This window comes from Balaenoptera physalus (genome assembly GCF_965194825.1).
Source record: "Balaenoptera physalus genome assembly, chromosome: 14".
Lineage (NCBI taxonomy): Eukaryota > Metazoa > Chordata > Mammalia > Artiodactyla > Balaenopteridae > Balaenoptera > Balaenoptera physalus.
In genome coordinates, this window is record NC_138893.1 from 12,444,067 (window position 1) to 12,588,245 (window position 144,179).

Consider the following 144,179-nt stretch of genomic DNA (forward strand, 5'->3'; position numbering starts at 1 on the left):
TATAACAGCACTGTACACACACATAACAACCCCGTGTGTGCATATAACAACCCTGTATACACACATAACAACCCCGTGTGTGCATATAACAACCCTGTATACACACATAACAACCCCATGTGTGCATATAAAACAACCCTGTATACACACATGACAACCCTTGTATACACACCTAACATCCCTATGTGTGCACATAACAACCCCATGTGTGCATATAACAACCCTGTACACACACATAACAACCCCGTGTGTGCATATAACAGCCCTGTACACACACATAACAACCCCGTGTGTGCATGTAACAACCTTGTATACACACACAACAACCCCGTGTGTGCATATAAAACAACCCTGTACACACACATAACAACCCTGTGTGTGCATATAACAACCCTGTACACACACAACAACCTCGTGTGTGCGTATAACAACCCTGTGGACACACAACAACCCCGTGTGTTCATATAACAACCCCTGTGTACACACATAACACCCCCCTCTGTGCATATAACCAATGGGGGACCAATAAGGGAGTCATTCAGTAAAAAATTATAAAATAATAATAAAATGACTTAATCTTAAATGTGGTGGAGACAAAATTTAAAGGTGCAGGCACTACCCATTCTTCTACTCTAGAAGCCATTTACCAATGATTAGATCCCTTTTAAAGAAAAGAATTGCCTTTAAATATTGTTGAACCTAGACTTCCCCTGGCCGCCTGTAGCTCTCTTGTTTGAGCAAAAGACTAAATAGAATTTTAAGGATGATTTTGACTATGTGGATTTATCTTCTCACGCTGTGACTTTAAGGGTTACGGGCTTTTACGAAAGGGTGAAGTTTCTTCATTCCTCGCTGAATCTCTGGTCCGTAGATCGGGATGAAGGATCAGCCAGAAAATGGAGGGCAGGGAGCGTGGGTTTGTTAAACTGATGTAAGGCATTGAAAAGGATGGCCTTTCACGTGGAAAACGGTATATTTTCTTCTCCTTTTTATGTATCCCTCAGATCTGGCCTCCCAGTGATTTTTATAAATTATATATTTAATTAAATGTAACATTGTTACAAATAAAATTAAAAACCTGTGATCATTTTGCAACATCACACTTTTAGCTGCATCACTCTTCCCATGGGATGTATTCTGTCTATTTATATTGGTCTCGCCTCTTCTTGACAATCCACACTAGGATCCAGCACTGTGCCATTTCACACGAACACCTGTGAATCACTTCACCTCCTCGGCTGTATGGTGAGCACTGTTTATGCGATCAAGGGCTGGGTGTTATAGGAAGACATGACCCGTGTGTCTAGCTTGATCTCATTCTCCTACAGGTACAATCGTGGAGCTGCTGGATCCTGGGGGAGCCTTGTGCTTTTAGAAGACTTTTCTACCACCATGCTTCTCAAACTGGGTGCCCATATCTTTAAGGGAACCTAAGGACAAGGACAGCTAACAAATTTAGCGTTTACCATATGCCCAGCACTGCCCTACGCACTTTGATGTATATCAAGTCATGCCGCCCTCATCCCAGAGGCTTAGGGGGTGGGTACCGTCCTCAGCTCCTCTTAGAACAGAGAAAATAGGTCACTATCTACCTGTGGTTTTGAATGATTGATCCTGGGATCTTCCTTCTGCATTTCCGTATATCAAAGGTCACTTGCTTTATATTTCTCCCCTTGAACTAAAAGCATTTAGTCTGCTGTTGGTCCACACTGATTATAGAGAAAGTTAGTGAAGCCCATTCCTTCCCCGAGGCAGGAATGGGCTTCCCTCTGCACGGTGACACCGTCCTGGGTCTGGCTGTACTTTAGGAGGCAGGATCAGCGATGTCTGGAGTGCAGTTCCACAGCCTTGACCTTCAGCGTCCCGGCGTGCACAATACATTCCTGATTAAGTTGCAACCAGGGAGTTTGGTTTTTTAAAAAATCATGTAAAGAATCTATAGCATGTATTAACTGGGTTCTCCTTGGGCAGTATATTCACATTTCCCTCTCCTGTCACGGACCTCGCTGACTGTTCAACCTCTACTTTGGGCTCCTGTGTCACCTTGGCCGGCCCTGTCACCTCCACGGATCTCGAGTTTCTTCACCTGTAAAATGAGAAAACCCTCTGCTCCTCTGCTAAGGCATCACTGGGATACAGGCATTTCTTTAAAACGCTGAGAGAGAGGAACGTGCCCCGGGAGTGTCAACGGGTAGGTCGACCTGATGAAGAGGTGGGACTCTTGGCATTGTCACAAGCCTTCAGCCACCGACCCCTGTCCACCCCGGGGGGGCCTCATCCTTCTCTCTCCAGGGAAACAGCATTGGAGCTCCCACCACGCGCCCACCCACCCGGCCTCCGTGGGCATCCCCTGACCCGTCCACCCAACTATAGATTCCAGTGTTTTTTATTGAATGCCCTGCACCTAGCCCAGTGCTTGACACGTGGCCGGTGCTCAGTCAATAGTATTGAAGGAAAGAAAGAATAAATGGATGAATGTAAGTTTGGAAAAATGTGGGTTATTGACACTTCTCCCAAGAGAGAGACAGACCAGAGCTCCACAAGTGTCTATTTAGGACAAGAGATAGACAAGGGCTCTGTATATGTCCATTTTTGTGAACCTGGAGAATTATCTGGGAGGCAAGGAGGAGGGTCAGGGCAGGAGTTGCGGGGGGGGCCCTGAATCACAGCGTGCATGGGAGTCAAACCAAACAAGCATGTGGGCGTTCTTCTGAGTCGAGGGCGGAGGGAGCTGAGCTCCACAGTCTAGGCTTTGCTGTGTGGCAGGGACAGTTATTCGGGAAAGCCACGCGATCACATACGTGAACCTGAAAGGCTGTTGGCCTTGCTGCCACCCGAGGGCAAGACCAGCCCATCGTTCGGCCTGTGTCTTCTTTTGTTTGTACTGGATCCTGTCACAAAGGGATTGCTGTCTGTGACAGTCAGGTGGCCCTTAACTCCGTAACAAGACTAACACAGCCTTACTTGTTCACAAGAGAGGATGTTGCATAGAAACTCATACCACCCAGTAAAGTCCAAGCCAAGTGCCTCTACTGGGAAAGCTCTTCCCAGTCTGACAAGTCTGTCCCTCTCTGGGCCCACAGCAAATGCACCGTGTCGCTTAGTGAATCCCTGTACGGGATGATCTCTTCCTGAAAAAACACTGCAGCCTTCATGCTTTCATTGCTGACACTTTGATGTTTGAGCGAGCCACCCAGGTGATAAGGGAGTGGGCAGAAAGTGACAGTCACCCCTGAGAGCAGACCTTGCCCAGCCCTTGGCTTCCTGCCCGAGGGAGGTGCTCAGTAAACCCAGCTGATCTCATTCCCCCCCCCCCCCCCCGTTCCTCTCTGTCTCGCCCTGCATGGCTCCCTTTTCATCTCCTGTTTGGCTTAACAGCCCTTTCTTAAAATGAGTCCATTTGCTTGTGTGAAGCGCGGAAACCCATCAGGCAGGAAGGATTCAGCTTTTTTTACCCCTCCCCAGGCTCCGGTCGCGGGGCCCCGCCCCGGTGGCCCTCTGTCCTTGGGTTTTGCCAGCTCACGTCAAAGCGAGGTCCAGCCTTTTGAACAAAAGGCACCACATGCCAGGCAGGAAGACCCTGCAGCATCACCGGACGTGACTGCGCCTGAGAACGAGACACTGGCTCCCCCCCTCGCCACGGGGCAGCGCTTCCAGGGCCTTGGGGGGCGGCGAGGAAATCCCCGCTCCTTTTCTCAGAGCTTTGATGTGCCACTGTAACCAATGCACAGCGGGCCCTGCACCCTGGTTTGAATTTAAGCCGTCCTGTTGAATTTGAGCTAACCTCTCTTTACAGGAGAATTACACAATAACCACATCACAGGGAAGCCTTCGCTGCCAGCACAGTGACATGGCCCTAAGGGTCCACAGCCTCCACTGAGGAAGCGCAGATGTCTGGGCGAAGGAAGAATTTTGTTTGTAAGCTGCTCGGGGTCTGGACTTGTTCTCTGGCTCCTTAGCGATCTACTGAAAGAAGCCATTTCGTCTCCACCCTGTAAGACCAAATCCTTTCCTTGCCCTTCTGGCTTCCTGACTGATGAAGGAAGCCTCGGTCTATTTCAGTTGGTTAGTGGAACATCGTCAGTTTGGCAACCTGTGCTTACGCAGACCTACCGTTCCTAGAGGGGCAGTGCAGTCTTTAAATAAAGCACAGAGTGGGGTGTTCAGACCTGGGCTCCAATGCCTGCATTGCCACATTTAGCTGTGCGCTCCTGGGTAGGTCATTACCCGGACCACATGTGATTTTGCTTCTGGAAAAATCAACAGTGGGACCCAGCAGTCTCTGTGGCCCGTTCCAGCTCTAACATCTGGCGTTTCTCCCTTGAGCATGTCTCTGGGCTAGAGAATTGTTGGCAAATTTCAGCCTAACTCATAGCATCCTGACATGGCATCTGTCCCTCGAGAGGTAACACAGGCATGTAACCATTAGCTGCAAAATTTCCTCATTATAAATTGCCAAAGAGGGTTCATCAGGCTCCAGACTGGATCTTGGCTAGCTCTGAGTAGTCCGTTTTAATTGTGTGTCTTAGAGACATTCATGAGATATTTTCCATGTGCATTTCCCTTGTGTGGTATGGTCTCTGGGAGAATTCAGGTGCAACAAAAGCAGATGTCACAGAAATGTCAGGTCATTCCGACTCACTGCAGTTTACCTTTGCAATCGTGCACGAGGCACAACCCAGAAATACAGAAATGAAGAAGCAGAAGAAATTCAGACCCACCGCCCTATGCCTGGCTCATGCAGACCAGCCAGTGAGACGACTCTGTGACCTCCCACCCTGGATACTTTTGGTAGCCATGTCACTGGGATAAAGGCATGTCCACATTGTCTCGTCCTGAACCAAGGGGGAAAATGCTTGAAATCTCAACCTCTTCCTAATCCCATAGGAGTCCTTTAATGGCTCAAGCAATGCCGTCCCCGATTGAAATGGAAGACGGTGGTTGGTGGTCATTTTTCACTCTGTGACAACAGAATCCAAGGCCCAGCCCAATGCTGTTGCTTTGGGAGACCCTAACTACAGTGTCTGAATTTACAGACACCTGTGAAAAGTCTCTGGGGCCTCAAGGTCACATCAAGTCAAAGTCTTCTTTGCAGCCGTGAGCACAGTCAGGCAGCTAAGGAGGAACTGCCCACTCAGCTCCTGGTTCTTCCCTCCTTTCTGAACTGTGTTTTGACGTTGCAAATGGCTTAGGGATAAAGGACGGTTTTGCTTACCACCACCAGCTTCCAGAGGCTGCGATGGTAGCTGGAACCCAGGCCACAAGGGAGAAGAAAAGAGGGCAAGATGGCGGACATTTGGGTCGGTCTCTGGTGAGCTCTAACCTCACTGGTCCCTAACACTATGTCTGTGCCTGACTTGAGTGACACTGATCAGTGTCACGGAATCTGATCCTGTCATCAGGAGCCACACCTCTTTTGGAAGAGCAGGCCTCCACCTTTACTTTAACCTCACCACGAATGCCATCCTTCCTGTCTTCACAGCCACAACAGAGAAAGAGGCACCAGCTTAGTACCGCCTAGGAACCCTTGGGTGGGGGGATAGGGCTGGAAGTTTCCCTTTGCCACTGCAGGGGTGGCATGTCTGCACTTGCCCTTTCTCCAAGCTTGTTGCTCACTCTCAGCGACAGACGATCAAAGCTGAGTGAGTCAGGGTCTCCCCGGGACCCAAGGGATCTACGTAGCAACTTACCAGATGGGACCAGAGACCCAGTGGAAGAATCCATGGGCATCTACCATTGCTTGACTCTGCTTCCTGATTCAGCCTTCCATACCACGGGAGTCTGACTCAAGATTTGTCACCTGTGAAAAGTCTGTGAAAAGACACATATATAAAATATATGTATAATATAAATAATTATATTAATTAATATATTAATTAATATATTAATTAATATATATTTATTAATTTATAAATTATTAATTAATTTATTTATTAATATATATATTTATTATATAAGTTTATTGATATATTTATTAATTTAATTTATATATCAATATATTTATTATATAAGTTTATTAATATATTTATTAATTTATAAATTATTAATTAATTTATAAAAATATAAATAATTATATATAATATATATAAAATATATTTATATTTAAATATAATATATTAAATATAATATATTTAAAAAATAAGTTCCCCCAGAATCCACTTAATACTGAGGATGATACCAATTTTTCAAGAAAGGAAAGCCAGTACTCTTGGTGCGCTATCCACCTTAAGATACAAAAGGAATACGCGATCTATCATTGGGTCGGCAGAACTTGCCATCTTTGGGCCAAAATACGAATTCCCTTGGGCTAGTAAGTCTACAACCAATCAAGTCAGGAAATTAAAAAATCAGTTAAACTTTTTACTTGACCGAGGCATCGGGCACATTCATTCAAAACAATCAAACTACTACTCCTGAGAAGATACATACACGATTCCTCTGAGAATTTGATCCCTCATACCTCCATATCTCTAGTAAAATTAGAAATTCTTGGACTCAGAGCCCATCTATGTTGCCTAGTTTTTAATCTCTCCAACTTCTGGCAGAGTGTGAGGTGTGCAGTAAATTGTCTTAAAATGCTTTTTGCTTCCTGGAAAGTTAAATGCTTGGTCCCAAGATTTTACCGCAATATTCCATACCCAGGAAGGGACTCTAAAACTGAGTCTGGATTTTATTGTAAGAAAAGTGACATTGGTAAGCAGGTTATTAAGCGGCAAATGAGGTCACATTTTTACAACACAACTCTTTTCCTTCAACGTTGTGGGTATGTAACAGTTCTCCTCTTTGCTAGTTACTTAATGCCTTTAATTTGCAGAACTTTTTCATGGTCTAATTGGCACCTTCATTGGAAACATTATAAATCTTTTTTTCTCAAAGGAGCAATAGCTTTAATAATGGAATAAAAGCATTGCGACCAGAAACATACTTCCTCTCCCTTTCCTCATGTCGGGAAGCCCTTTAGGGTACATGAACATGAGTCATCGTATTATGCTTTATAATGAGTATTTTTCTCTCTTTTTTTCTCCTCTAATGGGACAACATTGCTTGTAGCCTCAATCAGTCACAATAAGACGTAAGCAGGCCAACTCCAAACACAAATCATAGGAACAACTGTGAATAACTGCAGTAAACCACATCCAATCCTTCCTTTAATTTATGCTAACGTGACGTTAGAGCAGCACAAATGGCCATGACCAGTTTCTCGGTATATAATTTATAGAAAGTTACAACACCTCCAGCTGTAAGCACTAGCATGGCCAAGGCGCCGGCTTTCAAAATCAAGCTCACTGAGTTCTTAAGAGGACAAAAGGAATCCCGGGGATGACGAAACAGGGCACCTGTGATGCTTTTTATCCCTCAATGCCCAAGGAAGACATCACAAAAGGGTCCCTTTCCCTTGGAACCCAAGTGCTTCTCAGACCCCTTCCCACACAGGAGGGCTCCAGGAAGCCACCATCACTTTACCCGAGTTGGCTTATGAGTTCAAGTCTCTTTGTCATCCCTTCCCTATATGTGTATGTAAAACTCTTTCTAGTAATGGAAATGAATTGATTTTATAGCTCATCTTTAAAAAGTTTCATTAAACCCCTGTAACTAAGATGTTCTTTTCACTAATAGATGAAATTGAGGCTCGAAAACACAGACAGCTATTTTTGTTTGTGCAAAAGTCCTGCAACTTCTATAGATTGCCCAGCACATAGTAGGTGCTCAAAGTTATCTACAGAATAAATGAAAGCAGAATTAGTATTACCAGCCAGAGCAAAAGATGACAAGAACCAATTATAGGTCCAGCCTTATTCATGGATAGCATTAACAGCCACGGACACGATCTGTGTATTAGTCAAGAATCTCCAGGGAAAAAGAACCAATAGAAGATATATATGTGTGTGTATATACGTATGTACATGAGAACTGGCTCACAAGACTGTGGGCACTGGCAAACCTGGCAGGCTGCAGACCCACAGAAGAGTTGATGCTGCAGCTTGAATCTGGAGACCGTCTGGAGGCAGATTCCTTCTGCCTTGGGGGTCCTCAGTCTTTTCTCTTTAAGCCTTCAACAGATTGGATGAGGCCCACCCACAATAATTGGCTTTACGCAGAGTCCACTGACATAAATGTGAATCTCATCTGCAAAAATACCTTCACAGCAACATCTAGATGCAATCTGGATCAACATTCCAATAGAATTTCGTGAAATTTCACAAGCTCATTCGAAAAGTTGTGTGCAAACGCAAATGGCCAATAACAGCCAAGGAAATCTCAGGAAGGAGCAAAGTGCTGTTTTCACTGCTGGGTTTTGAGTTTATTAAGAACTACGGTAAATTAAGAGAGAGGTATTTGAGCAAGGAGAGACAAATACACGGACGGAGCAGGGAGAGAATCCAAAAACAGACCCACTCATGTATGGACACTTGCTTTATGACCAAGATGACATGGCAGAGCACTGGGGAAAGGATGGTCTTTCAACAAATGGTGCAATCAAATGCATATCCATATGGAAAAAGATGAAACTTGATTCCCACCTCAGGCTATGCACAAAAATCAACTCCAAGCGGATTTTAGAACTAAATGTGAAAGTTGGAACAATTAAACTTCAACAAATTAATATGGTGGAGTATTTTTGTTTGATTTTTTAAAAAAACTGTCCCTTTTGACAAAGGGTGTTCATTTATTTATTTTTTAAACATCTTTATTGGAGTATAATTGCTTTACAATGGTGTGTTAGTTTCTGCTATATAACAAAGTGAATCAGCTATACATATACATATATCCCCGTATCCCCTCCCTCTTGCGTCTCCCTCCCACCCTCCCTATCCCACCTCTCTAGGTGGTCACAAAGCACCGAGCTGATCTCCCTGTGCTATGCAGCTGCTTCCCACTAGCTATCTATTTTACATTTGGTAGTGTATATAAGTCCATGCCACTCTCTCACTTCATCCCAGCTTACCCTTCCCCCTTCTCGTGTCCTCAGGTCCATTCTCTACGTCTGAGTCTTTATTCCTGTAATATGGTAGAGTATTATCAGGACTTTGGGAGAGGAAAAGATGTGTTAAGCAGGGTACAAAAACAAAACCAAAACCCACTAATCATAAAGAGAAAACTGAAAAACTGTAATGAGTACATTAAAATTAAGAATTTTTATTTATCAAAGACACAATAAAAACATGAAAAGGCCAGACACAGAGTGGGAAATATAACCACAACCTAAATCAACAAAGGGGTCCTATCCAGAAGATACTGAGTCATTAAGAAAAAAAAAAAAGACAACCAAGTAGAAAAATAGGCAAGAGATTTGAACAAGCATTTCATAAGAGATCTCCAAGTAGCTAATAAATAGATGAAAAGGTGTTCAACTTCATTAGTAATGAGGAATGTGCAAATTACAACCATAGTAAGATACCTCTACACACTGCCATTTAGACATTTTAAAATGGAAAAGACAGACAACACCAAGTACTAGCAAAGATACGGAGCAAATGAAACTCTCATCCACTGTCTGTAGGAGGCTAAGTTAGTATAAACCTTGGAAAATGGTTTAGCATTATCTACTAATGTTTGATAAACTCATGACCTAGGATAGCAGTTTTACATACGTGTGTGTGTGTGTGTGTGTGTAAGACTTGTACAAGAATCATCATAGCAATGCTGTTAATAATGGTCCCAAACTAAAAACAACACCCAAATATCTGTCAACAGAATAGATAGATATAACAAAATACTCTAAAGCAATTAAAATAAACAAACATTTGCCACTATATGCAACAACATGGAAGAATTTCACAATCTTAATGTTGAGTGAAAGAAACCAGAAGCAAAAGTCTGCATACAATATAACTCCATTTATATAAAGTTCAAAACTAGGCAAAATTGAACTCTGGTGTTAGCAGTCAGAATTTCTGCTACTTTAGGAGAGGAGGAAAGGAAAGCACCTGAGAAAGAGGGACTCATGGAGACTTCTTGGGTGGGGATGTGGTTTTATTTCTCGATAAGGTGGTAGAGACAAGATGTGATCACTTGGAGGTGACTTATCAAGCTATATACTTAGGATTTTATGTTGCACTTTAACAAAAAGAACTTTTAAATTCTTTAGCTGATTTGGTAGAAAAAGTTGAGGAAATCTGAAATAGAGAATAAAGTGGCAAAGAAATTTTTTTTTTCCACACACACACACACACACACACACACTGTATTTTATTTTTACAAGAGATAAATAGACTGACACCAAGCATTGTACATGGATGACCACAACAAAAGCAACAATGATTGCAATTACCAAACATGAAACACACTCATACTATGTCATAATATTGAAATTCAGTCCAGTAATCCTCCACTGTAACAGCTCATTTACTTTGCAGTGAAAATTGATTTGTATATCCTTTGCCTCTGACTCCTTGTGGGATTTTTTTTTTAATTCAAACAGAAAGTCACAAAAATTATACTCATCCTCATCAGTTCACTCAGTCCCATGTAATTAATTTTTTTTTCATCTTGATCTTTTGTTAGCACTTTTTTGAGTTCATCAGTTTTTCATTAGAGTTCTGAAAATGCTTATTCATTCAGTTCAGCAGTACAGTCAGTTACCAGAAACCTGTACTTGTCAGAGTCTTTTCCATGAATTTCTTGAAGATGAAACCCTTTTATAGGAACATATTTGCAAAAGCATCAGAGTACACCCAGAACTGTCTGTAAATGACAAAAGACTTAAAAATGACCACAGTTAAAGATGTGATGAAAGTTCATAATAATGCAGTTGACAAGAAAATTAGTTATTTCTGAGATATACATTTTAAAGTAATAACTAGGATTATTACTTATAACATTATACCAGAACATATAAGATTTTTAGAAATAGAAAAAGCTAAGAAAGGTAAAGGATTAATCTTGAGATCGATATCCAAGTACTAAGAGTTCCAGAACAAAAGGTTATAGAAGAAAAGTGGAGGAAGAAATTATCCAAAATATTTCAATGGAACTTCCTAGAACTAAAATTCAAAGTAGCCTCCTAATCCATCAAGGCACATCACAAACAAATTTCAGAATACTGGGGCAAAGAGTAAATCCTAAAATCTTTCAAAGAGAAATAATATCCAACTTCTCCCATCCATACAGGAGCAGAACCTTCAACATTTGCAGAGAAAACAATTTTCAGTGTAGAATTCTACACCCAGCAACACTATCAATTAGTGAAAAATAAAGACTGTTTTTGTTTTTTTTTAAATTAATAGCTACTCTATTTTATTTATTTATTTATTTATTTATTTATAGCTGTGTTGGGGCCTCGTTTCTGTGTGAGGGCTTTCTGTAGTTGCGGCGAGCGGGGGCCACTCTTCATCGCGGTGCGCGGGCCTCTCACTATTGCGGCCCCTCCCGTTGCGGAGCACAGGCTCCAGACGCGCAGGCTCAGCAGTTGTGGCTCATGGGCCCAGTTGCTCCGCGGCATGTGGGATCTTCCCAGACCAGGGCTCGAACCCGTGTCTCCTGCATTGGCAGGCAGATTCTCAACCACTGCGCCACCAGGGAAGCCCTGTTTTTTTTTTTTAAGATTTGACTGCACCGTGAAGCTTGCGGGATCTTAGTTCCCTGACCTGGGATTGAACCCCGGCCCTCAGTGGTGGAAGTGCAGAGTCCTAACCACTGGACAACCAGGGAATTCCTTAAACAAGATTTAAGAATGCTCACAAGGCTAGAGTTTGCTCCCAAATAGGAAAACCGCATATTGTTTTGTTTCAAAAGGTTACAAATTCAGTGCTTGAGAAATGCAGCAGGTAAACAACAGGACTAGTAAAGTCTGTTTTTGGAGCTGTCTGCCAGCAAACAAGCAGGCCTCTGTCCAAGAAGCCTTTTCTTATGAGGGGGTTTGAAGGAAGGTTCTGTTTACATCCCACCCTGCCCTTCTCCCCTTCAACCACCCTCACTTCTTCTTTCTTGAACTTCTCATAGTGATAGAAATTGGTGGCATTGTCCTTAGCAGGACTCTTGTAGTTAGGGATGGGGGGGGGACCCCTTCTCAAAGGGCAAGTGTTGGGCTCTTCTTTGCTCTCCATTTGGGGGCATTGAGTGCCTCGTGATAAGATCGGTGGGCTGCTCATAATTTACACATTGCTGGTGAGCACAGAGGATGTTTCATTGTCTTTCTTCTTGTTCTGCTGCCCTGCCAACAGATGTTAGTATGCTCTGTGGAAATATTTTTTATTTCAGCATCACGTTGGAGGTCCACCTTGGGCATGCTGCTCGGCATCTAGTTGGGAGACATCTCCACGGTCTTTGCTGAGGACGCTTGCTGCAGGTTCATAGAGACTGCATTCCTCAGCTTGACTTTCTGCTTTCGTGTTCTGCATCCCTTTCCTCTTCTTCAGCTCTGTCTCAAAGTTCTCCATCATGTGTGCAAACCTCATGCCTTTGGTTGGTTTCTGCACGAATGACGTGCTCAAATGGGGTCTTGCTCTTCATTGATCTCTTCTGTGCCCCTGTTCTTCAGTTTCCTTATGTCCCCACACCTCCTGTCTTCTGAGTGGTCTCCCCTTGTACTTTCTCTCTCGCCAGCAGGGCCACAGCACAGGCCATGAGCCCCCTTCCCCAAGTCCTGCACCCCTCAGGGCTCCTCCAGTTTGATAAGCTGCTTTTGAGTCCAGCTCATCTTCCCACAACTCTGAGTGGGTCCAGTGTGCGTGGAGAGTCTCCATGATGGCACAGACCATGAGGTCCAGCTGCAGCAGTCAAGATGTTTTTAGACATGCAAGATCTCAAAAAACAAAGACAAGACAAAAACAAAAAACAAAACAAAAAAGCCTCTCAGGCACGCTTTCTTACGAAGCTACGTACATACTCTTTGAAAACAAAAGAATAAATCTAGAAAGAGAAAGATATTGGCTCCAGAAACCAGGGATCCAACAAGAGAGAAGGGAAGCAGTCCCCAGGAGACGCTGAAGAGAGGCCATAAGACGATCTGCACATTCGACAGGAGGGCAGAGGGGTCCAGGAGGAAGGGCTCTGTGAAAAAGAATGAAACTGACAGACAACCTCTGTTACAGGATTGAGGCAGGCTTGTACCTCCAGCAGGGTCATTTACTAACTCCAGGGAAACCATAATTTGTTCAAGAAAGGAAATATAATCAGAGCTTAATAAATAGCCAAGCTGCTGTTTACAGGGTCATAATGAAAATGCTAAATCTAAAAATTATTATGTAACTTAATTGAGTGGAAGGGAATACGAGTGTGGGAGGGAAAAGGTGTGAGTTGTGTGGGAAGAGAGTGAGACCCTGACTTTCAAAATGGCAAATGGCAATCATTTCTAAGATATTAAAATATCAAGAAATGGCAGTATAAAAACAGCTAAAGGGTTACAATGGTTGCATGGAGGATGTGAAAATTGGAGAGAGGAGGGGCACAGTAGAAGACTTCTGGTTTTCTTTTGCAGAACCATAAGCAGCTTCTGGCAGGAAAGAGGTCTTTGCAGGAAAGAGCTCTCTACAGCGGCCCCCTTTGTCTTGTCACTAACCTTACACCAGGTGCCCGTCATGCTCTACTCATCTCCGGCCCTAGCACACCGTTCACATCTTTTGACCACACAGTACCTTGCCTAACCTGTTGGTTCTTTCCATAGATCAAAGAATTAGAAATGAAGAATAAGTAATTAACAGATGACCAGATCTCTCTTCCCAGCTTTCCCTTCAGTAATCTCGTGAACAAACTGCGTGAACAAGACAGCATCTAAAGAGAGATCAAGAGGAATCAACAAGCCTGCAAACACGCCTGCACGCAGTGGGGGATGGCGACGTCTCTGACCCCCTACCTCAATGATTCACTGAGATGACTTCCCTGTTTCCCTTTTTAAAGGCTTTCATGGCTGCGCAGAATCTTCGGAGACGGTTTTTAGGAGACACTGAGTCCACCATCTCCCCAGATTGCTGGCCTTCTGATTAAAAGCAACTTTCCTTTCTAGCAACATTTCTCCCTCTCTCTCTGTCGCTTTCTTGTATTGATTTTTGAGCAGTGAGCAGCTGTTACCGGATTCGGTAACAGACCTATTTGACATTCTAAGCCAGGAGCCTATAACCTATAAAAACCAAACAGCTGGGTGCAGGCAGCTAGGCACTGCATTGCACTTAGGTAAGTCATTTGCCTCTGGAAGAGGATACGCAAAAGTGTCCATGGCTGTGCTAGCCCGGGGAGACTGCTGAGGAAGGTTGCTTTCCTTTAGTCTTACAGGAGAAGCTGTAGCAAGAAAGACACAGGCAGCTGGGATGGGAGGAAGCCTGAACCCACTCAGCTCACCAGCTGGTGGAAGCTTGAATCCACATAAAGGACAGAAGTGGTCTTTTCTACCAGAAGGAATCACTAAAAACGATGGACTTACAAGGAGGAAAAAGCTCAAGACAGATAGGAGTCCACATGAGAGCATCAGTTTAGGGTCTTTTCTTTGAGGGAATCTTTACCTTGTCTGGCAGTACGTCCCCGACTGCAGTGGGCACTGGAGGACTCGGGCTACAGAACCCTTCCTGGGAAGGTGGCCTATCCACTTGCTAACCCACGTGTGAACTACCTAGCACAAGTCCCTCAGGCTCACCCATCGCTCACCCATCCAGGCAGCTGTCCTGGCTCACAACATCGTTGAGCCCCGGATGAAAGTGGATACATCAACGGTCCTCCCCTGGCTGTTCTTTGTTAATCCCTTGAAGGACTCTATTTCACGAGCAATTCCCAAGCTGTTTGGTACGACAAGGTTAATTAACAGAGCAGTTGTTCCTTCTGTCACCCAAGAACATGGATAACAAGAGAGGAGACGGAAGGTGAGACGGGGGTCTGGTTTCGGGTCCTGGTCCTGTCTTTTTTTTTTTTTTGTTTAATTTTTATTATTTATTGGAGTATAGTTGATTTACAATGTTGTGTTAGTTTCAGGTGTACAGGAAAGTGATTCAGTTATACATATACGTATATCCATTCTTTTTCAGATTCTTTTCCCATGTAGGTTACTACAGAGTATTGAGCAGAGTTCCCTGTGCTATACAGTAGGTCCTTGTTGGTTATCTATTTTATATGTAGTAGTGCGTATATGTCAGTCCCAAACTCCTAATTTATCCCTCCCCCCTCCTTTTCTCCTTTGGTAACCATGTTTGTTTTCTATGTCTGTGAGTCTGTTTCTGTTTTGTAAATAAGTTCATTTGTATCATCTTTTTAGATTCCACATATGGGTGATATCGTATGATATTTGTCTTTGTCTCTCTGACTTACTTCACTTAGTATGATCATCTCTAGGTCCATCCACGTTGCTGCAAATGGCATTATTTCATTCTCTTTTATGGCTGAGTAATATTCCACTGTATCTATGTGCCACATCTTCTTTATCTATTCATCTGTCGATGGACATTTAGGTTGCTTCCATGTCTTGGTTATTGTAAATAGTGTTGCAATGAACAGTGGGGTGCATGTATCTTTTTGAATTATGGTTTTCTCTGGGTATATGCCCAGTAGTGGGATTGCTGGGTCATATGGTAGTTTTATTTTTAGTTTTTTAGGGAACCTCCATACTATTCTCCATAGTGGTTGTACCAATTTACATTCCCACCAACAGTGCAAGAGGGTTCCCTTTTCTCCACACCCTCTCCAGCATTTGTTTGTAGACTTTTTGATGACGGCCATTATGAGCGGTGTGAGGTGATACTTCATTGTAGTTTTGATTTGCATTTCTCTAATAATTAGCGATGTTGAGCATCTTTTCATGCGCTAACATCACACTCAACGGTGAAAAGCAGAAAGCATTTCCTCTCAGATCAGGAACAAGACAAGGATGTCCACTCTCGCCACTTTTATTCAACATAGTTCTGGAAGTCCTAGCCACAGCAATCAGAGAAGAAAAAGAAATAAAAGGAATCCAGATTGGAAAGGAAGTAAAACTGTCACTGTTTGCAGATGACATGATACTATACACAGAAAATCCTAAAGATGCTACCAGAAAACTACTAGAGCTCATCAATGAATTCAGTAGAGTTGCAGGATACAGAATTAATACACAGAAATCTCTTGCATTTCTGGTCCTGTCTTAATGAATACAGCTGTTAATTGTTCTCTGACTCAGGTTACCATTCATTTTCCCTTATAGGTTTGGACTTCCTCAAGGGAATAAATATTATTTTATTCATCTTTATTTTTTCTTTGATGCCTACAAAATTGCCCATAACAAAGCAAGTGCTCAGAGATGTTTCTTTTTGAATTAATGAACTGAGTGCACTTAGTCCCCTTAGCAATCACATAAACATAACTGCCTCACCCCACGTGTTGAGGGCAACATTCGGTGGTTCCATTGTCTTTTATTGATTCAGTTCTCTGTTGATTCTTCCTCCTCCTAACTCTATGTCCTTCTCTGTTGATTTATTTTTTCCTCTCTTGGCTCTCTGGGTCCCATTCGTTCTTTCAAATACTGCCTTGAAGCTGTGATTCTCAGCCATGTTATAACTCCCATTATGTCAAAGTCTCTAAAAATGTTCAGAACAATAACAATTTAAATTTCCATCCATTAAATTTTACATAAATAAAACATGCCTAATTTGGCTGGAGAGAAGTGGAAAAGAAGGTAGGGAATTAAATAAACAAGAGGATGTTGCAACCTCCAGAAAGTTGGGAAAGGTCTGTCCCAGAGGACCAGAAACCATGTACTTTTATTAGTACTGGGCCTGACCATCTGTAGCAGACCCTGATAGAAATAAATCTTCTTAAAGCAATATTTTTCAAGCTCTGCTGCTCACCTGGTTTTGTTCTTACTGGATCTTGGAATCACAATAGACATGGTCACAGAGTGGACTCATTGCTCAGGTGGTCATTTTAACAATAATCAGAAGGGCTCCTAAATGCAATTATTCTGAAGTTAACAAAAAGTTGATTTTTTTTTCCCAGGAAGTAGCTGGGATGGTGTCCTTTCAATTTTTCTATATGTCACTCTCATTAAATCTAGCTATAAGGTATCTCGACTCTGGCTGGCATTGGCTGAGAACAAACGCCATGCTTTGGGGGGATGGGTTAGGTTCAAGGATAGGATCAGGGAGACTAGTTAGAGAGCTACTGCAATAAGCCACAGCAAATGAAAACAGGGGTAGTGGGAGAGATCACATGCTGGGTGTACTTTGAAGCAGAGTGGACAGGACTTGCTGATGGTTGTGATGTGGAGTATGGGAGATAAAGATTCAAGAATTTTTTACCTGAGAAACTTGAAGAATGAATTTGCCATTTACTGTGATGGGAAAGGACCATGGGGGGAATGTTTCTGGATAAAAATAGTTTGGCTTTGAACATGTCAAATTTGAGAAGCTTATAGAACCGCAGGGGAGATGTCAAGTATGTGAGTGTGGAATTCAGAAGATGGGTCCAAGATGGAGAAATAAATATGCAAATCTTCCTCCTATATATACGTCTTTAAAGCTGTGGGGCAGGGAGTGAGCAGAGAAAGAACAAAAGACATATTTTAAAGGACTCTTTAACAAAGGACAAAGAACTGTGGATTCCTGGGAAGCCAGTTCTTGGAAGTAGAGAAGAGGAGAAGAAACTGCTGGTGAGATTGGGGCTGAGAAGGAATAGGGGGCCACAAAAGAGGTGTCCTAGAGCCCCAGGGAAGAAGTCTATGGAGAAGGCAGGAGTCGTCAAAGACGGAGACACTGACCGCTGGATTCAGCGACACACAGGTCACCTGGACGAGAGCAGAGCTCGAGGAACGGGAGGGGTGAAGGCCTGGCCAGGGTAGGTTCATGAGACAATGAGAGAAGGGGAAGAGGAAGAGGCAGGCGTTGGAACTAACTCTTAGGAACGTCGCTGGAAAGGGAAGCAAAGAAAAGACGCAGCCTGGGAGAAGGACGTGGGATCAAGGGCGCTTCCTTGGAATCGCAGTGCTGTGGTTACCACTATTGAGATGGGAGCTGGCACGGCGTGTTTATACAATAGAGGGAGAAATGAACAACAGGAGAGGGGCCTGATGGAAACGGAGGGCTTGGGTATCGCATCCAGGATGTACAGGATAGGGACAAAGGCAGGCAAAGCGGAGGACTGCATGGCGAGCTGTGCGGAAGTTCTCTTCTGATACTTCCATTTTCTCAGGGAAATAAGAAGCAAGGTCAAGAGCAGAGCGTGAAGGAGGGAAGGATGTCGGCCCTGGGAGGTCTGATGACTGCGTTAGGATTTCTTCAGGATTCTCTCTTTACTTCTTTATTGAAAATAAAGTCCTTATAAGCTGAGTCTTTACCAGTTGATGATTTCCAGAACATTCCCTTCTCACTAATATACTCTTGAAAATGCTATTTAATGAGTTCATGGGATTTTTCATGGGCAGATCTCCATTTCTTTCTGTGCTGTTGTGATGGGAATGATATTTTAAATCCTATTTAGAGGAAAAATCAACTCAATACAACAACTCAATTCAACAACTCTCGACAGAGTGCCATGTGCCACGTACTTCCGGCCAGGTGTCCGAGCTACGGGCTGGTCCCCGTGACAGTGCCATCACTGGCTTTTTATGTAACACAATTAAATGCCGTTTGATGGCAGTAGCTGTCACTGCTGCTCTATATTGCACTTTACTGCTCAACCAACACCGGTCCAGATCACCTGGGCAATAGGAACAGTCATGGTAGTTCCCCATTGTATTTGGAGGGCCATTTGCCTCAGAGGGAAAAAGAGAAAGAAAGAAAGAAAATAAGCTTAGGTGACTTCTCCTCATTTTGTTCCTGGCTGGTTATTTTGGAGGGTAGGGGACTTCACTTTGTCTTTCTTTTTTTTTTGAATTTTTGAATTTTATTTTATTTATTTTTCTATACAGCAGGTTCTTCACTTTGTCTTAAAGAGAAATAAAGATTCAATTTGCTCTCTATATTGAAGTCCCAATGACAAATTTTGTCAGAGACTTAAAAAGCACCCTTTAAAAAAGTAGACAATGGGGACTTCCCTGGTGGAGGAGATACTTTGTAGAATACCTATCTTTTTTAATCTATTGAGACTCAATTTGTGGACTAACATATGGTCTATCCTGGAACCTGTCCCATGTGCACTTGAGACGAATGTGTATGCTTTTGTTGTTGGGTAGGGTGTTTGGTATATGTCTGTGAAATCTAGCTGGTTTATTGTTATTTAAGTCCTCTATTTCCTTGCTTTTCTCTGTCTGCTTGTTCTATCCATTATTGAGAGTGGGGTGGAGGACTGAAGCCAACAACTAGTGTTGTAGAACTGTCTATTTCTCCCTTCAATTCTGTCATCTTCTGCTTCAATTATTTTTATGGTCTACTCGGTGCATAAATGTTTATAATCGTTATATCTTCTTACTGTATTGAACCTTTTATTAGTATATAATGTTCTTGGTCTCTTGTAAATTTTTTTTACTTAAAGTCTATTTTGTGTGATATTAGTGTAACCACTCCTGCTCTCTTTTGGTTACTATTTGCATGAAATATCTTTTTTCCATCCTTTCAAACTATTTGTGTCTTGGATCTTAAGTGAGTCTCTTTTAGATAGCATATAGTTGAATCATGTGTTTTTATCCATTCTGCCAATCTTTGTCTTTTGATTGGAGCAGTCAGTCTATTTACATGTAAAGTAATTACTGAGGAGGGACTTAATTCTGTATTGTGCTGTTTGTTTTTTATATGTATTATAGCATTTTTGTCTTTCACGTCCTGCTTTACTGTCTTCTTTTTGTGTTTTAGTTGATTTGTTTGTAGTGAACATTTAAACTCCTCTCTCACTTCCTTCTGTGTATATTCTATAGCATTTTCTTTGTGGTTACCATGGAGATTATACATTTAACATCTTAAGGTTGTAACACTCTAATTTGAATTAATATCAGGTTAACTTTAATGACATACACAAACTCTGCTCCTTTACAGCTCTGTCCCACTCCCTTTGGTTGTTGATGTAACAGAATTACATCATTATACACTGTGTGCCACAAAACATAAACTAAAAATTCTTCTAAATTTATTCGTTTCTTAAATTATGTAGAAAATAAGATTTGGAGTTATAAACCAAAGTTATAATAATCCTAGCTTTTAGATTAATAATTATTTTTCTTTAACTATATTAATCTTTTAAATCCTGTAGAAAACAAAATGTGCCTTTACAAACCAATGTTACAATAATACTAGCATTTTAAAATTACCCATGAATTTGCCTTGACTGAGTTCTTTATGTCTTTATATGGCTTTGAGTTGCTCTCTCATGTCCACTATTTCACCCTTTAGAACCTCCTCAGACGTTTCCTACAAGTCAGGTAAAGTGAAAATGAATTCCTTCAGCTTTTGTTTATCTGGAGATGTCATAGTTCCTCACTCACTCTTGAGGAGTAATTTCACCAGATGTAGGATTCTTGGTTGACAGTTCTGTTTTGTTTAGTTTTGTTTATAGCACTTTGAATACATCATCCCACTGCCTTCTGGTCTTCAGAGTTTATGGATGTATTAGTTTCCTATTACTGCTGTAACAAATTATTGATACCACAGCTTAGGGCTTCAAAAAGCACAAATTTATTATCTTACAGTCTGGAGGTCCTAAGTCCTAAACAAATCAAGGTTTCAGTAGGGCTGTGTTCCTTCTGGGAGCTCTAAGGGAGAATGCATTTCCTTGCTTTTTCCAGCCTCTAGAAGCTACTTGCATTCCTTAGATCACAGCGTATTCCTCCATCTTTAAAGCCAGCAGTGGCAAGTTGAGTCCCCACATAACCTCACTCCAACCTTGCTTCCAGCATCACATCTGAGTCTCCTCTTCTGCCTCCCTCTTCTACTTATAAGGACGCTTGTGACTTCACGGGGCTCACCCCAATAATCCAGAATAATCTCTCCATCGCAAGGTCATCTGATTCATAAATTTAGCTCCGTCTGCAACCTTAATTCTCCTTTGCCATGTAACCTAATGTATTCACAGATTCCAAGACATGGACAGCTTTGGAGGTCATTATTCTGCCTACCACACTGGACAAACCACGCCCTTGTTTTAAGAATCCCTTCTTCCTCTCAGGCACTGAGGCCTGGAATTTTATGTCAGAGAGCCATTCCTTTTTGGCAAGGTGCCCCCGTAGGAGATACCAGTGAGCCTTCAAGAACCTTGAATTTTTTAGCTCCTATAATTCTGATTTCCATATTCTAAGTCACTCTGGTGATAGAAAATTTCATCTCACACTAGCGAGTATAGATGAAATCCTATTTTTCTCCAAGATTCATAATCCTTCAGCCCCCAGGCTTATAAAGCTTATTTTTTTGTTTTGTTGATACTCTTTGTTGCAAACTGTTTACAATCTGTGAGTCTTCAGCTCTTTCAAGCTTATATTCGAGTCTGGATCACATAACTGTCAGGAGAGACACAAATTGAACCAGATTGCTCCTACTGAAATCCTAAGAATTCTAACTGCACCTTTAAAACCTATATTGCTTGCAAGTCAGAATGATAGTGTGGAAGAAGCATTCTTGTTTGAGGCTGAAAGAACTGAATGGAAACCCCTCTCTATGACTGATTACTTGTGTGACCTTTGGCCAGTTACTTCAAGTTCTCTCAACTACAGTTTCTTCATTCGTAACATTATTTTTTACAGACATTGTAAAGTTGTTAGGAGGATAATAGATGGTATAATAAACCACTTCCCATAGCCCATGTTGAACAAATAGTAGCCATTATTACTATTTAATCTCCAAGTATATATATGCACCCAGTAGACTATAGCCAACATCCATGCTAGTCTCTGGGAGGAGTTCAAAGCAGGAGGCAGGTGGTGCCGAACGATAAGAGTTCTCAGTGAAAACAAAGAAGGGAGGAATATGCTCTTGACCAGTTTCTTTTTTTTTTTTTTGTGCTTTCGTTTCCTAATCTAAAGAATAATCAACTTAGATTAGATGATCTTTAAACGTTCTTCCCGTGCTGACATTCTGTGGTTTTCAGAAGCGTCCGGACTATCCAGGAAATAAATAGGATTTTCACCAAAGGTATGTGTAAAAGAATGCAAAGTTATCATGTCCAGTACTGACCTCAGGACCTTGAAAACAACATAAGTGTCATTCAACCACATCATTTTGAATGTCTCCTTGGGACGCACAGTGTATCTTCAAGCCAAAAGGCACCATGAACTAGAACAAAATGGCAGACATCTGGTTTGAAGAGAAGTTTCACACAAAACACAGAGGTGGCAGTCACTCTGGCCACGAAAATGGACCAAAAGGAAAGCATTTAATACAACTGGCTGAATTATAGCCCTTGGAATTCCAGCAGTGTGGAGGTGGCCATCCAACACTAATGAAAGTCTTCCATTTGTCTCCAGTATTTTCTGCTACATTTTGCTTTCTGTCCTTCTCTTTGGGAAATAACAGGAAGATTTCAGCTTGGGTGCTGTTGGCTTCACGGCTTTCTTTTAAAGTACAATTGTCAACCAGATCACAGCAAGAACAAATTATATGTCAGCCAATGATTGCATAACAGAACTCATTTCCATTTGAAGAAAGGGATGAAGGTGACAATGTACCCTCTCTCAGGAACATCCTCTCATGCAGAGTGATGGGCTCAAGTACAAAGCTTAGGCAGATCAAGCTCAGAAACAGCCGAAAGAGACAGGCTGTGAATTAGAGGCTGCCCACGGTGACAGCTCTCTGACAGAATAAGAAGGGCAGGAAGGATGGGCCTGGGGAGGGAGGCTGACATTCGTTTGTGTAAGTACTAACGGGAGAGCCAGCAAACTCAAACTTCATGGAAAGAAGAATCTGTGTCTGATACCCACAGTTACAGAGGACGTTGTCATAAATGTGGGACTTAAATAGTTTGGGAATTCAGAGCTCTTTATTGATAGAGATGCCCATTAAATGCTAGCTGAGAAATATTTGCAGACTATGTATTGAATCGGCCCTTTCGGGTTGTCACTGGGTGTCCCATGGGAAGGTCCTGGTATCAGAAGTGACCTGCCCGATATTTGGAGCAAGATTTTGAAATATAGAGAAACAAAGCAGATTTTATGGTCTTCCTTCCACGCATCACCTTCTAATTCTTTTATGGTTAACAATGATAGGGAGTTGACTGGAAACTCTTTCTGAAGGTGTATCAGCAGAAGAGTTAATTAGAGAGACAACCTATATTTCCCTGTCTTTGGGGTTTTCCCTCTTCTATGACCCAAGTTGTCCCTTTCCATTTGTGTTGAGGTGTTTCCAGCTTAGCCCATTTGGGAGTTTTATTTTTAAAGCTAATTGCATCTGCTCTTTTCTGGGCTGGCAATGCCAGTGGATTTTTGCACGAGCAGTAGCTTATAGCTTGATCCAGGTTGGCACGAGTCAACAAAACCGGCCTCTTTGTTTCTAGTCGCTTCTTCCCCTGGTTCCATGGGATGCACAGAAGTTTATTTATCCAATTCTCTTTTTTTAAGGATTCAAAGAAAGATGCAATTGGATAAGAGTGAAAATATGAATATTTTGAGGGCTTGCTTTGCACAGAGTTGGTCACGAATACATATTTATTCAATGAAAGAAAGTGGGAAAAGGAAAGAAAGAGAGAACAAAGAAAACAAAGAGGAGGGAAGGAAGAGGGAGAGAGGCAGGGTGGGAAGAAGGGAGGACTTAGGGAACTGGGGAACATCTCACCTAAATGTAATGGCTTCCGATCACCATTTAATGGAATTCCGGTATCATCTGAAGGACGCAGCCTTCGATTTAATCAGAACCACATTTTATGCTGGAAAGTCCAGTGGACTGAGCTTGACTCAGTTCCGAGTCTTATTTTTATCTAAGGGAGCTTTAACATCAAACCCTCTTTAACTCCTTACCTTCAGCTGTCCAGGAAGCAGACATCAAGTTCCCTGTATTCCTTCCTTATTCACCTCTTTCTAATCTTGTGTCTCTTAATCTCTTAATTATAGGCTGGAGGATGGGGGAGGGGATGGGGGGGCCGGGCCCTTCCTGGTAGGGTTGCTAGACAAAATACATCAACTTAAATCTGAATTTCCGATAAAGGGTAAATTTTTTTTTAGTATAAGTACGTTCCAAATACTTGGGACACACTCAGACTGAGAGAGTGTTTGTTGTTTATCATTTGTTGTTTTGGTTACTTTTGTCAATAATCTGAATTTGAAAGCACACATATGTAGACGCATCTGAGCTTTTAAAGAACAGGGTGTCTCTGTCCCAGTGTCCTTCCCCTTGGTCGCTGTGCTGTGTCACAGGATTCACCCAGCAGCTCTCTGCTCTACCCTGAGCGACCACCAAGACTGTTTGTACGTAGCCCAGGATGCAGGGGACTGCACAGTCTCAAGATGGGAAGAGAGAACCGCCTGCTAGGGGCCCCTCATGTCCCTAATTTCCGTCTGGACAGGCGCGTGAAAGCCAATCAGACTCATCAGTTTGCTTCGTCAGTGGGAAGGAATTATTGAGACATAACATTATTTTTACCAGTTTACTGTCTACAGAAACTATTCATTAAGAGTGGCATGGGGCTTCCCTGGTGGCGCAGTGGTTGAGAATCTGCCTGCCAATGCAGGGGACACGGGTTCGAGCCCTGGTCTGGGAAGATCCCACATGCCGCGGAGCAACTAGGCCCGTGAGCCACAACTACTGAGCCTGCGCGTCTGGAGCCTGTGCTCCACAACAAGAGAGGCCGCGATAGTGAGAGGCCCGCGCACCGCGATGAAGAGTGGCCCCCGCTTGCCACAGCTAGAGAAAGCCCTCGCACAGAAACGAAGACCCAACACAGCCATAAATAAATAAATAAATAAAAATTTAAAAAAAAAGAGTGGCATGAACATAAACAGTCAACAATTTGATAATATTTGTGAATAAAAAGCTACACACATATATATCTCAACAGACCCATATGCATACGTATTTCCTGCTTCTGAGATGGTTCATTCCACAGACAGATGAATAACAAGAACTTGAAGAAGCCAAACATATAAAGCTCCCGCAGAGGATTCTTAAGAGTGAAGATGAGAGACTGTAAAATGAAATGGCTCAATGACTATTTCCTCATTGGGGAGGATACGGAAGGAGCAGCTGTACTTGAGATCGGTCACCGCAAGTTCCCACTCAGACTGAGAAGCAGAAAAGTTGCTGGGGTCTGTCTGCAGTGTCCCTGGAGCCACGATGCCCTGAGTGGACAGCAGACACGCGGCATCTTGGGGAGGAGAGACGCTCTGTCCCCCGGGCCACACCAGATGCGTGGTGCTCGCTAAGGCCATCAGACAGGCAGGAGAAGACAAACCCAGCACTGGGGGTGGGGGGGGTGACGCCGTGGGGGGAACCCGGGCTCGGAAGGCAGACCTTTTCGGATCCGCCACCTCCTAGGACTCTGACCTAACCTGAATCTGCGGGTAGTTTGATGAGAACTGGTGAAATAAAATAAAAAGAACAGAAAACAGGTAAAACCTCTTGCATCAATTCGGTCAGAGGAGCCAGCCTGCCAAACACGAGTAGAGACGGTGAGGTGACCAAGCACCCAGAGAGGGAAGCTGGTGATCCGGGGCTCAGCTGGCTACTAGCTGTTGATGCTGGGACAGACCACTCAACTCAAGAAGCCTCAGAAGCCTCCTTTGCAGAGGAGCAGGTGTGGTGAACAACAGCTTCTGGGGAGGGCTGAAGGAGGCGGCGAAAGGAAAGTTCTAGCTCAGTGCGTGGCCTGCAGGAAGCTCTCAAAAATGTAATGGAGGTTCTTACATCCAGGCTGTGACAGGGTCCCTCATATTCTGACTCGAGCGGTCGCTTGGTCATTTATGGGGAGCAATCAGGAGGCGGGGGTTACACAAGTGGCAAGTTGCTCCATTAAGGGGGAAGAGGGGTTAGGCTCCCGCCGGCCCCTCCACTCCTAGAGCTGCGTCATCGGCCCAGATGCCTGTGACCTCCCCGTTTTGGGCATCTTTTTCTAAATTTGCATGATGGCATTTATATGGCCCTGGAATGAAGTAGCCCCCAGCACCCTGGAATCTTATCTGGGAGAGGATTACGATTTTGCCCCTCTTTTCCTAGGTGCCTCTGGCTTTCCCAGTCTCCCTGGTACAGTCCTGTTTTCCCCAATACACCCTCATCTCCATACCCGGCCACCACAGTGGTGGGAACTCAACGTTCTCTACTCGAGATGGTCAGATCTCCAAGCAGATGTTATAACTTGGTCCAACGTAGTTATCCCCTTGCACCCCAGGAGAGCAGGGACCCACACCCTGCAGGTTTGGAAAAGAGGGCACCTCTCAGGTCTCTCTCTCTGCAACACTACTTTCTTTTTCTACAGCTCCGTCCTTCCGTCCCTCAGCCTGGTGCCTTCCTCCCCTCCCTCAGGAAATTCCTCTCTTTCCCGAAGGAGAAGGAGATTCTGAAGTGCCCTCCTCGAGCCTGGAGCCTCTCGTTTGATGCCCACGAGTCCCTTTTCCCCTAGTGCATCCTGCAGTGGGAAAGGGGCGAGGAAGAGGGCTCAACGGAGTCCCAGAAGCTGGAGGGAAGGTACCACTTCCGCATCTGCTTCCTCACCAGCAAGACCGGAGGCCACTTTCCTCCCAAATCTAAGGAGAAGCACACAGAGGCCAGCATTCATCCTTTCTGGGAGAGAGCACATTCTAGTTTCGCTCTGGGAAAAGAACATTTCTGTCATTGTCATGGATGGGGCCTTGCCCCTTGTGAAATAAAAACCCAGCATTATTAGGCTCAAGAGCACTTGAGTCTTTTCTGCACCTGGCTTCAGTGCTAAGTAAGAAGACGTTAGGTGAAATGGCACATCATCTACCTGCCATCCTGGCTGGGTGACCCAGCTTATATTAGATTGTATGTTTTTAATTCCAAAATAGTCTTCCTAGTCAATGGGTTTTTAGTTTTTTCCTCTAAGTTTACACTGCCACCGTTACTGACAGCTTGTCACTAACCTACTGTCCATATACTGAGAGAGTCTAAGAAAGACGACAACTCTTCTTTGCCTGACAATAGAATAGAGGTCACCCCTGGCAATGGTCTACGCTCCATCTGTAAAACAGGGCGAGTAACCGCCTCCTTCGGGATCTCCATAGGCATAAAAACAATGAAGGCGAGGAGGTGGAGATCTGGGGGCTCCTCAGAGGACCATGTAAATGTGAAGGATCACGGCTACTGAGTTAAAATGGGATGGAGGTTGTGTGCGCCACCCATACGGTGCTGTTCATGACAGAGGGTAGTGCCTGGGCCAAGGTGTGTGCCGACATGAATTGTGTCTGCAACCTGATAACCGCTCTGCAGAGTCACCTGGAACGAGGGACGTATTGGAGGAGGAGAGTCTCCTCAGGGATTAGAGGGGCACCATTTTGGGGGGCCCCCAGTGCACAGACCTCCCAGTTCTCTTGTGGAGTCTCCTCAACAAAGACTCTGGACTTAGCTGAGTGACCAGCGTTGGCCACTGGGACCTCAGATAGCCTGAGGGAGGCAGAGCCTGAACTCAGCCGTTCTGCACGAGGAAGCCCAGCAGTCATGGGGAGAGGCCCACGTGCAGGAAAAGCATAGCCCCTGGTCACGCTTGGCTCCCAAGAGGTTAATGCGGAGGTGTGGCCCTGCCCAGCCAGCCAGCCCAGCACTCCGGCAGAAATACAGAATCACGCAGAACTGCCCAGTCAACCCACAGAGTCATGAGAAATGGTAAACTGTTGTTTTGGAGCGGGTTTTTTTGTTTTTTCCCAGCAATTACGGATGATGACTGAAACACCCTTCTAGTTAATTCAATTTAACTGGCGTTTCTTGAGTGTTTACTATGCACAAGGCATGACTCCAGGAACTGCGTGCCTACTCACAGTCGGGTGCCAGGCCAGGGAGGATGGGCAGAGACAGGGAGAGACGGGGGGTGCAGATGGAGGACTGCGGGGGTCCTTGGTCGAGCCGGAAGAGCAGATGTAATGAACATACAGAGCCTTAGAGTGAAGATCTAGAGCTACAAATGGGCCATTTGCTGACCATCTAAGTAGATGTAGAAGCAGTTTTTTAAGTGAGACCAAAATCCAAGCCAGGGTCTTAGCACCAGAATGACTGGTTATTTAGGGACAGTTCTCCAAAAACTAGGTGAGGTCAACAGGAGGAGAGTCAAAACGTAGCCCCTAGTGAGGCACCGTGAGCTCCGCGTTGACCTGGACATCTGAGCCTTCTAGAACGACTCAGGCTTCAAGGTTTGCGTCATTTTTAAAAAAAATAAATTTATTTATTTATTTTTGGCTGCGTTGGGTCTTCGTTGCTGCGCATGGGCTTTCTCTAGTTGCAGCGAGCAGGGGCTACTCTTTGTTGCGGTGCGCGGGCTTCTCATTGCGGTGGCTTCTCTTGTTGCGGAGCATGGGCTCTAGGCGTGCGGGCTTCAGTAGTTGTGGCGCATGGGCTCAGTAGTTGTGGCACACGGGCTTAGTTGTTCTGTGGCATGTGGGATCTTCCTGGACCAGGGCTCGAACCCGTGTCCCTGAACTGGCAGGTGGATTCTTGACCACTGCGCAACCAGGGAAGTCCAAGGTTTGCTTCATTTTGATCATTGTTATTACAGTGGTGAGGCTGCCACTGGGCAAAGTACCGGGTGGATGCAGCTCAGGAAGAAACAGCGAAATGCAGGGTGACTCCTCACACAGAGGGAGCTGAAAGCAGAAGGGCACTGCTTAGCCATCTTTGAGAAAGACAGTGAAGCTGCTTTGGATGCTGATAGGAAAACACAGTATGGAGATTATCTAGAGGGTGAGTGTAGCAAGAAAAGACAGAAAGCTGCAAGACGCTCCAATATTTCTAGGTCAGGGAGATGAGAAGGAGCCTCCAGAGGGGTCTGAGAAGTAGCAGCCAGAGAAGTGGGAGGAGAACCAAGAGAAAGCGGTCCCCTTGGCTTAAAGGGGATGGTTGTTGAGAGGTGAGAAAGACAGGATTTGGCGATGTTGGTCATTGGCAGTCTTGATGGGAGGGTTTCCTTCAATGATGGGCATGGAGGTCTGACTGGAGAAGGTTCAGGAGAGAAGAGGACTTCTAAAGGAAGCTAGCCATCCAAGGGAGCAGAGAAATGTACCAATAACTGGAAGACAGGGGCATATTTTCACTTAACACGTAGGGTATTTCAGCAAGTTTGCATGCTAATGGGAATAATCTAGCAGAGAGGAAGCAATGGGGAAGGAAAAGTTAAGGGTTAGGAGCATTGTCCTTGAGGAGGTGAGAGTACATAAATTTAGGGGACAAATGGTCTCTCAACTAAAAGCACACACAGAGTGCTTGGAGTTCCCTGGTGGCCCGGTGGTTAAGATCCGGAGCTTTCACTGCCGTGGCCTGGTTTCAATCCCTGGTCGGGGAACTGAGATCCCGCAAGCCACGTGGCATGGCCAAAAAAAAAAAAATAAAGAAAAAGAACAAAAACACACACAGTTTGCCCTTCCTGTGCCTCCGTTTCCTTATCTGTGAAATAAAAATGATAATGTATTCATCACACAGGATTGTGATCAGGGTTAAGTGAGTCAATGGGTGTAAAGCACTTAGAACTGTGCTTGGAATAGTCAGCACTCAGTAAATGTTAGTTCTTTGTCCTCTTACCATTACGATCAATTGTAACAGGAGGGAGAGAGAAGATGGGACCAGAGGATACGGGATGGGACCAGAGGATACGGGATGGGACCAGAGGATACAGATGGACTTGGTGATGGGTGCATGAAGACATCTCCTGTGAGCTTCTACTTTCCTGATGAACTAGAGCTCCAGTGAGAGGAGGGGTCGTGCAGCCGGTGGAGTGTAGTAGGATTGGGAGTCATGCCGAGGGCCCACTTGAGCTCTGTGGTGATAATATCAAAGAAAGACCCCTCAGCATGGCTGTGTCTTTTCTCTGTATCTATATTCAGCTGCTCAGACGCAGGTGTGCAGTAGGTGGAGAGCTGGATTTAACTACATTGGGGGTTTTTCCTGGTCAGTGAGATAGGGGAAGAGAATGGTAAGGGAGCTGCGGTAATAATAACAGGTCATAGAATCTAAGTTAAGTAGGAAGGAAGGGAGGATATTAGGGGAAAGGAAGGACAGAGAGGGGAACGGTGGTGGGCTCCTTGATCAGAGGTCCTAGCAAAGAAGTGTTGGAGAGGGAAGCTAGGGCAGGTGAGCCCCAAAGATGAGAGGCTGTGATCAGAGAATAGGATGGTGGAAAGCAAGAATTTAGAGCTGATGCCGTTTTGGTGATGACAAGATAGAGTGTGACCTTGAGGTGGGAGTCTGGGGTGGGGGTGGGGGGATGGAGGATCTGAGAGGGTGAAGGTGGGCAGTGGATGGGGGGAGTTACCAATGTGAGTGTTGAAGTTGCCAAGAAGCAGAAAGGAATCAGTGGGCCAGGTGTAAAATCATTCATGAATAAGGCTGCACAAAGGAGGGGCAGTGGCCACGGAATAATCAGAGAGCACGTTCTTTGAAGGAGCTGGATTGTTTTTTTGTTTGGTTTGCTTTGCTTTTGTTTTGGAGGACAGAGAAGCAATGCTCTGGAAGTGGCAATGAAGAACCGGGAGGGCTTTTATGTTACTCCAGGCCCAAGTACACGGGAGGTGGGAAAAACTAAGAGGCACCACTTAGGAGGGCTACAGGGGAAGAAGCAGTGTCCTCCAAGGGCAACCATGTATCCGTTGGAGCAAGAAGGGAGATTGCCTTCACTGAAGCAGTCACAAATATAGAGGACTTGACTGAGGACACACCCGACTTCCCCAGGGCCCAGGGCAGAGGTCTGGGGGATTGAAGAGGGCAGTGTGAGGTAAGTCTAGGTGTCAGTGGGGGACCTGGGAGGCTTGGACTGAGGCTGGCTGCGGCTAACTGAGAGGTAAGGCAGGTGGTTTCTTAGGGCATGATTAGGAAGTTTCTTTGCAGCTTGCCATTCGCCGAAGCACCCAGCAAAGACGGCCTGCAGATCTACCTAAGCAGCCTGGAGATCCAGCATGCAGGTATTGTTGCAATTACCAGGCGACATGGCCAAGGGAAGCCCTGACAAACGGAGTCCAAGATAATTATTAGAGATTAGAGAGTTTGCAGTGAGATGCGCATGGGCTGTAGCTGCAGTTAGGTTTCCATGCAGGGAAATGCTGTGACGCCTTGTGACTCTGTGTCCACTTAGTATATTCGTTTTGGGTCATCAGACCCTGGGCACAAAAGTACTGGCTGGCGTCCCTTGCAAGTCCAGGGGTTGGAGTATTTCCCTGATGAAGGGGGTTTTCCACCTTGACTGCAGTTGAGGTCTCTCATGTTACTTCATTCAAAAACAAACATTGACAAAATGAACCATCTTGGTTAAGTCTTTGGAACTGAGATCGCACGATGGTCTTGAGACAGGCAGACTTTCTTTCCTTTTTTTTTTTTTTTGGTATTAAAGTTAGTTTATTAGTTTAGTTAATACAAACATGTCTATAGAGTCATCAGCATTAAGTATAATACTTTTATTGTACCTAGGTTTACTGGAAGTCAAATAAGACCCTATCTGTGTTACAACATTTGTTAGCAAGAAAATGAAATTGGTATGATGAAATTTTTATAAGTAAATTAAATATAAATGAGATGAGATTTTTTTAGGTGAACTCTTTAGGAGTAATTATGTTTCAAGGCATGTCTAGTTCAAAATAGTTGCCCCAGATTTTTAGTGACTTAAAACTTTAAAGTTTTGCTAAATTAAGTTAGACGATGAAAGCTTATTGATGACCTAAATCATTGTGAAACAGGAGGGAAAGGGGCAGGGCACAACCTTTAAAAGAATGACATAGCCTGAGGACACGACATAAACTGATTAGAACCAAATACGTCTAAGATGGCAGACGAGTCAACTTCCACTAGACCTTTAGCCTCAGTATACGAGACAGGCAGACCTTTAATTAAAGTTTCTGCCAGTGACTTCCCGGAACAGTAGGGTGGAGTTGTCAGCAGTAAGTTTTGTCAGAATTAGACTATAAAGGAAAGTTACAAGCAGAATCTAGGTGTTGGGGCCAAACCCTCCATTTCCCTAGTCATCAGTTTCAAAGCAGGTACGACACACATTCCTACGGGGGTTGGAGGGGTTCTAGTTCCCAAGAGTCTGCACCAAAAGGCCAGTATGGAAACCAGCAAACCCCAGAATGGGTAGAATAGGCAGGCGGTGGCAGGTGGATGCTGAGAGGTGAAGCCCTTTCCAGCTGGAGAAAAGGTGTTTAGCAAATGGACAGAAGTGGGGAGGCTTAGGGTGTGTTTGGAAGAATGGAAGGAGCCTCGTCCTGTAGCCACAAAGTCTGTGAAGGAAGACAGGCGTCTGGATACGGTTCAGAGAGCTTGGAATGCAGGGTGTGGCCTTTCTATTTATCACTATTACAACCTCTGGCTTTCTTCCCGGTGTGGGAGCGATCCAGATAGGGATGGGGAAGGAAAAGCCTTGAGTAAGTTGCATTTCAGCCTGTCAAGTTAGGTTTCAAGTCCAGTGAACAGACCTCATAGTAACAGATCCCATAGTAATTTCTTTAGTGGTCATGTGTGCTCAGAGCTGAACTCTATCCTTCTTGGGGCCAGCGAACCTGGAGGGAGGGAGTGGATTCTTGGCCTCTTCTCATAGAGCCAGGGTAAGGTGGAAACCTTGATACCTACTCAGGAAGGATTAGATGGGGAGTGAAATGTTGGGGGCAGGAATGTGGGAGAAGGGAAGAGGATTAAAAAAGGGGTGACTCTAGGGATTTTCAAGCTATTTTGAGCAGCAGAATTCCCTTCCCCCAGTGAAGCTTGCACAGAAGCCCAGTACTGGATTGATGAAGGCAGCTGCCCCGGGTGAGGTAACAGGGTTCTGCTTCCTCCCCGCCCCCTGTCCCCGCGACCCCCTGTGGTCACCCGGCAGCGGCCGCTGAGGGTCTCGGTCAGCCCTTAGCGCAGCTGACAACCCACTGGTTTTCAGCTGGTTTTGCTCTTAGCAAAAGGAGCAACATGTTTTAGAATTTTGAGCTTCAATATTGTGTGATTTATTCAGCCTTAAAAAGAATGGACATTCTGATCCTTGCTACAGATTGGATGAAGCTTGAAGCCCTTACTCTACGTGAAATAAGCCAGTCACAAAAGGACAAATACTGCATGATTCTCGCGTAGGTTAGGTCCCTAAAGGAGCCAACTTCCTAGAGACAGGAAGTAGAGGGTGCTTGCCAGGCGCCGGGGAGAGGGACTCGGAGGTTGTTTCATAGGGACAATCTCAGTCTGGGGAGACGACAAGGTTCTGGGGACGGCTGGTGCTGATGATGGTCGCCCAACGATGTGAATGTACTGAATACCGCGGAACTCTACACTTACCTGAGGACGGGAAATGGTATGTTATTTGTATTTTACCCCAGTAAAACAAAACCTGTGGATGGGAGTTGGCGAAGGGTATAAGGGAGTGACGGCTCCAATGTCACTTGAGAGCTCCCCTCCAGTGACATTTTCAGAACTGAAACAGATGACCCCAGGGCCCGCCTCCTCTCAAGCTTCCCACCGCCCGGCTGCAGGGGCGCGAGGGCCCTCCGCGCTGTCCGCGGACCCGCACTCGGGCAGGAGGGGCGAGCGCCACCTAGAGGTGATGCACCCCGTGCAGCCCACGCCTGCGGCCAGGCTCAGAGCGATGCAAACATGACCCCATCGCCCCTCTTCCTTCTCTCTCTCTCTCTCTCTTTTTTTTTTTTATCGGTTGCCGCAGGCTGGGGGAGGGAAAAATGGGAAATGACTACTTTTAATGGGCAAGGGGTTTTTCAGAAGGTGATGAAATTGTTCTGCAAATAGACAGTGGTGATGGTTGTTCAACATCGTGAATATGCTTTAAAAAACCACCAAATTGTACACTTTAAGATTGTTTAAATGATGAATTTTATATTACGGAATTTATTTTTTATTGAGGTGAAATTCACATAACATAAAATTCACCATTTTAAAGTGTACAGTTCAGTGGCATTAAAAACATTTACAAAAAAAAAATAAAAAATAAATAAATAAATAAAACATTTACAAGGAATGTGAGGGAAGACTACACTCACATGTAACATGTGGAAAGAATGTCAGCCTTCCCCCTGTTCCTTCTTTTGCTTCTGCTATCGCTTTTCTCAAATTCTGTGCTGGATTTGGAGAAGGTTCCCTGGGATTAAATCAACATCTGTTTCTAGCTGTCATTCGACTGGTAAGCCCCCAACACCCAGAGGTGGCATGTAGAACCCCGTGTCTAGAAGCCCGACTGTCCTAGAACCATTTTAAAGTCTCCCCATGATAAGTCAGCAGTGCCTCCTGAGTGATCGGGACACGGAGCTGGAGACTGAGGCTTGGGGGCTTCCTGGGCAGAGGGGGACAAGCCCTGCTTGCTGACAACTCACGTCCCTAAATTACAGACCTGCTACATGCAACCGGACATGGCACACCATTCAAATCATTCTCTAGAAGTATTAAAAAAATACAAAACCTTTTTTTTAAATGGAATTTTTGACTGAAGTATAGTTGATTTACAATGTTTCAGGTGTACAGAAAAGTGATTCAGTTATACATATATATATATATTCTTTTCTTAGACTCTTTTCCATTGTAGTTATTACAAGGTATTGAATACAGTTCCCTGTGCCATACAGTAGGTCCTTGTTGTTTATCTATTTTATATATAGTAGTGTGTATCTGTTACTCCCAAACTCCTAATTTGCCCCTCCTCTCCTCCCCCCTTTGGTAATCATAAGTTTGTTTTCTACATCTGTGAATCTTTCTCTAGTTTGTAAATACGTTCAACTGTATCATATTTTAGATTCCACATATAAGTGATATCATACGATATTTGTCTTTCTCTGTCTGATTTACTTACTATGATCATCTCTAGGTCCATCCATGTTGCTGTAAATGGCATTATTTCATTCTTTTTTATGGCTCAGTAATAGTCCATTGTACATTGAAGATTGTACCATATCTTCTTTATCCATTCTTCTGTCGATGGACACTTAGGTTGCTTCCATGTCTTGGCTATTGTAAATAGTGCTGCTATGAACACTGGGGTGCGTGTATCTTTTTGAATTAGAGCTTTCATCTTTTCCAGATATGTGCCCAGGAGTGGGATTGCTGGATCATACGGTAACTCTATTCCTAGTTTTTTTTTTTAAATTTATTTATTTATTTTTGGGTGTGTTGGGTCTTCGTTTCTGTGCGAGGGCTTTCTCTAGTTGCGGCGAGCGGGGGCCACTCTTCATCGCGGTGCGCGGGCCTCTCACCATCGTGGCCTCTCTTGTTGCGGAGCACAGGCTCCAGACGTGCAGGCTCAGTAGTTGTGGCTCACGGGCCTAGTTGCTCCGCGGCATGTGGGATCCCCCCAGACCAGGACTCGAGCCCACGTCCCCTGCATTGGCAGGCAGATTCTCAACCACTGCGCCACCAGGGAAGCCCCTATTCCTAGTTTTTTAAGTAACAATACAAAACCTTTTTTAGACTAGTTAGGGTATATCCTATTTGAGCAATCAAAATTTTTAAATATTTTAAGGGAAGCATTTTATTACTTTTAAGTTTACTGGCTACTAACAAATCACTGCCACAGATTCTGTGCAGCAATTAGGTCTCTCTGCTGCAGGTGCTAGGAAACCATGAGCCCGCTTGGCTTAAGGAAAAGAAAAGATGGTGTGTTTTCTCATGTAACTTGGAAGCCGAATGGTAAGGCGGGCTGGAGTTGCCTCTTGAGACGAGCGCTCAGCTGATGCTCCCAGGACCCTACTCTTTGTAATTTTTAAGCTCTTACAGAAAAAGGAAAAGTGCATGAACAATGGAAAATAAAATTTATGTGCACTATTTACTCAGCAACAATGAAAAATGTACACAATGAAGCATCGATGTAAAACAATGCAATACAATGTAAAATGATAATCATTTAACATCAACAAAGTAAACAAAAACAAGTACCCTATGGAAGAGACTGCTAACACCACAGTCAGTTCCGGAGCTCTCTACCCTGCTCTCATGATTCCTCCTCCTGAACTAAGGGCCACCGGACCCCACCTGTTGCCCACTGACTGGTCCCTGGGACTTATCTCCAAGTCTCCATCTTGGCTTGGCTCCAAGCCACTCAAAGGCAGGGGAGGTAGGAACTGACAGGGAGGGCAATACGACAGATATACGGTGTCTTAGCCTGGGTTCGTCAGAAAACACCTCCTGAGGCCAAAGCTAATAGGTCCCTGTTTCATTAGGCATTATACTCCCAGGGGAGCAGGAAAGAGAGGCAGGGAAGGATGCAGATTCACACCAGGATGCATGGCCCATCAACCTCCACTGAGTGCTTGTGACATGGGACCATGTTCCCTGGGGCTGTAAATATAAACACGTTTCAGGGCAGCCGCTCCAGAAGAGAAGAATTATCCTTTGGCTCTGGTCCTGTGAGGCATAACTTTCCCCACAGGTGTTAACCCTCCCACACTTTGGGCTGAGCAGATGTGGGCACCTGGTGGGTCATGTAGCATCTCATGCAGCAGGGGACGCAGGGCACGGGTGAGGCACAGGGGACTGTACCACGTGGAGTTGGTCAGAGCATGTGCAGTGCTGTGTCTCCTGGTGACTGGTCAGAACAGTGGCCAGAGGCCCCAGAGGAGGGTGAGGTCAAAACGTCGGATGTAAGAGCTGTGCGACTCACAGAGCTCTCTGAAGAGAATTTGCTAGAGAAGTGACGAATGTGGGGTAAAGAACGCACAGAACTGCCATGAGGATCAGAGGAGGGAGAGGGCAGGGGTGTGAGCCCTGGAGATGGCGAGGGAAGGTTTCAAGAAGAGGAGACAGAAGCGGCCCGGCGTAACTTGTGGGTCAGACACTCCAGCTGTCGAGGGGCTAGAACCAGACCCCAAAGCAGGGATAGCATTTTGGCAAGTCGATCTCTTTATTAAACTAAACATCCTTGTAATTTTGTTGTCAGTATTCATTTGTTTTGTGAAAACCTTTCCTCATAAAATAGAAGCCACAGTAAAACGCAGCTCAGCCCAGATGGAATGATTAGGAATTCCAAACCGGTGAAATCTGAATCACATGTACACACAGAGCTGGGTCACGGGGACGCAGGGGCCCCAGGGGATGCAGAACTCATGGTGGTGACCAAGTCAGGTGGAGCTGGACGAGAAGGGAGTCTCAAGGGAGGGGCGTGCTGTGCTGAGCTGAGATGGGGGAGGTCAGGGATTGCTAGGAGGGAGCTGGGGGACACCCAGCCTGTGGAGGAAACGGACCCAGAAGAGGCGACGCTACAGACCCTCTTCTGGCAGGCAGAACTAGTAATTTGCTCTTAGAGATGACTTCAGGAGATATTCTAGCAGAGTGATCTAAACTGGAAACCAGATGAATACCAGGCCAAACAACTTTCTTTTGTGTCGTTGCTGTCCTCTCCAGGCCCCTAGGTGCCCATCAGACGGCTCCCAGCCCTTCTTTCTCCATCTCAGGGAGAGGCTGGGGTGAGGCTCTCAGCTCGAGGCAGACTACATCGACTGGCAATTTGGGAGTTTCTCAAAGGAACCCCAAGCTGAAACCCACAGCTAGGTCTGTTCCAGGAACACAGAGGTAAGGAGGCCCACCCGTATCCCTTGTGCACCGTCCCCAGTGAGATCGCGGGGCCGCCGGGGAACCAGCATTTCTCGGCGGAGAGTGACAGGGGCGGCCACCCAGGGTTGTCTCTGGCGAGGCTGTGAGGAAGGTGGGGCTTATTTGGTGATCCCTGGACCACCTCTGCTGAGCCTCTTCCTAGAGTGACTGACCTTCCAGTAGACTTGGAACTTCCCTGGTTTTAGTACTGAAAGTTTCACATCTCAGGAAACCCCTCAGATCTGGGGAAACGGGGACAGTTGGTCACCCTTACCTCCTCCTCCTTTATTCCAGAAGTCCTTTGTTTTGTGAGCCCAGAGACTTGCCCTTCCCCCCGGAAGCTCAAGGAGTCCCTCAAACTAATTAAAGGTATGGTTCACAGACTCCAATACCAACAAGGCCAGGGAGATAATACAAATGGGAGAGGTACATCATTTATCATTATTTATATTATTTATCATGGGTAGAAATGTCCAATTTGTTTCACAAAAGCTCCTTAAGTTGTGTTCTTCCAGCATTGTCTGTTTGCATATTAAACATGTATAACGACACATAGGATCGCCCTTGGGCTCCACGTTGGGAAGGCAACCGAGAGCAGTGGGATTGAAGCGCGCCCCTGTGGGAAGGGGTGCCTGTAGGTTACTGCACGTGGGAATGGCAGTTCTGGGGGACCAGGCTTCCCGATTCTCCAAGAGAAGCTGGAATTTGCAAATGTTATGTGAAATCTGTTTTGAAATAGGGACGCACAACTGAATATTTTTAAAACCACAGTGTGGCCCAACTTTGCTGGGGAAAACCAAAACACGTCCACGGGTCACGTCTAGCCCACAGGCTATCCGTTTCCACACTATGGATTAAACTCCCTGAGCAGTTATTGCAATTTTCCTCCCTCCCCAATCCCTGCATTGTGACATTAGCACCTTGACGTTTTAGTCTTGTCTGCAGACATCTGCTCGTTTTCAGAAATGGTCACTGCAATGGCCCCGGAAGGCAAAGCCTCAGCCCTCACTCTACCGTGGGCTCTCCCACTGTGCTGTCCTTCCCCAGGGACGGCCGAGGATGCACCTGCAGCCCCAGGGACGGCCGAGGATGCACCTGCAGCCCCAGGGACGGCCGAGGATGCACCTGCAGCCCCAGGGACGGCCGAGGATGCACCTGCAGCCCCAGGGCACACCTGCTCTTTCGACCCTCCATTCACTCCTTCAAGAGCCATCAAAGGAACAAAGGGATGAGAAATGAATGATCCGTCTTATCTCATGGGGGTGTTCCCATCACCGATCATCTCCCCCTCCCTACGTATCTGTAGAGGTGCTGCAGAGCTGAGGCCAGCTCCTCGGTGAGAGCACGCACCTCCAACTGAACAGGGAGGGTCATGCCTCCAGGGTAAGCAGCTCAACAGTCTGGAGAGAAATGATTTGAGGACGCAGCTGGGAATGTGGCATGTAGGAGACAATCTTCTCCGGATATTCTAGCTTAAGGCAGAAGGGAGCAAAAATGCACTTAAATGCAGTCAAGAGAGTTTCTTGTGGAAACGATCTCTGGTTGGGGTAGAAGGAACTATGTCCTCTAGCAAAATGGTACTTAATCATCACCATCGTCATCCCAGTCTGGGATTGCTCGGCTCATGGGCCAATGTGATAGGCTAAACATCCGTGGCTGCTTTGTAAAAATAATCGTTAAAAACTCGTTTCAAAGATCACATCACAACAGGAAATTAGCTTATTATGCTGTGTTAACTGGGATCTGCGTCTTATAACGGGGAGCCAGTAGTTACGTCATGATATTTAATGAGTTAGTCAAATCGGATCTAAAAAGCAAGGATCAACTTCCCATGGTTGTTAACCCATGCCCAGATCTGCGCATTGCCTTTGTTCGTAAGAGGCTAAAACTTTCTGCCAAAATCCTCTTACTTGTCTAGGAAAAATGCCCCTGTGTGTGGTCAGCTGTCACTGAAGCCAGCCCTCCCTTTACGTATGTAGGGAAACGAGACCCAGAGACTTTCCCCCCAGCGCCCAGGTCCAGCAGGCATGTCCAGAAGCCCAGGTATTTTCTTGTAGGGTCAAAGGCCACTCAGTCCTGTAGAATGCCATTCCAGGCACGGTGCCCAAACTCCCAAGATTAGATTGGATGACAACCTGGCCATTTTGTCAGCCTTCCCCTTAAACTTAGGCTTCCTTCTTCAATCTCCTTTGAACACATCAGCCTCTTTCTGTTACTACTTCAAATGCATTCCTGACAGACAAGATCTTCTCTTGCTATTTTTAAATATGTGATATAATTCCCTCACTTGCAAATAGCCTAATGTATCTTTGGACTAATGATAGGTGATAGACTGAGTAGGTCAAATATTTTAAGATTTATTTGAATTCAATGGATATTTCTGCATGGATAGGTTTGCATTTTATGCCACAGTGACTGGAAAATTGAGTGAATGATAAATTGAACATCAGACGAATAACAATAAACCAGGTCAAGCAACCTCAATTCTGTGTTACTGTCACCGTCACGAAATGCAGCTTGAGAGTGAGCCAGGAAGTCATGGGGTCTGCTTTAGTCTGGAATAGGTCCCAAAGCTGAATCTGGTTTTCTCTCTCATCTTGTGTGCATGTATGTACACACCACACACACACACACACACACACACACCACACACACACAACTATTCCCTTTAGCAGGTGCTGAGTAAATACAGATACATTGAATGGATCTCCGAGAGTTATCAAGCAGATATGTATCTGATGAATAAATCACACAATGACTACACTTCATTAGAAAACCCAAGAGTCATTCTTTAACGTGCCAGGTATTTACAGAGCACTGTGCTATGTGCTACGGTGGATTCAAAAACAAAAACAAACAAACAAAAACATCGTTCTTGACCTTAAGGAGTTGGCGGCTGTATCAGCCAGGGCTTAACCAGAAGCAGAATCAGTAGGCTGGACAGATAGGTAGGTAGACAGATAGATGATGGATACTGGTCAGACAGATGGATGGACAGACAGATAGATAGAGGGATCCATGGATCTACTATAAGGAATTGGCTTATGCAATTGTTGGGACTGGTTAAGCAGATCCAAAGTCTGTTAAGGCAGGTCATCAGGACCGCAAGATCAGGAGCAGCCGGGACCCGTTGGGCACGGGCTGAAACCGTTGTCCAAAGGGAGGGATCTCTCCAACTGATTACGTAAGGCCTACCTAGGATAATTTCCCTAACGTAACAGTCAGGTGATTAAAGACTTCAGTTTCACCTGAAGTCTTCATCCCTTCACGGCCCCAGATGTGTGTTTGATGGAACATCTGGGAGAAGGGGTGTGTGCGCTACAGAAAGCCTGCAGCTCCCCTTCCCCCCTTCTCAGGAGAGAGTCTCTTTCAGCCCAGTTTCTCACGTACTTGAAAGGAAATTCTGGGGCATGTAATTTAGCCTGGTCGAGCAGACATGCCACAAAACCAGCATAAGAGCATAGTCTAACAAAACAGAAAACAAAATATGAACACCCAAAACAAGACAGGAAATAGCTCAAGGCCACGGGCCTACCAAAATGAATGGCGTCTCAAGTGGACGCGCGTACACACTGACGTGTCCGTTTGTGATCTAGTTTCCTCTGGTCATCCCTCGGTCTGGCTGACGTGAAGGATGGAAGTGCCACAGTGCTGGCCACACTCAGAAGGCAACAGGCTCACTGAACTCCAGCTTGATCATCTGGGATCCTTGCTGACGGGGAGCAGACAGTTGTCATTTTGTACAATAACAGCCATAAACTATATTATGAAACATATTCAAAGTGTCCACAACGGCTCCACTGGGCACGGTGAGATCTACCAAGCATGAATTGTTCTCAGCAAACTGCATCTCTTCCTGGTTGGAGCACGTCTGTCTTCATTTTTGTGTCAGGCCAGGGATGGAGTGTTATTCTTCTGCTAATCGGCCCCTGCTGTTGATACCAAGGGTTGTTGTAACTTGTCTGTTGCTGAAACGTGAGTCCAAAGACCAACTCTGGATGTCCGCTCCTGCGGCGGGGTTGAAGGGAAATGGTACCACTGCATTCCTCGTGATTAAATCCTCTATCAGGTCATAGAGTTCAAAGAAAACACTCAAAACAGGGAGGGGCGGGGAGAAACCACAGCTCTCCCAGCTCAGGATAATTATTTCTTAGGACACATTGGAGTATTCTTGGTGAGAAAGCATGGCAGCATTATTGGTTTGCCCGCTTGCAAGTTTTTGGAGCTCACCCTAACCTAATTAAGTGTCTGTTTACCCTTAGGCCTGGCACTCTCTCTGGGTGAAGCAACAGCTGGAACACTGCAAGAAGCCACATGAAGGGCAAAATATTTGTTGGTTGCTGCTGTTTTCAGCCTTGCCAGAGTAAACAATGATGGGCTTAGCCCTATTGGCTCATTAAAAAAAAATGTATCTTGAAAGATGCTGGCCTACACGTGTCACTGCTCATGGTCTGAGACAGTGGTGTGGGCTTGCTGAAGAATACACGTTGGGGGAAGGTGCTGGAGCTGATCTGTTCCACCTGAATCAGAGGAGCCGGGGGGGGGATTACATGTTTGGTCCTATTTAGGCAAATGTACAAAGCAGTGTCGTCAGCCTTATACTGTATACAGGCACCACCTCTAGGAATTCATTGACATGTGGATTTTTGCTGCACCCTCAGAGATTCTGAATCTGGTTTTGGGGGACACAGGACTCTGCATTTTTTTTTAAGTTTTTTTTTTTTTTTTTTGATGTGGACCATTTTTAAAGTCGTTATTTAATTTGTTACAATATTGCTTCTGTTTTATGTTTTTGGTGTTTTGGCCACAAGGCATGTGGGATCTTAGCTCCCAGACTAGGGATCGAACCTGCACCCCCTGCATTGGAAGGCGAAGTCTTAACCACTGGACTGCCAGGGAAGTCCTGGAATCTGCATTTACAAGCATTTTACCATTTGATTCAGATGAAGATGGTTTAAGAAGTACTAGTTTAAAGAATAGAGAGTTGAGAATGTTAGAACTGAATATAATCCTGGAAGACTGTTTCTAATTTTAAAGATAATTTTAACATTTAGCAGCAAAGCGACAGGACCCGTGAAAGCAAGCTGTACAATCTTATTGAAAGACCCAAAACAAAAACCAAAAGAAACTGGGAGGTTTACACTGTGTGTGATGGGAGACTTTATAATCATCAAAGAGAGAAAAAGAGAGAGAAGCAGAGACAAAGAGAGGGATTTACATACATAGAGTCATGAAAGGATGCACTCCAAAGTGGTATCTTCAGATAAGACTGAAGGGGAAACAGTTGAGATTAGTAACCTTCTTCTTGGTTAGCTTTAGATTCTAGGCATCATGCATGAAGAGACTTTTGTCAAATTTTAATATGAGTGTTGTCTTTTCATCTTGTTTATGGTTTCCTTTGCTGTGCAAAAGCTTTTAAGTTTCATTAGGTCCCATTTGTTTATTTTTGTTTTTATTTCCATTTCTCTAGGAGGTGAGGATCTTGCTGTGATTTATGTCATAGAATATTCTGCCTATGTTTTCCTCTAAGAGTATTATAGTGTCTGGCCTTACATTTAGGTCTTTAATTCATTTTGAGTTTATTTTTGTGTATGGTGTTAGGAAGTGTTCTAATTTCATTCTTTTACAAGTAGCTGTCCAGTTTTCCCAGCACCACTTATTGAAGAGGCTGTCTTTTCTCCATTGTATACTCTTGCCTCCTTTATCAAAGATAAGGTGACCATATATGTGTGGGTTTATCTCTGGGCTTTCTATCCTGTTCCATTGATCTATATTTCTGTTTTTGTCCCAGTACCACACTGTCTTGATTACTGTAGCTTTGTAGTATAGTCTGAAGTCAGAATGGGAGAAAATATTTTCAAACGAAGCAACTGACAAAGGATTAATCTCCAAAATACAGCAGCTCATGCAGCTCAATATCAAAAAAACAAACAACCCAATCCAAAAATGGACAGAAGACCTAAATAGACATTTCTCTGATGAAGGTATACAGATTGACAACAAACACATGAAAGGATGCTCAACATCACTAATCATTAGAGAAATGCAAATCAAAACTACAATGAGGTATCGTATCACCTCACACCAGTCAGAATGGCCATCATCAAAAAAATCTACAAACAGTAAATGCTGGAGAGGGTGTGGAGAAAAGGGAACACTCTTGCACTGTTGGTGGGAATGTAAATTGATACAGCCACTATGGAGAACAGTATGGAGGTTCCTTAAAAAACTAAAAATAGAATTACCATATGACTCAGCAATACCACTACTGGGCATATACCCTGAGAAAACCATAATTCAAAAAGAGTCATGTACCACAATGTTCATTGCAGCTCTATTTACAATAGCCAGGATATGGAAGCAACCTAAGTGTCCATCAACAGATGAATGGATAAAGAAGATGTGGCACATATATACAATGGAATATTACTCAGCCATAAAAAGAAACAAAACTGAGCTATTTGTAGTGAGGTGGATGGAACTAGAGTCTGTCATACAGAGTGAAGTAAGTCAGGAAAAGAAAAACAAATACCATATGCTAACACATATATATGGTATCTAAAAAAAAAAAAAAAAAAAGGTTCTGATGAACCTAGGGCCAGGACAGGAATAAAGATGCAGATGTAGAGAATGGACTTGAGGACACAGGGAGGGACAAGGGTAAGCTGGAACGAAGTGAGAAAGTAGCATTGACATATATACACTACCAAATGTAAAATAAATAGCTAGTGGGAAGCAGCTGCATAGCACAGGGAGATCAGCTCAGTGCTTTGTGACCACCTAGAGGGGTGGGATAGGGAGGGTGGGAGGGAGATGCAAGACAGAGGGGATATGGGGATGTATGTATACATATAGCTGATTCACTTTGTTATACAGCAGAAACTAACACAACACTGTAAAGCAATTATACTCCAATAAAGATGTTTAAAAAAATATTTTTAATATGATTGAAAGCCAGTGACAAGGGTGGAGAGGGGTCTGGAGACCATTATACTTTCCCCGTAAGGATGTGTGAGAATGAAAAGAGACAACCCAAGGAGAACACATAGCAAGCACTCAATAAATATTCACTTAGATTGGTTCAAAGAAACTACAAGTTTAACCTGGAGGACAGAGAACATTAGAGAGAGACCCAATCACAGTTTTCTAACATTTGAAGAATCTTCTGTCCACTTTGAGTGTGGCTGCAGGACAGTAGGTTGCAAGTCCATAAAAGGAAGGATTTCCAAACCTACGGTGACTTCCCACCCTTGCCTCCATCCCCATCACTAACGGGGCTCCTGTGGCAATGGCCTGTCAAGGCTGTTTCATGGGAGGTGGACCAGCCTGGTTTGGAAGGTCAATCTTCACATCACTGTGAATCAAGTCAAAATAAGCTGGCTGATTGGAAAGCAGGTCACCCCATACTTATCCATTCCACGTCAAGGTTTGTTGACTTGCCTGAGACGGTTCTTGTCACTCTGATAGTAAGCTAGTCAACGTATACAGTACTATGGTATAAGTTAGAATCTGCATATTATATATGGGTTTTTTTAAATCAAAGGTCCAAAATAATTTATTAATTGGGTGGGTTTGCAACTAAAAGGATAGTGAAAAGATAGCCCTGTAAAGAGTTTGGAGGGCATTTACTTCCCAATGTCAAGAGAAATCATGATAGGAAAGCACTAGAGAAACAGTAGTTACGGGTGACTGACAGGTGGACTGTGTCACATCAGTCTGCCAATTTTCTCTAGAAATTGGGAAACATAATGCAGTGGGGTAGAGTGGAAAGAGCTGCAATTTTTAGGATCAGTTCAAACCCGGTCTCTGTCATAGGTCAGTGAGTCACCACGAGAGACTCTATGTCACTTTCCTTATCTGCAAAATAGGAATGATACTAGTTAATGAAGGAAAAATGAGACAACGCACACATCAACTACCCAGGCCATCAAGAGACACTTACTAAACATTAGTTTCTCTCTAGTCTCTTTTTTTGATAGTACATTCCTGCCCACTGCTATTTTCCCAGGAAATCAAAGTGTAAGATGGCGATGGCTTCGTCTGATCCCCAGAGCACCTCTTCCTCCGTGCTGGCCAGGGCTCTGCGGCAGTGGCAGTGGGGACACATCATGCAGTTCAGCTGTACACCCATGGGAGAGACAGACAGGAGGCTATCTTTCGATTCCCATGGCTTGTATAATTGGGGTAGGCATGCATGATTTATACTCACATACAGATCCCACGTTCAGTTTAGAAAGGGTTGTTTTAACATTTCTAAAATTATTACACAAGTAAAGCCTGTTCTTGGATAAAAAATTTTAAACTACCAAAAAGCAAACAAGATGAAGTAAAATTCACTGATAATTATACCACCTACAGAGAATTACTTTTAATATTAAGTAGGTATCCTTTGATATATATATATATATATGTATAAATAGAAATATAGTATCTAAACAGGTATATGATAATATCTGCAATCTAATTATACATGTACTATTTGATATGTATCCTGACTTAAAAATACAGTGAACAGGAAGTACAAGCAATTCTGTCTCTGGGAAAATGTAATCTTTTTAAAAATATTTTATTTTATATTGGAGTACAGTTGATTTACAGTGTTGTGTTAGTTTCAGGTGTACAGCAAAGTGATTCATTTCCACACATACATATACCTATTCTTTTTGGGAAAATGTAACCTTAATGATACGTTCACCTATTATCTCTCCATTAAGTGCCAAATCTGAGTAATGATTTTTAATAGGGAGAGAACAGAGAAAAATTACTATGTGTCCTTTCTGTAGCCCAAGGGTTCTTTTTTCCCCCTTATAGAATGTGGTTTCTTCTTATTGGTCAGATTGTAGGAGGGCTAGAATTTTTGAGTCTAGAAATAGTGGAAAGTAGGCTTCCAATCAACAGTTTATAGTATTTTTATTCCAGGAACTTCCTTCCTGGCTGTCTCTGAAGACAGAACAGAATTTCAATGTTCACTAGGAGTGTTTAAGAACATATGAGAGCCTCAAAGTAGATGGTTCGGGGTATTATGTAGAATGCCAGGAGGCCATCTGCCTCCAAATACGCTGCAATGGTTGACAACAAGGAATAACCATTTACACGATGGATAGACAAATAAAATGTCATGACAACGTGGAGAAAGCCCTGTGCGCTCGGTGAAAAAGGTTGTCAGAGATAAGTAAGACAGGCTGATTCATGGAGCCCCTCGTATTTTAGCCATAAAGATGGGCTTAGTGACCAGGATAATTAACTGTCCAGGTTTGTGACTAATCATCTGATAGCATATGGGCATATATCCTGTGAGGTGAATATTTTATATACTTAAACTTATTAAAACAGCTTGGGTGAGTAGATTCCTTCATGCAGTTTTAAAGCATTATTCTATATCCAGGAAAGCAAACATCTTCTGGCTATTGTGTGAGCAGATGGGAAATGCTGAGAAAATCTGGAGATCAGACAACTTGGCAACTATTGTACCCCATTAAATTGGTTTATACAATGATGGATACTCACAATAAACTAACAAGGTGTTTTCTGGTGTTGCCAGAACTTGCTTTTCTGGTACTTCAATTATAAAAGAGGTACACATATTCTGTAGATTTGTCTTTGGGTGTGTACTATAAAGGGAGAGAAAGAATAAGGGAACTCAAAGGTCCTCGCATAATTCTGAGGTCATCTTTGCCCTGATTACAAGTCACCCTTTCATCTGCCTTTTGCTGCCCAGCCTTCCTGCTACTCTTACTCAAGGAAGTGGTGCTGTACCCAGCATTCAACTTCAGAAACCAATCATTTAATTCTTATTAATTATTAAAAGAGGGACTTCCCTGGTGGCGCAGTGGTTAAGAATCCGCCTGCCAATGCAGGGCACACGGGTTCGAGACCTGGTCCAGGAAGATCCCACATGCTGTGGAACAACTAAGCCTGTGCACCACAACTACTGAGCCTGCGCTCTAGAGCCCGTGAGCCACAACTACTGAGCCTGCGTGCCACAACTACTGAAGCCTGCACGCCTAGAGCCCGTGCTCTGCAACAAGAGAAGCCACCGCAATGAGAAGCCCGCGCACCACAACGAAGAGTAGCCCCCGCTCGCCGGAACTAGAGAAAAGCTCGCACGCAGCAACAAAGACCCAACACAGCCAAAAATAAAAATAAATTAAAAGAACAGAACTGTGTCATTCTTAAAGAAAAGAACTGCTTTAGAACAAATTTGTCCACTTCCAGAGCATACCTCCAGTGGACCTCTTATGTTTAACTATCTAATCAGAGGTCAAAGGTATCAAAAGTTGCTGATGAGGTCTTATGATCAATACTATTATATTCCATTTCAAAGGTTAATCCTAGATGGAAGCCAAATGCCCTCTGCAATACATTCCATTGAGTAGAAAACGTTAATCACTACATTGATTCTTCCTTTATATCAAGCCATTAACTTAGCTGACCCTTCAAAAGGATCATTTGCATTGAAATGACCAGTTTCAGAGAGTGATGCTGGCACAACTTAAACACCATCAATGGATATGAGAGATTTTGGAGAATCCAGGGTTGATTCCTAAATAATCATGACCCTGCTTTATTTTATACAGAACTTAGCAAATCGTGAACCCTTGGTTCCGTCCTAGCTGCATAGAGCCAAGAAGGAAGTTACTGCTTAAATATCTGCGTTTGGAAGTTAAAAAGATTATACACGGTTACTAGAATCCACTTTCCACCACTTCTGAGGGTCAAACCTCCAACACCTCTAGGTGGCGCCTGACTAGAATCTGCATTCAATGAGGGGAACACAGAACTCTCAGGCTACTGGAAGTCTTACATAATAAACAATTGTAAATTAAATGAGGATTAGGCTTTTGGAAGAATGGCATTCCTTAATAGAACACTTTCTGATCGGACATTTGAGTATATTCTCTGGCTTCTCTAAGTGAAATCAACCATGCACCATCCTGCACAGACACCAGCTCTGGCCAGTGGTTCACCAGTCACTGCTAGAATGCGGCTTCGTAGTCAGGGATTTCAGACATTTTTCTGTCACTGGGCACTTTCCCACTTTCAGGTGATAGACGGGAGAAACAAAACGTTGATTTGCCGCTGTATAAACTGCCAAATAAGAGTCGTGACATTTTATCCAGACTGTTTTGTGAAGATGCCTGCAAACCCTATAGAGATACTGCCAGCTTAGTCCTGGGTCTCCATCCCATGACTCTGCAATTATTCCTTCCCCCCATGGCTGCAGCCAGGCCATCCTCACCAGCAGGTTTAGCAATGTGCTCCGTCCTCAGAATCAATTTTAGTGTGACGTAGGAAGCATTAGGCCAGTTTCCTAAGGTGGTGTTCTACGTAGATAGATAGATAGGCAGATAGATAGATGATAGATACCAGATGAATGATAGATGATGGATAGATAGATGATAGATAGATAGATCAGATAGATACCAGATGAACAATAGATGATGGATAGATAGGTAGATAGATAGATAGATAGATATAGAAGATAGAAGCATAGATTATAGGTAGATAGAGAGGTAGAAAGAGAGAGAGATAGGTAGATGGATGGATGGATAGAGAGATAGAGAGATAGATGGATGGATGGATGGATGGATGGATGGATGGATGGATGGATGGATGGATAGATGGATAGATAGATAGAAAGACAGATAGATGTATAGATAGATAGATAGATGCCAGATGAATGATAATGGATAGATAGATAGATAGATGGATGGATAGATAGATAGATAGAAAGGTAGATGGATAGATAGGTAGATGGATAGATAGACAGATATAGATAGGTAGAAAGGTAAGGATATGTGTGTATGTACATTTTGCTGCTTGTTGCTAGTTTGCCCTGATGTTGTGGTACCCCAGGTACACTAAGCAAGCTTCTCTCTTAGCCTTACTTTAAGGTGCCCATCTAGGATCTCAGAGCACTGCTAGTTCTGGGTCTCTACTTGGATCTCATTAGGCCTTCTCCTGGGACCAGAGCTTGCAGCCTCTTGACTGTCCTATGTACTGACTACTGACCAGGAAACTTCCAGTACTGCACACCAGAGCACCTTCCTTTCATAAGCATTTTTTTTTAACATCTTTATTGGAGTATAATTGTTTTACAGTGCTGTGTTAGTTTCTGCTGTATAACAAAGTGAATCAGCTATATGCATATGTATATCCCCATATCCCCTCCCACTTGCGTCTCCCTCCCACTCTCCTTATCCCACCCTTCTAGGTAGTTGGAAAGCACCGAGCTGATATCCTTGTGCCATACAGCTGCTTCCCACTAGCTATCTATTTTACATTTGGCAGTGTATATATGTCAGTGCTACTCTCTCACTTCGTCCCAGCTTACCCTTCCCCCTCAGTGTGTCCTCAAGCCCATTCTCTACGTCTGTGTCTTTATTCCTGTCCTGCCCCTAGGTTCATCAGAACCTTTTTTTTTTTTTTTGATTCCGTATATATGTTTTAGTGTATGGTATTTGTTTTTCTCTTTCTGACTTACTTCACTCTGTATGACAGACTCTAGGTCCATCCACCTCACTACAAATAACTCAATTTCGTTTTTTTTTATTGCTGAATAATATTCCATTGTATATATATGCTACATCTTCTTTATCCATTCATCTGTTCATGGAAACTTAGGTTGCTTCCATGTCCTGGCTATTATAAATAGTGCTGCAACGAACATTGTGGTACATGTCCCTCTCCTTTTTTTAAAGTATTTGTTTATTTATTTATTTATGGCTGTGTTGGGTCTTTGTTTCTGTGCGAGGGCTTTCTCTAATTGTGGCAAGCGGGGGCCACTCTTCATCACGGTGTGCGGGCCTCTCACCATCGCGGCCTCTCTTGTTGCGGAGCACAGGCTCCAGAGGCGCAGGCTCAGTAATTGTGGCTCACGGGCCCAGCCGCTCTGCGGCATGTGGGATCTTCCCAGACCAGGGCTCAAACCTGTGTCCCCTGCATTAGCAGGCAGATTCTCAACCACTGTGCCACCAGGGAAGGCCCATGTCTCTTTTTGAATTATGGTTTTCTCAGGGTATATGCCCAGTAGTGGGATTGCTGGGTCATATGGTAGTTCTATTTTTAGTTTTTTAAGGAACCACTATACTGTTCTCCATAGTGGCTGTATCAATTTGCATTCCCACCAAGAGTGCAAGAAGGTTCCGTTTTCTCCACACCCTCTCCAGCATTTGTTTGTAGATTTTTTTCATAATGGCCATTCTGACTGGTGTGAGGTGATACCTCATTGTAGTTTTGATTTGCATTTCTCTAATGATGAGTGATGTTGAGCATCTTTTCATGTTTTGTTGGCAATCTGTATATCTTCTTTGGAGGAATGTCTATTTAGGTCTTTTGCACATTTTTGGATTGGGTTGTTTGTTGTTTTAATATTGAGTTGCATGAGCTGCTTGTATATTTTGGAGACTAATCCTTTGTCAGTTGCTTCGTTTGAAAATATTTTCTCCCATTCTGAGGGTTGTCTTCTCATCTTGTTTATGGTTTCCTTTGCTGTGCAAAAGCTTTTAAGTTTCATTAGGTCCCATTTGTTTATTTTTGTTTTTATTTCCATTTCTCTAGGAGGTGGGTCAAAAAGGATCTTGCTGTGATTTATGTCATAGAGTGTTCTGTCTATGTTTTCCTCTAAGAGTTTTATAGTGTCTGGACTTACATTTCGGTCTTTAATCCATTTTCAGTTTATTTTTGTGTATGGTGTCAGGAAGTGTTCTAATTTCATTCTTTTACATGTAGCTCTCCAATTTTCCCAGCATCACTTATTGAAGAGGCTGTCTTTTCTCCATTGTATACTCTTGCCTCCTTTATCAAAGATAAGGTGACCATACGTGTGTGGGTTTATCTCTGGGCTTTCTACCCTGTTCCATTGATCTATATTTCTGTTTTTGTGCCAGTACCATACTGTCTGGATTACTGTAGCTTTGTAGTATAGTCTGAAGTCTGGGAACCCGATTCCTCCAGCTCTTTCTTTCTCAAGATTGTTTTGGCTATTCGGGGTCTTTTGTGTTTCCATACAAATCATGCAATTTTTTGTTCTAATTCTGTGAAAAATGCCATTGGCAGTTTGATAGGGATTGCATTGAATCTGTAGATTGCTTTGTGTAGTATAGTCATTTTCACAATGTTGATTCTTCCAAACCAAGAACATAGTATATCTCTCCATCTGTTTGTATCATCTTTAATTTCTTTCATTAGTGTCTTATAGTTTTCTGCATTCAGGTCTTTTGTCTCCTTAGGTAGGTTTATTCCTAGGTATTTTATTCTTTTTGTTGCAGTGGTAAATGGGAGTGTTTCCTTAATTTCTCTTTCAGATTTTTCATCTTTAGTGTATAGGAATGCAAGAGATTTCTGTGCATTAATTTTGTATCCTGCTACTCTACCAAATTCATTGATTAGCTCTAGTAGTTTTCTGGTAGCATCTTTAGGATTCTCTATGTATAGTATCATGTCATCTGCAAACAGTGACAGTTTTACTTCTTTTCTGATTTGGATTCCTTTTATTTCTTTTTCTTCTCTGATTGCTGTGGGTAAAACTTCCAAACCTATGTTGAATAACAGTGGTGAGAGGGGCAACCTTGTCTTGTTCCTGATCTTAGAGGAAATGGTTTCAGTTTTTAACCATTGAGAATGATGTCAGCTGTGGGTTTGTCATATATGGCCTTTATTAGGTTGAGGTAGGTTCCCACTATGCCTACTATCTGGAGAGTTTTTATCATAAATGGGTGGTGTTGAATTTTGTCAGAAGCTTTTTTCTGCATCTTTTGAGATTATCATATGGTTTTTATCCTTCAGTTTGTTAATATGGTGTATCACAGTGATTGATTTGCATATATTGAAGAATCCTTGCATTCCTGGGATAAACCCCACTTGATCATGGTGTATGATCTTTTTTAATGTGTTGTTGGATTCTGTTTGCTAGTATTTTGTTGAGGATTTTTGCATCTATGTTCATCAGTGATATTGGCCTGTAATTTTCTTTTTCTGTGACATCTTTGTCTGGTTTTGGTATCAGGGTGATGGTGGCCTTGTAGAATGAATTTGGGAGTGTTCCTCCCTCTGCTATATTTTGGAAGAATTTGAGAAGGATAGGTGTTAGCTTTTCTCTTAATGTTTGATAGAATTTGCCTGTGAAGCTATCTGGTCCTGGGCTTTTGTTTTTTGGAAGACTTTTAATCACAGTTTCAATTTCAGTGCTTGTGATTGGTCTGTTTCTATTTTCTATCTCTTCATGGTTCAGTCTCGGAAGGTTGTGCTTTTCTAAGAATTTGTCCATTTCTTCAAGGCTGTCCATTTGATTGGCATATAGTTGCTTGTAGTAATCTCTCATGATCCTTTTTATTTCTGCAGTGTCAGTTGTTACTTCTCCTTTTTCATTTCTAATTCTGTGATTAGAGTCTTCTCCCTTTTTTTCTTGATGAGTCTGGCTAATGGTTTATCAATTTTGTTTATCTTCTCAAAGAACCAGCTTTTAGTTTTATTGATCTTTTGTATTGTTTCCTTCATTTCTTTTTCATTTATTTCTGATCTGATCTTTATTTCTTTCCTTCTGCTAACTTTGGGTTTTTTTTTTTCTCTTCTCTCTCTAATTACTTTAGGTGTAAGTTTAGGTTGTTTATTTGAGATTTTTCTTGTTTCTTGAGGTAGGACTGTATTGCTATAAACTTCCGTCTTAGAACTGTTTTTGCTGCATCCCATAGGTTTTGGGTCGTCGTGCTTTCATTGTCATTTGTCTCTAGGTGCTTTTTGATTTCCTCTGATTTCTTCAGTGATCTCTTGGTTATTTAGTAGTGTATTGTTTAGCTTCCATGTGTTTGTATTTTTTACATTTTTCCTATAATTGATATCTAGTCTCATAGCGTTGTGGTCGGAAAAGGTATTTGATATGATTTCAATGTTCTTAAATTTACCAAGGCTTGATTTGTGACTCAAGATATGATCTATCCTGGAGAATGTTCCATGAGCCCTTGAGAAGAAAGTGTATTCTGTTGTTTTTGGATGGAATGTCCTATAAATATCAATTAAGTCCATCTTGTTTAATGTATCATTTAAAGCTTGTGTTTCCTTATTTATTTTCACTTTGGACAATCTGTCCATTGGTGAAAGTGGGGTGTTAAAGTCCACTACTGTGATTGTGTTACTGTTGATTTCCCCTTTTATGGCTGTTAGCATTTGCCTTATGTATTGAGGTGCTCCTATGTTGGGTGCATAAATATTTACAATTGTTGTATCTTCTTGGATGGATCCCTTGATCATTATGTAGTGTCCTTCTTTGTCTCGCGTAATAGTCTTTATTTTAAAGTCTATATTGTCTGATATAAGAATTGCTACTCCAGCTTTCTTTTGATTTCCATTTGCATGGAATATCTTTTTCCATCCCCTCACTTTCAGTCTGTATGTGTCCCTAGGTCTGAAGTGGGTCTCTTGTAGACAGCATATATATGGGTCTTGGTTTTGTATCCATTCAGCAAGCCTGTGTCTTTTGGTTGGAGCATTTAATCCATTTACATTTAAGGTAGTTATCAATATGTATGTTCCTATTACCATTTTCTTAATTGTTTTGGGTTTGTTTTTGTAGGTCTTTTCCTTCTCTTGTCTTTCCTGCCTAGAGAAGTTCCTTTAGCATTTGTTGTAAAGCTGGTTTGGTGGTGCTGAATTCTCTTAACTTTTGCTTATTTGTAAAGGTTTTAATTTCTCCATCGAATCTGAATGAGACCCTTGTTGGGTAGAGTAATCTTGGTTGTAGGTTTTTCCCTTTCATCACTTTAAATATGTCCTGCCACTCCCTTCTGGCTTGCAGAGTTTCGCTGAAAAGTCAACTGTTAACCTTATGGGGATTCCCTTGTATGTTACTTGTTGCTTTTCCCTTGCTGCTTTTTTTTTTTTTTTTTTATTCAAGACCCATTTATTCTCTAATTCTGCCCACATGGAGACACCCTCCTTGAAAAGGGGTTGAATCCTTCTGTTCACTTTAACACCCTGTGCTGAAAACATGTCTTCCGAGGTTTCAACTCCGAGATCCACAGTCTTAAAGCACTGATTCTTAAACCTCATCTAGATTTCTCCCCTTGGATGGGGGGAGATGACCCAAACACAGAGAAGAACAGCTCAGGACTGTGGGCTCTGCTCACCCAGAAGACTTTGCAGCTCCCCTGACCAGCCGGCTGGAGCCAGGATTAGGGCCCTGAGACGAGGGGCGCCTGCTGGGCTGCCGCCCCCACCCCTAACTCCCGTCCTCTTCACTAGGCTGGCTGTCACCTTTAGTTTCCCTGGAGTCTGGGGCTTCCAGACGGTCTCTGCTCACACTTCTGTATCCTGCTTGCTGCCTCAGCTCTGCTGATTCACACTGTCCTGAAGCCAGTCCTAGAGTGACAAGAGCCACACCTGCAGGTCTATTCCACTGACAAGACGCACAGGACCGAGCTGGGCCCACGGACCTTGGTCTGGACTGTGTCGGCTGGTCATTCTTGCCTAGTTCACAGGCCAACAGCCGCTGTCCTTCCTTTCCTGTTCATCACTGCACCAGCGGGTCACTCCTACCTGCTGCCGTCACAAACCTGGCAACCTCGTGTTCTGGGGCCAGCCAAGAACTGAGACCCCAGCAGGCCCCTAGTTCCCAGCAGGCAAACTCCCCATTAAACTACTGCTGCCTAGCCGTGTTCTCGAGGCTTCAGAGCCGGGAAAGTGCGGAGAGGATAGCAATCCACGGCGCCCACAGCCCCAGACCCACGATGCTCTGCGGAGGCGCCGGAACCTCGCCGCAGCCACCCCCGCCAACACAAGGGACCTCTGCGCCCGCCTGTCCCGTGAACCCGGGCGCACATCCGACCACCGCGACCCACGATGGAGACACGGGGGGCGGGGCTCGGCCGGTGGCGGGCGCTGGGGCGGGGGGGGACCCGGGCTCCGGCACCGAGGCTGCGCGGACCCAGCAGGCCGCCCACCCTCCCTCCCCGCCCGCCGCCCCTTGCTGCTTTTAATATTTTTTCTTTGTATTTAATTTTTGATAGTTTGATTAATATGTGTCTCGGCGTGTTTCTCTTTGGGTTTATCCTGTATGGTACTCTCTGTGCTTCCTGGACTTGATTGAGTACTTCCTTTCCCATGTTAGGGAAGTTTTTGACTATAATCTCTTCAAATATTTTCTCCGACCTTTTCTTTTTCTCTTCTTCTTCTGGGACCCCTATAATTCGAATGTTGGTGCGTTTAATATTGTCCAAGAGGTCTCTGAGACTGTCCTTAATTCTTTTCATTCTTTTTTCTTTATTCTGCTCCCTGGCAGTTATTTCCACCATTTTATCTTCCAGCTCACTTATCCGTTCTTCTGCCTCAGTTATTGTTATTAATTCCTTCTAGAGTATTCTTAATTTCAGTAATTGTGCTGTTCATCACTGTTTATTTGCTCTTTAGTTCTCATAGATCCTTGTTAAATGTTTCTTGTATTTTCTCCATTCTGCTTCTGAGGTTTGGATCATCTTTACTATCAGTACTCTGAATTGTTTTTCAGGTAGGTTGCCTATTTTGTCTTCATTTGTTTGGTCCTGTAGGTTTTTACCTTGCTCCTTGGTCTGTAACATATTTTTTTGTCATTTCTTTTTTTTTTTTTTTTTTTGATGTGTGGTGCTGTATTCTGTCTTACTGGTTGTTTGGCCTGAGACGTCCAGCACTGGAATTTGCAGGCAGTTGGATAGAGCTGGGTCTTCGTGCTGAGATGAGGACCTCTGGGAGGCCTCACTCCGATTGATATTCCCTGGGGTCTGAGGTTCTCTGTTAGTACAGTGGTTTGGACTCGGAGCTCCCACCACAGGAGCTTGGGCCCGACCTCTGGCTTGGGCACAAAGATCTTGCAAGCTTCGTGGCATGGTTAAAAAAAAAAAAAAAAAAGGAAGAAAGAAAGAAAAAGGAGTAGTACAGTATCAAAGAATTAAAAACAAAGTAAAATTAGAAAGATAAAAAATATATTAGGGGGCTTCCCTGGTGGCACAGTGGTTGAGAATCTGCCTGCCAATGCAGGGGACATGGGTTCGAGCCCTGGTCTGGGAAGATCCCACATGCCACAGAGCAACTAGGCCCGTGAGCCACAACTACTGAGCCTGCACGTCTGGAGCCTGTGCTCCGCAACAAGAGAGGCCGCGATAGTGAGAGGCCCGCGCACCGCGATTAAGAGTGGCCCCCGCTCGCTGCAACTAGAGAAAGCCCTCACACAGAAACGAAGACCCAACACAGCCAAAAATAAATAAATAAATAAATTTATTAAAAAAAATATATATATATATTAGGAAAAATAAAACTATAATTGAAACAACTGCAACAAGATAGAATAAAACCACAACAGGAAAAAGAAAAAAAAAGGGGGTGGGTGAACAAGCCAAAAGGAGAGATCACTAACAAAGTATAAAGAATAAAATAAAATTAGAAAAACAAAAGATTTATTAGGAAAAATAAAAATATAAAAGAATCAACAGCAATGAATCAACAAGGTAAAACAGAAGCCCAATCTAAAAGAGGAAAAAAGAAAAAAAGAAAAAGCCTTGGCTATAGGGGCAGGATTTAGGCGGGAGGTGGAACTTAGGCAGGCGTGGGGTTTAGGGTGCAGCAGGACCTAGGCAGGTGGGGGGGGTGACGTTTCAGTGTGGGGCGGGGCCTAGGTGGGGCAACGTTCAAGTGTGGGGCAGGGCCTCTGCTTAGGACCTGCGCAGAACGGGAGAGGCAGCATGTGGAAAGGAGGGCCTCTGGAGTGTGGAGTTCCAGAGTTTGGAGGCAGGGCCCTGGGTGAGGGTGTGTGGGTGGGGTTTAGGCCCAGCGCGTTGGAGGGGGTCTCCGAGGGGGTCTCTGCGTGTAGAGGTGGGGCCCTGGGTGGGGGTTTAGGGGCGGGGCTTGGGCTCTGCGCGGCAGAAGGGAGGTTCCGAGAGCAGAGGATTAGGACCAGGAGCCCAACACGTTCCCTGGTGCCTGAGTGGACAGGGAAAGCGCTGGCCGTGTGCCCTTCCGTTCCTTCGTGCCCCTCCCCCACCATCTCCCCCAGGGTCTCCCCCGTCACCACTGGACCCCTAAGCATGGGTGGGTCCTGCTGGGTGTAGGAACTCCTCCTCTCCCCCAGCCACCCTTTGGGGTGCCGGTCCCAGAGGTCCAGCCTTTACTTTTGCTCCCCCTCCCCCCCACCCTCTCCCTCAGGACCCACACAGCTGGAGGGGGCCTCGGTGGGCAGAGGATCAGGCCCTGGATCTCAGCAGGTTCCTGGGGGCCCAAGTGGGCAGAGGAAACCTGGCCACACTCCCTTTTGATCCTCTGCCCTCCCAATGGTCCCCCAATTTCCCCCTTCGGGAGTGGGATCCCTTCTCTTCCCCAAGCCACCCCTCAGGGGCGCCAGTCCCATCCCACCTCCACTTCTCCTCCCCCTTCACTCTCCCTGCACCCCATGTCCTACCCGGTCGCTGGGGGTTCCTCCCGTCCCCTTAGGTGTCCGCGGTCCCCCACTGGTGCTGGGTAGGTGCCCTAGCTGTGCGGAGACGCGAATTCTGTGTCCTCCTCATACGCCATTTTGACTCCGCCCCCATGAGCACTTCTTATTAGGAGACTCTGGCATCTCCGTTGGAAACCATTTGAACCTTGTGCTTACAGTGAACACTGATGGCTGTACCTAGTGGACAGTCTGTCTTTCCCATCAGACCACCATATACTCAGCTGGTTCCATTCATCTGGGCACCCTGCCGAGTCTGGTTCCATTACTCAGCCATTTCCCACCTCCAAGACTAGCACTTTAGAAAATATTACTAGAAAGTCACTGGGAATAAGAGTTGCCAGATTTAGCAAATAAAAGTAGAGGAGGCCCAGTTAAATTTGAATTTCAGGCAAACAATGCATACATTTTTAGTATAAATATGCCCTATGCAATTCTAAAAAGTTCTTCACTGTTTTTGTAAAGTCCACATTTATCTGGGTGTCTGGTGATTGATCTGGCAACCGTAGTTGGAATGCCAGGTTGAGTTCATAAATGCCTTTTGAAGATGGCAACCACTGGAGTCTCTCCTGTTGCTAACGTTTTCTTGTTGAACTCGGCTCCACCGGCCTCCTCGTAACCTCCTGCAGGAAGAACGTGGTCTGCCTGCCTGTTAGCCATTGCTACCCTGGGGAAGAAGTCTTTGTTCTTCAAAACTTATCTTGTTTTTGGATTTATTTGTGTTCTTTGAAATTAACAAGACTCTCAAGATCTTTGTCTGAAGGAACCATTGTCCACTGTGGTTTGACGTTTCTTAGGAATTCCCTCTGCTCAAGCAATTCCAACCATATTCCAGCTCCTTTGCTGTATCTCTGGGCTTCAGGGTGTTGGAAAAAGGAATGCTCTAGCTCTCTTTCCCACTTTGGATAGACTGGGCTTGCATAGTCAAAACAGAATGGAAAATAAGATACCTAATCCTATAGTAATCATTACATTCTAAATTGTACCTAATTATATATTAATTAAAATTAAATCTTTATAGCTCAATTCACAGTTGTCTATTGTACTATATTATTTTCTATTTCAGTCTCGCTCACTTTCTGCCATTTAAAAATATTTCTCTTCAAATTGGTTCACCAAAATTAATTCATGATTTCCCAGGCTCGTTGATCTTTTCATCTAATCCACGGAGCATTTCTCTTCACACAGGGCTCTTTTATAACTTTCAACAGCCTCAAACACTTATGGAAATATTCTTCTGCCTGCCCATAAAGAGAGGAGGAGAAAATTCCTGGAGATAACCTGCTCTCAACCCAGCTGTTCCCTCGAGTCTCCTTGCCAACCATGATTAGGGACGACTTTCTCCCCCTCTCTATACAGTTATTCAAGTAATAAGTTCCCAGTCCCATTCACTGCACATGTCTCCACTCCTTTCTGCTTCTGAGGCTGAAGGATTTCTGGGCAGTTGACTGCTGCATAATACTGGTTTTGTTTACCAAATATGGGGGAGATATTGGAAGGAAGGAAAAGAAAGAGATAGAAAGAGAAAGAAAGAAAGAAACGAAGGAAGAAAGAAAGGCAGAAAGAAAAGAAAGAAAGAAAGAAAGGGATAAAGAAAGAAGGGAAGGAAAGGAAGGAGGAAATAAATTTGTTTAGCAAAACCTGAAAATGAATAATAAACAGTAAAAATAAAATGCAGGTTTTAATGACTTCTTATATTCCAGCCCTAGAATTTTAGCATTCTCCAGAAATGTGTTTGGGTTGAGATACCTAGAATTATCAATGCCCCTTATCTGAAACATTAAAAACCTCTATCAGTTTCACTAAGAAAAGTAATGGGTCTTCCAATGAATTAGCCAAAAGCTAAAATTCCAGCACATTACACACAGTCTTTGCCACACAAGTGTAAATTCAAAACAGAAATGGCTATCATTCTACACTCACATTTTCAAGCCAATGCATAGCACGTAAAAGGTATTCAGTGTTTTTGAATGAAAAAAATAAAAACTGATTATATCTTACCATCACTATTTCTTCCAATCCACCCTCTAGATGCTCAAAGACATCCTTCCAAGGGTTGCCCCTTTCTTAACCCGGTCACTTCAACTTAGATCCTTAGAGAATTTATTGGATTTTCCCATGCAATGTCCCTTTCCTTTCTGATTTTCCTCTAGAGAATACCTGCGCCATTGTATGCAGTCCTATTGACCTAGGATTTCTGCTCTATTCTGACCAAGGATAGAATACAAACTAAGCCACAGCAGTCAGACTCTGTTCTTTTGGTAATTTGAGATTTGAGAGGGGTGAAATCATTGCTATTCTGGCCAACCTAACCTCCACAACCCATCCCAAGATCTTGAAGCAAAGTTTATTTCAGGCCAGCTCTGGTGAACTAGCCGGCCTGATCTAGCTTGCTGCTCTTCATCAAGAGGAGCTATTATTGTTTTCGACACCACCCTTAGGTTTGAACTCCCCACAAATGAAGTCAGTTCCTTTGGAGAGCTTTAGCGTTCTCTTCTTACTGCTTGCTTCTCCCCATGGACAAAACATCTAAGCCACTACTCTGCATGCTGGCTGGGAGAGCTCTCCGGTCTTCTTGACTTGCCCCTCCTGATGTAGAATCTTTATTATCAAGGTGGGGTGAGACAGTCAGGGCCCCAGGATTTTCAGCCTGCCCTGCCCATGGCAGAGCATCCATTCTCTGAGTGTGGACTCTCAGTGGAGGAAGGTAGGCCCCAAATTCTCGGCCACACTCACCAGGAATTTAACCTCCTCAACACGGAGTTGGAGGAGATGATGAATGACCACAGTCTGCCCCTCCCAGTGGCAGGTAACCCTTGATTGGGAGCTGAGGGGAGTGGGAGCCGTGACTTTTTGGCCACAACCTACTTGGAGAGGAGATTCTATCAGGCTGAGCTGAGTGCAGGTGAGGGAGAAGGAAAAAGTGGGCTGTTGTTCAAACACCACAAGAGAACACTCTTGCTGTTCTCACCCAGTTTTAGTAGATTTTCTTGAATAAATGCTTACTTGCTGTATGCTCTTAGGAAAGTTTTCAGAAACTTTAAATGGCTTGGTTTTTTTAAAAAAACAATGTTCACCAGTTTGGCTTGTTTCCCTGGGGGGTGGGTCCATAGAGCTCCTCACACTGTCCTCCAGAAACAGAAGTCCCTGCCTGGAAGTTTTATTTCATCATGCCACATGGGTTACGGTCTCAGGCTTGGGAGTCTAATGCATCTGGTTTGGATTCCCATCATGGATTTGATGCATGGCTCTAGAAAGATACTTACATTCTCTAAGCATTAGTTTAATCATATGTACGTAGGACTAATATGCATCCTTGTTTCAAAGAGTTATGATAGCAATGTAAAATGATAAAAGAATAAAAATACAGTGCCCGGCACATCATGATCCCTTATTACATATCAGTTGTTATTCTAATCTTAAAGGAAATGAGAAGCCATCGAAGGACTTCAAACAGGAAAGTGTCATGAGGAGATCTGCATTTTACAAAGCTCACTCTCAGTGCATAGGTCAGGTGATGAGGAAACCAAAATAACGCATGAAAGCCAGGAAGGGATCACTGGAAACTGAAGATGGAGACATGAAGGAGGAAGAGTTAACAGGACTTGGGGTCCAGAGAGATGCCGGGAGTGGGAAGTGAAGAAAAGGGGTATGAGGTGACTTCTGGGCATCTGACTTATGTGGTTGGACACTCTAGATCTCTTCTCATGAACCAAGTCTTACTGTTTCACAGCTGTGGCCTTCAAGGCCTTGACTCCTAAAGGGCTGGTGCAAACTTCAAATCTAGGTTCTTTATTCTCAGTCTCTAGACCTTAGACCTCTTGAGTTGCTCCTGTTGTTTAGTGCATTGAAAGTAACTCAAAGTCTACCTCCTTGCTTGAGAGACTAAAATAAAAACAACATCAAACGGTGAGGATATGGAGAAATTGTGGGTATGTAAAATGGTACAATCAATTTGAACATTGGAAACTTCTTAGAAAGTTAAACATACATCTACTCCATAACCCAGTAATCCCACTCCTAGATATTAATCCAGCAGAAATAAAACATCCACAAAAATTTTATAAAAGGCTACTCATAGCTTCTATACTCATAGCTTCTATACTCATAACAGCTCCAAACTAGAAACAGCAAGTGTCCATTAATAGAAAAATAGATGAACTCTCTATTGGTTTATTTTTATAGAGCAGAATATATTCCTCATCCACAGAAAGGAGAGAATGACTACATGCAACATGGATTAACCCCTAAAACCTCTTTCATAGAAGGAAAGCCTTCTTCATGAAGAAGCCTCGCACAAAACAGTACATGCTGTATGATTTCATTTACAATGAAATCATTTAATTTATAATGACATTCTACAATAGGAAAAATGAATCTGCGTTGGTCAAAATCAGATCAGTGGTTGCCTGGGAGGGGGCAGCAGAGGGAGTGATTGGAAAAGGGCGCAAGAAAACTTCCTGGTGTGATAGAAATATTCTCTATATTGACAGGGGTGTGAATTACATGGATGTATCATTTGTCAAAAATGACTGAACTGTAGACTTAAGATATGTGTATTTCACTCTTTGTAAAGTACATCACCATAAAAAAATTCTTAAAAATTAGTCAAAACTCATCTGCAATCTTGACACCTGCCTCTGGTGCACCCCAATACTAGTCATGGCCTTAGGGCCATGTACATAGTGTACTATTTTTTCTACCTCACCTCCAAAAAAATGTAGACCTAGTCTCAATCCAAATAAAAGCTTACTTTCCTTGTTCTTGTCATCTGCCCATTCTTTTTAAAAAGGCAATACCAAAACAAAAAAGAAAAAGCCACTCTTCATTAAGAGCTAGAAAAGCTGAATTAACAGTAAAAGTCACTGGAGGCTTTACTTTCTGGGACATGATATCCATTCAGTAACCTTGGAATGTGGAAGAATCTGGGCCCGGAGGGGACAGGTCACCCAGGTTGCAGATGCCTCTGGCATGTCCCATCCAGCGCTGGATTCTGGCTACTGCATCACACAGACATTACTCAGCAAAAGTCCGGGAAGAGTTCGAATAACTTTCCAAGGGTCCCAGCTGTAGGTTATGCCTTCTATGATGAATTACAGCTCTACTTAATTATATGTTTTTCAGAAGTGCATGGAAAAGAAATGGCTTGAGATTATTTTTAGCTTATTTTATGGGAATGAAAATTAGACTTCTTTCTGACAACTCTCCAAGTTACTACTTGAACGAGTAGAATTTTGGTGTGATTTCTTTTTTCTTGACTGTCTGCAACAATAATAGACACTAATCATGGTGACAGATTAGGAAATGAGGACCTTGCTTGTTGAGTGATGAGACACATTTCACTACTAAAAACCACAAGCCCGTTTGTTCTCCCATTCATAATCCAGACCCTGGTCCTGAGAATTGCTGACACTGTCCGACGTTCGCCCTCCTGGAACGATTCAACCACAGTCAAACCACTGTTGGATCACGACATCACTTCTTCAGAGCTGTGAACTGGTCTTCAGGAAATGGAAACATGACTCCCAGCAGATCAAAATTTATTAGAGACTGTTGAGAGATGATTTGTGTTCCTCCCCTTGCAAACCATCCTTTTATCAAATGCATGATTTAATTCAGTCTCTCCAGCTAAAGTGGTGAATCAACATTAATCAGACAGCTCTGGACTGTGTCGCACAGCCATTCTAATTTACCTTCCATATGGGTATCACTTTAAAAACAACCGCCACGCTTACCGGCAGTGCTCGTTTCCAAGACCTGGTGGACAAACACATTATTTACAAAGTCTGTAATCAGGGCACCTGATCCAACTCATTAACTATATGACATCCCACTCTTTATTTAGACAGTTTACTGGCTATGGACTTCCGCACGGGATCTGTCATTTACACTTCCTCATAATAAAACTTAATTGAAATTTCATTCCTGTACAAGCAAGATGCCAGTTTAACAGATGGTCTGTACTTGTTATGTCCACATATTTTATATAGGATGGTATCACACACAATTTCACACAACTGCTATTCATTTAAAGTCTGGGTTCATTTAAGGCATTTCTTTCATATTAAAAACCTTATTGTTTAATATGAGTGTACAATCTATCATTGAAATGAATCAGTTGAAATTGACAAAAATGATTAAAACTGTCCTACTGAAACTAAATAATAATGAATGATTCAAACCTGAGCTATATTATTGAGCACAGTGAGAATATCTGTACAGAAACATCTAGGTTCGTGTGTGTGAGGCCAGAATTGACACAGAAGGGCAGAGTATATGCCGAGTGTATCATATTTTAACAAGTAATCTGTCGCTAAATTTTAATTCTCCTTTGATCATTCCAAAATCTTTTTATGTTCTTCTTAAATACTGATTTTGGGTCCACTGACTTTAGTACTCTGTATTCAGAATGCCAGGAATTCTCACCCTTAAGATTGGGATGGAAAGGGGTTTGCAGGAAGGAATACATTAGGGGCCCTGAATATGTATAGAGGAATTCCAAGTATTTTCATATAACACCGGTGTCATTCTATCCCAAGCGTTATAGTCAGTGGATTTGAGTACTTATGATTAGGCTAATTTTAATTGTTAATGTCATGTTTAGAGGGTATTTTAAAGGAACTTAGCAATATAGTCTGAAAGTAAAGTAAATTTAGTTCAGCTTGAAAGGCTGACTTGTTTCTCCTTTGTAATGGCAGTAACATCAATCTCCCTTCTCTACCTCCTCTCCCAATAATTGCAGTTACCTCCTGCTCACAGTTTTTCTATCTTTCGCACCCAAAACCTATTCTCAGAGAAGAATTAAATAAACTCACTCACCCCAATATAGAAAGGACTTATAAGACTCAAAACAATGATTTCCCCAGGGGTATTTACACTCTAGCCAGAGTACACACCTTTCTGAGACAAGAATCTCTAAGTATGAAATATCGGACATTGATGAGTAAGGGAAGTCCCAGAGTCTCCCAAATTGTACCACCCCCTTGGTGGCTTTCTTTATGTATTCCTCCATCTTTCCCTGCTGTCCACATTCAAGAAACAAACCGCTTAAATAAGGAAACACCCATCATGCTCTTCTTGGAGGAAAAGGGGAAGAACACAGTAAACAGAAAAGGTGGGAAAAGTGAAAAGGGTCTACAGAAGGTCCTGAAAGTCCACTCTGGAATTCCCAGAGAAATGAGGCACCAAGTGACCAAGAAAAAGGAGAGAAACACAGGGAAATTATTTGGAAATATTTTCCACCTCGCCTAAGAGCTTGCTGTCTGCCAGAAGATATTCTAGAGATATTACTGCAGTGTACCTCTACTTGTGCAGAACGGTTGTGAATGGAGTGCGCTGGTGGTTCCATTTTCATTTCCTGCTTGGATTTGAGTTGTCGTTTACTTCCCAAGAGGGAAGGAGACCGTGCTTGTCCTGGTCACCACTACGTCCCCGGCACTTAGCATAATGCCTGGCACAGAGTAAGTATTCAATAAATATTTGCTAAATAAATAAATGAGGGACTGGCTTGACAGTTACCAAGAATTATAACACAATGAAACTACTGTTTTATTTTTTATAAATATAATTATTATTATTCAGCTATAACAAGGAATTAAGTACTGATACATGCTGCAACATAGTTAAATCTTGAAAATTTATGTTGAGTGAAAGAAGTCTGTCCCAAAGAACAACATATTGTATGATTTCTTTTATATGAATGTCCAGAATATGTAATATAGAGGCAGAAAGTAGGCTAGTGGTTCTCACGACTGGGGAGAGAGGTGATGGGGAGGTTTTTGTTTTTGTTTTTGTTTTTTTGGCCACGTTACGTGCAGCTTGCGGGATCTCAGTTTCCCGACCCGGGATTGAACCCAGGCCACAGCAGTGAAAGCGCCAAATCCACTAGACACCAGGGAACTCCCCAATTTGGGTTTCTAAAAAGTTTTGCAATTAGATAATGTTGACATTTACACAATTTTGTGAATATACTAAAACTCAGTTATATACCCTGAAAGTGTGAATTTTATGACATATGAATTATGTTTCAAGTTTTAAAAATATGTGGAATTAAAATGATACAGCCATTCAAATCCAGTACATAGAAAAGTCTATAAAATAGATGATCAGGTTTTTTTTTTTTCTGACAAATGAACAGCAGTTAAAAAACAACAAGGGGAGGAAAAACAGTCATTTGTTACCCAAATGCAGTGGTGCACTTTGATCTTTATTTGAGCAAACCAACTATTAATTACAGAAAATGATATGATATTAAGAAATTTTTTATTAATTTTTTAGGTGTTACAATGGTATTATGGTCATGTTAAAAAATGTGTTATCTCTAGCATTATGTATTGATGTATTTATAGGTGAAATAATATGATGTCTGGGATTTGCCTTAAAGTTATTCACTTGGGAGAAAGGGAAGGTTGGTATTGATAAAGTAAGATGGGCCATATATCAATTAAGTTGAAGCTGGGTAATGGGTGTGGAGAATAATTATATTGTTCTCCATTTTCATGTATGTTTGGAATTTCCATAATATATAGTTAAAAAAGAAAAGAAAAGAAGAATAATAAATCTGTCTGTTCCAAATTACCAACTTAATCATACACAGCAGGAAAGACATGCCCCATGCTCTCTTGGAGTTAACATTTTGGTATGGGGAAACAGAATAAACAAGTAAACACAGAAAGTAAAAGAATTATTGCCTTTGTTCATCATTTAGGAAGAAATCAACAAGATAGATAACAGAGAAGTAATAGGAAAGGAGTTTTATATAACACGGCCATAGATGGCCTCTCTGAGGAGATTTCATTTAAGTTGAGACATGAAGTATTAAGATGACATGTATCCATGTGAAGAGCTGGAGGACAGGCCTGGGCTAAAGTAAATACACTCTATTTACCCCTCTATGCCCTACAAATATTATGGTTCTACATGTGCCAAGACATGAGAACCTTTGCTGGAGAAGTGAACAAAGTGGGGCGGGGGTAAAAGGATGCTGGAAAGGGGAGGGGCACAGATGATATCAGAAAAGGATAGATTCTGCAGAAACTCAAAGGCCCAAATAAAAAGTCTAGATTTTATTTTAAGTGTAGTGAAGTCACTGAGAAGTTTTAGGAAGCAAAATGATTTATTCATTCATTTGCGTATTCACTTAACAAATATTCTTTAGCCTCTGTTCTACCTCTTTATTTACTGAAATTTTCAACAGTTCACTGGGGTTATTGTGCAGAGAATGGATAATAGTGAGAAAAAATAAAAGCAAAAAACCCAAAATTTCTCATAAATCATTTTAGCTGCCATGATTTTAAAACCACCAAAAACAATAACTACAAAATAAAATTTCTGAGGACAATTTTCATTTGTCTGTGTCCAGTTGAAAGAATATAAGAGAAAAACTGGATTAAACAACACACTTCTCATGGCCAAAAAGGAAGTCACAATGGAAATGAGAAAATAGTTTGAAATGAAAAAGAGTGAAAACACACTATATCAAATTTTGGGGATGTAGCTATAGTAGGACTTCTAGGGAAATTTATAGCAGTAATGCTTATTTTAGAAAAGCAGAAAAGTCTATGATCAATGATTTAAGCCTCTAAATCATTAATCTAAATGATTAACTCTAAATTAGAAATTAGAGAATGGAGAAAAAATTTAATCTGAAGCAAGCAAAAGAAGAAAATAAGATCAGAAATGAATTAATGAAAACAGGGAAACAATAAAGTAAATGAAAAAGCTGTGTTTTGAAAATTGACAATCTACTATCTCAGTATCTTTTTTGTTGTATCTGTTCTTTTTTCTCTTTTTCCTCTTTCTGCATGCTTTTGAAGCAGAAAGATAATCTTTTTTTAATTTAATTTAAGTTTTATTTTTGGCTGCGTTGGGTCTTCGTTGCTGCGTGTGGGCTTTCTCTAGTTGCGGTGAGCGGGCGCTACTCTTCGTTGCAGTGCATGGGCTTCTCATTGCAGTGGCTTCTCTTGTTGCGGAGCACGGGCTCTAGGCGCATGGGCTTCAGTAGTTGTGGCACGCAGGCTCAGTAGTTGTGGTGCACGGGCTCAGTTGCTCCACGGCATGTGGGATCTTCCTGGACCAGGGCTCAAACCCGTGTCCCCCGCATTGGCAGGCAGATTCTTAACCACTGTGCCACCAGGGAAGTCCCAAGATAATCATTCTTTATTCAATTTTTTCTTACTATTTATGCCTCTTTTAAATACTTCTCAGTGGTTGCCTTAGGGTTCCAATACACATCATTAATTAATCACACTCTACCTTTAAGCATTTTATACTTTTCCCGTGCAGTATTAATGCCTCACAACTATATAGCCTCAGTTCCTCTCTTCTATCTTTTCTGCTATTGTGGTCATACTTTTTATCTTCTGTATGCTATAAACACACAAGACACTGCCACTATTTTTCCTTTAAACAGTCAACTATATTTTAGGGTGATTTAAACTAGAAAGAAATAAATTTTATAATGTCTTCATTTTCATTAGTTCCAGCTCTCCCCATTTCTTTGCGTAGCTCAAAGTGTCTGCATAGTACCATACTTCTTTTGCCTGAAGAAATTCCTTTAATATTTCATGTAAGGAAGGTGAGCTCCTAATGAGTTTTTTCAAGTTTTGCTTGTCTGAAAACATCTCTATTTTTTCTTAATTTTTAACATGTATTTTCTACCGGATACATTATTTCTTTGTTGACAAGTGTTCCTCTCAGTACTTTAAAAATATCATTCCATTACCTTCTGTTTTGCATAGTTTCTTATGAGACATTTACTGTAATTCTTGTCTTTGTTCTTCTGTATGTAATTAATACATCTTTATTTTCTTTGGCTGCTTTCACAATTTTCTCTTTAGTTTTGTTTTTTTGGCAATTTGAATATGTCATTTCTAGTTGTGTGTGTGTGCGTGTGTGTGTGTGTGTGTGTGTGTGTGTTGTATTTATACGGCTTGATTTTTCTAAGCTTTTTGGATTTAGTATTTGTTATCTTTCATTTGATTTGGAAAATTCTCACCTACTGTCTCTTCAAATGTATCTTCTTCTTCTCTCTCTTCTATTCCTGAGATTCTAGTTATGTATACACTAGATTGTTTGATATTGTCCAACAGTCCTTGGATGTACCATTTTTTAAACCCCTTTTCTCCTTTGGTTGGAGTGGTTCCTACTGGCTTGCCCTTCAATACACAGATGATTTCCTTGTGTGTGTTGATTTACTGATGAGTCCGTCCAAGGTATTCTTCATCTCTGTTAACTCTGTCTTTTATTTCTGAAATTTGCTTTTTTTTTTAAATTTTACTTTTTTATTTTTTATACAGCAGGTCCTTATTAGTTGTCCATTTTATACATATTAGTGCATATATGTCAATCTCAATCTCCCAATTCATCACACCAACCCCCCACCCCCCCACCGCTTGCCCCACTTGGTGTCCATACGTTTGTTCTCTACATCTGTGTCTCTATTTCTGCCTGGCAAACCAGTTCTTCTGTACCATTTTTCTAGGCTCCACATATATGCGTTAATATACGATATTTACTTTCCTCTTTCTGACTTACTTCACTCTGTATGACAGTCTCTAGGTCCATCCATGTCTCTACAAATGACCCAATTTCATTCCTTTTTATGGCTGAGTAATATTCCATTGTATATATGTACCACATCTTTTTTATCCATTTGTCTGTCAATGGGCATTTAGGTTGCTTCCATGACCTGGCCATTGTAAATAGTGCTGCAATGAATATTGGGGTGCATGTGTTTTTTTGGATTATGGTTTTCTCTGGGTATATGCCCAGTAGTGGGATTGCTGGGTCATATGGTAATTCTATTTCTGTTTTTTTAAGAAACGTCCATACTGTTCTCCATAGTGGCTGTATCAATTTACATTACCACCAACAGTGCAAGAGAGTTGCCTTTTCTCCACACCCTATCCAGCATTTATTGTTTGCAGATTTTCTGATAATGCCCATTCTAACTGGTGTGAGGTGATACATCATTGTAGGTTTGATTTGCATTTCTCTAATAGTTAGTGATGTTGAGCAGCTTTTCATGTGACTCTTGGTCATCTGTATGTCTTCTTTGGAGAGATGTCTATCCTGCCTATTTTTTGATTGGGTTGTTTTTTTTATATTGAGCTGCATGAGCTGTTTATATATTTTGAAGATTTAACCTTTGTCCATTGATTCGTTTGCAAATATTTTCTCCCATTCTGAGGGTTTTTTTCTTGCTTATAGTTTCCTTTGTTGTGCAAAAGCTAAGTTTCACTGGGTCCCATTTATTTATTTTTGTTTTTATTTCCATTACTCTAGGAGATGGGTCAAAATGATCTTGCTGTGATTAATGTCGAAGAGTGTTCTTCCTATGTTTTCCTCTAAGAGTTTTATAGTGCCTGGTCTTACATTTAGGTCTCTAATCCATTTTGAGTTTATTTTTGTGTATGGTGTTAGGGAGTATTCTAATTTCATTCTTTTCCATGTAGCTGTCCAGATTTCCCAGCACCACTTATTGAAGAGACTGTCTTTTCTCCATTGCATATCCTCGCCTCCTTTGTCATAGATTAGTTGACCATAGGTGTGTGGGTTTATCTCTGGGCTTTCTATCCTGTTCCATTGATCTATATTTCTGTTTTGTGCCAGTACCATATTGTCTTGATTACTGTAGCTTCGTAGTACAGTCCGAAGTCAGAGAGTCTGATTCCTCCAGCTCTGTTTTTTTTTTCCCTCAAGATTGCCTTGGCTATTCAGGATCTTTTGTGTCCATACAAATTTTAAGATTTTTTTGTTCAGGTTCTGTAAAAAATGCCATGGGTAATTTGATAGGGATTGAGCTGAATCTGTAGATTGCTTTGTATAGTCATTTTCACAATATTGATTCTTCCAATACAAAAACACGGTACATCTCTCCATCTGTTTGTGTCATCTTTGGTTTCTTTCATCAGTGTCTTATAGTTTTCTGAGTACAGGTCTTTTACCTCCTGAGGTAGGTTTATTCCTAGGTATTTTATTCTTTTTGTTGCAATGGTGAATGGGATTTTTTCCTTCATTTCTCTTTCTGATCTTTTGTTGTTAGTGTATAGGAATGCAAGAAATTTCTGTGCATTAATTTTGTATCCTGCAACTTTACCAAATTCATTGGTTAGCTCTAGTAGTTTTCTGGCGGCATTTTTAGGATTATCTACGTATAGTATTATGTCATCTGCAAACAGTGACAGTTTTACTTCCTCTTTTCCAATTTGGATTCTTTAATTTCTTTTTCTTCTTTAATTGCTGTGGCTAAGACTTCCAAAACTATGTTGAAGAATATTGGTGAAGGTGGACATCCTTGTCTTGTTCCTGATCGTAGAGGAAAAGCTTTCAGTTTTTCACCATTGAGAATGATGTTGGCTGTGGGTTTGTCATATATGGCCTTTATTATGTTGAGGTAGTTTCCCTCTATGCCCACTTTCAGGAGAGTTTTTATCATAAATGGGTGCTGAATTTTGTCAAAAGCTTTTTCTGCATCTTTTGAGATGATCATATGATTTTTCTTTGTCAATTTGTTAATATGGTGTATCACACTGATTGATTTGCTATATTGAAGAATCCTTGCATCTCTGGGATAAATCCCACTTGATCATGGTGTATGATCCTTTTAATGTGTTGTTGGATTCTGTTTGCTACTATTTTGTTGAGGATTTTTGCATCTATATTAATCAGTGATATTGGCCTGTAATTTTCTTTTTTTGGAGTATTTCTGCCTGGTTTTGGTATCAGGGTGACGGTGGCCTCATAGAATGAGTTTGGGAGTCTTCCTTTCTGTACAATTTTTTGGGAAGAGTTTGAGAAGGATGGGTGTTAGCTATTCTCTAAATAGAATTCACCTGTGAAGCCATCTGGTCCTGGACTTTTGTTTGCTGGAAGATTTTTAATCACAGTTCAATTTCATTACTTGTGATTGGTCTGTTCATATTTTCTATTTCTTCCTGGTCAGTCTTGGAAGGTTATTCCTTTCTAAGAATTTGTCCATTTCTTCCAGGTTGTCCATTTTATTGGCATAGAGTTGCTTGTAGTAGTCTCTTATGATGCTTTGTATTTCTGTGGTGTCTGTTTTAACTTCTCCTTTTTCATTTCTAATTTTATTGATTTGAGTCCTCTCCCTCTTTTTCTTGATGAGTCTGGCTAAAGGTTTATCAATTTTTTTTATCTTCTCAAACAACCAGCTTTTTGTTTTATTGATCTTTGCTTTGTTCCTTGTTGTTTCTATTTCATTTATTTCTTTTCTGATCTTTATGATCTGTTTCCTTCTACTAACTTTGGGTTTTGTTTGTTCTTCTTTCACTACTTCCTTTAGGTGCAAGGTTAGATTGTTTATTTGAGATTTTTCTAGTTTCTTGAGGGAGAATTGTATTGCTATAAACGTTCCTCTTAGAACTGCTTTTGCTGCATCCCATAGGCTTTGGATCATCATGTTTTCGTTATCATTTGTCTCTAGGTATTTTTTGATTTCCTCTTTGATTTCTTCAGTGATCTCTTAGTTATTCAGTAACGAATTGTTTAGTCTCCATGTGTTTGTGATTTTTACCTTTTTTCCCCTGTAATTTATTTCTAATCTCATAACGTTGTGGTCGGAAAAGATGCTTGATATGATTTCAGTTTTCTTAAATTTACTGAGGCTTGATTTGTGACCCAAGATGTGATCTATCCTGGAGAATGTTCTGTGTGCACTTGAGAAGAAAGTGTAATCTGCTGTTTTCAGATGGAATGTCCTATAAATATCAATTAAATCTATCTGGTCTATTGTGTCATTTAAAGCTTGTGTTTCCTTATTAATTTTCTGTCTGGATGACCTCTCCACTGGTGTAAGTGAGGTGTTAAAGTCCCCCACTATTATTGTGTTACTGTCGATTTCCTCTTTTGTAGCTGTCAGCATTTGCCTTATGTATTGAGGTGCTCCTATGTTGGGTGCATATATATTTATAATTGTTATATCTTCTTCTTGGATTCATCACTTGATCATTATGTAGTGTCCTTCCTTTCCTTTTGTAACAGTGTTTATTTTAAAGTCTATTTTATCTGATATGAGTATTGCTACTCCAGCCTTCTTCTGATTTCCATTTGCATGGAATATCTTTTTGCATCCCCTCACTTTCAGTCTGTATGTGTCCCTAAGTCTGAAGTCGGTATCCTGTAGACAGAATATATATGGGTCCTGTTTTTGGATCCATTAGCAAGCCTGTGTCCTTTGGTTGGAGCATCAAATCCATTCACATTTAAGGTGATTATGAATATGTGTGCTCCTATTACGATTTTCTTAATTGTTTTCAGTTTGTTTTTGTAGGTCCTTTTCTTTCTTGTGTTTCCCACTTAGAGAAGTTCCTTTAGCATTTGTTGTAGAGCTGGTTTGGTGGTGCTGAATTTTCTTAGCTTTTGCTTGTCTGTAAGTTTTGATTTCTCTGTCGAATCTGAATGAGATCCTTGCCGGGTAGAGTAATCTTGGTTGCAGGTTCTTCCCTCTCATCACTTTAAATATATCGTGTCACTCCCTTCTGGCTTGTAGAATTTCTGCTGAAAAATCAGCTGTTAACCTTATGGGAGTTCCTTGTATGTTGTCATTTTTCCCTTGTTGCTTTTAATAATTTTTCTTTGTCTTTTTGTCAATTTGATTACTATGTGTTTTGGTGTGTTTCTCCTTGGGTTTATCCTGCCTGGGACTGTCTGCACTTCCTGGACTTGGGTGGCTATTTCCTTTCCCTTATTAGGGAAGTTTTGTCTCTAATCTGTTCAAATATTTTCTCGGGTCCTTTCTCTCTCTCTTCTCCTTCTGGGACCCCCATAATGTAAATGTTGTTGTGTTTAATGTTGTCCCAGAAGTCTCTTAGGCTCTCTTCATTTCTTTTCACTCTTTTTTCTTTATTCTGTTCCACAGCAGTGAATTCCACCACTCTGTCTTCCAGGTCACTTATTCGTTCTTCTGCCTCAGTTATTCTGCTACTGATTCCTTCTAGTGTATTTTTCATTTCAGTTATTGTATTGTTCATCTCTGTTTGTTTGTTCTTTAATTCTTCTAGGTGTTTGTTCTTTAATTCTTCTAGGTCTTTGTTAAACATTTTTTGCATCTTCTCAATCTTTGCCTCCATTCTTTTGCAAGGTCCTGGATCATCTTCACTATCATTATTCTGAATTTTTTTTCTGGAAGGTTGCCTATCTCCACTTCATTTAGTTGTTTTTCTGGGCTTTTATCTTGTTCTTTCATCTGGTACACAGTCCTCTGCCTTTTCATTTTGTCTGTCTTTCTGTGAATGTGGTTTTTGTTCCACAGGTGGCAGAATTGTAGTTCTTCTTGCTTCTGCTGTCTGCTCTCTGGTGGATGAGGCTATCTAAGAGGGTTGTACAAGCTTCCTGATGGGAGGGACTGGTGCTGGGTAGAGCTGGGTGTTGCTCTGGTGCAGCAGAGCTCAGTAAAACTTTAATCCTCTTGTCTGCTGATGGGTGGGGTTGGGTTCCCTCCCTGTTGGTTGTTTGGCCTGAGGCCACCCAGCACTGGAGCCTACCCAGCTCTTTGGTGGGGCTAATGGTAGACTCTGGGAGGGCTCACACCCAGGAGTGCTTCCCAGAATTTCTGCTGCCAGTGTCCTTGTCCCCATGGTGAGCCACAGCTGCCCCCCGCCTCTGCAGGAGACCCTCCAACACTAGCAGGTAGGTCCAGTTCAGTCTCCCATGGGGTCACCGCTCCCTCCCCTGGGTCCTGATGTGCACACTTTGTGTGTGCCCTCCAAGAGTGGAGTCTCCGCTTCCCCCTGTCCTTTCGAAGTCCCGCAATCAAATCCTGCCAGCCTTCAAAGTCTGATTCTCTGGGAATTCCTCCTCCCATTGCCAGACCCCTGGGTTGGGAAGCCTGACATGGGGCTCAGAAGCTTCACCACTGTGGGTGGACCTCTGTGGTATAAGTGTTCTCCAGTTTGTGAGTCACTCACCCAGTGGCCATGGGATTTGATTTTATTGTGATTGCGCCCCTCCTACCATCTCACTGAAGCTTCTCCCCTGTCCTTGGATGTGGGGCATCTTTTTTTGGTGAGTTTCAGTGTCCTCCTGTCGATGATTGTTCAGCAGTTAATTGTGATTCCAGTGCTCCCGCAAGAGGGAGTGAGCCCACGTCCTTCTACTCTGCCATCTGGCCCAAACTCAGTTCTAGGGCTACGGATTAGGAGACATAAAATAGATTTATCTTCAGCATAACTCCTTTCCTCTCCAGATCTCTGGCCCTTGAAACTCAAGGTTAAGTTAAAATTAATTTCCTTTAAATTGTTTATGATTAGTTTTCAGCTATTCTGAGTGTAAATATGGGGCAAAGGGCTAATGTATATTGACTGTCTACCATATGCTAGACCAATGGTTCTCAAGCTTTGGTGAGTATCAGAATCGCATGGGACTCTTGGTAATAAGACAAAGAGTCTTCTCCTACCTCAGTGCACGTGGGCTTCTGTATTCTTTACTAATTTGTAGGTGATTATGACACACATCAAGTTTGAGAACCACTGTGCTAGGCACCTAATAAACATGGTCTCATTTAATCCTTTATTCTACTAAAGTAAATAGTGTTACACTTATTTTACAGATAAAGAAACTGAGGCTCAGAGTGACTAAGTAGCCAGCACAAAGTCACAGAGCAAATAAGTGGCAGATGTAGTGTGGAAATGCAAGTGGGTCTGTCTCTAAACCCATGTTCTTTCAGTTCTACCATGCAAGGATGCAACACTTTCACTATGTGCTTCTTAAAGAGGTGGTAAAGGGCAACCTTTCCCCACTGAGCCTGTAAAGCAAACCAACACTGCTTCCCAGAGCTTATGACAATTATTTTGTTTTGCCTTTTTAAAAATGCAAACACAGTGGATTATAAACATCTTCTCTCCTAAAGGATCCATTAATTGCATCCCCACTGCACCACCATCCGTGTGTCTATGAGAAAGCTGAAGGATTTTTGGAAACACATAATTAAGACCCAAAAGGGAAGCCAAGATTGAAGAAAAGCTTCCAAAGGATGGAGTGACTGCCAGCAAGGCTTCCCAAGGAACTGCCCTGAGACAAATGAGGTGTGAACATAGGTGGTTTTCTTACAAAACTACCAGGAAGGAAGAGGGATAAAGGGTCCCTAGGAGTATAAACAACATCAATTAAGGACTAGAAAGGAAAAGGAGATATTGTTGCCAGCCAGAGGGATAAAGGGAAATAAGATGCCCTTTTACTCTTGTGTCAGGAGAGAAACCAATGCCAAAGAGGATCATTCTAAACCTATTAAGAAATAAAGGGAGAATTAGATCCACGGGCCCATTTGGAAGCTAAGACAGCAAAATGGTTTGCTGTCTGCCAGTGGGAAGACCAAGAGAAAACTAGAACAATTTATAAGCATATTTATCCAAGAGGTTTGGATTGTAAGGAACTGTAAAAGATTGGAAGAAGAGATTGCCATCCAAAAAAAAAAAAAAAACCTGAAATATGAAAAGCTTGGTGTGATTAATGTTTACCCTCAAATTCAATTCAACCCTGTCCTAGATTAGAAGGCCCATAATATATTTTCTGCCAAAAATAAAAATAATAACTCTTTTGAGATTTCTGCAGTATGCTGGCATTATTTTGAGTTATCAAAATAATATTTAACTGAGTCCCACACCTAGAGTCCCTAGTAAATCTCCTAAAAAATGTTCGGAGTTCTGTGTTTTGATATATGAGTACAACAAATGCCCTGGAAGGTTTAAATGGACCATTTTCACAGTTTGTCTGAAGTAACAATACCTTTCCTCCATATGTATTGCATTTCTATGTGTGACCATTTGGTGAGCTGCTGGAAATTTCCCACTTTAAGAAAAGCTGTACTTCAGTATGTTCTTCTAGAATGTATCCTGATTATTTTGTCTCATTTGATTATAGTTAATTGATTATTTATCTCCAGATTGGTGCTTTTCAAACTACAGGTGGTGACCCATTAGTATCGGCCAATCATGAAATCAATTTAGTGAGTCCCCGCCAGCACTGAAAAAAAATGAAATAGAATCCTGCAAACAGTAATTTCAAACCATAGCATACTTACTGTTATCTAGTGTCTTGTTTTGTGGCACACGTGTGCATGTGAGTATGTGTGTGTGTATGTTGAGTCACAGCATAGCACGTATTTCTCACTGGACACAAAGGTGTTTGAGAGCTGGGGCTCTGTGTTGTGCTCTGCAAGGCTTCTCGATGGTTGCCATAACTCTAGCTTCTCTCTCCTAATTTGTCCTGCACCCTACTGTCAAACTAATCTTCTTTACAACTATGCACTGATTATGCAATTCTTATCCGTTCATTCATTGCTTCATTCAGCAGATGTTCAGCAAGTGTTCATTCTCTGCCAGACCCTGGGCTACCAGAAACAAGTCACAACTGTTCCATCCCCACTTCCTTCCAAGGAGACTGCAGCCAGAGCATCAGGGCTAATTCCCAGTGCAGGGATCGGCCCTTGTTCCCCGTTCCCCGTGAGACCAAGACTAAACTCTTCTCATCTATCAGGCTCCTCTGTGATCTAGATTTACGCTCTCCATCCAAACTTCTTTTCCATTGTCAATGCTGGTAACAGCTCACCTTGTCTACAAACCTGAAAATACTTGTCTGCACGCCATGTGAATTCCGACTCTTGTGTTCCTCCTCCATCACTGACGCTGTCTTTGCTTCTCTCCTCCTAAGCAAATCTTCTTCAGGACCTTCCTCCCTTCCGAGCACACAGCCTCTCTATGGGCCACATCTGGTCATCATCCCAATTCCCACCCCCTTCCTACTCCAGCTGTCAGTGCAGAATTCTTCTCTGCAAAGTACTTTCCAGTCCATTGTCGCTTTATTTAGAATGTCTCCAGGAACTGTGCTTCTATCACTTGACTTGAAAGCCTATTTCACAGTCTGGTAGGTCTCACAGTCTACAGAATTTTTCTTATCTTCCTCTGAAAATGGTCTTTTCTTAATTTTAATCTATTATTCCTAGTTATAGCACTGACGACACCAACAATAATACTTCAGATTTTGGCAAAATAAAATCTCTTTTCCTGGGCTTCCCTGGTGGTGCAGCGGTTGAGAATCCACCTGCCAATGCAGGGGACATGGGTTCCAACCCTGGTCTGGGAAGATCCCACATGCTGCAGAGCAACTAAGCCCATGTGCCACAACTACTGAGCCTGTGAGCCACAACTACTGAGCCTGCGTGCCACAACTACTGAAGCCCACGTGCCTAGAGCCCGTGCTCCACAACAAGAGAAGCCACCACAACGAGAAGCCCATGCACCGCAACGAAGAGTAGCCCCAGCTCGTCGCAACTAGAGGAAGCCCATGAGCAGCAACGAAGACCCAATGCAGCCAAAAATAAATAAACTAAAAATAAATAAATTTTTTTAAAAGTTTACAAAAAATTTAAAAAAATAAAATCTCTTTTCCTCGCTTAACTTAAGACTGTGTGTTTAAATTAATCCTCAGTCATCAGTTAATTTCATTGCTAGTTACTGAATTCTAGCAGTTCATCATCATATATAATCCTGAAAACAGGGCAACTCAAGCTAAAAGCAGCTGCAGTCTAACATGAGAACTGTCATCTTTCTCTTTCTGGAAGAATCCAGGAATGAAAATGGACTATACAATCTTTGATGACCTGGCCTCATTTGATTTCCTTCTGGCTTTATCATAAAAGGAAATAAAAACATGTAAGTGAAACACTTAAAAATTTGCTGTGATGTCTTTAATTTGTATGTCATCATCTGCCTGCGGGATCTTTTAGCTGCGGCATGCGGGATCTCGCTCCCTGACCAGAGATGGAACCCGGACCCCCTCCATTGGGAGCATGGAGTCTTAACCACTGGACCACCAGGGAATTCCCCTCTGTGAAGGATTTGACACATGCTAAGGAGGTTATCATCCCTTCTGAAGCCAACTGCGAATCAGTGGAGGTTTTTTTAAAGGGAGATGGAGGCGGGGCTCGTCCAGGTTATTTTAGGTAAGCCATTGTGAAAGCCATATAGAGAGCAGACTGGAGAGAGTTTTATACAAGCAGGATCAATTCGAAGATTGTTGCAGTACTGCAGGCAAGATAATATTTTATAAAGAAAAAAACCCACATAATCTACCCTTCAGGGGGAAAAAAGTTATTTTTTAAAAAAGAGAGAAAGTAACTGCTTCTTTTCAAAAGAAATTTGTTCCATGGGAAGAGCGTCTTGAAAATCGATGTTCTGAAATGTTTCCATTGCTGTGTAATTTTATTGCAGAAAAAGTGTGTGTCACCTGTAACAACTCTCTTTGGGTATAAAATTTTCTAACATATTTAAGGATGTTCCATTTGAAGAATTTCAATGGGTTTTAAACACATCTTTGTGTGTATATGTGCACTTGTGCATGTATATATGTGTTTACACACATATTGAATAAGAAATATACACATAGAAAAACATATATAAACGTCTCTCTCTCTCTTTCTCTCTCTCTCTTTCAGATTAGTCTATAACATAACTGACCCATATCAGAGGACATAGATTAAATTATAAGACAAATACTGTACACAAATTGGTAGGTAGGATAAAAAAATAATTTAAAAATATTATAATGTTCTAAGTATAGCCCACAAGGCATTACCTCCATTTGGATGTATTTGTATTCATGCAGTAATTTATTGAGCTACAACGGGGATTAAAACCCATTCCTAAAGTGAAAACCTACAAAGAGAATTTTGAAGACCTCTGTTTCATTAGGATGTAGCACATCATGTAACTTTGGCCCATGATGACAAGAAAACCCCAGAAAAGCAAAAATAATACTTGTCTAACACCCTCTAACAAAGAGTGTTAGACACGGGTAATACTGGATGAATGGAATTCCAAAGAAAACCAAGCCCTTTATAGCCAGCAGGACAAAAAGCTGGAGCAGCTTCCTTTCCTGAGGGTGGCAGACAGAGAGGCAGGCCTGCCGTAGATAAAAATGTTCTGGAGGACAAGGAGAAATCATGTGAGCCTTAGATAACAGTGTAGGCTAGCAGGACATTTGGGGCTCTGGAAGAGCCCCAAATGTAGAAACAAATTACCCAGTCTAAAAATTCTCCCATTCTACCCCAAATTATGCCAAGAACATGGCAATGAAGCGTAGTTCTGCGCCTTCTCATGTTGTGGCAATTTAAGTTTCACTCAGCCTCAGTGAAGAGATCTTGGAAAACTAGAGCACTGAATAGAGACCCAGCAGGTCATACCTTAGTAGCACGACAAATCTACTCCTAGAATAAGGACTGTGCTAGAATTACAATAACAAAGCATTAAAAACAAGCCTGGAAAAGAATAAGCTGACCCCCGCTGCTCCAAGCAACTAATCTCACTGCCCAACAATATAATAAAGGCCAAATATGAAAAGCCTGCAGTAGCATCATATTCAGTGGTGAAAGACTGAAAGGTTTTCCTCCAAGATCAGAAAAAAAGGCAAGAATGGCTGCTTTCACCACTTCTAATCAAAACATAGTACTGAAAGTTCTAGTCATAGCAATTAGTCAAGAAAATGAAATAAAAGGCATCCAAATCAGAAAGAAAGAAGATATACAAATAGCCAATAAGCACATGAAACGATGCTCAACCTCACTAATTATTAGGGAAATGCAAATCAAAACCACAATGAGATACCATCTCGCGCCCACTAGGAGGACTACTATCAAAAAACAGAAAATAATGTGTTGACGAGTATAAAGAGAAAGTAGAAATTTATGCACTCTTGGAAGGAAGGTAAAATGGTACTGCTGCTGTGAAATACAGTACGGTGTTCCTCAAAAAATCAAAAATAGAATTACCATAGGGTTCTGCAATTCCAACTTTGGGTATATACCCAAAAGAATTGAAAGAAGGTCTTAAAGAGATATCTGTATACCTATGTTCATAGGAGCATTATTCACATTAGCTAAAATGTGGAAGCAACCCAAGTGTCCATCAATGGATGAATGGATAAGTAAAATGTGGTATATGTATATAAACAAGGGTATGTTATTCAGCTTTAAGAGGAAAGGAAATTGTGCAATATGCTACAATATGGATGAAATTTGAGGACATTATGCTAAGTGAAATAAGCCAATCACAAAAGGACAAATATTGCATGATTCTACTTATTTGAGGTATTTAGAAGAGTGAAAACTGTAGACACAGAAAGTAGAATGGTTGCAGGGCCTGCAGGAGGGGAGAATGGGGAGTTATTGCTTGATTGGTATAGAGTATTAAAAGATGAAATGAGTTCTTGAGACAGACAGTGGACATAGTTGTACAACATTATGAATGTATTTAATACCATTGAGCTGTACACTCAAAAATGGTTGAGATGGTAAATTTTATGTTATGTGTATTCTGCTACAATTTTAAAAACTGAAAAGAAAAAATAATCATTAATAAAGAAAAAACAGAACTGTGACAAGTTTTTATGCATCAAGCTATGCTCTTTAAAGAACCGAATAAAGCAGAAACTAACACACCATTGTAAAGCAATTATACTCCTATAAAGATGTTAAAAAATAAATAAATAAATAACATGCAAAAAATAAATAAAGGAAGAACTGAAACATACACAAAAATAGCTCAGTAATCAACGGAAGCAAACAAAAGTGTCAGGAATCTGATGATCAAACACATCTTTCTCCTTTTCTTCTATAAAATTAAAAATGAAAAGTTATAATATCTGTAGGTCTTGAATGGGAAAATCTAAATATGCAGAAATTAACTTTCATCATTATTTAGGCTTGTTTTAAGATTTGGTAGAAACCTAGGTTTATAAAGCTATACCCAGTGTTGGTGCATTATGAAGCTAAAACAATAATTCCGAATTCTTTTTCCCAAATTGAGATGAGCTTTACTAAATGATGGTGAGTAAGGATGAGTTTTACCAAATTTGTATGCAGACTTGTATCACTTCATACTAGAATGCACCTTGTTCATCCTGCTAGCCCTTAAAATTAACTTATAAAGTAAAATCCCCTCTGTACATCAAGGGTTTTGACTATATTTGGGGATAATTATGCAAACATACCTCAGGCAGTGTGCTGACACTCGTACCCCTCACTGTGTTTCTAGTAGACGTCTAGCCCACTCCCATTACAGAACTGTGTCTTCTAAGAGGGGCCATCATTTTTCCTATCTTACTGAACATCACTTTCTCAATCTGTTCTAAGAACCATACCTTTCAACTCTGATTTTCTGATCAGTGTAATGGTACAAAATCACACAGCATATCAGTTTAGGTGTTATCGTTTTGCTGTTTTTTAACTCATCTATGGAGGGTCCTTAAAGAAAAATACTGAAAGAAACAGCTGGTAGGTAAAGAGAATACAAAAATGACTAATAAACATATGACAAAATGTTTTCATCAGTAGTAGTCAAGGAAATGCAAAGAAAAAAGTTATTAGGTATTTTCACCAATGTCAGAGAATTAAAAAAAAAACATTATTAATGCTGTTTAAGTTTTTGTGAGATGGGTCCCTTATACACTCCTGGGGGCGAGGAGTCTAAATTTATATAATCTTTTTAGAAAGCAACTGGAAACTATCTTGCAATATCTATCAAAATCTCTAAAAATGTTTATTCCCTTGACATCCATTTGGCTTAGTAGTTATACTTGGGAGCATATGTTCTGAGAAAATAAAACAAAAGCATCGACAAGTTCATCATAATATAGCTCATATAAAAGTAAAGATTGGAAACAAATTAAACCCTTCATACTCAAAATTCTCCTGCAGAAAGCAACTGTGACTAACCTTATTTGTCTTCTCATCTTTCGTCTTCTAGAACTTAGGTGCTCTGGCGGACCATTGCTGGCTGATACTGTTGCCCCACAAAAATTATTCAATTATTTCTTCTCTGTGCCTTCTATCTTTTCTACTCAGCAGACCATAAGCAATTTGAAGGCAGGATCTTTGTATTTCTTTTCCCCACAAGCTAACAGAGGGTGACCCAAACCCTATGTGGGATCTGTACAACCCTGATCCTTTTCCATTTCCATTCTCCATCTTAGTGGGCACAAGGCCAGCACAGCCCCCCAAACTTCCTCCAGGGCCTGTGCTGAGAAATGTAAAGGGAGGGGGCACCGGCCTGGCTCTCCTGGCTGGGGTGGGGCGAGCACATCTGATGAGCACGATGCAAGTGGGCTGTACTGTGAGTCACCAGCTCATGGACCGTGGCTATGCCCCCCGTTTCCGTTCTCGTCCTGGAGTATAAGAATTCACCACAGCTTAACTCTCCCATCCAGTCTGGAGTGTGCCCAGTTCATGGACATTGGTGCCTAAAGTCCACCAAGAAGAGAACCAATCGCTCCCAGGGTCAGTGTCCTGTCTAGATGTCTATCTTCTTGCTTCTCTGGTCTGTGAGCTTCTTGAAGGCAGGAATTAGGTCTTCATGATTGTATCTCCTGTACGTAGAACGGTGTGGCGCAAAGGAGGAGCTGAAGACCTATTAAATTTATTTCATCAGAGCTACCAGGGCAGCACGTGGGACGCCAAGTCAGGGACGTGGGGCAGAAGAGGAAGGCACGAGATAGAAGACATGCTGCTGTGGAAATGGGAAAAAGTCATTTCCAACAGAGGTTATTCTTAGGCTGATGAGAAAATATGCATTTAGGGAAAGTAAAACCACGAAAGAAAGTCTAATAAGACTTATTAGGGAGGCCACAAAGGGAACTTATTTGACATGGAACAGGATTAAGAGAGAGGTTTACTCTTTAAGGATGAGGGGGGGTAAGAGGAGAGGAAAGTCAAAAATGTCATTCTGGGTATTGGCCACACTGACCTCCCTGGGCCAAAGTTGAGGTCAACCAAAGACAACAAGAACCAAAACCCCTCCTATCATTTTCTATCCTAGAAAAGCAAGAGAAACTTCAACTACATTTTAAAAAAATCAGTATTTTGGGCAACACTAGAATGTACTCTAGGATGTGGGAAATACTAGAATTTTGTCAAGAATGTGACAGGCTGAGACTAGGACTAAATCAATTGTCCTTGATGAGCTACAACTGTATTTCTTCATTCCTGAATCGTCTTCATTCTTAAAATCATCGGCCCACAGAATAAAACATGGTGGTAAATAGAGAGGGTCACGGGAGGTTGAGTGGGGCTCTCGTCATTCTCAAGACTCAGATGTAAAAGTGAGACAGAGAAGCCTCGACTGCCCTGCGTTCTCCAGAGATCTGCCAGCAGTGGACTCTGGATGCGTGTGGTAGGGTTTGTTGAGAGGTCTTCCATCGGTTCTGCTCCCCTCACTGAAATTCCCTCCCGCCCTGCTCCTCTGCAGTCATATAAGCAGAAACCCTGCGGTGGGATGAGCGGGGAGGATGGTGTCAGGAGAGAGAAGAGGCGCGTCTGGTCCTGAGTCCACCACTTGGTGCAGGGAGAGGGGCTTTCCGCTCTCCTCTGCACGGGATGTTGGCACAGCAAACCAAATGGGGGATGCTCTGGGGCAGGGGTCAGCAAACCCCAGCCCGCGGCCAAGTGCAGCCCCCTCCACTTACTCTTTGTAGGTGGAGTCTTGTTGGACACAGCAATGCTCGCTCATTTTCACATCTTTGATGGCTGCTTTCTCACTACAGTGACAGAGTCAAAGAGTCAAAGCACAAACTAGATGGCTCAAAAAGCTGAAAAGTGTTTACTATCTGGTCCTTTACAGAAGAAGGCTGCTGACCCCTGCTCCAGGATAGTTACTTACAGAGGGTACGGGCGCTGGGAAAGGGGAGACTGGCTCCACTCAGGCTGGACGCCCGCTGAAGCCTCTGTCCAAACAGAGGAAAGGAGGAGTCGAAGGAAATGGCAGAGGGTTGATAGGTACAGCCAAGGAGTCACTTCCTGGCCTGGTAAGGATGGGAGCATTTCCCATGGACCAGGTGGAACGATGGAAGGTTGTGGAGCTTGAAGCCAGCCTGGCCCAAGCCAAGGGGTCTGTCCTCTGGCAAGAGCAGGTGGGGTGTCCAACTGTAGGGGGTTACTGGAGAAAGGTGAACTGACCTCAGGGATGTATGCACTGGGAAGGTCCTTTTCATCCAATGAGGCCCCGCAAAGGGGAGCTAACTTTGCACACCTACTATGCAAGGGCCCTGGCGGCCACCTAGCTCTAGCCAGGAAAGCAGGGACAGCCGAAGGAGGACTACAGCGACAGCAACTACATAGGGACGCTGCGCTTTTCCATACACCCTCTCCACCCCAGCCCAGAAGTGTTAGAACCAAACGAAGGAGCAGGGCAGAGTGAAAGAGACAAGCCCTTGCACACCTCACTTCAAATACCGCCTGCAGAGGCCTGGCTGGTACTGGGGGAGGAAAGAGGCTGAGCAGTGATTTTGTGATGGGATTGGACCACTTGTGGAACAGGGCTGAGCCGTCGCTGGGACACGTGACGGGGGGATTTGACGAAGCACAGACGAACACAAGGATTGAAAAATACAAACTCGTTCGATGTTTATACCCACTCACCCAACTCTTCCCTCCAGGAATTTAGACTCTAAACGTACTGGCAACATTGTCTGGATTTTGTTGAATGTTTTATTATAAATTTTCACTTATTTCCCTTACTTAGTTTTCTTGGTTTCCTAATAGGGTTAAAATAATTCGTTTTCATTTCTAAACTCAAAATCCATCTTTGCATACCTAAATTAATCAATTTTGAATTTGTAGTTGTTGAATACCTGGCACCCAGTAGCATATGGTGCTTGAAACTATAGGGCAGAGCAAAATTCTTAGCTTCAATTTTAAAAGCTAAGATTAAAAAAATAATAATAAAGCTAAGGTAAAAGATAAGAATTCTTGCAATGCCTCCAAAAAATAATAGTTGGTAGCTGGGGCGTCATACCACCAAATGCTGTACAGAATATTGTTATACCTGGCTTTCGTCTAGGACTCCTAGAACAAGAATAGTATACATTAGATTTCTTTCATATTAATAGGCATCTAGGAAAGGTAGGCAACAGGACTTCAGGCAGGTTTTTGTTTTTTTTTAAGTATTAAATGAAGTGATTTAAGCTTTTAGAAGTTGGAATTCAGAGAAACTTACTGTCTTCTCAGCAAATATATATTTAAACCCCCTAATACAGAAAAATCTCTTTGAGGAAGGCCGTTTTGTGCTTACCTTCTCGAAATGGATTTTTCAAACTATTAAACAAGATAGAAGGTCATGTTGACCCTTAATTCATTCTATCCTGGCCAGGGTTTTGCAAGATTAAAATCGAGCACTCATGACACAGGAGGAAGGCCACGGCGTTTATAAACGAGGTGGGTCTTGCACACCCCCAGAGAACGCTCTGATCCCGAGGGAGCAACACAGACACGTGCTACCTATAAGTGAAATTATGTTTCACTCTCTACATTCCCCCAAAGCTAGGCAAAAAAATAATAGTGACATAAAGAAATATTTTCTTCTAACTTGAGATGCTTTCTTGTAGTTACTTTTTAAAAAAATTAATTAATTAATTTTTGGCTACGTTGGGTCTTCGTTCCTGCGCATGGGCTTTCTCTAGTTGCGGCGAGCGGGGGCTACTCTTCGTTGTGGTGCACAGGCTTCTCATTGCGGTGGTTTCTCTTGTTGCGGAGCATGGGCTCTAGGTGCGTGGGCTTCAGTAGTTGTGGCACGTGGGCTCCAATAGCTGTGGCTCGCGGGCTTTAGAGCTCAGGCTCAGTAGTTGCGGCTCACGGGCTTAGTTGCTCCGCAGCATGTGGGATCCTCCCAGAACAGGGCTGGAACCTGTGTCCCCTGCATTGGCAGGCAGATTCTTAACCACTGCGCCACGAGGGAAGCCCTGTAGTTACTTTCTAATGTTACAAAAGTAGCCAACGTTAGAAGCTGAATTTCAGTGAAGGATACTCTGAGCAAATTATTCTAATCACCTGCCTAATTACCTGTATCCTACAGTGAATGTAAACCGCCTGAAAGCAGGGACAGTGTCTGACTGGCTTCCTGTGTATCCCTAGTGCCTTTCACAGCATCTGATATGTGGGAAACACTCTATATTTGTTGAACAAATTAGTGGTGATGAGCAGTACTGAGAGTAGGTACCTTGCCTAGAGATAGCTGGAGTATTTTAAAACTCACAATTTACCCTACATTACTTAAACATCAGGATAGATTAAAAAAAAATGTGTAGCTTATTCATGTGACTATATACCTCTTCAAATTGTCCTTTCAATAAGAAGAGTTCTCATATTCAAAATAGGATATTTGGATTTTTCACATCTAAGGTTTTTTTTTTTCTTTCTTTCTGAATGACTCTTTACTAAGCATGGCGTACCTCTATGAAATAAAAATACTCTAAACTTGAGGATCTCAGCACTAGAAAAATGTCCAGGGAAAAATTTTAAAGGAAATTTCCTAGACATAGTGCCAGGAAAATTCAATCGAAGGAGAAACTTTTTCCCACCGGGCAGTATATATACTGTTATCAGAACTTAGAAAATAATAAGCAAAGTGCATTTGAATGGAAAAAAAATGACTTTTCTTCAGTAATTCTAACTTTCAAAATGTGTAGAGGAAGACATTCAGAGCTAATGGATTGATTTTAGTGAGCTAGGCAAAAACTGATTTGGATAACCTGCACTTCAATTAATCTGAAATGAAAGCTGTTGCGGCAGAAAAAGGATACAGCTAATAGAAGACATTAAACTCATGCTTTTATTAATCCAAGAAATAGAGAAATAAAACTACCCTTCACAATGAGAAAAAAATCTGAATATTTTCCAAAATAAAATTTGTTTCAAAAGAGCTACGTGGAGGTTTTGGTCTCATTATATCATGGAGGTTTTGGTCTCATTATATATCAATCTTTAAAAAAAAGCTTGTGTAGTATATTGTTTGAAAAAATAACAACTCCAATTATTCTCTCCCTGTGTCCACACCCCTTTGCAACGTAAGTTTGTAGCTCTTTGCCTAAGTGGCAAAGTCTCTTTTCCTACCACTTGAACTTGCTTTGACTGACAGATGAGGCAAATGTAATGTGTCAGTTCCAAGTTTAGTATCAAGAGGCTTTGCACAATTCTGTTCATTCTCTTGGAACCTCACGGCTACTGTGTGAACCAGCGTGGGCTTTCCTGCTGAATGTAGGGAAGTCACGTGGAAGAAAGCCAAGGTGCCCCAGCTCACTGAGAGTCAAACCCTTAGGCAAAGTCATCCAGCCCACCTGCAGGTCGCCGCAGACTCGTGAGTGAGCCTGGCCACTCCAGCCAAGTCAGAGCCACTCACCTGACACCTGGAGTCATGAACCCCTAAGTCTTGAGGTGGTTTTTCACACAGCAATAAAAAACTGATGGTTCACCCATTAACAAAAGTTTCACCCCCTTAGTTACCAAAGAAATTCAAACTAAGACAGCAAAAAGTATGACAATTATCACCTTTGACATGGGTAAAGATAAGCAAGACCGTTCATACACAGGGTTTATGCTTATATAGAGAGCTGAATCATGCAACTTTTGGGGAAGGTGATTTGGCAATACGAATCAGATTTTCAAATGTGCCAGCTATTACACTTCTTAAATTTTACTCTTAAAAAATTACATACATATGTGATGATTTGTCAATCTCATTTATAATACTAAAGTTAGGGAATCAATTGGGATGTTCTTTAACAAGGGGGGAGTTTTAAAAATATACTATGGTATATCCATACAATGAACACTAAGTAGTCATTCAAAATTATAATATTTATATATGTTGACATGGAAATACCATCACATTTTTATTATTATTAAATGAAAAAAGAATACAAAGAATATAAATAGGATGATTTCATTTTTCTCATTTAACAAAAAATCTCTACATGTAGAAACTGTCTAGAAAGATATATGTCAAAATATCAGTGATGGGCTTCCCTGGTGGCGCAGTGGTTGAGAATCTGCCTGCCAATGCAGGGAACACGGGTTCGAGCCCTGGTCTGGGAAGATCCCACATGCCGCGGAGCGACTAGGCCCGTGAGCCACAACTACTGAGCCTGCGCGTCTGGAGCCTGGGCTCCGCAACAAGAGAGGCCGCGATAGTGAGAGGCCCGCGCACCGTGATGAAGAGTGGCCCCCGCTTGCTGCAACTAGAGAAAGCCCTCGCACAGAAACGAAGACCCAACACAGCCATAAATAAAATAAATAAATAAATAAATAAAAATTAAAAAAAAAAAATCAGTGATTATCTCTGGGGATGGGATTACAAGAGATTTTTCATTTTCCATTTACACATTTAAATCATTTATTGTTAAGCAAAAGTATGTATTGCTTTTCAATTCTGAAAAATCCATTCTAGTTTTAAATAGCTTTAGACACTTTTATAAGGCACAGTATCAAACTACATTGACCTGACTGATTGCAAACATAGTTGCTGACAAAAACAAAGAAATGTATTTCTATTTTCTGAAGGATTCTTCAGAATTAATAAATACCTCCTAAGTGTAAACAGGTATAAAATTCAGAGATTTACCTTTTTTTTTTTTTTTTTCCCAGAAGTATCAAAGGGACAGATTTTCAGACACCAGGAATGGCCTGGAAAGTCTCTGGTTTTCAAACAGAGGTGTTTGCCCCAGCATAACTAAAGAACACCCATCATGGCAGAGACTTAGTTTTCCATCTTAATCAGATTGAGAGAACTTTTTTAGATCTTTGTATGAGGCCTGGAAATGAAGAGGGAACTAGTAAAAAATTAATCAAAAGTCATAATAAAGTACCTACAGTGTATAAGAATTGTTTTGGTTGCAATGGACAGACTTACCAATCCAAAGCTGTCGTGATTTTTTAGAAGTGAATTTACTTGCTTACGTATTGTAAGAGTCCACGAATTAACTATTTTCAGATGTGTGAGAAGGACCCAGATTCCTTATTTCTCTGAGTGCTGGCTCCATCTCTAGGAAGACTCTCTCCTGATTGCTTCCAAGATGGCTTACAACACACTTCATCATTCAGACCCAGTGGGAAAAAGAGACTGTTTCTCCCAGAACAGTTTTAAAACATTTCCTGATGTGGAATCGTATGCCCATCCGATTACTGTTGCCTGGGAGAGGAAATATGCTTGTTTTAAACTAGCAGTGGGATTGACCTCATCAAATCACATTGCTCAAGAGTGGGGGTTGAGGGGCTGCCCCAGAGGAAAATTATGGTAAATATTTTATCCGAAGAAAAGTGAATGATTCTGAGTAGTGAGATTAATAGATGTTCACTATAGCCCTCTGGAAGATTATTTAGACAATAAAAAGAAGTTTAAAACACATCCTTAGCCACAAAAGTTGCCACAGAGGCAGCGAGGAATAAACCACAGACACATGAAAAAATAATTGCAATTAAAGACTGACCATACTCAGTGGTAAGTTAGTTGTACGAATAACAAATGTGTCTCAGAGGAGGAGACAATGTTTCATGTTTAGATAATTATCCAGACGTCATCCCTTCATCTAACATTTCTAGTAACAGCATGATGGTTTAAAATATTCTTGCCCAATCCAAGTTTTTTTTGTGTGTTTTTTTTGATTCTTGACTTTTTGACCACATTATTAAGTGATTAGTCTTCAGGCTTTAGACTCAAGATCTGAGGCTTTGAAATAATTTTTCTGGGATTGCAATAAAAGTAATAATTTGATTACCATTTGAAATGCTTTTCCATTGGGTTTTCATGTCTTTCTTTCCTTTTTTTGTCTTTCTTTTTTCTTGAGCACATATAATAGAAAACATCTTTGCGATTATCCCCAAGTGCTGAAACTTCAATTTCCATTGTGTAATTGACATTTCCTCTGCAGCTAAGTGGTTTTTCTGGATGCTCAATAGGCTAAGAACATCTAAGTGCTGATCGTTCCCTCAGGGGGAAAAAGGGGAATATATATATATATATATAAAGTCTCTCTCTCTCTCATTTTGTTTCTTTTTTAAGAAAATTATCTCTTTGGTTTCCATTGCCATTTATCGTGAACTTCTTAAGGAAACACTACTTTTTTTTCCCATTTGAATATTTAAATATCTACTCATTGAACAAATATTTGTCAAATGCAATTGTGTGCCAGAATACAAAGGGCTGTATTAAAAACTAGGTATATAGTGGTGAACAAAACAATCATAAGTCTGTCATACAAAGTTTACAGTTGAGTGAAGAAGACAGAAAATAAATAAGCAAAGAACCTAGACAAATAGAAAAGACTGTTACCCTACATACTTACACCTTGTAATAAAGGCATCAACAGGGGGCAGTGATAGGAAACAATGGGGCATGGGCGAGGTGGGATTGTCACAAGGCCTCTCTGAGGAAGTGATATGTCAGCTGAAATCTGAAGGATAAGAAGGCACAGGTGCAGAGTAGAGTAACCGTGTTCTACAGAGGGGATCATGAGATCCTTCCAAAGGGAAAAGGACAAGCAAAAGTCCTGAGGTGTGGACGAGTTCACTGTGTTCAGGGAACAACGGGAGGACAGTGTGCCTGGAGCATCAGAGTGCAAGCTGGGGCCACTGAGCGATGGATTCCGAGAGGGAGACAGAGGTCCAATCACACAAGGCCTTGTAGGCCCGTGACAAGGAACTTGTATTTTACTCAAAATCTAAGAGAACACCGTTAGTGAGGTTTAAGCTGTGAAGAGATATGACGTGACTTATGTTTTTAAAAGATTTGTGCAGTGAATAGATTGAAAGAGGCGAGAGAAAATTGGGGAGACCAGGGAAGAGGCTGCTACCTAGTCCTGGGGAGGGGAGAAATGGCTCATTTCAGGATGTGTGTAGGAAGCAGCATCCACAGGGTGGATGGGGGCGGAAGGGGGACAGATGGGAGGATGCTGAGGTTTTCTGCCTGGAGCCCCCCGAGAGGTGAGAGATGGTGGCGATTGAGGCTGGACGGTCCCATCAGTCAGGGTCCGGGCACTCGAGCAGGGTGAGTGAGGAAAGCTGAATGAAAGAGCTATTTAGGAAGGTGTGGCCGGCTTCAGGGGGACCATGGCAATGGTGAGGGACCCTGCACCAAAATGGAGGAGCCATCAGCATCTGTAGGCCGGAAAAGGGCAAGCAGGGTGGTCAGTTCCTGGGACTCAGAGACCATAGAGTGGTAACTATGGCTGCAGAGGAATGTCCCGTGGAAACCGTGACCATTCTACACGGGAACGCAGCCTCCACCGCCCCTGCCAAAGGCTGGCCCAGAGACAGTCAGGGAACCTGGCGGCGTGGCAACTTCCCTCTCCTCCCGCCCTCGCACCTGCTGTGGTGCCGCCGCTGACCGACCCCAAACAGGAGCCGAATCCCGTTTGTCCGCAAAGGCAGCAGAGCCAGAGGAGAGAGGTGGAGAGTGTGTGTGAAGGTGCAAACATAGAAGGTTCGACACAGAAAGCTAAACTGGGACTATGTCGGGGGATAGGAGTCAGGTCACAGTTTGCACCTGTTAAGCTGGGGATACTCTCTGAGGCTGGGACCGGACGTCATCACCAGCTAGGTAGTTTTGGAAGTGTTATTTGATAAAAAAGAATGAAATTCACATTCAAGATGGCAGAGTAGAAGGATGTGCGCTCACTCCCTCCTGCGAGAGCAATGGAATCACAACTAACTGCTGAACAATCATCAACAGGAAGACACTGGAACTCACCAAAAAAGATACCCCCCATCCAAAACAAAGGAGAAGCCGCAACGAGACGGTTGGAGGGGCACAATCACAATAAAATCAAGTCCCATAATCAGTGGGTGGGCGAATCACAAACTGAAGAAAAATTATACCACAGAAGTCCACCCACTGGAGTGAAGGTTCTAAGCCCCACATTAGGCTTCCCAACCTGGGGGTTCAGCAACAGGAGGAGGAATTCCTAAAGAATCAGACTTTGAAGGCTAGTGGGATTTGATTGCAGGACTTAGACAGGACTGGGGGAAACAGAGCCTCCACTCTTGGAGGGTACACACAAAGTAATGTGCACAGCAGGACCCAGGGGAAGGAGCAGTGACCCCACAGGAGACGGAACCAGACCTACCTACTAGTGTTGGAGGGCCTCATGGAGCGGCGGAGGATGGCTGTGGCTCACTGCGGGGACAAGGACACTGGCAGCAGAAGTTCTGGGAAGTACTCCTTGGCGTGAGCCCTCCCAGAGTCCATTAGCCCCACCAAAGAGCTGGGTAGGCTCCAGTGCTGGGTCACCTCAGGCCAAACAACCCACAGAGAGGGAACCCAGCCCCACCCATCAGCAGACAAGAGGTTTAAAGTTTTACTGAGCTCTACCCACCAAAACAACACCCAGCTCTACCCACCACCAGTCCCTCCCATCAGGAAGCTTGCAAAACCCTCTTAGATAGCCTCATGCACCAAAGGGCAGAGAGCAGAAACAAGAAGAACTACAATTCTGCAGCCTGTGGAACAAAAACCACATTCACAGAAAGACAGACAAAATGAAAAGGCAGAAGACTATGTACCAGATGAAGGAACAAGATAAAACCCCATAAAAACAACTAAATGAAGTGGAGATAGGAAACCTTCCAGAGGAGGAATTCAGAATAATGGTAGTGAAGATGGTCCAGGACCTCGGAAAAAGAATGGAGGCAAAGATCGAGAAGATGCAAGAAATGTTTAACAAAGACCTAGAAGAATTAAAGAACAAACAGAGATGAACAATACAATACCTGAAATGAAAAATACACTAGAAGGAATCAATACCAGAATAACTGAGGCAGAAGAGCGGATAAGTGACCTGGAAGACAGAATGGTGGAATTCACTGCCATGGAACATAATAAAGAAAAAAGAATGAAAAGAAATGAAGACAGCCTAAGAGACCTGTGGGACAACATTAAACTCAACAACATTCACATTATAGGGGTCCCAGAAGGAGAAGAGAGAAAGGACCTGAGAAAATATTTGAAGAGATTATAGTTGAAAACTTCCCTAACATGGGAAAGGAAATGGTCACCCAAGTCCAGGAAGCGTAGAGAGTCCCAGCCAGGATAAACCCAGGGAGAAACACGCTGAAAACATAGTAATCAAATTGACAAAAATTAAAGACCAAGAAAAATTATTAAAAGCAACAAGGGAAAAATAACAAATAACATACAAGAGAACTCCCATAAGGTTAACAGCTGATTTCTCAGCAGAAACTCTACAAGCCAGAAGGGAGTGGCATGATATACTTAAAGTGATGAAAAGCAAGAAACTACAACCAAGATTACTCTACCAGGCAAAGATCTCATTCAGATTCAATGGAGAAATCAAAAGCTTTAGAGACAAGCAAAAGGTAAGAAAATTGAGCACCACCAAACCAGCTCTACAACAAATGCTAAAGGAGCTTCTCTAAGTGGGAAACACAAGACAAGAAAAGGACCTACAAAAACAAACACAAAACAATTAAGAAAATGGTAATAGGAACACACATATTGATAATCACCTTAAACGTGAATGGATTAAATGCTCCAACCACAGGTTCACTGAATGGAAACAAAAACAAGACCCATATATATGCTGTCTACAAGAGACCCACTTCAGACTTAGGGACACATACAGACTGAAAGTGAGGGGATGGAAAAAGATATTCCATGCAAATGGAAATCAAAAGAAAGCTGGAGTAGCAATACTCATATCAGATAAAATAGACTTTAAAATAAAGAATGTTACAAGACAAAAGGAAGGACACTACATAATGATCAAGGGATCAATCCAAGAAGAAGACATAACAATTATAAACCTGTATGCACCCAACATAAGAGCACCTCAATACATAAGACAACTGCTACCAGCTACAAAAGAGGAAATCGACAGTAACTAAATAATAGTGGGGGATTTTAACACCTCACTTACACCAGGGGACAGGTCATCCAGACAGAAAATTAATAAGGAAACACAAGCTTTAAATGACACAATAGACCAGATAGATTTAATTGATATTTATAGGACATTCCATCTGAAAACAGCAGATTACACTTTCTTCTCAAGTGCACACAGAACATTCTCCAGGATAGATCATATCTTGGGTCACAAATCAAGCCTCAGTAAATTTAAGAAAATTGAAATCGAATCAAACATCTTTTCCAACCACAACGTTATGAGATTAGAAATAAATAACAGGGAAAAAAACGTAAAAAACACAAACACATGGAGGCTAAACAATACGTTATTAAATAACCAAGAGATCACTGAAAAAATCAAAGAGGAAATCAAAAAATACCTAGAGACAAATGACAATGAAAACACAGCAATCCAAAACCTGTGGGATGCAGCAAAAGCAGTTCTAAGAGGCAAGTTTATAGCAGTACAATCCTACCTCAAGAAACAAGAAAAATCTCAAATAAACAATCTAACCCTATACCTAAAGGAACTAGAGAAAGAAGAACAAACAAAACTCAAAGTTAGTAGAAGGAAACAAGTCATAAAGATCAGAACAGAAATAAATGAAATAGAAACAAAGAAAACAATAGCAAAGATCAATAAAACTAAAAGCTGGTTCTTTGAGAAGATAAACAAAATTGATAAACCATTAGCCAGACTCATCAAGAAAAAGAGGGAGAGGACTCAAATCAATAAAATTAGAAATGAAAAAGGAGAAGTTACAACAGACACCACAGAAATACAAAGCATCCTAAGAGACTACTACAAGCAACTCTATGCCAATAAAATCAACAACCTGGAAGAAATGGACAAATTCTTAGAAAGGTATAACCTTTGAAGACTGAACCAGGAAGAAATAGATAATATGAACAGACCAATCACAAGTAATGAAATTGAAACTGGGAAAAAAAATCTTCCAACAAACAAAAGTCCAGGACCAGATGGCTTCACAGGTGAATTCTATCAAACATTCAGAGAAGAGCTAACACCCATCCTTCTCAAACTCTTCCAAAATATTGCAGAGGAAGGAACACTCCCAAACTCATTATACGAGGCCACGATCATCCTGATACCAAAACAAGACAGAGATACTACAAAAAAAGAAAATTACAGACCAATATCACTGATGAATATAGATGCAAAAATCGTCAACAAAATACTAGGAAACAGAATCCAACAAAACATTAAAAGGATCATACACCATGATCAAGTGGGATTTATCCCAGGGATGCAAGGATTCTTCAATATACGCAAATCGATCAATGTGATACACCATATTAACAAATTGACAAAGAAAAATCATATGATCATCTCAATAGATGCAGAAAAAGCTTCTGACAAAATTCAACAGCCATTTATGACAAAAATTCTCCAGAAAGTGGGCACAGAGGGAACCTACCTCAACGTAATAAAGGCCATATATGACAAACCCACAGCCAACATCATCCTCAATGGTGAAAAACTGAAAGCATTTCCTCTAAGATCAGGAACAAGACAAGGATGTCCACCTTCACCATTATTCTTCAACATAGTTTTGGAAGTCCTAGCCACGGCAATCAGAGAAGAAAAAGAAATAAAAGGAATCCAAATTGTGAAAGAAGTAAAACTGTCACTGTTTGCAGATGACATGATACTATACATAGATAATCCTAAAGATGCCACCAGAAAACAACTAGAGCTAATCAATGAATTTGATAAAGTTGCAGGATACAAAATTAATGCACAGAAATCTCTTGCATTCCTATACACTAACAACGAAAGATCAGAAAGAGAAATGAGGCAAACAATCCCACTCACCATTGCAACAAAAAGAATAAAATACCTAGGGATAAACCTACCTCAGGAGGTAAAAGGCCTGTACTCAGAAAACTATAAGACACTGATGAAAGAAATCAAAGGTGACACAAACAGATGGAGAGATATACCACATTCTTGGACTGGAAGAATCAATATTGTAAAAATGACTATACTATCCAAAGCAATCTACAGATTCAATGCAATCCTTATCAAATTACCAATGGCATTTTTTACAGAACATGAACAAAAAATCTTAAAATTTGTATGGAGACACAAAAGACCCCGAATAGCCAAAGCAGTCTTGAGGGAAAAACATAGAGCTGGAGGAATCAGTTTCCCTGACTTCAGACTATACTACGATACTACAGTAATCAAGACAATATGGTACTTGCACAAAAACAGAAATATACATCAATGGAACAGGATAGAAAGCCCAGAGAAAACCTATGCACCTATGGTCAACTAATCTGTGACAAAGGAGGCGAGGATATACAGTGGAGAAAAGACAGTCTCTTCAATAAGTGGTGCTGGGAAAACTGGACAGCTACATGGAAAAGAATGAAAATAGAACACTCCCTAACACCATACACAAAAATAAACTCAAAATGTATTAAAGAACTAAATGTAAGACCAGACACTATAAAACTCTTAGAGGAAAACATAGGAAGAACACTCTTCAACATAAATCAGAGCAAGACCTTTTTTGACCCACCTCCTAGAGTAATGGAAATAAAAACAAAAATAAACAAATGGGACCCAATGAAACTTAGCTTTTGAAAAACAAAGGAAACTCTAATCAAGACGAAAACCCTCAGAATGGGAGAAAATATTTGCAAACAAATCAACAGGCAAAGGATTAATCTCCAAAATACATAAACAGCTCATGCAGCTCTATATCAATAAAACAAACAACCCGATACAAAAATAGGCAGAATAGACATCTCTCCAAAGAAGACATACAGATGACCAAGAGGCACATGAAAAGCTGCTCAACATCACTAATTATTAGAGAAATGGAAATCAAAACTACAATGAGGTATCACCTCATACTGGTTAGAATGGGCATGTTCAGAAAATCTACAAACAACAAATGCTGGAGAGGGTGTGGAGAAAAGGGAACCCTCTTGCACTGTTGGTGGGAATGTAAATTGATAGAGCCACTATGGAGAACAGTATGGAGGTTCCTTAGAAAACTAAAAATAGAATTACCATATGACCCAGCAATCCCACTACGGGGCATATACCCAGAGGAAACCATAATTCAAAAAGACACATGCACCCCAATGTTCATTGCAGCACTATTTACAATAGCCAGGACATGGAAGCAACCTAAATGCCCATCAACAGATGAATGGATAAAGATGTGGTATATATATACAATGGAATATTACTCAGCCATAATAAGGAATGAAATTGGGTCATTTGTAGAGACGTGGACGGACCTAAACACTGTCATGCAGAGTGAAGTAAGTTAGAAAAAGAAAAATAAATATCGTATATTAATGCATATATGTGGATTCTAGAAAAATGCTGCAGATGAACCGGTTTGCAAGGCAGAAATAGAGACACAGAAGTAGAGAACAAACGTATGGACACCAAGGTGGGAAGGGGGGGAGGGGGTGGTGGTGGTTGGATGAATTGGGAGATTGGGATTGACATGTATACACTAATATGTATAAAATAGAGAACTAATATGAACATGCTGTATAAAAATAAATAAAATTTTAAAAAAGTGTTATTCATGTTCACATGTAATGGGTTTACTAATGTTGCTTTTAAATGAATTCACTACACATTTTAAAAACTTCACACTTTCAATTTCTTGGTAATGTTGATAGAAATAATCCACATAAACAAAAGCTCTTTGGAGTACTCAATAATTTCTAAGAGTTTATAGGGTTCAAGAAGTTTGAGAACTGCTGGCTTAGACAGCATAAAAAAAGAAGGGAGTGGACTTGCCTTTCTAGATATCAGTACTTATTGTAAAGTTACAATAGTTAAACATAGCAGTGAAAATTAAAATGTCTACTCTTTACCAAGTTTTGTGATAGAATATGAAGAAAGGTGCTCTCATATGCTGGTGGCGGCACAGTACATTGGTTCAGCTACTCTGGAGAGTGATTTGGCAATGCTGAAGATGTGTATACCATAGAACCTGGAAATTCCAATTCCAGGCATAAAATCCTAAGGAAATTTGAGCACATGTGCACAGAGGGACAAGAATGTTAATTGCAGCATTGTTGGTAATAAGAAAAATCTGGAAACAATCTACATGCCCCCTCCCATGGGAACGGGAAGGGTATACAGTAACCCAGAGTAACGGTTACCCCTTGGAAAGGAGGGCAAAGAAATGGAGAGGAAGCAAAGGGGCTTTCATTGGTAGCTGTATGTTTTCTTTATGAGAGAGACAGAGAGAGAGAGAGAGCGCACGTGCAGGCAAGCAAGCACGGCACAACGCCAGCACGGGGTTAAATCTGGGTAATGTGTACACAGGACCTGGTTGTATTACTTATTCTTCTCAATGTTTAAAATATTACACAATAAAAACAAGTGAATGGGGCCACAGATTGGAGACCAGACACATTCATTCAAACACATTCTTGTTCTTCAAAATGCACACGGTGAAACTGGCTGCCCCTCAAGAGAATGCTAAAAATTTAAATTCAGGTACAAAGTGGTCTAGATACGCACCATAGTCTAGCTCTTCCTAACACTTTGAGTGTCAAAGGAAGTGTTATTTGTTGTGAGTTTTATAACCAAGCTATTTCAAGAAATGCAGTCGAAGCACAGAGATCAGAATATTTCAATCTTCTGGTGCTTCTTAGGAGGTGCCATATGTTGGAATAGCTGTCAGCCAGAAAAACATCCGTTACACAAATGTACCCGGATTCTGGGGAGTCGGCTTGCATAACCGATCTGAGAGTAAATCTGGAGAACGAGGTTGACATCAAGGATGAGCAGGGTATCCTCCTGGTCTGTGGTCAGCTCATTCTTAACCAAGGTGGACCTAAGGATTATCAGCCAAATGAATTGGTTGGAGGAATCAACCAAAAATTTTGATCTTGATTTATTACTTAGGATCACAGGGGACGAAGTAAGTTAGTTTCATGGGTCACTATTCCCAGGGCCCCAGCCCCCAAATTTCCGGGTAGCAGAGCTCTTAGCTAAGTGGTGAGGCAGACAAAGTATACAAGACCCTAATTTGTAAACTATGAATAGATGCAAGTTTTAATGACTGTTTCTATTCAATTCCACCAACATCCATTAAACATATACTTTATGAAAGGGGCTGCAGTAGGCTCCTTGCTGGGTATGAGGAAGGAAAACAAAACTGAATAAGACATTCTCAACACATACACATGTAGAAGGTGCCTGGCACAGGGAAAGTGAGTTTTATTTATTAATTATTTTAAGCCAGAGCTGCCGATTGCTTTTCCGTAACGGGACATAGAACATTCTCCAGAAAAGTTCTTGGACTCTTCTCACAACACTACAGAGGTCTCTGTTACGTAAACATAAGTATATACATCCACAGGCCTTAAGAATCAGATCCGTTTTTTGATTCGATGGAAACTGAGAGATAAGAAGTAGATTTGCACGGGGTTCAGTAGGTTTTAAACAACAGGATCCAGCCCATGACTCCTTCCCTTTAGATGTTTGAAATAATTAGGAACTCTGATGTTTTAGGATTGTTTCAGTCAAAGTTCCCTGCCAGGAAAGGACCCTGAAGACCCCATAGCAAACAAGAAAAGGTTCTTAACCTGTCCTAGTGGCCCTTGCTCTGCACAGAGTGTCTAGATCATCAGGGGGAAGGGCTTTAAGACAACTCCAGATCCAGCCACTCTGTGAATGCGAACGTGTGCGCAAAAACCAAAGTAACTTGCACCCTCGCAAACTGTGGTGGAATCAGGACCACGGAAGCATCTGGTCTTCGGATGCCACACTTTGTCACCGCAGTAGGAACCATGGCAGCTGAAAACCAAGGTCAATTAGTTAGCAGGTTGGCCTGGCATTTGTAAGCAGGAGAGGCCACTTAAATAAAACCAAGTAAGCATCTCAGGACCCTGGTCCTTTGGGGTGGCAGAGTTCATAAAAGTTTGATGCTGGATTTCCTGCTAACATAAATACGTGGAGCTGGCACAATCTACTGGAATATAATAGGAGAATCATTATATTTGTTTTCCAAACTAGAGCTGTTGGCCATAGTGGTTACACACACATATCCCCAGATCATCTGCAAAACGAACCATATTGAGGAAATAGCACGACTGCAGAAGTTTGCAACTAGTGCTAAAGAAACATTATGGAGAGAGCCAGTCCTTTAAAAAATCCGTAGAAATTATTTTAACTGACAAGAATAAATAGGAAACAGTTCATAAATGGTTATGTATTGTTCGATCATTTTTGTTATGCACTAAAAATATTGTATGCAGAATTACATTAGTTCTACCTCCAAAGAATTGCTATGAGTGATTACGTATAAAAGTTTCAGAAGCCAAATTTACCATTAGCGTGAAATGTAGGCATTTTAGTTCAGACTGTAAATTAAAAAATTTAAAGATAATATTCAGATCCTACAGGGGAAATATATAGCCTCCACACGGTATTCTCAAGTATAATACACACCAGCCATGTCCAGAAAGGCTGTGCTAAAGCCTATGTGCATTGCAGAGTCAAGTAGAAAGCCTGTAGGCCATTGGCTGTGCCTCTACCAGCTTGGAGTAACAGCCAGGGCCAGCTGCAGAATCTGGGGGGCTCAGTGAAAAGTAAAAATGCAGGACTTGTTCAAAAAACAGGGAGTGCCTAAAATATAAAGCTTTTCCCTTTCTTCCAAGGTCTCCCTCTCAGCTTTTCACAGTGTTTTTATTGGCTATTTGTATTAATTTTTCTACGGCTGCATGACAAATTACCCCAAACTTAGCAACTTCAAACAACACCTGTGTACTACCCCGTGGAATCTGTGGGTCAGGAGTCCAGGCATGAATAGCTGTGTCCTCTGCCCAGGGTCTCACAGGCTTCAGTCTAGGTGTTGCCCAGGGCTGGGGTCTCATCTGAGGTTCGAGTCCTGCTCTTTCAAGCTCATGCTGTTGTTGGCACAAAGTATCTTGTTTTTTCAGCTGCAGGACTCACGGTGCTTGTTTATTCAAGGCCAGCAGAAGAAAGAGCGTTTTGCTTCTAACCGCTTTTAAAGGGTTTGCCTGATTAGGTACGGCCCACCTAGGGTAATCTCACTTTGATTTACTTTATTTTTAAATTTTATTTAGTTATTTATTTATTTTTGATTTACTTTAAAGTTAACTGATCAGGGGCTTTTTTTAATTTTCCATGTCTTTATTTTTAGTATTTTTTTACATCTTTATTGGAGTATAATTGCTTTACAATGGTGTGTTAGTTTCTGCTGTATAACAAAGTGAATCAGCTATATGTATACATACATCCCCATATCCCCTCCCTCTTGTGTCTCCTTCCCACCCTCCCTATCCCACCCCTCTAGGTGGACACAAAGCACCGAGCTGATCTCCCTGTGTGATTAGGGGCTTTAATTACATGTGCCAAACTCTTTCACCTCTACCATATTCTATTAGTTAGAAGCAAACTACAGGTCCTGCCGACACGCAAAGGGAGGGATTGTACAAGGGCATAGGTCACTGGGGGGTCATTTTAGAATTCTGCCTCACTGTTTAATGTCTTTCAAAGTAAAGAAAAATTAAAATCTTAAACAATTAACATAATTTTTACTGTTCATCTTTATATTGTGAAAAGTCAGTTTTAAATATGAATAGAACATTTACTTGTATGTGGAATCATCAAAATTACACAATTGGCATCTTGTAATGTTGATGTGCACACAGACAGTAGAAATGCTGCCCCAACTAAACTAACTCAAGTGTTCTATTTCACTTCTTGATACCTGCACATCCTACCAACACCCTCCAACACAGGCTTCCTGATGACTAAGGAAGAGCTGGAAGGGCAAGGAACTCTGGGTTGCTCTATCTTTCTCTGCCCTTCTGTGTCATCATTTTCAACATCAGTGGTTGGCTAACACAGGGAAGTAACACGAGCGAGAAAAGATATGATGGGGTTCCTTGGTCATTCATGCTTCTTGGAACAGCACTGCCTTCTTTCTGAGCTTGAAGCCAGCTCTGGCTCACACAGAGAGCCTGCCTCTCGGGGCTGCCCAGTTGTAGATGGAATGCGCTCACCTGATTTGTGTTAAGTCTCACTGAGCTCCCACATGCAGTGAGTCCCATGGAATTTTGTGCTTTTGGGGTACCACGAACACTGTATGCAAACAGGGCAGCAAAGCGATAAATATACATGTTGTGCCTCTTTACTCTGGCACATGCGCCATTGTCCCATCAGACTTGAATTTCTATGTTTACACAACACAAAGATAAAATTGCTAAGAATTTCAAGACAGTGATAACAGAACCTTAAACCATGTGCAGTGCCCTTCTGAGTAGAAGGTAATTGTCTACGGAAGCCGTACAGCTATATATAAGTGGGGTGGGAAGCAACAGGGGTGGACACACACATGGTACACATCTCCCCTGCTAATGTGGATGTACTGCTGTCTCATCAGACTTCACTCGAAAACACAAGCGCAAAGAGAAAATTATTAAGAATTTCAAGATGACAATAGCAGAGCATTAAACCCAGTGTGAGGCTCTCCTGAGTGCAGGGTTTATGCAACTGCATAGGCGGCATTCCCATGAAACCAGCCCTACTAACATTTTTCTGAGCCCCTCCTTTTTAGGGGGACATCAAGTACAGCTGGATCATTCTTTAGGTTGCCCACCAGGAAGGCTAACCCATGGCTATTCGTGTACGTGTCTAAGAGTGTGGAAGTTCACGAGGCAGCTCCTCTGACCTACCCTGCTTCTGAGGAGCCACACCTTTTGCTGCCTTCACAGTTGTCAAGAATCTATCTTCTTTCCTATCATGTAATCCGGTTCCTCACTTCTAGTTGAGGATCAGGCAATAGGGCATGGGATGGAAGGTGGGGCTTCTCTTTCAATACATTTATTTATTTATTTATTTATGGCTGGATTGGGTCTTCATTGCTGTGCGCAGGCTTTCTCTAGTTGCGGCGAGCGGGGGCTACTCTTTGTTGTGGTGAGCAGGCTTCTCACTGCAGTGGCTTCTCTTGTTGCGGAGCACGGGCTCTAGGTGCACTGGCTCAGTAGTTGTGGCTCACGGGCTCTAGAGCGCAGGCTCAGTAGTTGTGGCGCACGGGCTTAGTTGCTCCGCAGTATGTGGGATCTTCCCAGACCAGGGCTTGAACCCATGTTCCCTGCATTGGCAGTCGGATTCGTAACCACTGCACCACCAGGGAAGTCCAAAAGGTGGGGTTTCAATGGCTAAGTTCATCAAGGAGAGGGAAGTATAGCACTGAACTGACACGGAGATTAGCAGTTAAATTCAGGAGGCCAGTGGGTTCACGATGTCCTTTAGTTAGGAGGACTCATGTGTCAGTCACCTGGTCTCCGGCAAGCACAGGTGGTACCCATGTGTCACAAGTGCTGCTATTATTGTGTCTCACCATCAGGAGAGCATCTTCTGGTACACATCCCCTACCTGGACTTGACCTGCACTGATGCTGCATTGATAATGAACATTATTAAGAAAGTCATATTGGATGATGCCACTATTGCTGCACTTTCACCAGGATGATTGATTTCTCCATTCTATAGGTGTGAAAATTGAGCCCCAGAGAGACTTGCCTAAGATTAACAGGTGAACGGAGGAGCCAGGACTCTAACAGGTCTCCAAACACAGAGGCCTTCCCTGTGGCACAGAGGATAAATTCCCACATCTCTAAGTCAGTTCATTTTTTGGTTAGTGTTTTCAATATGAATGTTATAGAAAGTCTGCCAGACACACAGTTCGGGTTTGCTCTGACCCCAGTTTGACACATAAAGTGGCACCTTTTAATGGAAAGAGCGGGGCAAGAGAGTAGCAAACTTCATTATTTGGGGCCACATTCCTTATTTATAAAATGAAGGAGCTGAACTAAATGATTTCCAAAGTATCTTCTAGCTCCAAATTCCTATGAATTCAAGCTTTCTTTTCTGTCTAAAAATTTCAGCTGCTTTTTAATACCACACTGGGATTCAGTATAATCATATTCTCAGCATAGAGATGGGTATTTCTTTGTTGATGCAGGAGAGCATACCTTTGGTTTAGTAAAAACAATTGAGTTAGAGCACTAGATGCAAGACAGTGTCATCTGAAAATAAAAAAATGTGCCTCCCTAAATATCTGGCTTCTGGCTACTACAGAGGGAGTCAGGGATACGGAGAACTTTGCTGACAAGATGCCAGCAGTCACACTTGGAACTTTTCCAGATGATTAGAAAGATCTCTTCCCCCAGGTTAACAAGTACTGTCCCAAAGTACTTGGAAATACTCTTTAAGAATTCTGGATATGCAAGCAATGATTTTCAGACCAACTCTTCTGACAATAGGTTCCTCCGCATCTAAAGCAATCCATTATTTTTTTATGTCATTCTGAGTCCAGAATTCCACCCCAATTCTCTCCACAGCACTGACACCAAAATCACAAGTTATGAAATACAGTCCTCCAGGCAGTTGTTGGGTGTGAAACTCTCTGTAACTGAGCAGCTTCCCTTAATGAGACAAAAGGCAAAACCCTCCAAGGTTTTCTAGGAGATAAAAGCTGAAGGAGAAATCTCTGGGTAGAAAAGGGGTTGTCTTTTTTCTCAGTCTTTCACTATGTAGACCCTGGGGGTTTACTGCTCCTCCTTTAGGATTTCAGCTCAGTTAATGAGTCGCAACCAAATCCATTTCCAATTGCTCTCACAGCTCAACTATAAGATCCTTCAAAAAGAACTATATTAAAACCAAGAAGAAAACAGAAAATAAACGAATAAAACAAAGTATCCTAAATAGTCAAGCTTGCAAGTATAGGTTTCTGAACCTGTAAGAAGTGACTCATATACTGACTCACGGACCTGTTCCATTCCACATGCTTTCTTTCACCTTATGACCTTCAGCTGTTGTCTTGTACCCTTACTTGGGAGCTTATCTAATCTCCCACCCTGGCCTGCTCCTGGACAAACACATTCTTTATTAAAACCCAAACCTTTCCAAGGATTCCTGTTGCCAGGGTTTCTCCCACTCAGTTACAATGTCAAATGGAACGTTTCTTTTAACCATTTGGAAGGAAGAGTTGATTTCCTGACTGAGGTTTTATTGAAAATATATCCCCCTAGGGCAGGCACACAGATACCGTGGTACATTCTCTGTACTATTAAATACACCGACACTCCCAGGCACATTCACTGTCACATATGCTAGATCAATGGTATTTGATTCAATCCCCAACCTAATCCTGTAATGAAGAAATAACCTCAGAAAATCATATAACACACGATCAAAGACGCAAACACCATCCATCTGCCTCCGAAGACCAGGGTTGTATCGCTTTAATTTGCCACTAGGGTTAGTGGTCTCTCCAATAAAATTGAGAAAGGCCCTGTTAACATGTTTTGCTGTCCAAAGCGAAAATATTCGTTTTCCTCTGTGGCCCCAGCACCTTTTCTAGTAGATAACCTTTAGCCCAGGCCCAGCCTCTCCATCACACCCAGGGTTCAGTTTCTACCGCCCGTGTCCCATGACCTACTCCTTCCCAAGGCCTGCTGACTGAATTTGACGTTTATCTCGGGCTCTGTTAAAAAACACCATCTTCTCGTCTCTCCAGCAGCACCTCACTGGGCGATGTTGAAGAGTAGATTTCTAGTCCATTTTTGGCCAACCTAATCCCATCTGCTTTGTATCTTCCAGATCTCTGGGGCTACTATGGGTTCATCCTTATTTTTACATCTCTTCTCTCATTTCAGTGGTATTTTGAAAGGAAAGGACCATAACTTTCCCTTAATACACAATTTTAAAGCAAAAAAAAATTCTTATCTGAATTTTCTATTTTTTTCTAGAATTTATATATATTATTTGTATAACAGAGATATAAGTAATATTTGGAAAATAAGGAGATATTTCTACTACTATGGCTTGGCACTCCAACCTAATAATGTTCATCCTGAAGTCTACTATTTCCTGGCATGACAGTTAGATCTCTGGAGAAAAACATTAAAAATGCCTTGGTCCTTAACCAAGTAAACTATCCTGGTATTGTTTTAGGTTAAAAATGAGAAGAGGAGAATCCAGCAAGTCTTGGCTCACAAACTGTCATTCTGTACAACTCTCTAGATACTTTAATCCAAATTAAAACACAAATAGACTGAAGGATGGCTATGTATCTAGGCCCAAGGACAGTTTATGAGTAGGCAAATATAAACACTATTTATCTAATAGACAAATATAAATATGTTTATCTTATTTAGATGTTGCTTTGTTATGAAATTTCTTTGCCTTGCCAACAATACAGTGTGATAATTAAAAACTTTTTAAAATTTATAGTCTTGACCTATATGTTTGCAACAAATAAAAGTCTGGTTTCTAAGTTTCCATAATAAATGCACTGCTTGTACAGGCAAAAAAATTAAACTGAGATGTGAACCGGTGGCTCTCACCAGACAGCCACAAGGGCTTGAGGGTTCAGTACCATTGTTCTTTGTATCCAAAGATGTCCTCAATAGCATGCACATAACTGGAGAAAAAACCAACATATTGGATGTATGCATCTGCACAGGCCTCTTCAAATCTGCTTATAGTAACAGTTCAAAGGACTTGTCATCACTGACAGCTGCCTCCTAAGCTGCAGGGTAGGCCCTACCCTTATTTCTGTGGCTCACCCCCAATTCAGCTCTGCCCACAGCAGTTTAGATACCTAAGATGCTCAGAAAGGCTGGATTGCAGGAGCTTAGTTTTACCAACAACTAAATGACAGTCGCCTTTATTTATGACCCTGAAATACTATTTCATGTTTCAATGATTTTAAGGCATTAAGGAGATAAATAAGGCTTCAGAAGTAGTATCTATTATAGTATTCTTAAAGAACTAAGTTTACAGGTTTTAGAATTAAAACATGAAGTACAATTTGAAGATAGGACGCAAAGAGGAAGTACTAAATACATGGGAACAGGTATTTTCACTAGAATTAAGCTAGAAAAACCACCACCACAATTCTAGAAATAAGTATTCATGGAATAACTCAAAGAGAAGCTTATTCAACTACTCAATTTGTAATTTAAAGTACATTAGTTCTTTAGTCTTTGTTGTACCTTAAACACACTGAATTCATTTCCCTCACCTATTCTCATCATAGACAACGACTTACTCTCAATCAAATAAAACAGTTTTTAAAGAATTATTTCTCTCATGATTCTGATATTGCTTATATTTTGTCTCCTCCATAATAATGAAAACTTGCTGACAATTTACAGATGAAATTGGTGTCATTTGACTATCTAGCTACAGCACCCACCAGTAAATTATTTTAATTTTGTGAGATGATACACTATATGCTTTATATTTACCGGAAAATTAAGACCATAAGCCATTAGCCATTAAACATTATTTCATATTTCAAAACTTCCACTGGTATAATTTCTGTACCTCTAAGAAATTATTTCAGTAATTTAAAATATTCAAAATGTCATGACTACTTACTGGTGCTCATTTATAAATTAAAATACTCTACTGTTTCTATGATTATGCTTGACATTTGAAGCTCCCTACAATCTGGGACTTTTCTTACTCAACAAATTTTCTTTCGACCACTCTGTAGTATGACTCTACCGTTCTAATCAAGATTAATATTTTCACAGTCCCGTGAATACATCAGGCTCACTCTCATCATCATTCTTTATTCATATTGTTCCTCAAAATATAGCATCTTCATCTCTTACCATCTATCGAAATTCTATCTACTTTTATGATCATTCAAAAGATAACACCTACATAATTATTTAATTACTTATAAAGGAAGGAAAATTAGGGCCTCACCTCATACATCCAAAAATATTCGCTATATTAAAAAATTAAGGGTAAAAATTAAAATATAACAATATTTACATAGAAGAACACATATGTAAATATCTGAACACAAAATAAGGTCTAAGTATAAAATCAATGGAATAAATTATAAAGAAATGATCCCTAGACTTCATAAAAACAAACTGTCCTATATTAAAAATAACTTGAACAAGCTGAAATGACAGTAAACTGAATTTCTACACAAGAAACTGCATAGGAAGACACTTTTTTAGTTCCCTTCTCCAAATACTTCAGAGAACACCTAAGGGTGTTCCAGCAAAACAAAAATACTACAGTCAAATAACCATGTCTCCAATAAGGATATTTTTAGGGTTTCTGCTTGTTTTTACTGCTCAATTCTAATCCCTCCCGTTAGGTATTCTCAATGCATGGCCATCATTTATTTGTCCAACAAATGCTTTTATTGAATCCCAGCCACATGCCAGAGACTGTGCCAGATACTAAGACCACACTGGTGTGCAAAACAGATACAGTCCCTTCTACCACAGAACTTAAACCTATCGTAAGATAAACATTAACCAAGTAATCACACACACAAATTGCGGTTTAAAAAAAAGCATATAGAGCACTATGACAGCATATAAAAAGGACTTCACCTATTGGAGATATGGAACGTGTATGTGTCCAGGAAGATTTCCCTGAAGAATTCCTGTCTATATACAACAGTAAGCTCTTATAACTGCTGGCGCTGTATCCTAAATTCTTTTGTATCTTTCTGCATCTCATACAGTAAGTCTTCTATATTCGGTAAACAATTTATTGCCATTAAAATTTGAAGCTATCTTTATTAACTAGCCTTTTCAATGGTGTGCATGAAGTCAGCTTTAGGATACTTTAATAGAGACAGTTTAGGAAGATACTTTTATTCTTAGAAGATTAAACAACTGAAATCTTACCTGGGTTATAAGGTGATCCCATGATCAATCTTGTCAGATTTAATGGTAGAATCCTATTTAAACACCAAAGGAATGACAAACACTTACATTCTGAAAAATTATATACATAAATTTATGTACTAAAAATAATGTACAGCTATTAAAAATTGTTTCACTTACACACAGGTTATAAAACAAACTAAATGTTATGTAAAAGCACATATTTTCACACTGTATATCCTGGAAGTTTATTTATTACTAATTGGCAAATATCTTTGCATTGCTTGGAAATGTTTAGTGAACCAAGGTCATCATTGTCTTCTTCGAAGTGATCTAATGTACTGCTGTCCAGGACATTAAGTTCTAGTTCTGACAAATTAGAAGGCAGATAAGAACTCACTTGAGATGTCCAAGGTGACTGGCTTTTTTCTGAGGACTTGCAACCTGTTCTTGTTTTACGTTTAGTAGGGATGGCTTGATTCCTCTTTAGAACTTTAGCATTATGCATACTATTTTGGTCTCTCTGGTTTTCTTTTTCCTCAGTCCAGTGTGATGAAGAGAAATCACTGCTAGAGATAGTAGACGCTTCCTCCAAACTTTTATCTTGAGCCTTTGAAATATGAAATCTTTTATATGAGAGTACCGGGGATCCAGCTGAAAAAGGTGGGCTAAGAATAGAACTCTTTTCACTGCTATTTTTCCTTATGGACAACCTTGTTTCACTGGACTTACTTGTCTGTTGACTATGTTTTGGATTTTCTGTCCCCGGACTGCTATCACGAGCTTGTAAAATTCTGCTGGTGTCTTCAGAACAGCAAGGACTGGTGAAGTCATCTGAATACTTTAGTTCTGAGATGCTTTCAGAGCAACTACTTGTACTTGGATTATTTTCATTCATATCAGCAGTAAGAATGTCATTAGAAGTGATTTTGACCTGTTTATCATCTATTTCTTTATCTTCTACAATTCTGTCACCTACTGCAACCCGTTGGAAATCACCTGGACTTTGGACTTTCACTTCCACTCTTCTACCCAAAATATTTGTGTGAATAAACCTTTTTGAGACAATGGAATGTGCAGGACTCACAATTTCTTCCAATAAATCATCAGCTGTCTTTTCAGTTGCACATCTCCGTTTAGTTTCTTTAGTTGTGCTGGGGTCATCAAAAACTACACTAATTTGCTTTGAGGTATTGCTATTTTCAGCAAAAGATGCATCTGAGTCTAAAAACTTATCTTTAGGCAGTTGATGTGGCTTCTGAGGTTGTTCTGCAAAACTTAGTATCTTAACCTTGGATGATGGAATTCTGAGTTTTGCACCTAACATTTGTGCTTGCATTTTTCTATACTGTTCTCTCTTTTCGTGTACTACCAACATATCAGGATTTGTTTGCTTTAAACGTAGCCTAAGTGTGTTTGTTAAGCCATAAAGTAGCTTCCCCCTTGGAACTCTTTTTGGGGGGACACCATCTTTCTTTTCAAAATATTTACCTTTCTTATGATTTTCAGTTTGGTTCTTTTTATACTGAAGACTCACTGACTTTTCATTTTCCCCCAGAGAAAGCTTATCCTTAGATTCAGATTTACATGTGGATTTGGCAGAAGATTCTGGTGACTTCTCGTCCTCAGTTCTATATAACCGGGCTAAATGAGGGTGTATATGAGTAGGGCTTGCCATGGGTTGGTTGTATAACAAGGACAACTCAACCAACAAAGCACTTAACAAAGGCAGCTGCCTTACAGTATTGATCTTGTTTTGTTCAGTTTGAGGATGGTAAGTAGTTTGGTTACTTGCTCCTACATCCTGAATATGTGCAGGATGTATAAGCACTGGAGGCCTCTCACGTGTTGCAAAATTTGTATGTTCTGGAGGATTAGTATGTGTTGGGGGATTTACAAGTTTTTCTTCTGGAAAAGTACCATCCAATTCCTCAGGTGCGTTCATTTGAGGCTCAATAGTGATTTCACCCTGTTTAGGAGGTGTCTTTTCTTGGGTCACATGAGTGTAATACAGAGGAGGAGGGCAAATTATGTTCGTTTCAATGTCTAACTCTGTGACTTCCTGATTTTGGGGGCTAACACTCCTCTCACTGCTACCCTTTGAACAAATAACGCAGTTGGTTTTGCCATTCTCCACAGAAGCCGTGTAATCAGAGTTGGCCTTGCTGTGGAAGACTCCCTCCTTCAAATCCTTCCCTGCCGTTGAGATTTTTACATCCACCAGAGGCTTATCAGCATCTCTTGGGCTTGGCTCTGAGTCTGGCTGCCGCAGCTGCTGGTTTTCCTGCAAGGTTTGGGGACTGACCTCCACTCCACCTCCTGTGGAAGCGACTGGCCTCTCCAGATGGCCCAGCAAGCTGCTTCCCAGGTCAGTCAGGCGGTAGCCCAGGGCAATGTGCCCAATCTGCTCCCCCGCTTGGTTTTGCAGAGGGAAACTTCCCCGATGACCCTGGGAGCAGCCGGAGGCGGCGGGCCCCAGGACCTTGTGGGCCGCGGCGGCCAGAGAGATGCTGCAGGCCCCCAGGAGCTGCGGGGCAGGGGTCGGGCGCCCGGGGGGCAGCTGCAGCAGCAAGGTGTAAAGCGGAGTCCGAAGGAGCAGGCGGTGCAGGGTGGCGGGCTGCAGGCGGAAGAGACAGGACTTGCCGCGACCGAAGCTGACCAGGCCGGGCCGAAGTTCCGGGGCGGGGGCGGCGGGGCCGCCGGGAGGGTAAACCAGCAGCGTGGGGAAGTCCAGCAGGCGGAAGGCCACGGCGGGGCACAGGCCGCGCGAGGGCCGCGGCGCCGACACCTCCTCCTCCTCCTCCTGCTCCTCCGCCGCGACCACGGGCGGCGGCGGCAGCCCGACTTCAAGGCGCACCCAGTCTACGAGCAGCTCCAGCGAGAAAAGCCGCTCGGACAGCGCGGCCGCCATCGCTGTTGCCCCGGGAACGCTGTGAGCCGGAGGCTGGAAGTCCATGGTTCTCGCGAGAAACAGGGAGAACCTGGCGCTTGTCTTGTTCTCTCGCGAGACTTGCTAGGGCCCACCCCCCACCCCCCGCCCGCCCGCCCCGGTCACTTCTGAGCTGGGGCAGCCGTGGGAATTTTCGCTGCTCAGTGTTATGTCTTTGCTTTCCAGATTGGTGTTAACACAGTGCTTATGATAATAGTGAGGCTACGAATGGAAAAAAAAAAAAAAAAACAACAGGCTTATTATTTGGTTTGGGTCACGTTTTATCACTGCAGGTCCCCTGCAAGTTTGGAGTCAGTTCAGATCTATCAGAGGAATATTAAAAGTAAATCAGGGCTCCCTTTCCAATCTCCAGGCTAAAGAAAGCCAGCTAACTGCCCGCAGCCGGCCTTCTCTGCTGCTGGTCTACTCAAAAGATGAGGACATGGCTCTGGAGCGGCTTGGGAGCTCTGTCTGAGTGTGGTGGCGCTGGGACACGCACAGTGAGTGTGGCCACATTTCCAGCCGAGCCATCACCGTGTAGGAGAGTGATGTCAATGACTCCCATTCAACAAAACTAATGTATTTACATAAACACGGAGGTGGAGGAGATCTTACAGCCCTATCCCAGATTTTCAAGGAGACATACTTCTACCCTCAATAAGCTAGCTAGGTTGAAACCAAGGTTGATAAGTGGCCTTGAATGCCATAGCAAGGAATTTGGACTTTATTCTGTATAAGTTGTTTTGAGTGACTAAATGTTATTACATCTATGTTCGGAAATGTAGCAGTACAGATACAAAGGAGGATTCTGCCAATAAGAAATTGAATTCAGAGCAGTCTTTTTGGGAGGCTGTTGCAGGGGTCTAAGGAGAGAGAATTGTGGCCTGAACGTGTTTAGGGTCAGTGGAGTTGAAAAAGAAGTGACAGATATAAGAGGTATTTGTGATAGCAGAGTTTAGAGCTTGGTGACCCTGAGAAGTTATGGGTGAAAATTTTCTGCTTCTGTGGGAGAAAAAATTGAGGAGGCACAGATTGGATTTTTCAAAGTTGCTTTGGGTTTTGGGGATATGTAGAGTTTGAGATGCCCCGGGGGACATTATGTGAATATGTTCTACTTTAGGCAGCTTTATAATTTATAGTTAAATTATATTACATTGAACGCAAAAACAACACTGTGAAGCTCAAAAACAAATACAAAACTGGAAGGGCTTGGTGCTTTAGAGTGAGCTTGTGAGGGAGCTTTCATTGCGGTATGTAAGTAGAAGATACTGCTCCTGGCCTTCAGAATCTTACTATCTACTTGCAGAGGAAACTTATCAAGTGACATGCTTAATGGATGGATGACGTAGAGCAATAAATTACAGCATGTTTACAAGTAAAAAGCAATGAGGTATTGAATCCATGTGTGCCAGACAAACACAGTAGGTAAAATTCCTCATTGAAGACATCCTGCAGTAAGTGTTTTGAGTAAGGTTAATAATGTGGAATATTAGCACTTTGTATGCAGACAGGGAAACCAATGTACCTCTTCTATAAGGACATTACTTCTATAATATATAAGGTTTCTACAGGGCTAATAATTTCTCTGCCCAGACACTCTACATCACTGGTATGACAGTACATGAATAAGATTTTATAACTGTAAATAATGTAAATAATGTTAAATGTAGTGAGTAAATGTTTAGCTATGACAATTAAAATTTTTCTATGTTCATAGGCCAAACATGGAAAAATAGCACAGAGCAGTGGATGAGAGCCTCAATTTTGTAGGCAAACTACCTGGCTCAAATCCTGGCTCTGTGACCACATACTAGTTTCTTAACAGTTTGTGAATTGTTTCCTCATCCAAAAAATGAGGTAGCTATAGTGTCAACTTCATAAATATAAGTATTAAGTGAATTAATAGTCACAAAATTCTTAGAAAAGTGCCTGGCACATAGTAAATACTTGTTAAAATAAATGTTATTTTATTTATTATTTGCCGTATAGCAGACACTTTTTTAATTGAAGTGTAGTTGATTCACAATGTTGTGTTAGTTTCAGGTGTACAGCACAGTGATTCAGTTATACATATATATACATATTCTCTTTCAGATTCTTTTCCATTATAGGTTATTACAAGATATTGAACATAGTTCCCTGTGCTATACAGTTAAGTCCTTGTTGTTTATCTATTTTATATATAGTAGTCTGTATCTGTTAATCCCCAATTCCAAATTTATCCTCCTTACCCTGTATCCCTTTGGTAACCATAAGTTTGTTTTCTATGGCTGTTACTTCTGTTTTGTTAATGATTTGTATCATTTTTTTAGATTCTGTATATAAGTGATGTCATATGATATTTGTCTTTCTCTGTCTTCACTTAAAATGATAATCTTTAAGTCCATCCATGTTGCTGCAAACAGCATTATTTCATTCTTTTTCATGGCTGAGTAATATCCAATTGTGTGTGTGTGTCTGTGTGTGTGTATATGTATATATATATATATAAAATTCTTTACACCAGTGCTTCCTTTTCCCCATCTAAAAGAACAGAACCTACAAAAAGCTTACAGCTAACAGCAGACTTAATGGTAAGAAAATAGAAGCTTTCTCACTAAGATCAGGAACCAGGCAAGGATATCCCCTTTCACCACTTCTTTTCAACAGTGAACTGGAAGTCCTAGCAATAACACAATTAGAAAAGAGAAGGAAATAAAAGGTATACAGATTGAGAAAGAAAGAATAAAATTGTTTTCACAGATGACATGATTGTCTTATGTAGAAAATCTGGAAGAATTGACAAACTCTTAGTATTAATCAACAACTATAGCAGGGTTGCAGGATATCAGATTAATATACAAAAGTCAATAGCTTTTCTATGTAGCAGCAATTAACAAGTGGAATTTGAAATTAAAAACATAATATCTTTACATTAGCCCCCAAAATGAAATACTTAGGTATAAATCTAACAAAATATGTACAAGATCTGTATGAGGAAAACTAGAAAACTCTTAACCAAGGAAATCCGAGAAAAACTAAATAAATGGAGAGATAGTCCGTGTTTATGGATAGGAAGATTCAATATTGTCAAGACGTCACTTCTTCCCAACTTGATCTATAGATTTAATGCAATGACAATCAAAAGCCTGGCAAGTTATTTTGCAGATATCAACTAACTGATTCTAAAATTCATATGGAGAGGTAAAAGACCCAGAATAGACAGCACAATATTGAAGAACAAAGTTGGAGGACTGACACTGCAGGACTTCAAGACTTACAATACAGCTACAGTAATCAAGACAGTATGGTATTTGCGAAAGAATAGGCAAACAGATCAGTGGAACAAGATAAAGAGCCCAGAAATGGATCCACATACCTACTGTTAACTGATCTTTGACAAAGACATGAAGGCAACACAATGGGGCAAAAATAGTCTTTTTGACAAATGGTCCTGGAACAACTGTACATCCACATGCAAAAAAAGAAAAGGAAAAAAATTAAGACAAAGGCTTTACACCCGTGACAAAAATTAATTCCAAATGGATTACAGACCTAAATGCAAAGCACAGAACTATAGAACTAGAAGATAATAAGAAAAAATCTAGATGATCCTGGGTTTTAGTGATGACTTTTTAGATACAACACCAAAGGCAAGATCTGTGAAAGAAAGAATTGATAAGCTGGATTTTATTAAAATTAAAAAGTTCTGTTTTGTGAAAGATACTGTCAAGAGAGTGAAAAGACAAGCCACAGACTGGGAGAAAATATTTGCAAAAGTCATATTTATACAAAAACTGTTATCCAAAATATACAAAGAACTCTTAAAAGGCAACAGTAAGAAAACAAACAACCCAACTATAAGAAATGGGCCAAAAACCTGAACAGACACCTCACCAAAGAAGGGATACAGATGGCAAATAAGCATATAAAAAGATGCTCCAGGTCATATGTCATCAGGGAAATGCAAATTAAAACAACGATGAGATGCCACTGCACATCTATTAGAATCAGTAAAATCCAGAGCACTGACAACAACAAATTTTAGCAAGGATTTGGAGCAAAAAGAACCCTTATTCTTTGCTGGTGGGAATGCAACATGGTACAGCAACTTCGAAAGACAGTTTGTCAATATCTTAAAAATCTCAACATACTCTTACTATTAAGATCCAGCTATCATGCTCTTTGGTATTTACCCAAAGGAACTGAAAACTTATATTCACACAAACTCTTGTACATAGATGCTTATAGCAGATTTTTTTCAGAATTGCCAAAATGACAACCAAGCAACCAAAGTGTCCTTCAGCAGGTTAATGGATAAACAAACAGTGGTACAGCCAAAATGATGGAACATTATTCACTGCTAAAAAGAAATGAGCTAGAAAAGAGAAGAAAAGACATGGAGAAACCTCAAATATTGGGTGGGCCAAAAGGTTCGTTCGGTTTTTTTCTGTAAGATGGCTCTAGTAGCACTTAGTTGTCTTCAACTTCATTAGAAACAATTTTGTTAGATTGTATGTGACAGCTGTCATCAGCGTGCATTTAAAAAAAGACTTACCAAAACTGGTGAATTTTTGTGTAGCCATTTTAATATTGAAGATGGAAGAAAAAAAAAGGAACATTTTCGGTGTATTATGCTTTATTATTTCAAGAAAAGTAAAAACGCAACTGAAATGCAAAAAAAGATTTGTGCAGTGTATGGAGAAGGTGCTGTGACTGCTCGAATGTGTCAGAAGTGGTTTGAGGAGTTTCGTGCTGGAGATTTCTTGCTGGACTATGCTTCACGGTTGGGTAGATCAGTTGAAGTTGATAGCGATCAAATCGAAACAGTAATTGAGAGCAATCAACGTTATACCACACGGGAGATAGCTGACATACTCAACATATCCAAATCAAGCATTGAAAATGATTTGCACCAGCTTGGTTATGTGAATCGCTTTGATGTTTGGGTTCCACATAAGTAAAGCGAAAAAAACCCTTCTTGACCATATTTCTGCATGCTATTCGCTACCGAAATGTAATGAAAAAAACGCTCCGTTTTTAAAACAAATTGTGACGGGCGATGAAAGTGGATACTGTACAATAATGTGGAATGGAAGAGATTGTGGGGCAAGCGAAGTGAACTATCACAAACCACACCAAAGCTGGTCTTCATCCAAAGAAGGTGATGTTGGGTATATGGTGGGATTGAAAGGGAGTCCTCTATTATGAGCTCCTTCCAGAAAACCAAATGATTAATTCCAACAAGTACTGCTCCCAATTAGACCAACTGAAAGCAGCACTCGATGAAAAGAGTCCAGGATTAGTCAACAGAAAACGCATAATCTTCCATCAGGATAACACAAGACCGCATGTTTCTTTGATGACCAGGCAAAAACTGTAACAGCTTGGCTGGGAAGTTCTGATTCATCTGTCGTATTCACCAGACATTGAGCCTTGGGATTTCCATTTATTTCAGTCTTTACAAAATTATCTTAATGGAAAAATTTCAATTCCCTGGAAGACTGTAAAAGGCACCTGGAACAGTTCTTTGCTCAAAAACAAAAAAAGCTTTGGGAAGGTGGAATTATGAAGTTGCCTGAAAATGGCAGAAAGCAGTGGAACAAAAGGGTGAATACGTTGTTCAATAAAGTTCTTGGTGAAAATGAAGTGTGTCTTTTATTTTTACTTAAAAAACCGAGGCACTTTTTGGGCCACCCAATACATCTTACTAAGTGAAAGAAGCCAATCAGAAAATACTACATATTGTATGATCCAACTACTTGACATGTGGAAAAAGCAAGCTATGGAAATAGTAAAAAATAAAATAAAAAATCAGTGGTTTCCAGGGGGACTAGGGGAGAGGGTGGGATGAAATGATGAAGCACAGAAGATTTTTAGTGAAAATACTCTGTATGACACTATAATGATGGATACATGTCTTCCAACATTTGTCCAAATCATAGAAGGTACGATACCAAGAGTGCACTCTGATGTAAATTAACCATGGACTCTGGGTGATTATGATGTATCAGTGTAGGTTCATCCACTGTAACAAGTGCACCACTCTGGTGGGGATGTTGATAATGGCAGGGAGGGGGACATGCTTCTGTGGGGGGCAGGGGATATATGGGCACTCTCTCTATACTTTCTGCTCCATTCTTCTGTAAACCTAAAACTGCTCTAAAAAATAAAGCCTGTTTAAAAAGAAGACTATAACAAAGAGATAGAAGATATAATAAAAATAAAGAGTTAAAACAAGAGATAATTCTAAAAGGGAAATGGAAAAAATACAGGAAACACAGTCCGTAACCGTAATAAACAGAAATGTGAAAAGGTCAGGTTAAACCCCTTCCCCTTTACTGAAGTTAAAAAGCCCTCACAAATGCATGTCAGGCATGGCAAGCCTGGGAACCTCAGTTCCTAGGATTGCTTGAGAGACAGACTGGGATTCAGGAGACAGGTCTCCGGCCCTTGGCTTTTCCTCCACTGTCTTCCAATGGCTTGTATTTCAGGTTTTAGATACATATTATATTCCTGGAGCAAGAAGATCTCAGTTAGAATCAGACTCCCACAATCATTTTTTCAGGCCCTAAAATAAAAGCCTAAACAGAAAGATGCCATCTCCCAGGACCTGAGATGAAAGTTCTGAAATCTCAGCCAAATACCCACCTCTCTCCTGAGTTACACGTGGACTTCCCACAACTTACATACTGTAAGCAACTGGAACTTTTATAACACTCGCCTTGACATATTCTATTATTGGTAAAGATGACATGACTTTAATGCTCAGAATGTGTGCAGTGCTTGAATACAGATATCCTGTTCTTGGTTTCTTTTTCTTTTTTCATCCCTTTCTGTTTCTAAACTTCTGGATAGGGGGCACCATAGCTTTTCCATTATGCTGTCATTAAATCAGGGACAATGTCATTATGATCAGAACCATGATTACCACTTCCCATATCATACACAGGAAAGAGCTATTGTGAATAGGTACAGATAATCTAAAGAAATCCTGTAAATGTCTTTCAGGTACAAAGGCTCTGCATTGCCTTTTCAATGTTTATTCTAAACTTGCCAGAACTTGATATGGGAAATTCCTTCACTTAAGAAGAAGGACAAAGAGGAAGACTGGCTGGTGGGAGGGAAGAGGGGATGGGGGTTGGAGAGAAAGCAACGGAACCACTAATGGTAAAGGGAAAGAGTGGCCGAAACTCCAGTCCTGATAATTCTCTCTTCCAGAAAGCAGTGGGGAAGAGAAATCATGCACCATCTTAAGGCATTGAAGATGGGTTCATTAATAAGCTAAATGGTACACATGGTTGATAGTGGTTTAGTGAGACTTACGTGCCTGTCCTTGGCAATCAGCAACGTGGCAGAGGGCAGTCGACATAGGCTTTAAGTCCAGCAGTCCTGGATTAAAATATCAGCTTCTCCATTTCATAACCACGTAACTCTGGGATGATAAGTTCATCACCTCTGGGAGGTTTCCTCCCAGAATATCTCATACGTTCTCAAACTGTAGTGCGTATGTTAATATGCAGATTCTTTGGCTCTACCTCCATGGATTTTGATTTACTAAGTCTGAAAATGGGCCCATAGATACACATTTTTAACTAGTATCCCAGATGATTCTGAGAACCATTACCCTAATTGCTGACATATTGCAGACAGATGTATTACTTTCTGTGATGTTTGTAACAAGTAGAATGTTATTATCATCAAGCCAGTAGAATAGCAGAAAGATTTTCCATCTGAAATGGAGGGAAAGAAATGGGTAGCCTTTAGCAATGAAGCATTACTGTCAACATGCCCTAAACCAGGAGAAGCAAATACAGCAGCCATAGCAGCCCATCTTACAGATTCTAAGAAACCCCTCAATAGACTGAATCCTGCCAGCCAAGACACCAAGGCCATTGTCCTGGTTCAGGGAAGACTGGCTATAGGTTCCTTGGCCTGGATACCCTTCTGCCTTCAGTTATGGGGGAGGGCTGAAAGATATAATTTAACTCATGAATTCTTTCTTTCCCATGCAAATCAACACTGTTGGGCCTTTTGGCCCAGACCATCTTGTCAAGACTAATGTAAGTAGATGCTCTCTTTAATGGAATGGGGTTTTAAATTGGGTTTATTTTAAATGGCAACCCACCTAATTTAGACTCCACCAAAAGATAACCAGCTGTTGTGTCTATAATTAGTAAGATACTTATCTTTTAAAATCTGGGAAATAAACCAAATCTTGATAACTTCATCAAGCAGACCGGTCCTTCAGGAGATTTTGACCATAAACAAGCTGGATGTACACTAAAATAACTCTCTAGAAACTTCCATTTTTGTAGTGCTTCTTCTTTGTGCTTGCCACTAGATTAGGTCCTTTACAAATTATCTCATTTAACCTTCAGAGCAACCCCATGAAATTATTGATAATAAAACTAACTTGGAGAAGTTAAAAAATGTGTACAAGTATGAATTTACACAACAAATAAGTGGCGAAGCTGGCATTAAAATTCAGTTCTTCCTATCTGAGGGAAAAAAAGCTTACGTTCATCCCAATAAATTCCCTTAGCTTATTCATCTCTGCTCAAAGAGGGTATTAATATATAGAAAACTGACAATGTCCAATTCAGAAATATATTTTGATACAGAGAAACAGTTAAATAATACCACAAGGAAGCTAGGAGGCAAACGCAGGGTGTGGTATGTTCTATGAGATAACTGACCGCAGTTTAAACAAGTCAAGGGCACAGAGAAAGAGGGAGAAGAGACGGAGGCTGCTCCAAATTGAGCTGTAAGAGACAGAACCACCGATGTCAAGTGTGGACCTTCTTTGGATTCTTATGCAAAGTATCTAAGAAACAGCATGTTTGAGACAATAGGGGCAATTTGAATGTAGATGCCTATCATTTTAGATGATACAAAAGAGTTATTGTTAACGTTAAGTGTGTGCATCTCATTAAGATTATTTAAGAAAATATTCCTGTGTATTAGAGATGCTAGCTGAAGTTGTAGGAATGAAGGGACGATGCCTGGAACACTTTATAATGCCTCAGGAATCTTCTAAAAAATGGAATAAGTAAAGCAAATGTGCCAATCTTGATAATTATTGAATCTATGTGATGGGTATGTGTGAGTTCATTATGTTACTTTCTATACTTTTTTGTGTATGTTTTGAACCTTTTGTAATAAAAAAAAAAATATTAGTGAGTTTTGTTTCCCAGGTTTCTTATCAGATCAGCCCTGTGATCTGTGAACTTACAACGGTGTAGTTCTGGGTCTTCAGAACTGTAGAAATTAACCACGATGTATAATAATGTTTCTGGGGGGGGGGAACTTCTTTTCCTTGCTGGAGTTGTGAGCTTCTGGACTGCTCAGAATTAAGTTCTGATGGCTGTCCCAAGTAGCCATTTAAAATAAGGAGTATTTGTAAGTAGGTTATATATAAATAGCAGGCCTTCTATTTATAGATCTTAAAAGGCCAAGCATGTTTGGAATTCCTTCTGACCTTGCCTCATTTCTCAATGCCAGCTGCATATCTACAGCAAGAAACCCCCTCTCCACCTTTCCTGTGTATGTATATGTTATCTCTTAATTACTGCTTTAACTTTCCACCAGCTATTTTAAGGTAACAGGCACAATTTACATTTAAAAGTTTATTTTTCCTTAAAATATGCATGTGTTTATCATGTCTTGAACTGGAACTTCCAAAGGGAAATTTGGCTCTGTAGGTAGGTGTGTATGTATCAATCATAAAATGGTAAATACACAGTGACATTTCCAAATTTTAAATAGCAACACAGGAACCTCTAAGACCAGATCTCAACCAACTTTCTCACCTTTATTTCTGTTGATTTTTTAATTTCAAAATCAATTTTAGGGCTTCCCTGGTGGCGCAGTGGTTAAGAATCCTCCTGCCAATGCAGGGGACACGGGTTCGATCCCTGGTCCGGGAAGACCCCACATGCTGCGGAGCACCTAGGCCCGTGCACCACAACTACCGAGGCTGTGCTCTGGAGCCCGCGAGCCACACTACTGAAGCCTGTGTGCCTACAGCCCGTGCTCTGCAACAAGAGAAGCCATCGCAATGAGAAGCCTGTGCACCACAAAGAAGATCCAGTGCAGCCAAAAATAAAAAAAATAAAAAAAATAAAAAAATTAAAAAAAAATAAAATCAATTTTATTGCAGCCAAAACAGTGGAATTAACTATATATAGTTAATATATATATTATATATATATATAACTTAAAATATAAGTTTTAAGTTATAGGGAATAAAGTTTACTTTGGCAGAGAGTGTTAAAATTAAAGTTGCATATATTACTAACATAACTCAACATCCTTAATTTGGTATAAATGTGACTCATTTTCTTGTTTTCCTATGTTCTTCACCTATTAATGCCTCCCTTCCCCACCTCCCCTAACCTTTGGCAACCACTGATCTTTTTTACTGTCACCACAGTTGTGCCTTTTCCAAAATATAAAGTTGAAATTATAGGGTGTGTAGCCTTTTCAGATTGGCTTCTTTCACTTAGCAATATGTAGTTAAGTTTCCTCCATGACTTTTCATGGCTTGATTGCTCATTTCTTTTCAGTGCTGAATAATATTCCATTGTCTGGATGGACCACAGTTTATTTATCCATTCACCTACTGCAGACTATCTGGGTTGCTTCCAGGCTTTGGCAATTATGAATAAAGCCACTATAATTATCTATGTGTAAATTTTTGTTTGAGTATATAAGTTTCACCTTGTTTGGATAAATACCGGGGAGCATGATCGCTGAATCGTATGGTAAGAGTATATTTAGTTTTGTGAGAAGTTGCCAAACTGTCTTCCAAAGTGGCTCTACCATTTTGCATGCTCACCTTTATTTCTGTAGTCCGAATTGAACCATTTACTTTTCCTCTTTTATACACATAGTTTCCTAGATTTATGGTCTGCTTTCTCTCTGCCTAGAATACTCTCTCTCCTTCTCCACAGGCCTCAAACTTGAGCTCTCTGTAAAGTCTAACTCAAATACCATGTCCTTTTTGAAATTCTTTTCTGGTGGTCCTGGCTGGAAGTGATGTTTCTTTTCCCAAAGTGCTGAATCTCTTTTGCAAACTCTTTTTCTATCTTGGAGTATTCTTCTTACACACATGAGTTACTGCCCGTCGTTCCCCATAAGCTCCTCGATGATGTTCTTTCTTTCAGTGAACATAGAGCCTTATTTCTGTACATTGGACTTGGATATATTTGACATATTTCTAAGTGAAGACTATAATCCCTTATATGACTTGCTTGTGCAGAGCACAAAGTTTGGAAAATATCCTGAGCTAAAAACTTAAAAAGCAAATAATTAAAAGAAAGCTCTGATTCCTCCCAAGTTGCAGTGTTCTTCCTTGTGTGTAATAGTGTTTTCTAGAAACCAAGGATAACCTCACAGAATGCGTGGGCCTTTTCAAAGAGACCCTACTGCATTCAGTTTGCCTTAGAGTTTGAAGTCATTGTTGACTGAATCCAAGGCCCTAGGTATTAGACGAAAGTAAACAGGATTAAGTGCTCTTCTCTCCATGCCAATTTTATGATACGCGGGCTTCTCTGCAGGTTTCCTTTCTGTCGAGGCACCGGGTGTGAACATTCTCTGAAGACTGGTTGGTGCCCATCCGACAGTAGGAGGGCCAGGACCCCTGCTGCAGCCACAGCTGAGGCTGTAAATGATACCAGGCAATTGTGAGCTCTGCCTTCTTTGAAATGATTACTCTTAATGTATGCAACGTCCGAAGGAAACTGTAATCCAGCCCAGCTAAAAATAGACTCTGTGTTCACTTAGCTCAGATTTTCTTAAATTGTTCCTCCCTTTCTTGGAAATGTTAGTCTTCTCCTTTGTTTCTCCACTCCCCACCTGCAAAGCCTGGCCTATCGGGGCAATACTACTTGCCATAAATGCAAAGAATTCAATATCAAACACGTCCAACAAGCTTCTTTATATTAGCATCGTAGGCAGCACCATTGTCATAAGCTGGTGATTCTTTGGTATTCGATCCAGGAAAAATTGTTACGAGGCAGGACACATGAGCTCTCCCATCCTCTGTGTCCTCACAGCATGCAAAGTCCTCTTACCATGATGTATCTGCCTGAACCTGCTCCACCCACACTGCACCCCCATACGCACAACCCCCCCTACCCACAATGCACCCCGACGCTGCCTCAATTCTTTCCCTTTTTCTCTTTACCCCATTCATCGCTCATTAGTTCCGCCAAGCCCTTTAGATTTTTTAATTAGCTAACATTTAATTTTGGGGTGCTTATAATGATGACTGTTATTTCTCTCAAATAACAATTAACAAACACTCACAAGGTTTTTCGAAAATGCCTTCCAAAAGGAGTAAAAATATTGTATTTCATTTACTAGAACATGCGTTGGAAAGAGTCTTCATTCTTGAAATCTTGTTTTTAGTGAATGTTAATCTTGTCCCCCAAATCTAGATGCTTTTGCTTTGATTTATGATTTCATGATTTTTCCTAAAGAACACTTTATGTTCCATTTTGTGAGTGTCTGTTGTATATATGTCATCATGAAAACATCTGCTCTAAATTTGTATTGTAATTTAGATTTCTCATGATTTTAGATTTTACGTCACAACCAACTCCTAAGGCCTGATGACCTAAAAAGCACTAACTTAATGAATATATACTTAGAGGAAAGGGGGAAAGGTATAATTTGGGATATTTTTCTTCCTAAATATTACCAACTCAACTAACAAGTGCTTAGTTGAATAAAAATCACAAAGTCTGGGTTTTTATTGATGGATGCTTACTTGTATAAAAACCAGGAAGGCTGAGTCCTTTTATACTGTTGTTTCCCTCAAAAATTCAGTGTATATTGATAGACGGAATTGTCTCAAAGACTTTCCCCAAATAGTAGCTCTATTAGGTTTTCATACATAAACAGCAATCAATGCAAAAATCATTTAACTTGGCATTCACTGCAAATTAAACAAAACAAGTATTTAGTATTTTGAAAAGACACCCTGGTAAAATCTAAATATGTAAAGTGAACACATTTGCAAAACTTGGGGGTTGTAAACATGTAAAGAACCTCACATTTTATAATTGAATTGTTCTCCTTTATCTGAAATTCCCAGTTCCTTTCCTATCATCTTCTGTTTGTTTTTTTTAAGATTTTTTTGATGTGGACCACTTTTTAAAAGTCTTTATTGAATTTGTTACAGTATTGCTGCTGTTTTATGTTTTTGGTGTTTTGGCGGAGAGACATGTGGGATCTTAGCTCCCTGACCAGGGATCAAACCTGCACCCCCTGCATTGGAAGGTGAAGTCTTAACCACTGGACCGCCAGGGAAGTCCCTCCTATCATCTTCCGTTGATCAGAATCTGTGGGTTTCTGATCTGTGCAACATCAGAGCCAGTGACACTAGTTTGACCACTTTTTATTCTGAAATGAGATGAGGTTCCATCATCATTTTGTAGGAGTGTTAGAATTAATAACAATAGTTTGTTTTTGTACATATGTGGGATAGATTCTGAGTAATAGAATACCTGGGTCAAAGGGTACTTACAGGTTTAGTTTTGATAAAAATACAACAAAAAATTTTAATTTCTTTAAAAAATGAAAAAAAAATTTATTGAAGTATAGTTGATTTACAGCGCTGTGTCAGTTTCAGGTGTACAGCAAAGCGATTGTTACACATATATAGAAATATATTCTTTTTCAGATTCATTTTCATAACAGGTTATATTGAATATAGTTCCCTGTGGAACTATACAGTAGGACCTTGCTGTTTATCTATTTTATATACAGTAGTGTGTGTCTCTTAATCCCAAACTCCTAATTTATCCCTCCCCTACCTTTTCCTTTTGGTAGCCATAAATTTGTTTTCTATGTCTGTGAGTCTGTTTCTGTTTTGTAAATAAGTTCATTTGTATCATTTTTTTAGAAATACGCCAAAATTAGTATTCAGAAGAACCATATCAATTTACACTCTCACCGGCTTCAGGTAGTGTCAATATTTTTATTTTTTTGCTAGTGTTGTAGATAAAAACTGGTATCTCATTTGTTTCTAATTTGCATTTTTCTGATTACTTAATGAAATTAACAGCTTGTAGTACATTTATTATCTCTCTCTATCCTTTTGACTATCTTCGTTTGGATCGTTTTCTTTTTCCTATTAATTTATAGGAGCTTTTTACAAACATATATGTGTTTATGTGTATGTGTGTGTGTATGTGTGTGTATGTGTGTGTTTTTAATATTTCCAGTTTGTGGATTATGTTTTAACTTTCTTTATAGTAAACTTTTATGGACAGCTGTTCTTAATTAAAGTGTAGTCACATTGATCATTCCTTATGTTTTTATTAGTGATTTCTGTGTTTTGTACAATAAATCTGTACTCTGAGGTCATAGATATTTTACCCTGTGTTTTCTTTTAAAATGTTTTAAGTTTTGCCTTTTACACATGATTATACCTAGAAGTGATTTTTTGTATCTAGTGTAAGGTAAGGATCAAATTTTATTTCCTTATAACCAATTGTTCTAGTGCTATTTATTTAAAAGTCCAGGGACTCCTCTGGTGGTACAGTGGTTAAGAATCTGCCTGCCAATGCAGGGGACACGGGATCGATCCCTGGTCGGGGAAGATCCCACGTGCCGCAGAGCAACTAAGCCCGCACACTGCAACTACTGAGTCCACGCGCTGCAACTACTGAAGCCCATGTGCCTAGAGCCTGTGCTCCGCAACAAGAGAAGCCACTGCAATGAGAACCCATGCACCACAACAAAGAGTAGCCCCCGCTCGCCACAACTAGAGAAAGCCTGCATGCAGCAACGAAGATCCAACGCAGCCCCCCAAAAAAAGAAATGTAAAAAAAAAAGTCCATTCTTTCCCCTGATAATCTGTAAATGCTGTCCCTGTCATATATCATTTTATTGCACTCAAAGTTCTGTTTCTTAATTTTCTACTCTGTTTCATAATTTATTTTTATCTGTCCTTGTGTCAATACCAATACTGTCTTAATTACTGTAACTTCCTAAAAAAAAAAATCTTCCTATCCAGTAGGGAAAATCCCATTTTCTTCTTCTTCTTAGAAATGCCTTCTTTAATCTTGGGCTTTTCTCTTGGGTACATATTTCAGAGTTGGTTTAAGTCCCTGGAAAAGCACTATTGAGATTTTTGTTGGAATATCTGCATCAGTTTGGGAAGAAGTCATGACATCTCAACATTATTGAATCTTTGTAATAACATGCTATATCTCTCCATTTATGTAGGCTTTCTTTAATATCTCAATAATTCTCCATAAATGTCTTGCACAGCTTTTCTCAGATTTATTTCTAGACACCCTATCTATTTGTTTCTATTATAAATACTTTCTTTTAATAAGCTGTGTTTTTAACTGTTGCTGATGTGTAGAAACACAGTTGGTTTTTGAATATTGATTTTATATCCAACCAACATGCTAAACTCTTACTAATTCTAATAATTTATTTTTATTTATTATGTATAAAATAATGTCATCCATAAAAACAGTATTTTTGTTTCTTCCCTTCTAAGCCTTATACTTTTCACTTTTTCATATCTTACTTCACTTGTTAGACCTCCAATAAAATGTGAGGTAAATGGATATTTTTAGGTATATAACAACAGTTCTTAAGAGATCATAGTCTTTTTAAAAAGGCAAAGATATTCCATCTGTTTTCTCCACACGCTAAGTAGAAAGAATAATAATATTACAGTACCACGAATGCGTGTGTCTTCCTCCCCTTTTTACTTCCTCACAGTTCTCTCTTAACCTGGAATATTATTTCCCAAAGGCTATAAATTACAGAATCCCTTAGAGGGCAAAGTAGAGGTCCCCCCTTGGGGCTTGAGGTACATGCAACAGATTTCCTGTCTGGAATCATGGGAGAGCCAAACATATTGTTATTAACTACCCTATAGAAATTTTTTCTTTCTTAAAAAAGTAAAATCAGAGGTATTTTACCATAAAAACCTAGGACAGATAATTCTCCAGAGACAGAAAACTGTCTGACAGAGTAAGAGTCCAGGATTGCATTTTACTTGTGGTACCAACACGGGTTTGCCTGTAGGCAGTGCTGGCTCTCGGGTGCTTAGCTTTCTGGGGTACACGCTGGACATGATATCACATGAGATCATCTTACTTCATGAAAATGATGTGAAAACCAATGACCTAAAGTTTGGAAAGGATTTCAATTCCCCAGGAAAGTGAGTACAAAAAAAAAAAAAAAAAAAAAGTGGTTATTATTACAACAACTATAATGATATATAATTCTTCAAATGCAATGCCATAGACTCATGGGTGCTTGCTAAATATTAATTGAATGAATTAATGAACAAATAAAAGATTCACAGTTAAAAAACAATCTAATAAATCACCTTATTGTTTTCAAGATTCAAAAGTATTACATTTTTATTGCTATTTTTAAAATAGATGTGCTTTCACACAGCCTACTTAGCAAAGTTTCTAAAATACTACCTTTGGGATTATGCTGTGAACTTGGGGGCCTTACCATTGGCTGAGCTAATAATAACCATTCTCTTGGGAGACCTTCAAGATGGCAGAGCAGTGAGACGTGGAGATCACCTTCCTCCCCACAAATACATCAGAAATACATCTACATGTGGAACAACTCCTACAGAACCCCTACTGAAAACTGGCAGAAGACCTGAGACTTCCCAAAAGATATATATATATTTTTTTCCTTTTTCTCTTTTTGTGAGTGTGTATGTGTATGCTTCTTTGTGTGATTTTGTCAGTATAGCTTTGCTTTTACCATTTGTCCTAGGATTCTGTCTGTCCATTTTTTTTTTTTTTTTAGTATAGTTTTTAGCACTTATCATTGGTGGATTTGATTTTTGCTTTGGTTGCTCTCTTCTTTCCTTCATTCTTTTTTTTATTACTTCTAAATTTTTTAAATTTTTAATAATTTTTAAATTTTTTATTTTAATAACTTTTATTTTATTTTATTTTATTTTTCTTTCTTTCTTTCTTTCTTTTTTTCTCCCTTTTCTTCTGAGCCATGTGGCTGACAGGGTCTTGGTGCTCCGGCTGGGTGTCAGGGCTGTGCCTCTAAGGCGGGAGAGCCTAGTTCAGGACACTGGTCCACCAGAGACCTGCTGGCTCCACGTAATATCAAACGATGACAGCTCTCCTAGAGATCTCCATCTCAATGCTAAGACCCAGCTCCACTCAACGACCAGCAAGCTATAGTGCTGGACACCCTATGCCAAACAACTAGCAAGACAGGAACACAGCCCCATCCATTAGCAGAGAAGCTGCCTAAAATCATAATAAGGTCACAGACACCCCAAAACACACCACCAGACGTGGTCCTGCCCTCCAGAAAGACAAGATCCAGCCTCATCCACCAGAACACAGGCACCAGTCCCCTCCACCAGGAAGCCTACACAACCCACTGAACCAACCCTAGCCACTGGGGGCAGACACCAAAAACAATGTGAACTACGAACCTGCAGCCTGCAAAAAGGAGACTCCAAACACAGTAAGTTAAGCAAAATGAGAAGACAGAGAAATACACAGCAGATGAAGGAGCAAGGTAAAAACCCACCAGACCAAACAAATGAAGAGGAAATAGGCAGTCTACATGAAAAGGAATTCAGAGTAATGATAGTAAAGATGATGACACGGGGAGGGGGAAGTGTAAGCTGGGACGAAGTGAGAGAGTAGCATGGACATATATACACTACCAAATGTAAAATAGATAGCTAGTGGGAAGCAGCTGCATAGCACAGGGAGATCAGCTCGGTGCTCTGTGACCACCTAGAGGGGTGGGATAGGGAGGGTGGGAGGGAGACACAAGAAGGAGGGGATATGGAGATATATGTATATGTATAGCTGATTCACTTTGTTATAAAGCAGAAACTAACACACCATTGTAAAGCAATTACACTCCAATAAAGATGTTAAAAAAAATAACCATTCTCCCTTTTTAAAAAATCTAAGTAGTATGCACGCTTCAGTATATTAGCCTTTATGTATCAATTCTAGCCTCCTGTCAATACCCAAGGAAAGCAACACTGGGTTTTGTAATCAGGATGCTGTTGCCATAGCTACTCAGCCACACATGAGTAACAGAGTGAGGCCTGGCACCCAGAAGATGAGAAACGCATGCTATTGGAGAAGCCATGACAAGATTATCTAGCTGGTGTTCCACAAACTTACTGTATTTGGAAGCTCTTATTTATCATGTGGAAAAATGTACTGCATCCCCAATGACGGCAGTTGTTATTTCACTTAAGAGGCCATATCATGAAGCACAGTGGTTGCCAAATGTGGTCCCTGAACACCATTATCAACATCACCTGGAAACTTGTTGGAGATGCAAATATTCTGTTCCCACCTAAGATCTGCTGCACCGAAAATTCAGGAGGGGGGGCCGGTCTTCCAGGTGATACTGGTGCACACCAAAGCTGAGGACCACTGGGCATGGTGATTAATATCATGGGCTGTGAAGTGAGACTGCCTAAACATAAACCCTAGCTCTGCCAACTCACTGCCTGGATTACATTCTATGCCTTGGTTTCCTCACCTAAAGAATTGGAGTAATAACTGTATCAACAGTAGGGTTGTTATGAATTAATTCACATGAAGTGCTTTAAAACAGTGCCTGACACATAATAAGCACTGATTCCATACATGCTGGGTATTATGAATTTTTCAGGATAAAAACAATGCTTATAAGTCTACTTATAGTGCAAAAATGCTTTTTGCTCTCTCTGTATCCCAGGGATGTGCATTTGGGAATCCTTGAGCAGAGTATCACTATGAAGTACATCTGGCTGTGAAGGGTGTAGCAGGACTGTCAAGGTGTCGGGCAGGATTAGCACACAGTAGGGCAGCCAGAAGAGCATAGCCAGTCTCCAGGCGCAGGTGCTGAGGTGGAGTTAGGGGTGCAAGGTGTTTATGAGAGATCAAACATGTGAGAGGAAGGGGGCATGCCTCAGTCCATTACAGTTGCTAAAACAGAACACCACAGACTGGGTGGCTTTTATAAACAACACATTCATTTCTCATAGTTCTGGAGGCTGGAAGTCCAAGGTCAAGCCGCCGACAGATTTGGTGTCTGATGAGAGCCCATTGGCTGGTTCATACATGGCCATCCTCTCCCTGTGTCCTCAGGTGGTGGAAGAGGCGTGGGAGCTCTCTGGGGTCTCTTTTATAAGAGCATGAATCCCATTCCTGAGGGCTTTACGCTCATGACCCAATCACCTCCCAAAGCCCCACCTCCAAAGACCATCCCTCTGGGAATTAGGCTTCAACATATGAATTTGGGGGCGACACACACTCAGTCCCTAATAAGGAGGAAGCAGGCATGGGCAGAGGAAGGTGTGAAGTGTGATGCAGTCCCAGTGAACCCTGGGCTGACTTGCCAGGCAGTTCCAAATCACAGATCGCCCCTCAGAGTGTCCCTGCCTGGCCAAAATGGTCACCAGCGGCAGGATATTCCAGGAAAGCCATGGACCTCAGGCCAGACAGGCTCTGTGACCGAAGCAGACCCTGCAGAAGCAGGCAGCTGGGCAGCAAGTCCTTCCCTGGAGGAAGATCTGGGCTGCCCACTCCCTGTCTACCACGGTCAGTATCAGGAGATTCAAAGTAAACGGAGAGGCGGAATTGAGAGCCAGGAATGCAGTGAATAGAATTGTAGATTCAACTCAAGTTCTTCTCTCTGCATTTTAGCAACTGGACCATATGTAGACTGTTGTGCTTAGTTCTGGGTGCTATACTTAAAGGGGTTGGCATTCAAAAGCCATGATGTTTGCCCTATTATCCACCGTGGTACTCTTGAGGCACATCGGATAGTCCATCGTGAAAGTGGATTCCTGTGGCAGTGGTTCTCAGCGACAGAGAATGCATCTCCTAAAGGACCATTTCAGAGTGCTAGGGGCGCCTGCGGGGCTTGACAGGGCCCGTCAGATGATGCTAATATACCCCCCGCAAAGAGCACCGCCCTTCATTCGGGAATCCTTAGTCCAAAGGAACTCAAAACTCTAATCATATGAAAGAAGATTGAGGGAATTCTAGTGTTTAGCCTCGAAGAAGAAACAGAGAGTGGATCTCAGATGAAATGGAGATACTAACAAGGCTTCTCAGAGTTAAGTATTGTATGGATTTCTTATAAAGGAAGGAGTCAAACATAGTATTGGCTAACATTGTTTTTACTATAATGTTAGCGAAATACATAAACCAGGTGTGCAATTGCCTAACAAATATAAAACAAAATATATACTGATTAAATACAGAAATATCCAGTAGAAAACAAATGAAGAAACAAACATTAATGTGGTGCTGATAGAGTTTTAGTGGAACTATTAAATCACATTAGCAGTGTGAATATGATACTGATGTTGTAAAGCTGTTGTTTTTAAAGTTGGCCTGCTACCATGTGCCGTGAGATCATAATTCTACCACCACTTCTTTTTAGTCAAACTGCTGGGAAACCTTTAATTACATGCCATGCTGCAATGCCATCTGGCATTCATTTAGCTCAAATGCATCACTTCTGATTGGTCTGCTCTGTTCTCCTTTGTCTATGTACACAGCATCAGTTGATTCTCTTCTTCCTAATGTCCCTTCTTTTACATAACTGTCCTTCCCTACCTCCTGCATGATGATAAGCAGCAAAGCTTACTAACCCACCCTTCAAAGGAGTGCCCATGTGATCTGGATTTGTATCCTAGTACTCATCTCTCTGGCCCTATGGATGGACAAATGACCCAAGCAGGTAAGAGCCCTACCCTGGTATTTTATACATGCATACTACAAGAACGGGGCTCTTTCTTCTTCTGGGGTGGCTTCGTGTGGCTGTGATAAGTCTTCTGCTCTTTTTTTTTTAAATTTTATTGAAGTGTAGTTGATTTACAGTGTTGTGTTTAGTTTCAGCTGTACAGTAAAGTGACTCTGTTATACATATATATTCTTTTTCATATTCTTTTCCATTATGGTTTATCACAGGCTATTGAATATAGTTCCCTGCGCTATACAGTAGGACCTTGTTGTTTATCCTTCCTATATATAACTGTTTGCATCTGCTAATCCCAAACTCCCACTCCATCCCTCCTCCACCACCCCTCCCCCTTGGCAACTACAAGTCAGTTCTCTATGTCTGTGAGTCTGTTTTTGTTTCATAGATAGGTTCATTTGTTTCATATTTTAGATTCACGTATAAGTGGTATCTGTGGTATTTGTCTTTCTCTTCCTGACTTACTTCACTTAGTATGATCATCTCTAGGTCCATCCATGTTGCTGCAAATGCCTATTTTTTATGGCTGAGTAATATTCCATTGTGTGTGTGTGTGTGTGTGTGTGTATACATATATATACACACACACACACACATATATATATATATCACATCTTCTTTGTCCATTCATCTGTTGATGGACACTTAAGTTGTTTCCATGTCTTGGTTATTGTAAATAGTGCTGCAGTGAACATTGGGGTGCCTATATCTTTTTGAATTATAGTTTTGTTCAGATATATGCCCAGGAGTGGGATTGCTGGATCATATGGCAACTCTATTTTTAGTTTTTTGAGGAACCTGAAAACCATACTGTTTTCCATAGTGGCTGCACCAATTTACATTCTCACCAACAGTGTAAGAGGGTTCCCTTTTCCCCACACCCTCTCCAGCATTTGTTATCTGTAGACTTTTTTTTTTTTTTTTATAAAGAAGGGAGTCATTATTTTTTAAAGTATTTATTTATTTATTTATGGCTGTGTTGGGTCTTCGTTTCTGTGCGAGGGCTTTCTCTAGTTGTGGCAAGTGGGGGCCGCTCTTCATCGCGGTGCGCAGACCTCTCATTATCGCCGCCTCTCTTGTTGCGGAGCACAGGCTCCAGACGCGCAGGCTCAGTAATTGTGGCTCACGGGCCCAGCTGCTCCATGGCACGTGAGATCTTCCCAGACCAGGGCTCGAACCCGTGTCCCCTGCATTGGCAGGCAGATCCTCAACCACTGCGCCACCAGGGAAGCCCTATCTGTAGACTTTTTAATGATGGCCATTCTTGACTGGTGTGAGGTGGTACCTCATTGTAGTTTTGATTTGCATTTCTCTAATGATTAGCGACGATGAGCATCTTTTCATGTGCCTATTAAGTCTTCTGCTCTCATGTGGCCATCATCACCACACCTCTCCCTTGACCTACCCCCATCTTTGCTGGAGAAAGTCTGTTCTCAGTGAGGTCCTCACACTACAAGCAACAGAACTGAGAGGCAGACAATCTCCGTGACACGGATGAGGTCTCTGGAGTGAGCTCCACCTGTGGCCTTCCAAGTTAGGGGAGCCAACAAAGTGCCTTTTAGCTTCAACTAGCGAGAACAGACAAATCCAGGTAGCCTTGGAGGTTCATTTCTTATGCCATTTCAGTAGCTTAGCAGAGAGCTGGCGTTGAAGATCTGAGTAAGCTTAACAGAAGAACAGGCTGACACTAGCCTCTGGGACCCAGAGGTTCTCCCTTCCTGACAATTGCAATTTCTCAAGCAGGAAGCTTCCACTGTTTTCATAGCCACGTAGATGTGCCCTGCCTCTCCCCTTATAAAGATGTCGAGCAGTATAGGAATGGGGCACCTCCCTAGTGGGACACCTCATGCTTTAAGAAGTCCAGCACTGCCTGACCCAGGCACGTCTCGTGGTGGGATGAGAGCTTGGGGAATTGTGTGGATTCTGCTACTTCTGACTTGAAAGGCTGTCCACAGTTAACACACGGACATAGGACTTGTGGTGTAGGGGTCCATGGTGTCCACATCTCTTTTACAAGGCTGCTAGATTTGAAATGGGTTTTGAACATGGGCAATGGAACGGACTAAGTCAGTCCACAGTAACTAGAGCACCTCTACTTAGCTGCAGTCATAAACCCAAGGAGAAATCCAAGCACTGATGTTGCATGGTGGCACTTAAGTTTAAGATGACCGTTCACATGGTCCAGAACATGCATAGCACACAAATATGGCTCAGATTACCATCCCGTGAAAGCACGTGCACACGTCCACATATACGTGTACACACAAAATCCTTAAGAGAGCTCAGAGCCCTAAGGCTACAACTACACACCTGGTTCGAGAAATCCTGAAACAGAACACGCTGTGCCTGGGGTTCTGATGAAGACACTGAGTCACACTCATCCAAATGTCAAGATAATAATTGTCCATGAACTTACACCTTGTAGCTGTTTCATTTTTTCTTAGCTCTTTCTAAAGTATAAACGCTCCTATTTTACAACATTTGGTTTAGGAGACTTCTGGTTGTATCAAGCTAGATAGATTTCAGATATTCAGTTTATGAGATTGTAAAGTTATTTGCAGCTGTGGGGAGATGTGGATTAGGAAAACACATTTTTTTTTTTCCAAGGGCAAGAAGACAAAGTTATGTTCCTAAAGAAATGTCTGTGTTATAATGTTAGGATGTTAATAGTTGGTTCAGTGCCTTGTGGTGGGGTGGGAAGTGCTTTCCAAGAATATACCACAGTTCTAAGCCAGGGTTGGACAAGACTGGCAAGAAATTAATAATTTGAAGCTTTCCCTCTGATATAACCTTAAAGTCAACTTAGGGGGATTCTAAGCTACTACCAGTGTGCCTTTAGGATTAGCCTGAAATCTAAAGTTCAATTATTTGTGGAAATAAGCTATTTCTAAGTATAGAGTTTACAGGAGTGGAAGCTATTAACCCAGTCGATCCTGGCCCAGTTCTAACTTGAGGATATATTTGGAAGGAAAAGGTCAATGAAGTAGCAGTAAATGCATCTTGAAGTTAGAAAACCGCAATTATGGTTCTCTTCTGCTACACACGACTGTGGACAAGTCAGTTAAACTCTTAAGTTGGTTATTTCAAAATGGGGGGGGGTGGAATATGCCCTTGGGATGACCCACTGGGGTGAGGAAGGACAATATCAGAGTCTCTAGTTACATCTATTTGCATCGCATCATTTAAAAGTTTAGTATGTGTGTTGTGTTTTACAAAGTACATTAAACTTTAATAAATAGTACATGAATATGATTCAGAAATATATATATACATACATACCCCTTTTTATTAAGATTGTGAAATAAAAAAATATTTAGAGACTATACTTCTAGCCTCAGTTTCTTGCTTTGTAAATTAAAGGTGTTGCATTAGGGTCCTTAATATTTGGAAGAAATACACACACACATAGTCATTTATATATATTATATTTATAAAATACATTTATATATTCTATAGTCATTTATATATATTATATTTATAAAATACACTTATATATTCTACTCTTAATTAGCAAGACAACCAGGGTTTCTGTGGTCATAAGAAAATAATGTACTACATAATTGAGGTTACTTTATGGTCCACCCCCAATCATGGTTCTCACCAGTTAAAACTGACTTAGTTCATGATTTTGTAGCTGATAAGAAATGTGATAACTTTGAGATGAAGCTGTTGATACTGAAATTAAAAAACAGCATTATATTTGATAAATGCTTTCTCATGTGAAAGACTAAAACCCAGAACTTCATCGTATGTCTGACCTTCCTGGGGTCAGTATTTTGAGAAAATGGTTTCAAAATGATAAAACTTTTGCCCCTGTGGCTTTAGTTAAGCCCAGGCTTAAGGAAATATATTCATCTCTTTTGTGTTTTTGATAAATTCTGGAAACTGATTTAATTCTCCTACTTCCTGCACTTATAAAACTTTTAAACTTGAATTGAAAATCCTGATGGTCCAGACTTGCATATGTACCTTTACCCACATGGCAAGAGGCCCTTGTACAACAGACTACTTAGAAAAATAAAGTTGACTTACACCAAACACCCAATAAACTGTAGATGGATTAAATGTGAAGCCATAAAAGTACTAGTATTTGACTATGTAAGAATTTTGCTGTTTTTCTTAATATTCTGACAAGTCCATTGGGAAAATGGGCAAAATACAAAACAAAGAATTCCTCAAAGAAGTAATAATAAGCGATATTTTATGAAATATGAAAATGTTCAATCTCATTAGGAATTAAAGAAATAAAGATTAAAACATGTTGCCATATTTGCCTATATAAATGGCCAATTTAAAAAAGCTCTAAATGATCCAAAGCTGGTAAAGAAAGGTATGAAAGTCATCTCATATACCTCAGGCAAAAGAGTCTCTACTATATTGTTAATATCCCCTGATGAAAGCTTATAGAAATACCTATCAAAAATTTTATGAATATACCATTGATTCAGCTACTTTATCTCTAAAATTTTGTCTTAACCAGAACATCATAAATGCATACAAAAATTTATCTACATGTATGTTCATACCAATATTTCAAAAAATTAGCTACTGTTCATTCAGTGCTTACCATGTGCCATAAACTTTATATATATCATCTCATTTGAGCCTTGTAAACACCACATGAGGCACTCTGTATCGTTTCCATTTGACAGGAGAACACTTAGTTTTAGAGGTTAAGTGAGTTAGCCAAGAATGAACCAGTAGTAAGTATACAAATCCAAACCATGAATCTCAGGAGCCTGACATAACAGCAAACAACAACCAAAACAGGGGCTTCATTAAAGGAATTATGGCATATCCAATAATGGATGATTAGGAAGGCACTGACAAACGATAATGCAAAAGAATAATTGAGATCACTGGGAAAATGTTCACAACTTGTTATAAAGTGAAAAAGGGTGATCCAAAATAATATATGCTTTGTAACCTTAGTGTTGATAAAATATGCAATAAAATGCTACTACGTTCTGGCTCCAGATGTGGGTTTATAGGGGATTTTTACTTTTTTCTGTACACTTCTCTATATGTCCCATTTTCTACAATTATATGTATGGCTTTTATAGTTAGATACAGTGTTACTAAAAATAAAATGAATGAATTTGTAAATAAAGTAAAAGAAGTATTTATGCCCATGGACTTGCTCCTGGGATACATTCTAAAGTGTCGTATATTAATGCAAAAATGGGGAACCCTGAAGTCCAAAATCTTCATACCCAGACTTTTCTCCATGTTTGACTAGTGAATTTTTTTATTAATATTCAAATCTTTCTTCATTTCTTAAAAATGTATTATATATTTTTTGTTATTTGATAAGAAATATATACACATCTTAAAAGTAAAAATTTGACAGAAGGGTGGGTGCAAAATCAGGTAGAAACTGTCCCTTCAAACTCACCTCTGATCCATCTGTTTTCACTTCTCTGGGTGTTTTCCTGCACAATCCAGATAACATGCTCCTGTGTGTTTTAAGCAATTTACCACCTTCAGATAGGTGATCATTCTTTTGATTCTCTAATGTGAGAGATGAGGAAAATAGCTGATCCAAAATAACCTATGCTTTGTATAAATGTATTTATTTATTTATTTATTTTTGGCTGGATTGGGTCCTTGCTGCTGCGCGCGGGCTTTCTCTAGTTGCGGTGAGCTGGGGCTACTCTTCGTTGCAGTGCACGGGCTTCTCATTGTGGTGGTTTCTCCTGTTGTGGAGCACGGGCTCTAGGCACGCGGGCTTCAGTAGTTGTGGCGCACGGGCTCAGTAGTTGTGGTGCGCGGGCTTCAGTAATTGCGCCTCGCGGGCTCTAGAGTGCAGGCTCAGTAGTTGTGGTGCATGGGCTTAGTTGCTCCGCGGCATGTGGGATCTTTCAGGACCAGGGCTCAAACCCGTGTCCCCTGCATTGGCAGGAGATTCTTAACCACTGTGCCACCAGGGAAGCCCCAAAATAACCTACGCTTTGTAATCTTACTTTTCTTAAAATATACAACACAATTTTCATAAGAGCTATCTCCAGGTGTGTAATTATAGGGAATTTTTACTTTTTCTTTGTCTACTGCTCCCTATTTCCATTTTTTCTACGATCACCAGGCCCAGACAGTTTTATAGACAGTTTATTTCCAAACAGAAAAAACTATAGTTGACATTGAAGAGATTATTGTAAATTACCTGAGCTGAATTTCATAAAAACACAAAAATCAAAACCAATCCCGCCCCTCCATCTTCTATCTATCTGTCTATCTGGAGCCCAAACTGCCACAAATTAAAACAGAAATAGAAATACAGTTATTGTGGAAGAATTCATCATATCAGTGATATCAAGTAGATTTTTAAAAACAGGATGTTGAATATTTTAACATATTAATATGACATTATATGTTTGGAGTGATAGCCCAAATACTTAATGACTGACGAACATTGACTAATCAGGACCCAAGCCTGTCCAATCAGAATAATGCTGGCCAGGACATCCTCACTAGGTGTGTCAGTCAGAGTTCTGATTTGAGTCTGGTTATAGGTCTAGAAACAGTGAAAGGTGGTGGCATAGTCCTTAGGAAGATTACCACTCCTCTCGTCAAGGCAACTGCCTCAAAGGAGGTCATTATGGGTTCTTCAGGGAAGGAGAGACGCAATTCTTTATGAAGGATGAGTGTAACCTCCTGCTTTTATTCATCAAGGAGACTTGGCAGAACTTAGGGGTTCAAGAAGGGTGGGGACCAGAGTGTAGCACCTGCCTTGGGTGCCAAATTTAAGAGGGCACTGAAAATTCTGTAATCAAAATAAATAACATTTTAATGTAATATTTAAAAAATCAAAGTTCACGCAAAAAAATCTATAATGAACAAAATATCAAAATTTTTAATAAAGACAGAATCAATATTACTGACTTTATCCTTTTGCTTCAGGCTCCAAAATGGCTCAGGATGGCACTAGGTTCAAGGTCGCCAGCTTCATTAAATTGTTCATATGCTCCCAAACCAATATTCAGGGTACCACAACTTCCCAACCAATGCTCTAACTTGGAAATAAGAGATCCTGCTAGATTAGGAAATCAATGTGTGTTATAATTCAGCCACCTGATAGATCAGACTTCGGGTGTGGTTTCAAAATTTTAGCCCACTGGCTACAGAATAAGGGTTTCCTTTAGGGCAGTCGTGAAAGCTTGCAGGTTCCCCACAGAGACCTTAAGGTCTCTTTAAAGCCCTGACATTATTATTTCCTTTTCCTAAGTTCTCCAGAATACTTTGGAACAACCAAGCAAGGCCATTTTACTCCTGTTTTCACCAAAATGCTCTATGGCAGCAATTACTCGATCACTTGGAGTCGTGTGTTTTCTAGGCACTTGATTGCCGGTGTCTAAGAGTCAATAATGTACATAAGTGTTTTGGCACTGCATGCCATGGCTCTCAGAGTCCCCTTACTGCTGGAAATAGAGTCATTAATGACTTTAAATCAGATCAGAAAATGAATTCAACAGGACCCAGAATTAGTTCCATTAACCCAGAGAACTCATCCTTAAGGTTCTATTCTTTTGGAACTACTCAATACCAAATGACATATCAGTCACAGTTCAATTAGAAAAACAAAGTATTGACTATATAGAAAATAAAGGCTCTATTATAAGGAAAGGCAGACAGTTGGGAAGGCGAGATAGACATAAAGTGAAGGAGGAACAGGAACCAGGAAGGATGAGCTGGAACCCATGCTGGCTTCTCACCACGCTCAGCTCCAATTTCAATGCAGGTCTACTGGCTATAAAATCAGTACACTTCACCCTGGAGAGGTACACAAACCTGACCAAGGATTCAGGAGCCGGAGGAGGTCTTCTGGGGGCTGCAGGAGCTGTGAGCACACCTGCTGCCCCACACCAGTAAGGCGAGTCAGCCAATCATGGCAATGCACGGGAGCCAGAATTGTACCAACTTTACATCAACCTTCTGAGTGTTGGCTGCTGTTTTACTTCTGCCTTCCAAACCTCGTGCTGATTCCTTCTGTGGCCAGTGCTGACTTAGAACCATGCAGGACAGGGAAGTGCTGGAAACATACTTCACACAGCTGAGCTGACACGACACAAAGCCATCCACGCTGTGTCACAGGGAGGATTATCATACCTGAACAATCAGAATTATGTGCTCTATACACACAGAATATTCCGTTAAAAAACTGTATGAAGATTTACAAGAGTTGATTATCTCAGAGTTCACACACATGCATACATAACACACATACACATTCACAACCCTGAGCTTCATTTTGTAACGACTCTATGTTAAAATGACAAATTAGCAAAGATTTAAACTTTCATAGTCCAGCACTTACAAGCAGAAAAAGTCATCTCAATAATAATTTGATTTAAAAAGATAACTGGTCACTCAGGGGTTAAAAAATTTAGAATACTTTCTGTAAAAACCTATGAATTCAAACCTATACTTAGGTAAATTCATAATCATGGAAGATTTTATTGGTTTAAGTTAACTAATTCACAAATAAATAAAATACTTGCATAAAATTAGGAAAAAAAGATAAAAGAAGAACTGAAAACTTAAACGCAACCAATAGAGAGAAAATAAAGTAGAGAAATTAATAATGAGGAAAAAATTAGCTTGATAAATATACACAAGAGTTTTTTGTCTTGTTTTTTCAATATATTAGATTGATCTCTGATAAACCTAATTTGGAGGAAAGAAAACAGAAGTTTATGTTAGAAAAAAAAAGTTTATGTTAGAAAAACAATCCATCTCAGAGAAGGGGATCTTAAAACCATAACAATGCATGCAACTCTAAGCCATTGTCAAAACTTTCCATTAAATAAATATTTTCTGGAAATATATGAATTGCTCAAATTGACCCAAGAAGAAATAGGAAATATTAATAGACTTATAATGGCAAAATATAGTTAAAATTACCAAATAATTACTCCCAAAGGGGAGCTCTAGGCATTTTATCGGTGAGTTTCCACACTACAAGTATTGATTACTCCTTCTCCATCAGCACTTCTGGAGCCTAGACAGATGAAAATCTCTCAAGTTAACTTTATTAAATTAAATGATCTCAGTTACACAAACTTGACACAGTACAAAAAAGAAAAAAAAGAAAAGAAAACCATGGACCAAGTTTACTTATGAATACAGTTGTAAGAATCCTAAATCGAATACTATTGACTCCCATGGGGGTTGGGAAAGGATGGAAGTGTGATTTGGGGGCTTTCTCTCATCCTTCACTCTTTTTTTAAAAAAATTTTTGTTTTATATTGGTTAACAATTGATTAATAATGTGGTGATAATTTCAGGTGTACAGCAAAGCGATTCATCTATGCATATACACATATCTATTCTTTTTCAAATTCTTTTCCCATTTAGGTTGTTACATAATATTGAGCAGAGTTCCCTGTGCTATACAGTAGGTCCTTGTTCACTCTTGACTCTTAAAACAACTAGTAGACTCACGAAGAGGTGCTAAGGGGTTGAATCCCGGGAGCCTTATTTCTCTCAGTCTCCTGTTTGTGTGAATGTAGGTCCCACAACTACAAAATCACCAGCAGTCACACTTAGCCAGGTGACCGCCCCTGCCCCAAGGGGTTATCTCCTATCCTAGGCTGGGACAATCCAAAAACCTTAACTGAGATGAGCATCCTTGGTGCTATCGACTGAAAATAGAATGCACAACCTAAAAGTTGAGAGTTATGTTTTATTCAGCAGACTTTCTGAGGACTTCAAGCCCAGGACACAGCACCTCAGATAACGCTGAGAAAACCGTTCAGAAGAGGAAGCAGGGGAGCCAGGATATCTAGGAATTTTTGCAACAAAAGACCAGGTAGTCAGAACATCAACAGATTACTGTTAATAAAAGAAAACCAAGTATCTCAAGTTAAGGAATTTAGTGCTTTTCGATGTAGGGGAAGATGCAAGAGTCTGGGCTCACTGAAATCACTCCTTTGATATGCACCTCAGCTATCTGGGGCCGGCATCCTGTGCTTTCTTTCTCATCCTGAGTCTCCTCAGGTGCACCCTCAGGGTGACTGCAGCGGCTGAGGGCTTGATGGTGGGCATCCTGTTTCCATCCTGAATTCCCTCAGGACTACAGCCTCGGAGGCTGTAATGTGATGTCTAAGCTTGATGTGATGCAAGCTTAGACATCACATTGATGTCTAAACTTGATGTGATATAATGTGATGTCTAAGCTTGATGGCTGCAACATCCTTTGTTTACTGATATGGCAGGCAGTATTTTAGTTCTCAGTGCCAGCTGGTGAAAGTGTGGGTGAGAGCAAACACCAAAATGTCACAAGTATCACTATAAGGGACAGACTTTGTTGGAGGACTCGCGAGGATTGTACAAGTTCTGCATTCCACACTGAGGCTGCAGGGTCCAAGGCGCTAAATGACAAACCAAGGACACCCTCTCTCCACCCACTACTCTTTTTATAGTACCAGCCTTGTATGGCCTTGTACAGGGGCATATTTACCATCAGAGGTAGGCACCAAACTATCTATCCAAGTTTTGATGCCAGCTCTTCTGGGAATGGTCAGCTGTTGGAACTTTACAGTTTAAGGCCATGGGGAGAAAGCACCCAGACCTTGGGAACTTGAGTTCTGGCCCCTGCCCCTCCTCTGTGGCAGAGACATCTCCAGTCCTGGTGGGCTCACAGCTAGACAACCTGAGCTTTCAGCCATCATTCATGGATAATCCTACTCGTTTCTCAGAATTACTTTCCTTTTCCAAAATCACCTACCTATGTTTACCTGTTTATCTTTCCCAATAGACTTTAAACAGCCTAGCTTTATATTTGGAAAATGCTAAGTACAGTCTGAAAATATTGATGTTATTTTTGTCACTACCATTCCAATAGCTCTTATTTGTATGTCAGGTTTTATTGCATGGGCTAGAAATTCCAGAACAACGTTAGAGGATAATGGTGAAGAAGAGAAGAAGAGTAGCACTGTTTTGTTTCTTATTTGAACTGGTATGCTCAAGCTTTTCCTTTTACTTGTTATGTATTTTAGCAGGTAAGTATGAGACTGGAAAGTGTTTTAAAATATTCTTTGTGTCCAGAAACTATCCATTAGTTTGTTAAAGAATTTTCTCTAAATAAAAGAAAGTTTAAATTTTTTGATTGCTTTTTTAAAAAGATACATTAAGTTGATTCTGTGTTAACATGATTTTCTTTTCCTGCTGATATAAGGGTACAGAAGTAAAACTGCACATTCATGTATAAAGCAGACATCATGCTTGTATTCT

The 144,179-nt window shown here is 41.3% G+C and overlaps 1 protein-coding gene across 2 annotated transcripts; it reads right to left on the minus strand.

The window, feature by feature from the left end:
• Positions 1-232: 232 nt before the first annotated feature.
• Positions 233-112,299, minus strand: MAP10 (microtubule associated protein 10). Of its 2 annotated transcripts, XR_014252952.1 has the most exons (4): positions 109,692-112,299; positions 109,313-109,365; positions 5,691-5,811; positions 233-2,086 (listed from the first exon to the last, which is right to left on the minus strand). XR_014252952.1 is itself a non-coding variant. In XM_082422987.1 (3 exons), exons 1-2 carry the CDS (start codon positions 112,245-112,247, stop codon positions 109,318-109,320), a joined length of 2,604 nt encoding a protein of 867 aa, XP_082279113.1. In that variant the 5' UTR covers positions 112,248-112,299; the 3' UTR covers positions 2,093-5,811; positions 109,313-109,317. The 2 variants fall into 2 exon arrangements, 1 of the variants encoding a protein (XP_082279113.1); XM_082422987.1 differs by lacking the exon at positions 233-2,086 and having other exon boundaries at positions 2,093-5,811.
• Positions 112,300-144,179: the final 31,880 nt, after the last annotated feature.

What these genes read in the sequence shown, in the direction of transcription:
- MAP10 (XM_082422987.1), bottom strand. Translation starts at nt 112,247, where the DNA reads ATGGACTTCCAGCCTCCGGCTCACAGCGTTCCCGGGGCAACAGCGATG. An exon ending in AGTCACCTTGGACATCTCAA is followed by an intron (nt 109,366 to 109,691) that starts GTGAGTTCTTAT and finishes GTGTTTAAATAG; the next exon opens with GATTCTACCATTAAATCTGA.